The sequence below is a fragment of the Caretta caretta genome, chromosome 20, assembly GCF_965140235.1.
Source record: "Caretta caretta isolate rCarCar2 chromosome 20, rCarCar1.hap1, whole genome shotgun sequence".
NCBI lineage: Eukaryota > Metazoa > Chordata > Testudines > Cheloniidae > Caretta > Caretta caretta.
This window is the reverse complement of record NC_134225.1, coordinates 1,484,333-1,605,607: the sequence shown is the minus strand read 5'-3', so window position 1 is coordinate 1,605,607 and position 121,275 is coordinate 1,484,333. Positions and strand designations below refer to the sequence as shown.

General features: G+C 63.3%; 7 protein-coding genes and 1 long non-coding RNA gene across 15 annotated transcripts; 5 read left to right on the top strand and 3 right to left on the bottom strand.

Annotated features, from left to right (window-relative positions):
• Nucleotides 1-309: 309 nt before the first annotated feature.
• PRKAG1 (protein kinase AMP-activated non-catalytic subunit gamma 1) lies at nt 310-9,623 on the top strand. 2 transcript variants are annotated; one of them, XM_048831589.2, is made up of 12 exons: nt 310-397; nt 3,266-3,314; nt 4,629-4,735; nt 5,088-5,169; nt 5,280-5,338; nt 5,633-5,678; nt 6,019-6,073; nt 6,398-6,524; nt 6,887-7,052; nt 7,797-7,834; nt 8,147-8,293; nt 8,650-9,623. In XM_048831589.2, exons 1-12 carry the CDS (start codon nt 389-391, stop codon nt 8,752-8,754), a joined length of 990 nt encoding a protein of 329 aa, XP_048687546.2. In that variant the 5' UTR covers nt 310-388; the 3' UTR covers nt 8,755-9,623. The 2 variants fall into 2 exon arrangements, with proteins under 2 accessions (XP_048687546.2, XP_048687547.2); XM_048831590.2 differs by lacking the exon at nt 3,266-3,314 and having other exon boundaries at nt 316-397.
• On the bottom strand, nt 9,359-21,688 carry LOC142069614 (uncharacterized). Its single transcript, XR_012665541.1, has 2 exons — nt 21,598-21,688; nt 9,359-9,905 (listed from the first exon to the last, which is right to left on the bottom strand). It is a non-coding gene; the product is annotated as an uncharacterized LOC142069614 (long non-coding RNA).
• DDN (dendrin) lies at nt 9,899-25,116 on the top strand. Of its 5 annotated transcripts, none has more exons than XM_075121426.1 (3): nt 9,899-12,239; nt 21,896-21,982; nt 22,569-25,116. In XM_075121426.1, exons 1-3 carry the CDS (start codon nt 12,193-12,195, stop codon nt 24,469-24,471), a joined length of 2,037 nt encoding a protein of 678 aa, XP_074977527.1. In that variant the 5' UTR covers nt 9,899-12,192; the 3' UTR covers nt 24,472-25,116. The 5 variants fall into 5 exon arrangements, with proteins under 5 accessions (XP_074977527.1, XP_048687501.2, XP_048687502.2 ...); XM_048831544.2 differs by lacking the exon at nt 9,899-12,239 and adding an exon at nt 19,869-20,276; XM_048831545.2 differs by lacking the exon at nt 9,899-12,239 and adding an exon at nt 19,869-20,310.
• Nucleotides 25,117-40,262: 15,146 nt separating this feature from the next.
• Nucleotides 40,263-48,258, bottom strand: WNT1 (Wnt family member 1). The gene is made up of 4 exons (XM_048831619.2): nt 47,494-48,258; nt 45,348-45,601; nt 43,270-43,535; nt 40,263-41,743 (listed from the first exon to the last, which is right to left on the bottom strand). The coding sequence occupies exons 1-4, from the start codon at nt 47,592-47,594 to the stop codon at nt 41,255-41,257; spliced, it is 1,110 nt and encodes a 369-aa protein (XP_048687576.1). The 5' UTR covers nt 47,595-48,258; the 3' UTR covers nt 40,263-41,254.
• Nucleotides 48,259-52,465: 4,207 nt separating this feature from the next.
• WNT10B (Wnt family member 10B) lies at nt 52,466-79,650 on the top strand. 3 transcript variants are annotated; one of them, XM_075121432.1, is made up of 6 exons: nt 52,466-52,630; nt 57,473-57,584; nt 75,560-75,700; nt 77,095-77,357; nt 78,316-78,677; nt 79,101-79,650. In XM_075121432.1, the coding sequence occupies exons 3-6, from the start codon at nt 75,660-75,662 to the stop codon at nt 79,545-79,547; spliced, it is 1,113 nt and encodes a 370-aa protein (XP_074977533.1). In that variant the 5' UTR covers nt 52,466-52,630; nt 57,473-57,584; nt 75,560-75,659; the 3' UTR covers nt 79,548-79,650. The 3 variants fall into 3 exon arrangements, with proteins under 3 accessions (XP_074977533.1, XP_074977534.1, XP_074977532.1); XM_075121433.1 differs by having other exon boundaries at nt 52,468-52,555; nt 78,316-78,665; XM_075121431.1 differs by having other exon boundaries at nt 52,468-52,555.
• A 7,111-nt stretch (nt 79,651-86,761) lies between these two features.
• ARF3 (ARF GTPase 3) lies at nt 86,762-92,747 on the top strand. The gene is made up of 5 exons (XM_048831615.2): nt 86,762-86,857; nt 89,054-89,278; nt 89,856-89,966; nt 90,496-90,620; nt 90,755-92,747. The coding sequence occupies exons 2-5, from the start codon at nt 89,131-89,133 to the stop codon at nt 90,914-90,916; spliced, it is 546 nt and encodes a 181-aa protein (XP_048687572.1). The 5' UTR covers nt 86,762-86,857; nt 89,054-89,130; the 3' UTR covers nt 90,917-92,747.
• A 14,600-nt stretch (nt 92,748-107,347) lies between these two features.
• FKBP11 (FKBP prolyl isomerase 11) lies at nt 107,348-111,313 on the top strand. Its single transcript, XM_048831605.2, has 6 exons — nt 107,348-107,566; nt 107,683-107,748; nt 108,420-108,507; nt 109,549-109,582; nt 110,456-110,526; nt 111,074-111,313. The coding sequence occupies exons 1-6, from the start codon at nt 107,363-107,365 to the stop codon at nt 111,289-111,291; spliced, it is 681 nt and encodes a 226-aa protein (XP_048687562.2). The 5' UTR covers nt 107,348-107,362; the 3' UTR covers nt 111,292-111,313.
• Nucleotides 111,314-111,686: 373 nt separating this feature from the next.
• Nucleotides 111,687-116,649, bottom strand: DRC2 (dynein regulatory complex subunit 2). The gene is made up of 9 exons (XM_048831563.2): nt 116,525-116,649; nt 115,601-115,739; nt 114,716-114,883; nt 114,267-114,436; nt 113,848-113,986; nt 113,289-113,486; nt 112,950-113,168; nt 112,449-112,601; nt 111,687-112,173 (listed from the first exon to the last, which is right to left on the bottom strand). The coding sequence occupies exons 2-9, from the start codon at nt 115,727-115,729 to the stop codon at nt 111,874-111,876; spliced, it is 1,476 nt and encodes a 491-aa protein (XP_048687520.1). The 5' UTR covers nt 115,730-115,739; nt 116,525-116,649; the 3' UTR covers nt 111,687-111,873.
• Between the last annotated feature and the right edge of the window lie 4,626 nt (nt 116,650-121,275).

Below are 121,275 nucleotides of genomic sequence, written 5' to 3'. Positions count from 1 at the left end.
AGTCTGTGCCCCCCATGGCCCCCAGTGCCCAGCTTGTGCCCCCCAGGACCTAGTCTGTGACCCCCCCATCGCTATGCCCCCCAGGGCCTAGTTTGTGCCCCCCAGGATCTAGTCTGAGCCCCCCCACCCCTGTGCCCCCAGGGCCTACTCTGGGCCCCCGCCCCCTTATAATTAAGAGCAGGGAGGTCCCGGCTCCGTGGGGGTCAAAGGTCACTGGGTTCAGGGGTCATTTTATCTGCCGGTTTCTTCCCGCGTCTCCTTCCGGTCACATGACCTCTGCTGGCGGAAGCGGCTGAAGTAGATCCGGGCGGAAGTGAAGCGGCCCCCGGCCCCGGCCCCGCCCGCTGCTGCCCCCGGGTGCTCGGCGGGAGCGAGACGAGCCGCGGCCATGGAGGCGGTAAGAGCCCGGCCGGCCCCGGGGCGGGGGGGCCCCGGTCGGTCCGCGTGGGGGAGCCCCCCGGATCGGGCCCCGTCCCGGCACCCGGATCGGGCCCCCCGAGAATGGCCCCCCCGGGGGTTGCGTCACCCCCCTTGGAGTCCCCCTGCAGTGGGGGGGGGCTGCGGGGTCCCCTATCCTGGGAGGGGCCCCGGAGCAGAGACCCCCCAGCACGTGCCCCCCCCCGCGGCCCCTGGGGGGGCAGACCCGGGCCCCCGGTGACCCCCCCCCGTTCTGAGTCCCTGCCCGGCCCCCAAGGGCCCCGCGTCCTGCCTGGCCTGAGCCCAGCCCCCCCCGCCCGGCCCAGCCCCCCCCGCCCGGCCCAGCCCCCCCCGCCCGGGCCCCCCCCGCCCGGCCCGGGCCCCCCCGCCCGGCCCGAGAGCGAAAGGTCCGCGGGCCCCGGGGCGAGTGGCACCACCTGGCGCAGGGGCCCTGGGGCTACGGCACTTCCCGCCTCGGCAGCCCCCGGGCGAGCCAGGGGCCCGGTCCCCTGAGGGCCTCGTCTGTGCCCCGCTGGCCTGGCCTTGCCGCCTCCTCTCCCTGGCGCCTGAGCCGTGAGCCCAAAGCCCTTTTCTTGTGTCTGTCCTGGGAACTCTCGCCCGCCTCCAGCCCTGCCTGCCTGCGTCCCCGGCCGGTGCGTGGCCCCGCCAAGGGGCTGGGGGGCCCCCTCTGGGGCTACGGGCCCGACCCACGGCCGGGCACGGATTCCTCTGGGCGGCCGGGCCAGTGAAGCCAGTGGCGCCGTGGGGCTGTGCGCAGGCCGGGAGCTGCTCTTCCGGAGGGCGCCCCGTGCTCCGGGGTTGTGAGCTCCGTGCCCAGCCCCGCCTGCGCCCAGATCCCTCATTTCCTCCTCCTGGGCCTTTGCTGTGCTGAGCCCCGGGCTGGGTACTCCGGTGTGTCCCCGGCCAGCTCCCTCGGTGCCCCGGCTGAGACACTGATGCATGCCTGCAGCCCGGGGAGGGGGTCTGGCAGGCTCTGGGGGGCTCCTGGCCTGGAAATAGCGTTCAGGGCTCGGCCGGGCTGCGGTCCCTGCCCACCCACTGTGTGCGCGCCCTAGGGGTTAAAATACCCGCCCAGGGCAACCCGAGGAGGTTGGAGGCCAGAGGGCCGAGTGGGATTTGCTTCCCGTTCCTTAGTGCACATCCCAGCCCCGCTGCTTGGCTCCAGGCATGGACCTGGCTGCATGGGGCAGTCCTGTGCCCTGGGACGTGCTGGGGGAGCACCTTGTAACTGGCCAGGCAAGGCTCCCCCATGCGCCCCGAGGCCACGCGCCCCTGCAGCAGAGTGGCCGGGGGCGTGTTGCTGAATCTGGGTGCTGGGGCAGTGCCCACGGGCCAGTGCTGTCCGTGTTTCAGGCAGGCTGGTGTAGGGCCCGGTTTAAGGGACAGAGCCCTCGGATTGGGGCTGTCAGGGAGTCTGCGGCCGGCCTGAACTGATGGCTGATCCCCAGCCAGGCAATCGTCCCTAGGGGGTTTAGCGAGATTGTGGTTGGGGTGCCAAGCCTGGTCTCAGTCCTCTCCGCGTGGCAGTGGCCGTGGTGGGTTGAGCTGGGGGACTCAGTCTGGTTCCTGCTGGAGAAATGTCCATGTGCCTAAAGCCTCCGTGGTCTGCGTGCTGAGATGTGGCTGGATCCGGGACTGGCCCCAGGCCTTGGCCAGCCGGCTCTTGGGCTCCCTCCGCAGTGATGGTTCATCTGATGAGGCATCGCTGCCAGGGCGTGGCCACCGGGGGCTGTCAAGGTGCTAGGCTTGTGTGCTGGGCGCATCCCACCTGGGGCCTTCTGCCCCCTCCAGCGTCCCTTCTCTTTCTGAATTGGGGGCAGGATTCTCCCTCCCTGTCCCGAGCCCTGGGGCCACGTTGCTGCACGCGGTAAGCGGTGGCCGGGCTCTGCCGCAGAGGTGGCTGCCTGTCGGAGGCATGAGAAGCGGTTCCTGGGTGCAGTTTGCAAAGCACCCTGAGATCAGTTGACATGAAGGAGAAGAGGTCACTCCCTTGTAGCGGCCGCTTCCTCGAGAGCCCGGCCAGCCCTGGGCCGGAGCCAGGTTCCCTCTCTGAAAAGGAAAGTGAAAAGTGAGGCTTGGCTTTCACTTCCTCCCGGCAGCTCCCTGGCTCAGGCACCTTGCAGCCTGACGGGCATTATGGCCCCAGCCACCCCCCAGCTCACCCACCTTGAAACCCAGCACTGCTCAGCTCCGGGAGCAAAGGATTTGCCCAAGGGAAAGAGCAGGTTAGAGCAGAGGCTGGGAGCTGGGACTCCTGGGTTCTTTTCTCACTCGGCTCTGCCTCGCTGCGTGGGCAAGTCACTTCCCTACTCAGCTGGGCCCAGGAATCGCTGCTTGGGCCGGCAGGAGGTTAAAGGGGCACTGGCTGGATGGAGTGGGATTTCCCCTGGGAATGGGTAGGGGAAGGAAACCCGCTGCCATGCCTCGTGCACGCCGTGCCCTGAACGGGGCGGGTAGCCCTGGGCACAGTGCAGAGAGAGGGGCACAGTGCAGCTGTGTGTGGGGCGGGGGGCACTTTAAAAATGATTTGTTAAAGAGGTTTTTTAAGGTGCTGCAGGAGCAGTGCTGCGTGGGGGGGGTGCCCCCTGTGTGGTGGGGGGGGCGGGGGGCGGGCTGCCTGCAGCAGCAGGGCTGCCATGTTCCTTTCCCAAAGCAATGAGTCCGTGTTATGGGACAGGAGTGCGACCCATCTTATTTCCATTGTCCCCCGTTGCTTCTCCTCTTCCCAGCAGCTGCTCTGCCCTGCTCTAGGGGAGGGTCTCATCTCAGGGTGGGGGGCACAGCACTGTGGGTCGCTGGGGAGTCTCTGATTTCTGTCTGTCTGCAGGGCCCAGTTCCTGAGAGCATTGCCGAGAAGTGCCCCTTGGCACCCGAAGGTGAGGGCTGGGTCAGGGCAAGGGGCATCCGGCCATACGGGGGCTCAGACCAGACGGGCGTGTCTGGCCCAGTCCCCTGCGCTGTGTTCGCTAGACCAGCTAGACCTGGCAGGGGTTTGTCCGTCCTCTGGGGATGGAGAATGATCTATCACCCTCCTCTGCCAGCCCTGAAACCGTTCTCAGCCCCCCAGGCTCCTCTTCCCCTGGGTTTTCAGCCTGTCCTCCCAGCTCCTGGGGCGGGTCTGTCTCTCTCTGCAGGACTGTCTCCCGTTGGGCCCATCCCCCTGCACACAGGGGGAGCGGGTACTCAGGCAGGCTGGGGCAGCCTGGGCTAGGCAGGGGAGGGGGGCATGCTCCCAGACTGGGAGCAAGAGCTGCTCCTCGGAGCAGGACCCCTTTGACCCCCCAGACTGTCCCCTCTGCACTGACAGCTCTTCTGTCACGGCGGGTGGGGGAGTCCGGGCCCTGCACCCCTCTTCCTGGGATTCACCGTGACTCTCTGCCAGCCAGTAAAATGGGAGGTTTATTGGACAATAGGAACACAGTCTAAAAGAGAGGTTGCGGGTACAACCAGATGTGACCCTGGGCGGGGGAGTGTTGCCCTGGGAATGTGGCAGGGGGGTTTCACTGGGGATGAGAGACCTGAGAGCCTGTAACCTGAGCCGGGAGGGGGAGGTGACACCTCTGCCAGGGAATGTGGACAGCGGCTGCAGGAGGGAGCCTGCTGGGGGGGGGGGAGGGGGTGTTAGTTTTAGTTTGGGGCTGGGTGGAGGAACGCAAGGAACCCCAAGCCTGGGGTCTAAGCTCCCTGCTCCCCAGAAGAACTTGACTGAGGGGTCCTGGTGGTACCCACAAGCTCTGTTTTGGACTTTGTTCCTGTTGTCCAATAAACCTTCTGTTTTACTGGCTGGCTGAGAGTTTCAGTGAATCCCAGGAAGAGGGGTGCAGGGCCTGGACTCCCCCACACTCCATGACACCAGGACCCCTCAGTCAAGTCCTTCTGGGGGACAGGGAGCTTAGACCCCAGCCTTGGGGTTCCCTGCTTTCCAGCACCAAACTGAAACCAACCAACCAACCCCCCCACCCCGCCCCCCAACAGGCTCTCTCCTCTGGCCTTTGTCCAGTTTCCGGGGCAGAGGTGTTACCTCCCCCTCCTGGCTCAGGTGACAGGCTGTCAGGTCTCCCCTCCCCAGTGAAACCCCCCTGCCACATTCCCAGGTCAGCACCGCTCCGGGAGCACAGCATGCCCACTTCCTGCCCAGTCTCACTGCCGGTCCCCTCCCCCAGCCCCCTAACTGCGCCTTCTTCCCGCAGACGCGGAGCCTGGCAGCGGGGTGTACTCCTGCTTCATGAGGTCCCATCGCTGCTACGACCTGATCCCCACCAGCTCCAAGCTGGTCGTCTTCGACACCTCCCTGCAGGTGGGTGCTCTGCGGGGGCAGCGGGCAGGGCGGGGCGCTGGGTGCGCACCCTAGACGGTGGGAAGACTGGCGGTGGCTACATGTGTGCCCACACCCCAGGTGGGTCCCCCGTGGCACAGGTGGGCTCACCCCGGGGGGTAGGAGGCCCTGAGACAAGCTTCCCTGGGCTCGGCCCCCAGTGCTGGCTGCTCCAGCCCCCTGGCTGAACAGGTTGCCCCACAACCTCTGACAGGCCATCCTGCCTCTGACCCCCGCAGGAGCCCCCTCCAGCCCTCTCCCACCTCCCGGGAACTGTGACAGGCACTGCCCACCCATCCCCCCCAGTCTGACGTGCGTCTGTGTTGGGCTGCAGGTGAAGAAAGCCTTCTTCGCGCTGGTCACCAATGGCGTGCGGGCTGCCCCGCTCTGGGACAGCAAGAAGCAAAGCTTTGTGGGTAAGTCTGGGCTGCAGCTCGGGGTGGGGGTGCTCTGGGGGCCAGAAGGGCCCTGGGGACCGGGCTGCCCGGAGGCTTCTTGCCCCACTCACTTGCTCTCTTCCCTCCAGGGATGCTGACCATCACTGACTTCATCAACATCCTCCATCGCTACTACAAGTCGGCCATGGTAAGGATGGGCCCCTCCTGCCCTGGTGCCAGGGATGGGTACCCGCCCCAGCTCTGTGGGGCTGTGCGGGCACGGGCCCCGGCCCCTGCCCCTGCCAGCTTTGTTCCTGTGGGACTGAGGGTTATAACCAAGCCCCCAGCAACGGCCCCACCAGCAACAGGGTCACGCCCCTCGTTCCTGGGCGGGGCTGTTAGCGCTGGGGACTGCGCCCCCCGCCCCGGACACAGTCCCCAAGCCGCGCTCGGGCCGACGGCTGAGATGACTAAGGCTAACTCCCCTCCCCCCTGCGTCTAGGTTCAAATCTACGAGCTGGAGGAGCATAAAATCGAAACGTGGCGAGGTAAGGGGGGGCGGGGTGTTTCGGGGGTGAGGATGAAGGAGAAGGAGGGGAGCACTGTGTAGGGGAGGTGCAGTGGTGCCGGGGGGGGAGAACCGAAGGGGGAGCTGAGGGGTACTGTGCCATGGGTGGGGGGCTGGGATCCCCTGGGCGCTGCAGAACCCCCTGTGCCAAGGACAGAGCTGGTCTGTTTCCAACCAGAGCTGAAAGCTGCCTCAGGCCCACGTACCTGCCCCACCTCTCATGGCTCCTCCCCACGTGCCCCCCCGCCCTTGGCTGGGACCCCACCTGCGCTGCGGCCCCCGCTCAGTGTCTCACTGAGCGCGTCTCCTCTCCCCCACAGAGGTCTATCTGCAAGACTCCTTCAAGCCACTGGTCTGCATCTCCCCCAGTGCCAGGTAAGACCTTGGCTGCTGGCCCCGCTGGGGGGCTGAGGGCTCCCCGTGCCCTCTGGGAAAGGGGGTGGTGGGGGATTATTTATGTGCATTGCCCTAGCGCCTGACAGCCCAGGCCTGGCCTAAGACCCCATGGAGGGCTGGTCCCCATACGATGGTCACAGGCTCTGGGGCTACCGGCTGCCATCCACTGCTGGCTGAGCAAGCCCAGGAGCCCTGCACTAGCCACTGGCCTTCCCTGTGCTCGCTGGGTGGAGAACTCAGGAGTCCGGGGGGCTCTACCCATACTCAGGGCACCTGTCTACCCTGCCCCCTTCTGCCTCGCAGCCTCTTCGACGCCGTCTCCTCGCTGATCCGGAACAAGATCCACCGGCTGCCCGTCGTCGACCCGGACTCCGGGAATACGCTCTACATCCTCACGCACAAACGCATCCTCAAGTTCCTCAAGCTCTTCGTAAGTCCTGCCCACCCAGGCCCTTGCCGACGCTCTGCCCGCTGCCCCCTGCAGGGACTCGGGGCGGGGGCGGTGTCCCCTGCTCAGTTGTTGCCCTGGCTCAGGTGCCTGCCCCGTCCAGCTGGCCCCCGGCGGGAACACGCCTCGCCCAGGCTGCCACGTGGACGCCAGCCGGATGCCCCCACCTGGCGCCAAGGAACAGCTGCGTGTCCCCTGCTCAGACCGTGGTCACGCCGCCCAGCCCCTGCCATCGGGCTGAGAAGGTGGTTCGCTCCACTCTCCTCTGGCTGCAGGGGCTCCCCCGGACCCCCAACAGGCCAGGCTGGTGGCACATGACTCCCCCGCTCCCGTATTCCCTGTAGATAGCGGAGGTCCCAAGGCCGGAATTCATGGGCAAAACCCTGGAGCAGCTGAAGATCGGCACCTATGCCAACATCGCCCTGGTGCGCGCCAACACGCCGCTGTACGTGGCCCTGGGCATCTTCGTGCAGCGCCGTGTCTCTGCCCTGCCCGTGGTGGACGAGTCAGGTGAGGAGGGGCGGGGGGAGAACATGGCGTGTCCCAGCTCAGGGCCAGCTGCCCCCTTGAGCCCGCGGTCTCTGTATCTCCCCCCTGCTGGCCCCCCACTCCGGAGGCGGCTCATTCCTCGGCACACTGGTCTGGACTGGACTGCCTGCGAGCTCCCCTCCCCCGGGGGGCCATGCCAAGCTGAGACCCCCCCCATGCAGAGCCGGACCCCCCACCCCCACCCCGGGGCAGTGCACTGGATAGAAAATCGCCAATCCCAAGCCGTGGCTGCAAACCAGGGCTCCCAGCTAAGCTCCATACATGTCCCCAGCTTACCCAGACACCCCGCTGGGCCGGGGGCCGCCTATTTCCCGCGCTCCCTGCATCCCTCTCCCACGCTTGGCTGTCCCTCTCCTGCCAGCCCCTCTGTAGCCCTGTCAGGAAGCGAATTGATGGACCCTCAAGTTCATGGAGCGCAGTCTGGGACCCCTGAGAATCCCCCGGGTCCCGGAAGCTGCCAGGCAGCATGGGGGAGGTAAAACACGGGTATTGACCCCTGCATTGTCCGTCACCCCCCTGGATGGAACCAATACCAGCCCCCCCGTCCTCCCCTGGCCCCGTATCTCGCCAGTTCTGAGCTCCCACGACGAGGCCAGGCCCCCAGAGGGCCCTGCAGGGCTGGAACCTCAGCGTCAGCCAGCTGCGGGGAGGGAGGGGGCCAAGCCCTGTCCCCGTCTCACCAGCCCCTCCCCTCCTCTGTCTCAGGTCGGGTCGTGGACATTTACTCCAAGTTTGACGTCATTGTAAGTACCATCCCCAATGCAGAGCTTGGGGTGCGGGGTGTACCTACGCCAGCGGGTGGGATTGGGCGTGGGGCTGGTGGGATGGGGGGTGCCTGTATTGGCTGGTGGGACTTGGTGCTCCCCCCACTTGGCAGATGGGTGTCACGCACAGACACCCCCTGAGTTGTTGCCCGTGGGTGGCTGTCGCTGCCGGGCATGGCCGAGTTTAGCCCCCACGGGGGGGCAGATTGCTGTGGGGCAGAGTGAGAGCCGCAGGCAGGGTTTGCTCTGGGGCCAGCGAGTGCAGCTCCCCCGTTCGCCCCCCGTCCCCAGAACCTGGCGGCCGAGAAGATGTACAACAACCTGGACGTGACGGTGACGCAGGCCCTGCAGCATCGCTCGCAGTACTTCGAGGGGGTGCTCACGTGCTACAAACACGAGACCCTGGAGACCATCATCAACCGCCTGGTGGAGGCCGAGGTAATCTCCCCCTGTGCGGCCCTTCCTACCCCGGGGCCCCTCCTAGCCCCCGTGCCCCTCCGGAGCTTACCATGGCCCCCCCCATGCCCTACGTGACCCTTCCTGTAGACCCCTGGGGAGGGACACAGCCCAACCCAGGGACTTGGATGGGAGACCAGGGGTGGGGACAACTCTTCCCTCCCAGTCAGCCTGGCCCCCCTGGGCACTGGCATTAGCCCCCCTGTCCTAGCCAATCCCACCCCACCCTGCCCACGGCTCCGCCTCCCCCCGTTTCCAGTGTCTGTGCTGGGGGCTCCGAGCTCCCCTGGGCTGCAGGGCCCCTGGCTGACCGTGGTCTGTCTGTCTGTCTGCCGCAGGTCCACAGGCTGGTGGTGGTGGATGAGAACGAAGTGGTGAAGGGCATCGTCTCCCTCTCTGACATCCTGCAGGCACTGGTGCTCCCGGGCGGGCCGCAGCCCTGAGGGGGGCACCCCGCTGCCTGTTCTGAGACTGTCGCTGCGGTGGGGCTCTGAGGGACAGGGCCCATGGATGCCAGGCCCCCCTGGCCACCCATCACCCGCTGGCCCTGCCCTGCTCCACCAGCATCGCGCCTCCCGAGCCGCAGCCCCCCAAGCAGGCGGGAAGGGGGGGCTGCACGCCAGCCAAAAGCCAGCAATAAACCCACCCAGTTCTCCCAGGCAGGCTGGGCTGCTCCGTCCACAGGGAGTGGAGCAGGGCTGAGCCCCCAGGCCCTACCCGTGCATCAACACCATGTGTTGGGCATCACTTGGCCGGGGAGATCCTAGCTGGGCACCCTGCACTGGTGCTGCCAGCCCCTCCTGAAATGGCCAGGGAAGCCCTGTGTGATCAGCTGCCCCACGGTGCTGGACCTGTTCCCATTTCTGCGCCCCTCCCCCCCAGGGGCTGGAACAGTTTCCTTATTTCATCCCCCTCTCCCCCCGGGGGTCAGATCTCAACCAGCTCCTGCCCTGCAACGCCGCACGGCCTTGCCCCTGGGCATCTGAAACTACCCTCCCCCCATACCCCAGTGATTTCCCCCCTTCCCTTAAGAAAGTCCAAACTCTGTTTTTACTGAGCACTGTTTTTATATCCTGTTGCTGGAGCCCTGGCCTGGGGCAGGGGCCTCGCTCGCTCGTCCTCTCGCTGGCCCAGGGTGGGAACTCGTCTTTAGTCGGAGTCTGGGCTGGTGGCCGTTGGGATGTGGGGGTGAGGAGACTCCCAGGGACTTGTGCCTGGGACCCCGCCCCCACAGTATCTGCACCCATCACTGCTCGGTTATTATAAGTCTGTAATAAAAACCCGGCCGTGCGTCTAGATGACGCTACTCTTAGGTGGCTGCGTAAGTGGTTGATGGATCAGACTCTGCGTCGTTAGCAAGGGGCTGCTGTGAAACTTGAGGGCGTCTCTCACAGGGTCCCACGGGGCTCGCTCCTGGGGCTGCTGCTCGTCAGTGTTTTCATTAATGACGTGGGTGATGGGGCAGAGGATGCTTAGAACATCTGCCGCTGGCCCCAAGCTGGGCAGGGTTGCAAGCATTTCAGAGGGCAGGATTTGAATCCAAAATGACCTTCCACACCATGAAATTCAGTGAAGACAAGTGCAAAGTACGTCCCTGGGGAAGGAAAAATCGAAAGTGCAGCTGCACACGGGCAAACTGGCGCCAGGGTCCCATGCCCGGAAAGGAGCCGGGCTCAGCGTGAACCACAAACCCCATGAGCCAACAAGGTGGTGGAGCTGGGAAAAGGGGAGTATCGTTCTGGGGAGTTAGGGGGAGCAGCATACGGCAGGCACGGGCGGGCGTTGTCCTGCTGCTCGGTGCTGGGTCATCGCTGCGGAGGGTCAGCGCGAGACAGGCCGGAGCAGAGCAGCAGGAACAAGTCAAGGGTTCGAACCCCCAGCCTGGGAGGAATGGTTCACGCTGGGCCCCGGGAGTCTGGGGCGAGGGAGAGCCGGGGGCCCTGCGAACTCTGCAGATCCCTTGGGGCTGATGGGAATCAAGTGAGAGGCAGGACCAGCACTGGGCTGCCAGGTCGATACGAGGTCCAAGGGGGGTGGAATCCCTGGCTCTGGAGGGTTTTCAGGCTAGGTGGGACATGCCCGTCAGGGCTGGGCTGGGGGTCCTGGGCCCTACCTCAGCACAAGGGCCTGGACTAGATGCCTCGGGAGGGCCCATCCAATCCCACTCTCTGTGCCTATAAACAAAGCAACCCCAGGGGGTGCACGCAGGCACCCCCTCCCACTGGGCAGGGCACGAGATCCAGCCACGCAGACCAGATGTTTGCCAAGTCGCCCAGTGCCCGGCTGAAAGGTGCCTCGGTACCAGGATGCCATGAGTGGGATGAGAACCTGTAGGGAGCAGAACAGAATCCCAACCCACAGCCCCTGCTAGCCCAGCCAGGGCTCCTAGCCCTCCCATTGCCCCTCACCCCTGACCCGCAGCCCCTGCTAGCCCAGCCAGGGCTCCCCCTGTGACGAAGTGGGCCTGTTCTTAATGTTTCCTCTGAATAGTGTGGGGGTGCCTCAGTTTCCCCTATGCAGTTCTTAAGTATCTAGGTGGTGGGGTAAGGGTGTATGATCATTGCAGAGCCCTAGAGGGCAGGTGTGTGCAGGGATCTGGACACAGAGAATGGCCGACACCCTGTTTCCTGGCAACTGATGGCCTGGGCCCTTCCCCCCCTGCAAGGTGAGAGCTGAAGGGTTGGAGAACAAAGGAATCAGGTGACCACCTGGCCCGGGAAAGGAACAAAGCCCAGAGGAGGAGGGGCTGGAGGGGTTTTCAGTTTGGGGCTGGCTGGGACATGGAGTGAAGTGCAGACCTGGTTGTCTGGCTCACTGCCCCCCAGAATGGACCCAGCAGAGGGGTCCCGTTCTCTGCACCTGCAAGCTCTGTTTTAGACCATGTTCCTGTCGTCTAATAAACCTTCTGTTTTACTGGCTGGCTGAGAGTCACGTCTGACTGCAAAGTTGGGGTGCAGGACCCTCTGGCTTCCCCAGGAGCCCCGCCTGAGCGGACTCGCTGGGGGAAAGCGCACGGAGAGGCAGAGGATGCTGAATGCTCTGAGGTCAGACCCAGGAAGGTGGAAGCTGTGTGTCCTGAAGACAGGCTGCTCACAGAAAGGCGACTACCCCAGAGTCCTGACTGACTTCATGGGGAGCAGTTCCAGAGCATCGCCCAGGGACTCCGTGACAACTGGTGGCAGCGGTGGGATGTACTGCACCCCGTGGATGGTGCTTCCTGCAGTAAGTGACTGGGGAGCAGTAACACGAAGGGGGATTGCCGAGGACCAGGCCTGCTGAAGGCTCAGAGAGGAGCGGTTTCGGGGGGCGGTTAACCCCTGGGAGTGTGTGACCAGCGAGAAGGATTGTGCAGTAACAGGGTTCCCCTGGGGACTGCAGCGAGCAGTCCAAGGGGCGGAGGAGTCTGCAGCTTGACCCTGGCAAAGAGGTGGTGACCTCGAGAAGGGCTGGCACACTAGGGGTTCTCCCTGGAAACCGTGGGGAGCTGAGAGCACACGGGCCTGTGAGTCCACAACAACTTGGGAGGAGCGGAGTGATGGCCTGTCACCGTCTCCTTAAGAAGGACATTGTAACCCTGTGCAGAAAGAGAGGGTTGAGCGTTGGAAAGTTCACCAAAGCAGAGTTAATCGTGCAGCTGGAGGAGGATGACCGCTCTAAGGAACAGATTCCTGACCCCAACTGGGGCTATAGCAGGATCTGGGAGCAGCTGAAGCGGGAGCCAGGCATCGCCAAGACTCCTGTCCCCGACCAGACGGGGGTCTTCACGATCGGGTTCCCCATCGGGGGATCGAGACGGACGGGATTGGAGCGGAGTCTGAGAGAGCAAGAGGACCGTGGGAGACAGCGAGAGCCCGAGAAAGAGCTGCAGAAGCAGCAGCAGGATGAACTGGCGGTGGTGGGGCGGAGAGGCCGAGGGGACCTCCCCGGGGTGAGTGGGGATAGATCCCGGGGGGCCAGTTCCGCAGGGAACCTCGAGACTAAATTGCTGCCCCTAGTTAAGGGGGGGGGTGTGGATGCCCACCTCACTGCCTTTGAGCAGGCTGGAGATCTGAACCAGGGGGACCCTGCGGAAAAGCCCCGGTGTCTAGCTCCCTTGCTGGGTCCCAAGGCTGTAGACTCCGTCAGCCAGATGGGTGGGGAGGTGGACAGGCTCCCACTCCTGACCCCAACCTATATGTCTGTGTGGAGTTTCCTGGGGCCAGGCCCCTCGGACCCCCAGTGGGAGCGGAAGGGGATGGTCAATGGGGAGACATTCCTGGGGTGGCGAGATCCTGGGACAGAGAGAACTGGTGTCAGACCCTGGGTGGTGCAGCCTCAGAGGCTGAGGGCCTGTGTGAGCTGGGTGAGGGTCCCAGGGACGAAGCCCCTCGCCCTGCCTATGGCCCAGATCCCTGTGCAGACCCAGGAGGGGTGGGGCTGGCTGGCCGTTGGGGTGCCCCAGGACACCAGCTGCAAGACCCTGTTGTGGGGTGACTGTGTCTCTTTGGGACAGGATCCAGGCCCTGCTCCTGTAACTGCCGAGGGTTTGAATTTGAATCCAGGGAACCAATCGGTGGAGAGGGAAATGGTCAGTGAAAATGCAGATGACCTGGCTGGCAGCAGGGAGGAGCCGCCAGGCTCAGGCTACCTGCCTGCCTGTAACCAGACCCCTGGGACTCGGTGGGACAGAGAGATGCTCCCTGCCCCCTTGCACACCAGACTGGGGACTCTCGCTGGCTCTGATGCAGTGAGGAAAGCAGTGGCCTGCCCCCACTGGGACAGCAAGGGCAGTGCTGAGCACAGTGGGAGCTGAGACCCCAGCTGAGTGGGGGGAGACACAGGCAGGGCAGGGGATCTGTGGGGAGTGGCAAGGTGCTTGGTAAGGGAAGTTTGGATGAGCCTAGGCAGCCTTGTGAGCTGATGGCTGTGTCCAGTCAGCAGGGTGGGAAGGCGAGGAGAGTGGAAGATGAGAGTCCCTGGACCTTACCTGTTAGCTGGGTGGAGAATTGGGACAGTGAAGGAAATGGGTCTCTCTGTCAGGGGTATTGACTTGCCTATGGAGGGAGCTACCCTGATCTCCAAGCAGTTGTCTGTGACCAGCCTTGTGTGCTGGGACAAAGGGAATGAGATCCCAACCTGTGTGTCTGGTAAAGGAGAAAGTGTGTCCGGCTCTTCTTGGTCTGTGGAGCAGACAGAAGGGGCCTTTCAGCCTGTGATGGTTGAGGGTCATGCAGTTGTCTCAGAGCTGGTTCTGGATTCAGCTAAAGCCCAGGAAGGGAAGGGTCCTAAGTTTCTGTCTGCTCGGGAGAATGGCCCTGTAACTAGGTCGCATCCAGTTAGGGTCTATGTAAAATCCCCGAGACCAGACAATTCTGGTGCTTGTATTTTGCCTGTTGCTAGTGTGTTGTTGGAAAGGGTGTAGCAACTCTGTCTAATCAGGGTGAGATCCTAGCCAGGGCACAAGGAGAGCAGGAAGGTGTGTGATTGTGGAACCTACTGAGGGTGTGGAAACCTGTAGCAAGAAGGAAAAGATTCCTGAACTTGTGTGTGGCAAAGGGAAGGAGAATGCTTCTAACCTTTTATCTAGGAAGTCTGTAAGTTTGCATGAAAGGGGATTGTGTAGGAATCCGCCTGATGGGCCAGAGGTGATTCTGGATGTAAGGGAGACCCAGAAAGAGTCTGTAGTTGCTCAGGAAAGTGTTCCCCTAGAGCAAGCCCTAGGTAAAGAGGGTAAGAGCAGAATTTCTGGGAGGGGGTGAATTGTTGCATAGAAAAGCCCTCGGGAAAGGAATCCTCATGGAGTCTTTGCAAGCAGTTTACTGCCACTGAAGGGTGTGAAAGTGATTTAATCAAGAAAGTTTAAGTTCCTAACAGCCAGAAATTTTCTGTTGTGAATGGATCCACTGACTTTCCTGTTGAAAGATCCAGTGTGGAGAGCTTTGAGAAGGTCTCAGATGGAGTGAAAGCTATTAAGAAAGGTATACCGTCCTATAACCAAGTGGCTGTGTTTGGCCAGCTTGTTGGGGAGACAAGGTTGTTGGGAAAGGGATGTCTCCATGCTAGTTCTGTAAGTGAACAGTATGTGGCCCAGGTCAAGATGGGGGCCCTTAACCAAGAGAGCCCGAATTGCAGCCCTCCAGACTGGAGCTCTGGGAGAAAACCCAATCCCAGTTTGACCCCCTGGGGTTTTGGGGTGGCCAAAGGGCATGGGCTGCAGAAACCTTCCCACATGCAGCCTGCTAGTGCTATCGACCACCCCCGACCTAAGGGAGGGCGTGAAACTGGAAGGGCCTGGTGTAACTCCTACCAAGGAACGGGAGAGATGCTGGGGCATCCATGGGAACATTGGTGGCTTCAAACTTCCCCAGGTCACCGGGTAAAGTGACCCCGCTCAGTTCGATCTCGAAGGGGGGAGAGATGTGACGAAGTGGGCCTGTTCTTAATGTTTCCTCTGAATAGTGTGGGGGTGCCTCAGTTTCCCCTATGCAGTTCTTAAGTATCTAGGTGGTGGGGTAAGGGTGTATGATCATTGCAGAGCCCTAGAGGGCAGGTGTGTGCAGGGATCTGGACACAGAGAATGGCCGACACCCTGTTTCCTGGCAACTGATGGCCTGGGCCCTTCCCCCCCTGCAAGGTGAGAGCTGAAGGGTTGGAGAACAAAGGAATCAGGTGACCACCTGGCCCGGGAAAGGAACAAAGCCCAGAGGAGGAGGGGCTGGAGGGGTTTTCAGTTTGGGGCTGGCTGGGACATGGAGTGAAGTGCAGACCTGGTTGTCTGGCTCACTGCCCCCCAGAATGGACCCAGCAGAGGGGTCCCGTTCTCTGCACCTGCAAGCTCTGTTTTAGACCTGTCACGGAGTCCCTGGGCGATGCTCTGGAACTGCTCCCCATGAAGCCAGTCAGGACTCTGGGGTAGTCGCCTTTCTGTGAGCAGCCTGTCTTCAGGACACGCAGCTCACACAGCTTCCACCTTCCTGGGTCTGACCTCGGAGCATTCAGCATCCTCTGCCCCTCCGTGCGCTTCCCCCAGCGAGTCCGCTCAGGCGGGGCTCCTGGGGAAGCCAGAGGGTCCTGCACCCCAACTCCGCAGTCAGACGTGACTCTCAGCCAGCCAGTAAAACAGAAGGTTTATTAGACGACAGGAACATGGTCTAAAACAGAGCTTGCAGGTGCAGAGAACGGGACCCCTCAGCTGGGTCCATTCTGGGGGGCAGTGAGCCAGACAACCACGTCTGCACTTCACTCCATGTCCCAGCCAGCCCCAAACTGAAAACCCCCTCCTCCTCTGGGCTTTGTTCCTTTCCCGGGCCAGGTGGTCACCTGATTCCTTTGTTCTCCAACCCTTTAGCTCTCACCTTGCAGGGGGGAAGGGCCCAGGCCATCAGTTGCCAGGAAACAGGGTGTCGGCCATTCTCTGTGTCCAGACTCCTGCACACACCTGCCCTCTAGGGCTCTGCAATGATCATACACCCTTACCCCACCCCCTAGATACTTAAGAACTGCCTAGGGGAAACTGAGGCACCCCCACACTATTCAGAGGAAACATTAAGAACAGTCCCACTTCGTCACATCTCTCCCCCCTTCGAGATCGAACTGAGCGGGGTCACTTTAGCCGGTGACCTGGGGAAGTTCGAAGCCACCAATGTTCCCATGGATGCCCCAGCATCTCTCCCGTTCCTTGGTAGGAGTTACACCAGGCCCTTCCGGTTTCACGCCCTTCCTTAGGTCAGGGGTGGTCGATAGCACTCGCAGGCCGCATGTGGGAAGGTCCATGCAGCCCATGCCCCTTGGCCACCCCAAGAATGTCTCCCCATTGACCATCACCTTCTGCTCCCACTGGAGGTCCGAGGGGCCTGGCCCCAGGAAACTCCACACAGACATATAGGTTGGGGTCAGGAGTGGGAGCCTGTCCACATCCCCAACCATCTGGCTGACGGAGTCTATGGCCTTGGGACCCAGCAAGGGAGCTAGACACCGGGGCTTTTCCGCAGGGTCCCCTTGGTTCAAATCGCCAGCCTGCTCAAAGGCAGTGAGGTGGGCATCCACACACCCCCCCCTCCTTAACCAGGGGCAGCAATTTAGTCTCGAGGTTCCCTGCGGAACTGGCCCCCCGGGATCTATCCCCACTCACCCCTGGGAGGTCCCCTAGGCCTCTCCGCCCCACCACCGCCAGTTCATGCTGCTGCTGCTTCTGCAGCTCTTTCTCGGGCTCTCGCTGTCTCCCACGGTCCTCTTGCTCTCTCGGACTCAGCTCCAATCCCGTCCGTCTCGATCCCCCAATGGGGAACCCGATCGTGAAGACCCTCGTCTGGTCGGGGACAGGAGTCTTGGCGATGCCTGGCTCCCACTCCAGCTGCTCCCAGATCCTGCTATAGCCCCAGTTGGGGTCAGGAATCTGTTCCTTAGAGCGGTCATCCTCCTCCAGCTGCACGATTAACTCTGCTTTGGTGAACTTTCCAACGCTCAACCCTCTCTTTCTGCACAGGGTTACAATGTCCTTCTTAAGGAGATGGTGACAGGCCATCACTCCGCTCCTCCCAAGTTGTTGTGGACTCACAGGCCCGTGTGTTCTCAGCTCCCCACGGTTTCCAGGGAGAACCCCTCGTGTGCCAGCCCTTCTCGAGGTCACCACCTCTTTGCCAGGGTCGAGCTGCAGACTCCTCCACCCCTAAGACTGCTCACTGCAGTCCCCAGGGGGACCCCATTACTGCACAGTCCTTCTCGCTGGTCACACACTCCCAGGGGTTAACCGCCCCCCGAAACCGCTCCTTTCTGAGCCTTCAGCAGGCCTGGTCCTCGGCAATCCCCCTTCGTGTTACTGCTCCCCAGTCACTTACTGCAGGAAGCGCCATCCACGGGGTGCAGTACATCCCACCGCTGCCACCAGTTGTCACGGAGTCCCTGGGCGATGCTCTGGAACTGCTCCCCATGAAGCCAGTCAGGACTCTGGGGTAGTCGCCTTTCTGTGATCAGCCTGTCTTCAGGACACGCAGCTCACACAGCTTCCACCTTCCTGGGTCTGACCTCGGAGCATTCAGCATCCTCTGCCCCTCCGTGCGCTTCCCCCAGCGAGTCCGCTCAGGCGGGGCTCCTGGGGAAGCCAGAGGGTCCTGCACCCCAACTCCGCAGTCAGACGTGACTCTCAGCCAGCCAGTAAAACAGAAGGTTTATTAGACGACAGGAACATGGTCTAAAACAGAGCTTGCAGGTGCAGAGAACGGGACCCCTCAGCTGGGTCCATTCTGGGGGGCAGTGAGCCAGACAACCACGTCTGCACTTCACTCCATGTCCCAGCCAGCCCCAAACTGAAAACCCCTCCAGCCCCTCCTCCTCTGGGCTTTGTTCCTTTCCCGGGCCAGGTGGTCACCTGATTCCTTTGTTCTCCAACCCTTTAGCTCTCACCTTGCAGGGGGGAAGGGCCCAGGCCATCAGTTGCCAGGAAACAGGGTGTCGGCCATTCTCTGTGTCCAGACTCCTGCACACACCTGCCCTCTAGGGCTCTGCAATGATCATACACCCTTACCCCACCCCCTAGATACTTAAGAACTGCCTAGGGGAAACTGAGGCACCCCCACACTATTCAGAGGAAACATTAAGAACAGTCCCACTTCGTCACAAGACCATGTTCCTGTTGTCTAATAAACCTTCTGTTTTACTGGCTGGCTGAGAGTCACGTCTGACTGCAAAGTTGGGGTGCAGGACCCTCTGGCTTCCCCAGGAGCCCCGCCTGAGCGGACTCGCTGGGGGAAAGCGCACGGAGAGGCAGAGGATGCTGAATGCTCTGAGGTCAGACCCAGGAAGGTGGAAGCTGTGTGAGCTGTGTGTCCTGAAGACAGGCTGCTCACAGAAAGGCGACTACCCCAGAGTCCTGACTGACTTCATGGGGAGCAGTTCCAGAGCATCGCCCAGGGACTCCGTGACACCCCCCCCCCAGCCCTGCCAGTGCCCCTCACTCCCGACCCGCAGCCCCTGCTAGCCCAGCCAGGGCTCCCCTCCAGCTCTGCCCGTGCCCCTCACTCCCGACCCGCAGCCCCCTACTACCCCAGCCCTGGGCTCCCCACCCCGTCAATCCCGCTACCCCAGCCCTGTGGGTTGCCAGCAGGGGGCAGCACTGCGCACACTCGCCTGGGGCCTGGGCTCTGCCAGCTCCTGAGCTGGGCCCTGTAAGAGCCTCACTGGGGCCAGAAACAGCGGCCATAGGGGGCATGTTCGGTGCTGGGGCGTCTCCCTCCTACCCTCCCCCGCCCCAGCACGGGGATTCGAACCTGAGTCGCTGCCCAGCGCTGCTTGGGCCCTGGTCCCTTGCGGGGATCCCTGGGAACTAGCCTAGCTGGAGCAAAGAGTAGGGCCTGCTGGTCCCCCCCACCCCCCGACCCAGTGGGTCACTGGGTGCTTTCAGCTCAACGGGTCGTGCAGGGGGGGTTGCTTCCCTGCCCGCCCCACAGTGTGACCATCCCTGGGGCGGGGTGGCCGGGAATCCGCTGAGCCTGCGTCGTTGTCCAGCCGTAAATCCCTGTTTGTTCCACCCATGGGTTTTCTAAAAGGGCTGGAAAGAGCCGGGGGCGAGGGGGGGCTGTAGGACCCCTCCTCCAGGCGCCAGCCTCTGGTAGCTCCCTGGTTCCCCTGGCTCAGAGACGGGCTGGGGAGCCGCTGGGCCGGGAGGGGTGGCCAGGCAGCCCAGGACAGCAGCCGGTCTGGGGGTGTCTGCAGGGAGGGGCCAGCTGGGGGAGGGGTAAGGAGGAAGGGAGCATGGGCTAGTGGTCAGAGCTGGGCACCAGGACGCCTGGGTTCTGAGCCTGAGCCAGAGGTAAGTGCATGGCTCTTGGAGTCAGGACTCCTGGGTTCCTCTGTTCACAGGAGCCTCCTCAGTGCCCGGGACCCCAGCCTGGCTCTGCGCGTGGCCCCAGGGCCTTGCTAGCACAGGCTGGGTAGCCCAGCTGCTGTCCCGGGCCAGGAGGTCACCTGATTCCTTTGTTCTCCAACCCTTTAGCTCTCACCTTGCAGGGGGGAAGGGCCCAGGCCATCAGTGGCCAGGAAACAGGGTGTCGGCCATTCTCTGTGTCCAGAGCCCTGCACACACCTGCTCTCTAGGGCTCTGCAATGATCATACATCCTTACCCCACCCCCAAGATACTTAAGAACTGCCTAGGGGAAACTGAGGCACCCCCACACTACTCAGAGGAAACATTAAGAACAGTCCCACTTTGTCACATCATGGACACCCTCCACCTCCTGGGCCTTGCCCCACCCCCCTAAACAGCCCCCACCACGGTCCCAAGACTTGGCCTGCAGCCACCTCTGACCTGGGGCCGGGGGGAGAGTGGGGACATGGGCAAGGCTGGGAGCTTAAACTAGCTCCCATGAACTTAACTAGCAGCCACTTGTCTTGGGGAGGATCAGGATCAGCAGCAGGGGAACTGGGGGGTGCAGGGTGGGAGGGGGCTGGGGGGTGTCAGGTGCAGGCTGCAGGATGGGAGGCCTGGGGGTGCCAGGTGCAGGCTGCAGGGAAGGCGGGGAGGGGGTGACAGGTGCCGGGGGGGGGGGGGTTGTGACCCACCAGTGGCTGGGGCTGGTGTGGGGTCGACAGGCTTCAGTGAGCTCCAAGCCCAGCAGTGTCATCAACAGGCCTCTTGGGAACGGGGGTCTCGAGGCAAGTGACATGGTGGGGGACTTTCATCCCCCCCCCCCAGTCCTCGCCCATCTCAGTGCCCCAGCTCCCCTGCATGGCGAGGCTTCGCCAGCCCTGGCGCCCCCCGGGCGGTGCTGAGCAAGGCACATTCCCTGCCGGGTGGGAGGCTGCGAGGGCCCGGGGGGGCTGAGGAATAACACGGCCCTGGAGCCGCCTGCTCCAGTCAGTGCTGCCGTCCCGGCTCCAGGGCCCTGCAATCCAGCCGGGGTCGGTGTCCGAGGGCCGCGGCTCGGAGGGGGCGAAGGTGCCGATCCAGCCCAGCCCAGAGCCCAGCGAGCGACGGAAACAGGCAGCCAGGTCATGGGGGGCGCTGCTGGGGCAGGGCTGAGAGGTGGGCACAGGGTGCGTCCGCCCAGGCTTGTCTCCCGCACTGGGCGCGGCCTGGTACCTTCCTGCCCTGGGGGCCGGATCCTGCTCTGGCCCGGGTGGGAGCCCTGAGTCTAAGGGGGCCATGACCCCGTCCCGATCTCCTGGGTTCCCGTCAGCAGTACTGAGCAGGGACCCTTGTCCCCAGTGAACACCCCGGACAGAGCAGAGCAGAGCCCCCCACCTGCTGCTCTACCCAGAGGGACAAGCCCCCAGCCCGACTCATTGGGGCCCCCGATATCGCCTCGGCAGAGCCCCCCAGCCCCTCTCGGCAGAGCTGGTGCCACCCGTGCCGGGGCCCGTTGCCATGCCGGCGCCTGGTTGCTAGGTTTCGCTCGGAGCCGGCGTGGGCTGCAGCACGTTGTGCCAAACCATGTAATTTTTGTGATTGCGGCATCTCTCGGGGGGAAGGGGGGGTCCCTGTGTAAAGCCTGAGGTAGCTGAGCCCTGATCCCCCCCCCCCCCCTTCAGTGGGTTCATTCCTCCATGTCCCGTGTGGCAGGCTCAGGGCTGAGGCACCATGGCCCTGGCCGGGCGAGGCATCCCGGCGCCCAGCCCCACACGCCCCTCCCAGAGCTGGGGACAGAACCCAGGCGTCCTGGCTCTAACCACTAAGCAGCTTTGCTCGGCGCTGCCCCCTCCCCCGGCAGGGCTGGGGGGGCTGTCGTGACACCAGCAGAGCTTTGGTGGGGGGGATAGCAGCTGGGAGGCCCTTTCAGTCGTGGGGGGCAGGTACCACGCGCCCATCGCCTTGCTGAGGCCCCAGCACTGCTGGGTGGAGGGATCCCCAGCAATTACCCCCCCCACACACAGGCCCCAGGCTGAGCTGAGCTCCGCCCAGCTGGGCTTGCAGGAGGTGCCCATCAGCAGGTACGTGGGGGCAGCCCAGGATCTGGGGCATCACTTGGGAAGGGGGTGTCCCCCAGCAACAAGCCCCCCGCCCCCCATGACCACGTGGTGTCCCGCAGAGCAGTCGGGGAGCGGGCAGCATTCATGGGGTTCAGCTGCAGGTCCTGCCATCGCCCAGGGGCCAGCCAGGCGCCAGTGGGGGCTGGGGGGAGTGGGGTGTCTGCAGGGCACCGGGAGAGGGGCCATGCCAGGTATGCTGGCAGGGGCCAGGCTGCAGGCCCGGCTGGAGAGCTGCGTGTGTTTCAGGGCGTGCACGGTCCAAGCACTCGGGGGGGGTGTGTGTGTATGTGTGTGTCTCCCCGTGTGCACGCTCTGTTCCGGCTGCTGGCAGGCTGGTACTCACCCGCCCGCACAAAGAGCTGCTCCCGGTGCATGTTGCCGACACAGCCCTGGCGCAGAGCTCCCTAGCTCGCAAGCAGCCCGTGGGCGCAGGCAGCCCCCATCCCTCCCTCTCCGCGTAGCGCTCCCTCGTGGGCTCTCCCGGCTCGCCACGCCCGGACAAGCAAGTCCCCTGGGACCATGCTGGGCTGCCCAGTGCTGGGGGGCCATGGGCCTTGGGGGGCACCGGGCACTGGGCACCTGCAGATCTGCGAGCGGACAGACCTGCTGGTGGTTGAGATTAACACGGTCTCTTGTTGCAGCCACGGCAGCGCCATGGACCCAGGGCACTGGCCCGCACGGGGCTCCGGCACCCCCTGGATCTACCGGAGCATCTCGGGGGAGTACGCGTGAGTCAGGGCCTGTCTCACTAGATCATTCCTCCCGGGGGGCGGAGGGCATCGCTTTGCAAAGCTTTTCCCTAGGCTCGCTTGCCTGAGCAGGGGGCTGCAGGTCAGGCGTGAGGGGCACCGGCAGAGCTGTGTGACGCGGGGAGCCCAGGGCTGGGCTAGAAGGGGGCTGTGGGTCAGCACTGGGACGCATCTCCCCTTTCCCTGGCATCAGCCCAACAGGGCCCCCCTGCCCCTGCACTGCTGGCCCAGGCTCCCCGATTCCCATCAGTCACCCCCGCTTCCTGCACACGGCAAACCCCTTGCAACCCCTGCCTGTCCCCCACCCCATGTGTGGGCACCCAGGGCACTGCTGCCCTCTCCACGGGGCCAGGAAAGCCAGGGGGTGTCTGCCAGGGTGGGAGGGGTAGTGCTAGGAGCAGGGTCGCCCCATGTTCCACCCTGGTGTGCACCCCTCCCCAGTTAGTGGGACCCTCCCCACCCCCACAGTCTCTGAGCCCCACCCCCCGCAAGTGGCCTAGCAGTGGGTGGGCTGGCCGGGCCCCCTCCCGCCAGGCTGGGCCCTGAGTGGGTCTCTGCCTTGCAGGTGTCTGGAGAAGCGCTTCGCGGCTGAGCTGTGGCCGGCCTGGCACCCGGGGGCCCGTGCGCACCAGGACCCCACGTGGAGCAAGACGATTCCTCTGCAGCACCTGCCCTCCAGCGGCGACCCCCGGCTGGGGAAGGGGGCGCCAAGGGACTGGGACGCCCCCAACGAGAGGAAGCCGAGGGGCGGCTCGGAGGGCAGGAGGGGCCTGGGCTGGGCAGCCCCCCCAGAGAGGAGGGGGCAGGGGGCAGCGGACAGCGTCCTGGGCAGGAGGCGGCTGGCAGGGAGCGCCAGAGGGCCACCCCCAGCCGGGCCCCCCAGCTATGAGACCCACATGCTGAGGCGGCTCCGGGTGGGGCAGGGCAGCCGCAAGCCGAATGAGCCGCGGCCCCCGCCCTATGTCTCGCCCCCCGCCTACGACGCACCCCACCGCACCCTCCCCACCAAGCGGCCCCGCGCCGCCCCCAAGCCGCCGGCCGCCAAGCGGGGCCGGGCAGCACCCCATGGGAAGGGGCCCGCCGGGGGCAGCCCGGAGCCCACCCCCTGTTCAGGCCGCCCCCGGTCGCGGCTGGCCAGGCTCCCCCAGGAGGTCCTGGGTGGCTGGAGCTACCATGCGGGGTCGGGCTCCCTGGGGCGCCGCGCTGGGTCAGGGCTCTTCTGCCCGGGGCTGGAGGGCTCGGTGCGACCCACGGCCCGGGGTGGCTCGGCCGACTCCCTCTTCCGCCCGCTGTCCAGCCCAGAGGGTGGCAGCCACACGCTGCCCCGGGCATCCGGAGAGGCTGGCAGGGCCCATGGCTCCGGGGGCTGGGATGCAGCGGGGCCCAGCTCTGCCCTGGGCTGGCAGCGACTCCCCTCCGGCTGGGGCTTTGGCTATGCGCCCAGCTCCATGGGCAGCGCCAGGAGTGGGCAGCGGGAGGGCTGGGAGCAGAGGGGCCGGCCAGAACGCAGGGCACCCCCCTCTCCCCGCCCCACGGGGAAGGCACCTGGCCAGTCCCCCACAGCTGAAGGCCGAAGCTGCCATGGGGGCGTCTTTGTGATCGATGCCACCTGCGTGGTGATCCGTGCCGAGTACATCCCGCCCCCCCGGCGGAAGCAGGTGCAGCTCCTGGGGTCCCCCCCGCCCCGGGACCCGGCCTCGCCATGCCAGAGGCTGCTCTTGGCCAGCCGACCCCACCTTGGGGCCTCCGAGTGGGCGGCAGGGCCCCCACCCCCTTCCCCTTCCCCCGGTGACGGCTCCCTGGGGGAGAGGGCGGCTCGGATCTTGGGGCTCCCCACGGCCGAGCTGGGCCTGGTGGAGCAGCAAGGGGCCTGTGCCCAGCAAGAGACCCCTGGGCGCTGGGGCCAGCAGGCAGGAGCAGCCCTTCCTGGCAGCCCGGAGCCGCTGGTGGAGGTCCCCAGAGTGCATGGGCTGCCCAGCCCGGCTGCTTCCCCCGAAGAGCCGCCGGGGGTCCCGTGCAGCAGGGAGACCCCTGGGGATGGCACCAATCCACCAGTGCAGCCAGGGCCGGGTTGGGGCAGGGAGGCTCCCGGGGACGGTGCCAGTCGCCGCGAGCCGCAGGCCCTGCATCCCCGAGCCCGGCCCTGCGCCAAGCGCCCGGCGCTCTGCACCCGCGACCTGCGCGAGGCCGTGTCCCGCATCCGCCGGCACACGGCGCCCGACTCGGACACGGACGAGGAGCCCGAGGGCCCGGCCCCGCGCAGCCCCGTGGCCTGGAGGGGGCGCCCACGCCACGACGCCCTGGCCTACAGCAGCAGCAGCCTGGAGAGCAGCGTCTCCGACCCCACTGTCCTCCCGGCCGGCCAGGGGGGGCCCCCGGGGGCCAGGGCGGGACCCAGCCCTGAGGCTGGGGAGCCAGGGGGGTTGGAGTTGAGCGGGGCCGGGGCAGCAGGGCCCAGAAGGGGGTGAGGGCGATGGAGGGGCCCTGCCCCACTCATGCACCCTGCGCTTTTTTCCCCTTGCCCCTGCCCTCCTCTCTCCTTCTCACATATTTAGGAGGGGCGGGGCCTGGCAGGGCGTGTCCATGAGGGGCGTGTCCTGACAGGGTGTGGCTTAGTGGGGTATGGCTGAGCCGGGCAACTCAAATACCCCTTAGTTTTGGGAGAACAAGGCTGACCCCCAGAAGGGCTCATCACCAGGGGTGGGGCTGGGAGCCCAGAGGGGTGCAGGGAGCCGACTGGAAGGGACGCACCGGGTTAGACCCAGCTAGGCCCCCCAGGCCAGGCTCCCTCTCACGCCATCTGTGTAGTCAGTGCCGGCCTGGCACCGTTCCTGGCAGAGCTGTAACAAGGCATTTTAGCGCCTGTGGTGAGCAAGCATATTTGCACACACTCCCATCGGGTTTTTTCACCATTTTTACACCCCATTCCCCCCCCCCCCCGTGCCTTTGCACCCTAGGCAGCTGCCCTGCTCACCCTGCCCTGGATACAGCCCTGCCGGGGGGCAGTTAATGGAGGATTCTGGGTCTGTACCCCAGACTCTTCTGTGTGAATTAAGCCTGCTGTAAAATGTTCCACGGAGAAATAAACCCCTGGGGGGGGCCTCTGCTCCGGCCTTGTTGCCGTGTCTGTGAGTTTATACCCTGACCAACCCCTCGCTACTTGCAGCTGCCCGCGCCTGGACGCCTGTGCAGCTTTGCTGACAAACAGCTGCAGGGCTCTGCCCCAGAGGTGGCTGCATTCCATTGCTGGGTGTGGGATTCCCTGTGCCTCCAAACAGCTGCTGCGCCCCACCCCAGAGGTGGCTGCATTTCCGCGCTGGGCGGAGCCATTGCTGGGGAAAGAGGCTTTGGGCTCCTTGGAGATGAAAGGCCTTCAAGAAACAGGCGAGTCTCAACACTGGGTTGCTGACTCCCTGGTGGGGGGCGGGCGGGGTGAGAATTCCCGTCCCCGGCACCAGGGTTCACAACCGAGCGCAGGGAGGGTAGAAGAGACCCTCCCCCCCGCGCCCATCCCCAAACAATTGGGAGGCGCCTGGAGGTGGCCGCTCCCGGAACCGCCACTAGAGGGCGCGACGCACCCAGGTTTCCCCCGCAGCCGGCCCGCGGGCGCAGCTCCCAGCCCCCTGGCACACGGGGCGGGGGCTCCGGGGCATGGCTCGGTCCCGGGGCTCTTTGTTTGGGGGAGCTTCTCCCCACCCCCGTCGCAGCCGCCGGCCTGCCCCCGCAGCAAAGCTGTGTTGAATAACATGGGTCTGTGGAGGCCAGGGGCTGGGAGAGAACCCAGGAGTCCTGGCTCCCAGCCCCCCACGCTCATACCCCCACTAGACCCCACTCCCCCCCCCATAATAGCAACCAGGAGTCCTGCCCCCCCCCGCCATCCCTCCAGATGCATGAATCCTGGGTGGGGTATATCAGTGCTGGGGGAGGCATGGCCCTTGGCAGCCTCACTGGGTCCCCGTGGGCAAGGGGGGGGGCAATGAATGAGTGAAGGGCCCCCCCTTGCCAACCTTTGGTTTGGGCTGTGGCTGAGGGCTCTGACCTCATGGGGCACCTAGGGAGCTGCTGGGACTCCAGCAGGTGAGTCACCCAGGGGAAGGGGGGGGATGATGGCAAAAAGCCCCCCCGCCCCCCATGCTGGGACAGCCACCACCTCTTACTCATGCTGCCCATGGGGGAAGGATCCCCCAGCTGGAAAGAAAACAAACCGCACAACTAATGTGTCCAATTTGCACTTTATTTAAAACCAGCTCCTCCACCTCCCGCGGGCCCTGTCATTATCTCCCTGACACAGGTCTGAGCAGCCGGCTGGGACCTCACTGCCCAGGGCAGCCAGGAGGTGCCATGCGCCGGGGAATGAGTGTGGGACCCAGGAGTCCTGACTGATTCCCGCTCTGCCCCAGTAGGCAACGTTCCCCACCCACTGCTGGGAATGGAACCCAGGAGTCCTGCCTCCCGGCCCCCCTACTCCAACCCACTAGACCGTGCTCCTCACCCCGAGCCAGGGAAAGAACCCAGGAGTCCTGCCTCCCAGACCCCCCTGCTCTAACCCATGGAGACCCCTCTCCCTTCCTGTCATTGGAAATAGAACCCAGATGTCCCAGACCTAATCCCAGTCACCCCCATCACCTGGTCTAGCTCCTCCCTTTCCTTGTATTTCCCCGGGAGTGCCAGGCCCCGGACCCCTCCCCTCCGTTGGCTGGAGCCCCAAACTGGCCCTCAGACCCCACGCCAAGGAGCTCCCCGCCCCAGCCCTCGGGGCAAAGATTCCAGCTCCCCACGGGGCTCGCTGCGGGGGAATCATCTTTTGCTGTCCTTTAGCTAACCCCGTCTCTCCTGGCGCCCTGGACTCCGGCTGCCCCCCCCAGCCGGAGCAGTGTCCCGGATTCCGGGCAGGGGTGAGCTCGGGCTCTGAGTCAGGCGGGTAAATATAACCCCCAGTGCAGGATCCTGCAGTCAGCCACTCACACTTTCCTTTTTTAAGGAGACTTTTCGAGGTGGACTCTGCCCGCCAACACAAAGGCCTGGCGCTGGCCGCTCTCCCGCCCCCTGCGGTGCCAGCCCGAGCCCTATTTCAGGACTGCGATGACTTTCTCGCCTTGTTTCCTTTTAAAGAGACCCCGGCAGGTTAAAAAAACCAACTCTCGCCCCCCAGCTGGAGCGCTCCCCTCCAGGCGGCTCGGCCAGGGGCCGCAGGCACCAAGTTCTGCTCACTCTCGACTGCTGGGATCCCGTGTGGACACCGGGCCCCGGGGAGAGCTGGGGGGCCCCGGGCCAGAAGGGCCAGTTCCCAGTGTCTCCAGGCCGGGGATCCCAGCCCGTCACCCTGGCCTCTGGCCCCTCACAGCTGGCTGAGCCAGAACCTGTGTGTGCTACTTGGCTGAGAGCTAGGGAGACCCACAGGTGCTATCAGATCCCCCCTTGATGTTCACACCGGCCGAGACCTGCCCCTGTGCCCCCCTGTGGGCCAGCCCCACACACATGGGCCCACCTTCCCCGGGCCCCAGCACCTGGCTTTACCATGGGTAGGGCTCTGTGCCCCCCTGGCTAGTCATGTGACCCACGTCCCAGAGCATCTCCTCTCGGCTGCCCGTTCAGGCTGGCCCCCCTGGGCACCCAGCCAGGACGGACACGGAGCGGGAACGGTGGGGTCGTTGTGGATCGTGCTGGGTGTTGTGGGGGTACCCAGCAGGGCCAGGGCCCCATTGCTGAAGGGGCTGTAGATAGAGACGGGGCTGATTCCTGCATCGCACCCCCACTGTGTCACCTCCTCTTTCCCCACCTCCTCTTTCCCCAGGGGTCACTTGTCCCAGGGCAAAATGCAAACCACAGAGGTGGTATGTTGCATCCCCTGGGGTAAGAACTGCCCAGGGTGCTGGGGGTCCAGGACACTAGTCTGGGGGTGGGGAGGGGCACAAAGGGGACCCATGGCCCAGGGGGCAGTGCACACATTCTCTGCTGAGTGCTGGCTGCTCTCAGGGGTGAGCGGGTCGGTTTGGGGTCCAGGCTGCGGTACTTTCAGGGCCTGATTTCCGGGGGTGCCACACAGCCATGGACCCCGCCTGGTGCCCTGGCACTCAGCAGAGCTGAGCCTCCCTGAAAACCAGGGCCACTTGGTCTAACTGGCCTCAATTGATGGGAGCCCAGCTGGCAGGGGAGCAGGGAGGGGGGCAGAGCGAAAGTATTTGGCCCCCAGGTCCTTGGTGGACTGCCCAGGGCTCCAGCCGTGTTGAGCCCAGGGGCAGATGGGAAGCTCGAGCTGCAGCTCCTTCATCCCTTGGCCGGCTGCTGAGACAGGGCGGATCCGGCATGTAGCATCCATGACACCCGGAGTGACCTGTGACCCACCAAACTCAACTCCCGGCACCGTCTGATGGGAACAACCTGCCGGAGCCGCTAACAGGGGCCTAGACTGGACCCAGCCACCCACAGGTGAGAGGCTCCTACCACCCTGCCCAAGCCAGCCTGGCCTGCTCCCCAGGGCCTGCTGAGCCCACTCTTTACCAATGCCCCCTGGGGCAGTGGTTCCCTGGTCTCTGCCTGCCCCACGCTGGGTGTTTTCCCATCAGCCCTGCCCCCCATTGCCCCCAGGCTGGGGGTGGGTGGGTTTGAAAATGGGCCGCAGAGCCCAGGTGATTGGTGCAGCCCTGCCCCCTGCTGTTTGGACTAAGCCCCTCTCGCCTGTGGGTCATGAGCCCTGTAGTGCTGACGGCTAGCAGAGATTCTCCTCTGGTGGGAGTGGCGGGGGCTGGGAAGTTCGGACTCCTCTCCTGCCGTCTCGCCGTAGTCTCGGGCACCCGCGCTGAGCCAGGCAGCCATGGATTTGTGGCAAGACCGGACTCAGCCGGTTCAGGGAGCACAGGGGGCTCAGTTCTGATCCGCCCCCCGAGCTGCAGGATGGAAACGTCCCCAAAGCCTAGGTGAAGCCAGCTGGTGTGTGGGGGCAGGGGGCCCGGGCGCTCTGAGCAACGGGGGTGTCAGACCCCCAGGCCCTGGGAGGGCACCCCCTGCCCTGGCACTTGCCCTGCTCCGTGGGGGTGGAAGCCGACACGGTGGGTGCACCACAGACTGCGGGGGAAGACCGGGACGATGGTTTCCATGAGCCGAGCGCTGCCCAAACCCCTCCCAGCTCCCTGCTGAGAAAATGACCGTCTAAATCCAGCTCCGGCCGGTGCCAGAACCTCAGCTGCCCTCTGCCCCCAAACCCAGCACTTGCCGGCTGAACTCCGGGGAGGATGGGCCGAGCCCCCCGCAAACCCTGCTCCCCTGCAAATCACTCACCCAGCTCTCCCTGAGGCCCTGCCCCTGGCCCAGGGGGTCTGAGTACCGGCCAAAGGTGGGGATTGGATCCTCCTCCCCCTGGGCACTCCCCACGGTACCGTCCCCCCAAGCCCCATGCACCGGGAGGGGGTGTGTGCACATGGGTGTGTTATCACACATCCCTCTGTGCGTGTGCACACTCAGAGCCTGCACGGGGACGTGTGTCCTCACACTGAGCGCAGCTGCCATGCGGGTGGGCACGGGATGCGTGTGCGGGTTGGGGACCTGTGAACACATCCGGTGGCGTCCAGGTGCCGGCCCAACACGTGTGTCTGGGCGTTGTGTATGGAGTGCGTGTGTGCTCACGCTGGTGGGTGAGCGTGTGATGCACCGGGGGGGTGTATGTGACGTGTGACACGCAGAGTGTGGTGCCATGAGGGGCGCACGATACACCAGCTGTGAGAGGGGCTGACTCCATCTCTGCTCTTCTCTCTCCAGCCGGGCTGGGCCCGCGGACTCCCCCTGACCTTTGACCCCAGCCATGGCCAGAGCGGGTGGGGGCGAGCGGGCAGCGGTGCCCACAGGTGGGCTGGGCGAGCTGCCCAGGGCCCCGGCCACGCAGCCTCTGACTGGTCCGGGTGACACAGGAGCTGCCCGATCCCGCCAGCAGACCTGCAATTAGGACAGATCCCGGCTTGACCACAAGCCCCAAATTCCCAGCGGGGGCCTCTCGTCTGGGATGCCCGGGGCGGCGCAACGTCACCGGAGCATTTCCACTGCAACCCCCCCTCCGGCTGGGAAAACTCCCCCTTCCCTGAGGGCGGCTGGGAGACCCCGGCCAGGGCAAGAGGGGGCCCCAATAAGGATGCACCTGCTGCCACTGGGTAGAGGAAGGGGCCCCCGGCTCCTCCATACCCTCTTTGTCCTGTTGGCCTCTCCAGCCTGGTATCCCCGCCCCACTGCGGGATCTAAGTACTGGGCCCCCCGACGGTGAAAGGTCCCATGCCCAGGGGGTGCTGGGAGGAGTCCCCGGCATGTCTGGCATGGGGCGAGGGCTTGGATACCTGCTCGGGAGCAGGCTGGCAGGGCAGGGGGAAATGAGCCTTAGATGGGATTGGAGGGGCAGCGGAACGGGGCAGCTCTCCTCCCCGCACCTCATCGTGCCCCCCCTGCACCCACAGCGCCCCCTACTGGGAGAGGCTGGGGCTGGAGTAGCCAGGTGCTCCCCCCTGCCCAGCCAGCGCCCCCTGCTGGCTCCTCATTGTGCCTGCTGCTCTCTGGCTCAGCTGTGTTTGACTCTGGGCCCCGGTGCATTGCAGAAACCAGCGCAGCGACCGGCCGTAGCCAGCACGGGGGGGGGGGGGGGCACGATGAGGGGGATCCAGATGTGAACCCGCCGCCCGCAGAGGAGGGAGCGCCTGAGTCACGGCAAGCGGCCACCGCCCACCCCGTTCCTGTAACGCCCAAGGCTGGCCGGGGAATCTGCTCCCAATTTGTCTGGCCTGGCGTGGTCCTGCAGGACAGACCGGCCCGAGAAATCTGCCCTCACCTGGTGGGCGGCGGGGCGGGAGCAGAGGACGCTCGGAAAGGCAACGAATTTGGCCAGGTCTCAGCTGCCTTCTGGCGGCTGGAGATGATCGAGACCCCCCACCCTCCTCGCCATCCCCTCCCATCCACAGCCCCTGGCCCTCCCCGACCCTGGAGCTGTGCGAGGAGCTTTCGGTCCCGAATGGCTCCTTCCCGGCATGGCCCAGCCCGCAATCTGGGTGCCGGTCGCCAGCCGGGGAGCAGGGGGTCCCAGCAGGTCCCAGGAGGAGGGGGCGGGCGCGCACCCGTGTATGCATGTGTGTGTGCTTGTGTGTTCACATCTGTACAGGCTCGTGTGTGTGCGTGCACACACCCAGGCCTTGCACCCCCTTGTGTGTCCGTGGACCCCGCACCGTGTCTCTGGCGTGAAGTGAGTGCCAGGGGCTCGGGGTCTCAGCCAGCAGTAGCCCCGGGGCCTGGCTGGGGAGCAGGCCTGGGCAGCTCCCCAGTGCCGACCTCCGCCCCGCTCCCCTGGCTCTGGGGAGCCCCGACCTCCCTCCCCGCTGGCCACACACGCTGGGGGCAGGGCCGGGCCGGGTTTGGCCTCTCGCTGAACTGCCCAGCGCCGGGGAAGGGCTCCCGCGAGCGAGCGGCACGCCCGGGGCCCCGACTCACCACAGCCGGGAACAGCTGCTCGCTCAACCACAGCCACCCGCTCAGGCCTGGCTCCGGAGCGCAGCTCTGGGGCTCGCTCCTGGCCACACCCCTGCCAGCCACGGGGCCTCGGCCACACGGCGTGGAGCCAGCCGGGGGCCAGCACCAGCAGGGCCTGGCCCCTGGGGGAAGGGGGCTGGGGGAGGAGCCAGCTTGTCTCTGCTGGGCCAAGGCAGCAGGCTGGTGCCGAGATGCCAGGGCTGTGGGCACAGTGCAGAGCAGAGCCCTTGTGTAACGCAAATGTCCGACAAACCTTTGGGAGGGGCTCGCTGGGGGGAAGACTCCATACGCCTGATATTTAGGGGGGGCGCAGAGCAGGCTGGGGCTGGGCAGGGGGTGCAGAGCGGGCGGGGGCTGAGCTGGGGGGCGCAGAGCTGCCAGCGTGGGCTGGCTGGGGGGCACAGAGCTGCCGGCGGGGGTTGGCTGGGGGGCATAGAGTGGGCGGGGGCTGGCTGAGGGGTGCAGAGCAGGCGGGGGCTGGGCAGGGGGGCACAGAGCTGCCGGCGGGGGCTGGCTGGGGGTTGCAGAGCAGGCTGGGGCTGGGCAGGGGGCGCAAAGCGGGCGGGGGCTGAGCTGGGGGGCGCAGAGCTGCCGGCAGGGGCTGGCTGGGGGGCGCAGAGTGGGTGGGGGCTGGCTGGGGGGGACAGAGCAGGCTGGGGCTGGGCAGGGGGTGCAGAGCGGGCGGGGGCTGGGCTGGGTAGCATGCAAGCCAAGGCGAGCTGCAGGCAGGCCTGACCCACGGCCTCTCCCCTCGGGGATGGGCCCAAATTAAAGGCAGCTGGGCTGCTGTGGACGGGGCTGGCCTGGCTTCTGCTGCTGCTTCCCTGGGAGGGGGAGTCCCAGATTTACGTGCTGCAGCTGAGAGCAGGATCAGGCCTCGGACCTCCTGCCCCGCTCCTGCCCTGCCAGCCGCACACACCCAGGGCTCCGGCCGGGAGGCCCCGGGGCTGGTGGTGACCAACCCTTGGGGGCGATGGTGACGCGGGGGCTGGTTCGGGTTCGTACCCTGCAGGTCTCAGCACAGGACACAATCCTTCAGGAAAGGAGGACTTGGGACACCTTAGAGACTAACCAATTTATCTGAGCATAAGCTTTCATGAGCTACAGCTCACTGCATCGGATGCATTCAGCTGTAGCTCACGAAAGCTTATGCTCAAATAAATTTGTTAGTCTCAAAGGTGCCACAAGTCCTCCTGTTCTTTTTGCGAATACAGACTAACGCGGCTGCTACTCTGAAACCTTCAGGAAAGGGTTTGCTCCAGGAGACTCCAGGACAATCCGATGCGGTTGCAGCAGCCGGCTCCTGTTCCTTGGGGTCCCAGCTGGTCTTGGCCTGGCAACGGGGGGCAGCTCTGGTGCTGAGCGAGGGGGGGCAGCCGGCACGTCTGGGTTTGTTGTGGTGCAGCAGGGCTGTGCCTGGAGCTGGCTGCCGCACCAGGGCCCAGCCCACGGTGAATGCGAAGGGGGCTCTCTGGGCATAGACAGACCCTGTGGTTCCCGCGCCCCATAGACTGAGCAGCCAACTAGGTTGCCCCTTTCCCATCCATTTAAATCCAGGCTGGGTAAAGCTGAGGGCACCCCAGGGCTGTCCCATCTCTGGCACCCAGGGTCACCTGTTTGGAGCCTGCCCTACAGCACCCTGGCCCCACCACCAAGCTGCCTTTGCCCCCCTCAAGGCAGGGGATGGGGTGTCCTGCTGGGGCTAGCACTGACCACCCCCACCCCCCCTGGACAGCGATGATACCTGCCTCATCAGGTGGGGAAGGGGAGCTGAGAGCCTCTGTTTTGGCCGTGTGAACTTCCTCACAACAGTGCCCTCTTGAGGCCCCAGGGCTGTGAGCTTCCTCCTGGCACTGCTGTGTTGGGATTCCAGCCTGGTGAGCCTCGGGGGTGTATATGAGGGTGCACGAGTGTATGTGTGGGGGGTGAGTGTGCAAGTGTACACCTGGCCATGCCCACGAGAATGTGCCAGGCCCTCCCAGAGCCGAGCGCTTTGCACCTGGCCCGAGCGCCCAGCCACTGCCCACCTCCCTGTCCTGTGCTGTGCTGGGCCTGGGAGAGCGAGCCCACCCAGCCGCAGAGCAGCCGGGGCTGGGGGCAGGGCAGCTGGGGTGCCTGGGGATGGGGGGGCCAGAGGCAGGAGGGGCAGGTGGGGTGCTGGTAGCTCTCTGCCCCAAGTCAGAAGCTTCTCTGTCACCGCTGCGGGGCCCAACAAGGCAGTGACTCGTGAGCCGTGGGGTTGGCAGGCTGGGCCTGGTGCTTGGCTCATCTGTTCCTAGCATCCTTCCCCTGCCCCTGCCCCACAGCATCCCTTCTCCACCCACTGGGCTGGCAGGGAGAGCTGGGAGGCCGGGGAGGGCCGCTCTCTGCTCATGGGGCTGGGGGAAAACGGGCGCTGGGCTGGCCTGCAATGATGCCCCTCCTGGCCCTCCACTTCCTCCCTGCTCTGGGCCCCAGCCTGCCCCCACAGGGGCGGCGCTCAGCCTGGCAGCTCCCAGCTTTTTTTTTTTGGGGGGGGGGGGGGCTGATTGCTGTAGCTCAGGGTGGGGATAATTGGGGGGTGGCTGTCTAGTGGGGACAGGCTCAGCACCACGCGGGCCAGCCCAGGAGGGAGGCGGGTTGCTGGCCGGAATGGGGAAGACAGCAGGGGCTGGGGGGGGGAGGGCAAGTAAAGGGGGGGCTCAGGGTGCACGTAGATGAGCGAGGCCTCACGCTCCCCTGCCCCCACATTTCCACTGCCACCAGCATGGCAGCTGCACTGGGCCCTGGGCACGGACTGGGAAGGCTAGAGCCGTCCTGCGGTGTGGTTCCCACAGGTGGCCACAAGATGTCGCTGTGCAGTAGGCCAACCCCCACCGTCCTGGCCGGAGGGGGGGGAGCAGGGGTGCAGGGGGGGGGGCCTGCCTGGGAACCTCGTGGGGGTGAATTCTCACCCCTTGCAAGGCGCTTGCAGGAGAGAAGAGCACGGGACAGAAGTGGGGGGTGGCGGGGGGGGGGGGGGGAGAACAGCCCCCAGGCACCGCAGGGGTCAGATTGCTGCAGGATTGGCTCTGACCCCCCCCCGCCCGACTGCAGACCTGCCCTTTAGCTGCAATGCCTGCTCTGGTGAGGTGTTCCCCACGCCTCGATGGGCCGGAGCTGGGGCCCTCACAGTCAACGCATGGCCCGTGCCCTGGCTTGAACCCCTGGCCCTGTAGCCTGGCCAAACCAGCCCCCCAGTACTCCAGAGGGCCGGCTGCAAGCCAGTGCAAAATGCACATGGAGAAGGAGTGGGCCTGTGGGTCCAGGGCCTCCATCCTCGCCCCGCACAGCCCAGGTGCTGCTGGGGGCTGTACTGCCAGGCCAGACCCCCGTCACTGGTGGGGCTGAGCAGCGAGCTGGGAGATGCCCGTCTCTGGGCCAGGGGCTGTGTATTTGGTCCTTGGCAGGCGCAGGGCCTTGTGGGCAGGCCCATGGTGCTCTGCGGTGCGGCCCCCTCGGCTCAGTGAGAGGGGCTGCGGGGGGGGGGGGGGGGGGGGGACACAGCCTTGCGGCGTGAATGCAGCATTGTTAAGCAGGGCTGGAGTCACAGATAATTACCTCAATTAGTTACAATGGAAGAGTAATAAATACAGGCTTAGTGGCTCCTACCCACTGTGGTTTCTCAGATTAATCCAGCCCCGCCGTCCAGACCTGAAAAGCATGATGGACAATTCATTAAACTCCCCAAATGCCACACAACCGTCCCGTGAAGGTTTGTATTAGACCCCTGGGGCTCTCAGCTTTGTCCCTAATTGTTTCTCTCAGGCCTTGGTCACCTAACAGCCAGGGGGTGGCGGGCTGCCTTTCCAGCAGATGCCGGCGTGCCCGCGGATTAGGGGCGATCCCTGCCACGGTTGCTGCGGTGCCTTAGCCCGACGGGACAGGAATGCTCCCGGGGAGGGGGGAAGCGGAGAGGCGGGCCCAACCAGGTGGGGTATTCGCGGGACACAAAACCGGAGGCACAAGGAGTTAATTAGAAGGCAGGCAAGGGGCTGGTCAGGCCACAATGACGGGGCTGCGAGCGGAGACGGCTAAATTACTTCCGAGGATTAATATGAACCGGGCTGAGCTAAAGCTGACGTTGAGTAATCGGTGCAGGGGAGCGGCTCCCGCGTTCCCACAACAGCCCCCTCCCCTGCGCCAGGATGTGGCTGGGGGCACATGAACCAAACTCCACATCTGGACTCCCCTCCCCCGCTGTGGTAGGAATGGTCCCGATCCTGACCATCTCCCGAGCACCCACTGGAGTCCAGGAGGGGGGACTCCCTGGCTTGAGCCCCTTTGGTAACAGGCACAATCTGGCTTGCGGAGATGGGGGAAGTCTGCACCAATGTAGCTGCAGAGGTGGGAACCCCCTTCACCTCCCCCGGAGAGAGAGGCTGGGCTGGTGCCAGCAACTCTTGTCACTTCCCCCACTGCTGAGAGGCAGCCACCTCTGAGATGGAACGCGGCAGCTGTTAACTACATAGCGGTGTCATGCCTGGCTGGGGCAGGAAGAGACGGAGAGGCTGGAGCCCACAGGGGATGTGGCGGGACCAGGGGGAATTGCTTGCACTGGACTTTAGCCAGGATGCTGTGAGGGAAGCCACAGGCGACCTTGGCTGGTCCCATGTGGCAGGCTGAGCCTGCGGTGGCAGAATGCCCCCCAGTATGGTGCCAGTATGGGCCCTCCCCCGCCCCAAGTGCCCAATCAGCCTGAGGGGAACATTCCCTGGGCCAGGCAGGGTGCTGGCGACCTAAGGGGACGTCTCCTCTTCTCACCCTGGCCACCCACCCGCTCCCCGATGTCGTGTGCACGTCACCCATCTCCCCCTGAGCCTTTCCCGGGGCGGCTCGCAGCAGTGGCATCCCAAGGCTCCCTGCCCGGGCTGCAGCCTCCATCCTCCCCTCCCCAGCTAACCCGCCCCCAGCTCTCTTGCTCTGCAGGCTGGATGAGACACCCCCCGGCCCAGCCTGCAGATGGGCAGCGCGAGGCACGGGCCACGCTTCTGGCCCATCTTTTCCAGTGCTTGGACCCCACCGCTGGAGCCCCCGTTGCTGGTCACAGGGAAGGCGTGACACGGGTGAGTGTGAGTGTGCGTGTGACATTAACGCACATGATTTAATGCACTGAAAAGCTGGAGCGTTTCCTTCAGCACTCAGCTACCAACCCCCCCCCACCACCACCACCACCACACACACACACCAAAAACCCCTCTGGAAAGTCCAGCCAGTGTCGAAGGTGCCAGATGTCACACAGCTTCCCAGCTGTGATGGGCTTTCCACGGGGCTGGGGGAGGGCAGGGAGTGCATTTCCCAGCTCAGGCCCAGAACAGCGCAGGGGGAGGGGGCGGGGAGCTATATTTAAAGCCACCCAGTGTATTTATAAAAGCCCAGATAATTTGCACCCTGCAGGCCAGTTGTGTGTGTGTGACTCTATCTCAGGGGGGCTTTGTCTGCTGAAGGTGTGATACGGCTCAGCAAGCCCTCTGGAAAGCCTGAGTAACAGAGGTGACTTATAAGAATGTCATTATCTATATTCTTAACTCTCCACCGCAGGCAAACAGGGTTATTTTCATGCCCTGGGCATGGCAGAATTTAGCAGAGCGATAGCTCCCGGCAGACAAGGGTGATGCTGCCGGAGGGTTATTTCGGGATGTGTTTCTTTCCAGTCTTTTTTTTTTTTCTGTGCATTTCTTTATTTTACCGCACCCGGGAGTGTTTTTCACCTTGGCAAGAAAAAGGGACAATCTTTTTTTTTCCTTCTTCTTTCTTTCTTTCTAAGCATCAGCTTTTCCACTAGCGCCACGAGAAGGTATTTCTGGAAACGCCCCCAGTGCCACTCCTGAGCATTTGATACTGTCCCACTCGAGGTGCCGCGTCGCCGGCTCATGGCCCGTGTCCCACCGGGGCGGGGGGTTAACCTCTGAGCAACTACAGAGATCTGCAGGTGAGCAGGCCCCATTAGAGCCGCTCATGGGACCTCCTGTCTCACCCTGCATGCTGCAGCCAGGCTAGCGACGTGTGTCTGGCTAACGCATCATCCAGACCCTCCGCTCTGCAGCTGGAGCCGTCGAGACACGGCGAGTCCACTTCCCTTCGGGTGCTTGCTGCCCTGGCTCAGCACCCTGGGTGGGAAAAGGCCGCTAGCGTCTGTCTGGTTTAACTGCCACCCATGAGGCCTTGTTCTGCCCCAGCCCAGCCCCTTTGGGAAAGCCCTCCTGCTGCGCTCGGTGTTGGATCAAGCGCCAGGAGCTCAGCACCCACCGTCCTGGGCCTTTCTACGAATCCTGACTGGTACTGAACCCAAAGGGAGTTGGGCACCTCAGTGTTCCTGGGGCTCTAGGCCAGCAGGACATTTTGGGGATAATGTTGGGACACGGCTTGGGGGTGAACCTGCCGACCAGGTGCTTGGCAGTTCAGTGAGCCTGGCGGCGCACCCACTGGCCCCGTGCTCCTTCTCCGCGTGTTTCTGCACAGAGGCCCCATGACAAAAGAGCGAAGGGTGAATTCAGCCCTGGGGAAAGGTGCCGTGTTGAGGGCCCAGCTGAGACCCAGCCCAGCCCAGCGTCTCCCAACTAGCCAGCTCCGTGGAGCCGGGGAATCGCTGTGTCTCGAGGCCCTGGGATGCCTCGGGGGATCGGGCTCAGTGCAAACAGGGCACCATACGATAGACTCCAGCTCCCTCGCTTTGCTTCCCCACGAGTGGAGCGGGAGGGGACCGTGCAGGACGATGCTCATTCGCTGTCTTGTCATCATTCGCCGCCAGAGGTCACTAAAGACTCCTTGGCACTAAGGGGAACCAGCCCCCCGGTCCCAAGCAAATGTCTGAGGCCAGAGGCCCCATTGTATCAGAGCTTGGATGTCCTGGTGACAGGCACATGAGACCAGCTGAGAGATGGCCACACATTAGATGGATGGATTAGATTAGACAAGCAGCCCCTGGACCTTTCAGTTGGACGCATTATTCTAGATTTCCAAACTATGGTGCATTGTTACTGTGTGGCTGTTAACCAGCTACCAGACTCCACCCCAGAGGTGGCTGCATTCAATGGTAGGCATGGTAATTCCTGTGTGTAGCACGTTGGGAGGAACTGGGTGTTACTCTAGAGCGTCCTGGCCTCTTCCCCATCTCCTTCCCCAGTGCTCCTCCACCAGGCATTGAGAGCCGGTGCAGGGGCCTTCGCCGGCATTGCATGCCAGGTGACACAGGCCGGTGCAGGGGCCTTCGCCGGCATTGCACGCCGGGCATTGAGAGCCGGTGCAGGGGCCTTCGCTGACAGCGCATGCCAGGTGACACAGGCCTGTACAGGGGCCTTCGCCGGCATTGCATGCCAGGTGACACAGGCCGGTGCAGGGGCCTTCGCCGGCATTGCACGCCGGGCATTGAGAGCCGGTGCAGGGGCCTTCGCTGACAGCGCATGCCAGGTGACACAGGCCTGTACAGGGGCCTTCGCCGGCATTGCACGCCAGGCATTGAGAGCCAGTGCAGGGGCCTTCGCCAGCAGCTGGGCCTCCCTGTTTAACCGCAAGGGGTGCGATCGGTGGCTCACCCCAGACCCCGCCCAAACATGAAAGCCAGGCAGTTCCCCAGCTCGTCGCCTGCTTCCACTTAGCACCAGCTCTGGCGGGAGGTTCGTTCTCTAGCTGATCCCGCTCGGCGCGGGGAGGGGCTTGGGATTTGCTTTCTCCTCCTCAGAAGCAAGCTGTGGGTTTGAGGCTCCCGGCTCCCAACACACTCGCTGAAGATCCTGAAACCCCAAACCAGGTGGGGAGCAAAGTGTGCCAGGGCGAGAGCAGGGGAATTGCCGCCTCGGGCCTGCTCCCGCTCTCAGACCGTGGTGCAGCCAGATCCCAGACCAGCTCCCAGCATGGGGCGGACCACGCGTCCCAGGAGCTGTGGTCTCCGGGATCCGCACCTTCCGTGTCCTGCACCAAACCACGGGGCACATGACGGGCAGAGCTCTGAGTGACGGAGCTCACTCACAGTCAGGCTGGTCTGGCAACGGGCCTGGGGCAAGGATTGCAGGCTGACTCTGGCGTAAGACAAGGATCCGGACCAAGTCCAGAGTCATCCCAGCTTGCACCCAGCCAGGGGTCTGGCCTGAGCCGCCCAGAAGTGAAATAAAGCCCAGCTTGGCCCCCCGACGCAGTGGAGTGTGAGCACCCTCTGCAAGAGGCTGAGAGGAGGACTGGGGCAGGGGAAATGCAGCCATCTCTGGGGTGGAGTGTGGCGGCTGGTTCATAGCTGCTCAGCAAAGCTCCTGTAGTTAGCTACTGACGTACAGTTAATACGTACGTTCCAACAAGATGTCTGAGGATCCATGTGGGCAGCAGGCTCCTTGCACAACGAGATCAGCTCAAACTGCAAATAAGACCCAGCAAGGGGAACTGACCATTTGAACCCGCTGTCCTGGGCTTGGGGTGGAGTCTCCTGGCAGGAGCTTCGGGACTGGACGCAGGTGGCGCTGGGGGGGGAGGGTCCTTGGCTGGGTTACACACACGCCCGGATGGCATGATCCTAACAGTTCCCTCCAGCCCTAAGATCTTGGAGTCCCTCATGCCCTGCACCTGGTGTCACTTACACTAGTGCAACGGCCGTGGAAAGTGCTACCAGCTCAGTATGGCAGCGTCTCCCGCGCCCTTTGCACTGGGGTTCATGGCGACATGGCATGCACCCACCCCCAACCCCACCCCCACCCCCAAAAATTAAACGCCGTTGGATTGATAAAAATATATCCTTTATTTGCCTCTAGCCCGCTATTAATGACATCCGTAACAAAGCATTGTTCTTCTTATTTTAATTAGAAACCAAAAGGCCAGGGGAAGAAAATCTTTGTCGAAGGCAGAGGAGAGGGATCGTCTAGGAGACCCACCGGTTGGCAAGGCAAGGCCAGGCGGGTGCTAAGGGATATAAAACCATTCACAATAAATATTTTATTTACAAAACAAAACTGGCGATTCCGACCACTTCTTCAGTGCACGTTACGTACCAAATTCTCAGCCTTGCTCTGACCGCGCGAGCCAGACCAGCCAACGGTGACTGACCAGCGTTTTCTACCCTGTTCCCGGCACAATGCTCCGAGTCCAAGAAGCAAATGAGCGGCATTTGGTGAGCGTTGTAAACACACGTCCGAGGGGTAATCGCGGGCGCCGGGCACTTTCCGAGCTGCCTTTGACCTGGCCAGCCCTGCAGCCGGGGGGAGGCTGGGACATCGGATGGCACCGTCTCTGGGCCGCTAACCGGAATCCTGCCCGGGGCTGGGAGTGACTGAGCAGCGTGAAGGTGGGGCTGGGTGTCCCAGGCTGGGGCTCAGTACAGAGGCCAGCGCTGGGCTGAGGAGACCCACCCCAACCTCCCGCAAGGGGCGTTGGCAGAGGACGCGGAGCGGGGAGGGATCCAGGCTGCTGATCCAGCCCTTTTCGCCCACATGCGCCCAGGGACAAGACCCTGCGGGGTGGCGGGGAGGGCACTCGGTTCACCACTGGGCGGGTGGTGATCTCTGCAGGTGGTCCTGGCCTGGAAGAGTTTGGAGGGGTCTGGAGAGGATGCCCCCCACCCCCGCCAGGCCCTCGCCGTTCTCTGGGGCCGGGTCTGCTACCGAGAGGGCGGCTCTGGCGGGCAGAATCCGGCTGGCAGCAGCTGCTCGGGTGCGGTGCCCTTGCTCGGCGGGATGGGGGCAGGGCCCTGATTTTGATCCCTCCCCGGGGAAGGTCTTTGCCTCTGTGCCCCTCCTCCCGCCCGGCCCCGGCTCACAAGCACTCGTGCAAGACTTGTGTGTTGGTGCAGTTCAAGCAGCTGACGTGGCAGCACCAGTGGAAGGTGCAGTTGCAGCGCTCGGTGACCCGCTGGCTCCGCGTACGGTAGCCCCGTCCGCAGCACAGGAGCTCGCAGCCGCCCAGGGCTGGGGAGGAGCCATTGCACAAGCGCCCAGCCGTGCCCGCCGGGCCCGTCTTGCCGCTGTAGGTGCAGAAGTTGGGCGACTTCTCGAAGTAGACGAGGTCGTGCGGGGAGGGAGGCTTGTGGGCCGGGTTCTCCGGCTCCAGGTGGGGCCCCTCCACCCGCGAGGCCCGGTTGCTGCCCTTGTTGCCGTAGATGACGCGGGAGGCGCCGTCGAACCGGTCCTTGAGGAAGTCGCCCACCGTGCGGAAGGTGGGGAGCCGCATCCAGCAGGTCTTGACGGTGCAGGAGCCCGACATGCCGTGGCACTTGCACTCCTGCCGCATCTCCGAGAAGACCGTCTGCAAGACAGGCAGGGCGTGGTCAGTGCTGCGAGCAGCCCCAGAGCAGTGCCCCGGCACCGGGCGCTGCCCTGGAGCGATGCCCAGGTGGGACCCCAGCGCCGTGAGCATCCCCACGGCGGTGCCCACCTGGGCCTCCGTTACGCCTGCGCCCTCCCCTCTAACACTCGTTAGCCAGCGTCTAGCCGGCTGCGGGAGGCCAGCCAGCTCCGGCGGTTTGCTCTGAGCAGAGCCGTTCTGCCGGGATCACTCTGCAGGCACCGGCCCCTGCCGCGCCCCGCCCGCCCCCGCGCTGGAATGCCGAGGCAGCCCGCGGAGGCTCCCAGGACTCCTTTCCAGTGGGGTTTTACTGCAATTAGAGGACCTGGCATCATTTCCTCCCACATGTGCTGGATGCTGGCAGGGCCACGCACAGCAGGACGCCTGGACGAGGAGCCCTGGCTTCACCCATCAGAGCTGGCGTGTCCCGGCTCTGCCCCAACCCTGCTCCACCCATCGCGTCTCCACCCTCCCTTCACCGGGCTCCCGCTCCCCCTCCTCCCCTCTGATCGGTCCTGCATCCCCCCCCCGCCCCCCCGAGCTGGGAGTTCGCAGGGGGCAAGGAGGGCGGGACGGGTCCCTCCAGGTCTCTCTGTCCCCTTTGGATGCTGGGCAGGGCGCATCTGTCCTCTGCACACCCCCTGCCCTCCGTCCCTCTGCTCAGAGGCTGCGGCAACCGTGGTCCCTCTGCTGATGCCCCCAGGAAGAGAAGCTGCAAGTCAGGAACCTGCCCTGCCCAGAGACTCCTGTAGCCGCCCTCTGAATACTGGAGCCCATCAGCTCCCTGTCTCCAAAGCAGAGACCACAGGGGCTGGGAAAGAGCCCCAGAAACGACGCTCCTCCCACAGCACAGACATGCACGGACACACGCACACGCACGGACATGCATGGACATGCACACGCACGCACACGTACGCACACGCATGGACATGGACACACGCACACGCACGCACGCACACACACGCACAGACACGCATGGACATGCACACGCATGCACACGTACGCACACGCATGGACATGGACACACACGCACGCACATGCACGGACACGCAGAGACATGCACGCACGCACACACATGCACGGACAAGCGCACACGCACGCGGGCACGCGGGCACACACATGGACATGCACACGCACACACACGTACACACACACATGGACATGGACACATGCACACACACACGCACATGCACACACACACATGGACATGCACGCACACGCAGAGACATGCACGGACACGCATGCACATGCACACACACACACGCACATGCACGCACACACATAGACATGCACGGACACGCATGCACATGCACGCACATGCAGAGACATGCACACACACACACACACATGCACGGACACGCGCACACGCACGCGGGCACGCCCGCACACACATGGACATGCACGGACACGCACATGCACAGACCTGCACACACCGTCTCCCCCCCCGTGCCCGCGCACCCCCACGTGCACACTCACACACGCCTCACCATCCGCCCCGCCTCGTTGTTGTGCAGGTTCATCAGGAAGCGCAGGTCCCGCCCCTTCTCGTTCGAATCCACGAACTCGCGCCCGAAGACCCGGCCGAAGTCGACGTTGTCGCTGCAGCCCCCCCAGTGCCAGTCGGGGCCCCCCGGGCCGCGGCGCCGATAGTCACACGTGCAGGACTCGATGGAGCCCTCGGAGCAGGACCGGGCCACGGAGTGGGTGACGCCGGCGCTGGTGATGGCGAAGATGAACGCCGTCTCCCGACAGCCTGGGGGCAGGGAACCAAAGCATTCAGGGCACCGGCACGGCGTGTGGGCGCCCCGGGGCACAGTCCCGGCCCCCCGGGGCTGCAGCCAGCAGGGCGCTGGAAAGGAGCTGCAGGGGCCCCAGATGCCTCTGGCAGGGCACCCAAGACACTGGCCACCCAGGCAGCAGCAGGCACTTTGCAAAAGGCAGCCCGGCTGCGGGGGTGGTGGTGGTGGGGGGGGGCCGAGAGGACAGGGGCTCACTCCAGAGGCGGGCGGGGAGTGTGGGGGCTGGGCCAGGCCAGGCCTGGGTCACTTTGTCTCCCCACAGTACCGTGGGGCTGGCTCGCCCGGTGTCCGGGCAGCCCAGGTAACACACCTGGTACCAGCTCGGGGAAGCTCCCTCCAGAGGTGAAGGGGGAAATGAAAGGTGCGTTTGCACCTGCGGCCAGGTTCGTTCGCATACCGAGTTCCCTGGCTCCCCCTAGTGGTGGTGAGGGGGAACTGAGGGGGATCCTCCTGGCCGCCAGGTGGAAGGGGCAGGTGGCAGGAAGTTGCAGCTTTTGCTGTGGATCCACAGGAAGGGGGGCCGGGGCAGGGGTCCCTGTGCAGGTGAGGAGGGGGTGATGACGAGCTTGGCTTTGGGGGAGGGGCTGCAGCCATCATGGGGGATTGCAGCAGGGAGCTGGGTGGGGAGGCGCGGGTGGGGGAGAGGCAGGATGGAGGGGGCATGCAGGCAATGGCAGGGGAGCATGCTGGGCTTGTGGGGGGGACCCAGCGTTCAGGGAGCACCTGATGGGCTGGGGATGGCAGAGGGCTGTGCCTGGCCCCGCAGGCACTCCGGGGTCACCCCGGCTTCCCCAGGCCAAGCTCGGCCTTTGCTTGTTTGTTTTCCTCCTGCTGAAGCTGGCTGGGTCCCAGGTCCCCGGGGACCCATGTGTTTGTGACAGGGAGAGAAAACGACCCGGAAAGGCAGGGGCCAGGGGAGCCGGCTTGCAGGGCGGGATTTCTGCCTTAGAAAGGAGCCCCACAGCCCCTCTTCCCCCCCGGGGTCAGCGGCTCTTTCACCCTGGCAGAGGTGACACGAGCTCTGCCCTTTGTGGGGGGGTGCGACCGAGTTCCCCCACACACCACAGAGGGGCAACAGTGTTATCGTGGGCTTGGGCCCGTCGTGCCAGGCGCTGCACAGACACTGGCCTTCCTCAGGCGAGTCTAGGCGAGGGGCGGGAGGGGAAGGTGGCAGAGCCGGGATGGAGCCCAGGAGCCCGGGGGCCCAGTTCAGGTGCATCCACTGGGCCACGGGGCCGTAGTTTGGAAAGGCGTTTTTAAAAGCGCTGAACGAAGCGTAACCGGGGCTGAGGCTGGCAGCCCCCGAGCAGAGGAGTCGCCCCGCTGGATGGCCAGGGGCTGCTCTGGGCGTGTGGGCCTGAGGCCCTGCGGAGCCTCGCTGCCAGCCCCGGGGAAATTCCCACGGAATTCCAGAGCCAGCTCCATGGGGAGGGGAATCCCCTGGGCAGGTCTAGGCAGGGGAGCTCCCTGGATCAGGGAAGGAGAGGTGACAAACACATCACTCATCTGGCCAATTGTGTGACACAGGGGGATGGGAGGGGGGACACAATGCATGGGGGGGCATGTGACCCACGAGGCCTGGCACGCAGTGGGAGGGGCCCTCAGCACCTGGTGGGAGAGGGCTGTGTGGTATACGGAGCCCCTTCCTGGGTGTGCCTGGGCCTAGCACCTGCTCTGCCTCAGTTTCCCCCTCATCTTGGCCAAGGTAACTGCTGGGAGCCCCCGCTCTGACCCCTGCTCCCGCTGGGAGCCCCCTGCAGCCTCACCCCGGTTGACGATCTTGCCGAAGATGTGGGGCCCCTGGGTGGTGGGGCAATTCCAGCGGCGGTTGCGGAATTGCCACTTGCACTCCTTGATGGCGCTCTGCAGGCCGCTGCTGATGCTGTGCAGGATCCCGGGGTTCTGGCGGATCAGCTTGCGCTGCTTGCGGCTCAGCAGCTGCAGGCTGGGGTCCAGCACCAGCTGCACGTTCTTGGAGTCCGTCAGCAGGTTGGTGGACGAGGCCACGTTGATGATGCCCCTGTGGACAGTGGGGGCAGAGGATAAGGCGCCACGTCGCAAGCCCAACCGAGCGGCAGTGAGCAGCGCAGCCCCTGGCCAGAGCAACACTCAGGTCAGTGGGACACTTGGGGTCCTGGCTCCCAGCCCGCTGCTCTGACCACTTAACCTCACTCCCCTCCCAGCGCGGGGGATGGAACCCCGGAGTCCTGGCTCCCAGCCCCCTGCTCTGACCACTTAACCTCACTCCCCTCCCAGCGCGGGGGATGGAACCCCGGAGTCCTGGCTCCCAGCCCCCTGCTCTGACCACTTAACCTCACTCCCCTCCCAGCGCGGGGGATGGAACCCCGGAGTCCTGGCTCCCAGCCCCCTGCTCTGACCACTTAACCTCACTCCCCTCCGAGATCCAAGGGGTAGAACACCTGCCCTAACCAGGACATTCAGCCAGTGCGTGGGTGAGGGAAAAGCTCAGACATGGCACCAGAGGCAGGCTCCAGGTATGGGCAGAGCCCTGGGTTCCCAGCTCCGGGATGCCAGGGCGCAGAGTGCCGGCTCCAGGTGGCTCTAAGTCCTGATCGGCTGCGCTCTGGAGAGGCCTGTTTCACGGTCAAGGGCTGCAGCACCCGCCCGCTCCAGCCCTAAATCAGCCCGACAGGCCTGGACTAGGCAGTAATTCAAACAGGAGCAGAGAGAAGCCACCCCCAGAGCCAGCTGGGGAGGCGAAGGAGCTGCCCCCCCCGGCCCCCCAGCAACGGCAGGGTTGGGAGTACTCTGTGGGGACTGCTCTCCAGCACGAGTGTGCGTCCGCTGGCGTGTGCGTGGGGGGTAGAACAGAACCGAATGCGCTCCCCCGCCCACCCGTTCCCACCCGTCCCACGCTGCAGCTGCCGATCCCAGCCCATGCTGGCATGGCACCGTAAGTACCAAGACACGACAGACAAACCCACACCTGTGGCCCATATTATATGGCATAAACGTGGGTATGTGTCTCTTTGTGTGTATACATAAGCTATTGCATAGCAATAGATACCGGCGGATGTGTGTGCGTGGACGTGTGCGTGTACCCGTCGTGTGAAATGTCAGTGCAGGGCTTGCAGCTGTGAGGCTCACGCTGCACTGGATGGGTTAATATCGTCAGTGAATGTGGGCGTCCACGCTCGCAGGGGGATGCAGAAGGAGACCGCACGCCGAGGTGCGGTTTGTGCTGGAGAGCGTGGGGAGGTGTGTAGGTGTCTATACGGCGAGCGTGTGTAGCCAGACGATTCCTGTGAGAGTGTCTAGCACGGGCTCAGGGCCTGTCGCACCGGCACTGTACACACGCAACGTAAAGGCAGTCCCTGCTCCAAACCGGCTCTGTAGAATTAGCCCAAGACGCTGTGTACGCCAGCCAGAGCCTGTCTGTGTGCAGCACTGTCCACAGCTGTGTGTGGGGACGAACGGGTCGCTGGCTAGCTTAGCGGGGTGTCTGTGGGGAAGCTACAGCAAGTTCCATCAGCAACTGCCCCCCACCCCACCCCACGATGGACAGAGGAGCACAGCGAAGGGCAAACAAATTGGGTTGTAAATATAAAAATCTGTCTACAGGAAAAAGAAAAAAGACAGGAGGGCCAGGTGTGCTGCGGTTGGATGAAACACCCTGGGTCCAAGCCCCTTGGATGGTGCCTTTTCTCATCAACACAGAGTATCATTATTCTTTCATCCTTAGAAGCAAACACCTGAGTTCTTGAAATTTCTCCCCAGCCATCTCCAGATGCTGTGGAAAGCAGCTGCATTCCCTCCTGCCCTGAGAGCAGCCCCCTCTCTGCACTTGTCTGCTGGATTTCTCTCTCCCTCCACGGTTGTTCCATTCGCAAAAGGAGAATGACCAGAGCTAGGATTCCTGAAATGGATATAAAGGCAAAAGTAGAGACTTACCACCATCTCCCACTGTTATTCACCGCCAGAGTGTTGGAAAGAGACGAAAATGCCAAAACCCACAATGTCTTAAACCCTAAAATTAATGCCACAGGTCTCATTGTTTTGGCAGCAGGGCAGTGGCTCGTATAAAACTTCCCGAGAGTAGTTTGTCTGGACACAAAAAATTATAGCTCTAGAAAGTCTTGTTGCAAGGAGAATCCTACAACAAATTCTTTGGCTTAATCGTTTCTCTCTCGATAGCTATATCCACATCCACACGGCGCGCAAGAAAGACGGGGTGTCTGTGGATATGGCTGTATAGAAATCTATAAATCTAGAAATCTATGTATAGAAACTCAAACCCTAAAAATAGAATCTAAATAAAAAGTCATGTCACAGTTGAGTTTGCAGCAGTGTTGGCATCCTCAGAAATATGAAAATGCTGGAGGAAAGGCTCCAATCTTCTGGTTTCTGGCAGCCTCTTAGAGATGATTCCCCCAGAGAGGAATTAGACCACTAGGGGAAAAAGTTTGATGGTCTACGGCTGCTGTTGAGTGCTTAGCATCCTCCAGCCATCTCCAATGCCTCGGAGAGCCCCTTCCTTCTTATAGAGGCAGTGAGGTGGGTCTCTGTGGAACGGTACATCTGTGTAGGATCCAGGCTGTGTTCTCACGCTAACAATGGGAAGTGGAAGAGACGCATCACTTCTTACGGGGCAGCCCGCGCTGGGGCTATCTGGCCATCTGACTGTCCATCACTCAGGTTGAGATTAATTCTGTCAAGTGTCCGGGCTCTGTAAATCCATCGGTTCCTCCAAAACCCTTCTCTGCATGGGAGCAAATCCAGATCAGGGGGACGAGTGTTCGTGTCTGTCACTCACACGCCCCCCCCCCTCACCCCACCCCACCCCCCTGCCCCTCTCCTAGCCAGCTCCTGGCTGAGTCCAGGAGGTTTCTTCCAACTCGTTTTCCCCAGAGGCCCCCAAAGCGACCATGACCTTAGAAGCAGGAGAGTTTGGAGTAAGGGGTTGACACTATCCCAAGGGAAATCCAAGTCCAGAGGTGAGGGGGGCCAGGGAGGGGGGCCAGAGCTAAGATCCCCCAGCAGGAGAAGGGGTCTCCAGGCTGGGTCCAGGTCCCCCTGCTGAGACTGGCTGGGGATCAGCCGTGCCATGGCCTGCTGATGGGGTCCTGCTGCTTCATGCTGCCCGTCTCTCCGGGACTGCTGCGCTCAAAGCAATGCTTGGGGCTCCAGTGGCCACATTTGGCTTCCGAATGCTCCTGAGGCTTCTGCGGCAGCTTCGTTCCCACTCTGATTTCGCTCCCCTCTTGGCTGCTCTTTGCCAGACGTCATCCTGCGTGTGTGCTTGGCTTGGCAGCATTTACTGTGTCCTTTCACCACATGGGGCTGGCGGTCGAGGCAGAAGCTCGGGGAGATAAAAACTGAGCAAGTCCCATCCCCGGCAACCAGATGTAGCAAATTAACGACACAGCAGCTAATGGGCTGGAGCTGGGGTTTTCCATCCCATCTTCCGAGACCTCCCCGAACGGGAGTTCCGGGCTGGAGAGAGAAGCATTGGGGGGTTTGCCTAAGGGGAAAAGAAATAAATCAAACTTTGGCATTGGGGACAATCCCTGTGGCTGGGCGTGGCCCTGCCTCAGACAGGAGGCCAGAGGGCACATGGGAACGGTGCCCACCGCTGGTAGCTAATGGAGAGCGGGGCCTGGAAGGGCCAGATAAAGCCAGGTGCAGCCAAAGGTTTTGTTCTTGGCCTGCACCCCTCTCCTGGAGAGCCGTCTCTCTCTGGCTGGCACTGTGCACCCCCCGAACGCTCGCTCTCGCCCTGTGGCTCCACATCACCCGCCGAGGATCAGACCCTGGCTGGAATAGTCTGGACCCTCCTCCATGTCTGGCGGTGCCCGTAGACGTGGGTCTCTGCCTGAAGGGCCATGGTCTCCCCTGTGTAAGTTGTAGGTGATACCTGTGCCGTGTGTGGACGCGCGCTCACCCTGGGACTGACACCCAGCCGGGGCCACGCTCCTCCCAAGTGACTCTCTTGTCGTCCGCAGTGTTGAACCAGGGATGTGTTTGGTCTCAAATGAAGCTGGCCCCAGGGGGGTGAAGAGGAGGGGAGAGCAGAACCCCCACCCCTTAGACACCCCGGAGGGGCCGGCTGGGAGCAGGGCTACGATGACGCACACACACAGATGGGCACCCTATAGCACTGCCCCCCTGCCCCGAACCCAGAGCAAGCGGGACGTGTGCAAGCAGCCGGAGTCCCATCAGCAATAGGGTTTGTACGTCATGAGCCTCACCCCTGCAGGGCAGGACACCTCCACCCCAATGGGTTCCCCCAGAGGGCTAAGGGGTGTGGTAAGCGGGAGGGGCAGGCGCTGCGGAGAGGAGAGAAAACAGGGTGAGCCTGGGTGCCATTAGCCTTGTCCTGTGGTCGGGCTCCAGCTCGCAACCCCTGGCTCCTCTGCCCAGGTTTGTGGGTCTCAGCTAATCCAGTGTGGGCATTTGTCCCTGCTTCAGAATCAAGGTGCCTCACCACCCTCCCCCCACTTCCTTGGCCTCAAGAGCAGCCGGATCGGGCCCTTTATGAGCGTAGTGACTGGTCTCCTCGGCACAGCTAGATTGGGGGGACTCACGCACGGCTTTAAGGTTCAAAGAGAGGCTGGGGGTTTTGCAGACCTGGGGGGGCTACGTTCACGTTATTTGCCCTAACTGGGTGCCCCCCGCTGTCGGCGGGGAGCCGCTGGGCGCAGCGTGTAGGAGGCAAAATTTCCAGCCTGCGGGCCGCCCACGAGACCTCAGGCTGTCAGTGATCAGGGCCCCACGCGGGGCCTAACGCGGCTGCTGTCCTGGGCGCACAATCCCTGCCCCGTCTCACACGGGCACATGCCCAGCCCCACCCTGCCTCTGAGGCCCCCACAGAGTCCTGCGCGTTCCCAGTCCTGGTTGGACCCCCTTTCGGCCTCCCCGTGGGCCGGACACAGGCGAACCGCCGGGGGAACTGACCAGGCCGCCACGGGCAGCGCTGCCAGACAGAGAGAGAGAGACACACACACACACACACCCCTTTACACACACACACACACCCCTTTACACACACACACCCCTTTTCGGCATCCCCTTGCCCCAGCCCGTGCCCTGGGCTAGCAGGGTGCTGTTCCAGGTCTGGCCAGCAGGGGCCGCTGCTGGCTTGGCTATAGCCATGGGGCGGGCAGGTGCCAGGCCGGCCGGCCCCAGCCAGCGATGGGGGGCTGTGGGGGGGAGGGGGCTTTTGGGGTGGGGATTCTCCACTGGGAAAAAGAAAGAGTCCCCCAGGTCCCGCCCCCCCATCCTCCCCCACGTGGTGAGCGCATGGGGGGCTGGGAGCTGCTGGGCGAGCCCCCAGCCACAGAGGGCAGGGGACGGGGCTGGGGATTTGTCAGAAGAGATGGGCCCTATGGGGAAGGGGAGAGCGAGAGAGATGATGGATGGATGAGGTGGGGAGAAGGGGGTGGGGAGGGGATGGAGGAGGGGGTAGAGGGGGTTGGGGAGGAGGGATGAGGTAGGAAGGGGGTGGGGGGATGGATGAGTTGGGGAGGGAGTGGGGGAGGGGGGAGATAGAGGAGGTGGGGGATGGATGAGGTGGGTAGAGCGTGGGGATGCATGAGGTGGATGGGGGGTGGGGAGGAGGGAGGAGGTGGGGTGGGGGAATGGATGAGGTGGGTAGGGGGGTGGGAGGAGGTGGGTAGCAGGTGGGGGGGATTGGGGAGGGGGGAGATAGAGGACGTGGCGAGGGAGGTGAGGGGGATGGATGTGGAGGAGGGGGGAGATAGAGGGTGGGGGGGATTGGGGAGGGCGAGATAGAGGAGGTGGGGAGGATGGATGGGGAGGGGGGAGATAGAGGCGGGATGGATGAGGTGGGGGGAGGGGAGGGAGGAGGTGAGTAGCGGGTGGGGGGGATTGGGGAGGGGGGAGATAGAGGAGGGTGGGGGGATAGATGAGATGGGGAGGGGATAGGACAGTGGCTGACGGGTCTCTATGGCAGTGGATTGCTGGGTGGCGGAGTTTGTCCATGGCTGTCCCCCGCCCCCAGTGGACCAGGGGGGCACGGACACCCTTGTTAGCCCCCCCACAGGCCTGCAGCCCATGCGGCTGCCCCCTGGCTGGGCTGGGCCCCGTCCCGTGCCCACGCTTGGCTCCAGGCAGTGCTGGGAGCTCCGGGCTGGGCGCTGAACCTGGGTTTAGTGGGCTGTGAAATGAGCCATGCTGGTCGGCCACCTCCAGCCCCCCAGGCCTAATCCCCAGCCCCTGCGTTTCCCCGGGTCAGCCATGCGCGCGGGATGGATTAGCCCGGCTCAGTCCCTTTACTGCCTGGAAATGGCCCTTTCTTCTCACGCGCCCGGAGAGGGGCATTGATCCCTTCAGTTCAATGGCAGACAAAGCCCAGGGGCCGAGCCTGCTGCTGCTGTGGGGGGAGCCCCCCACCCCTCCTACAGTGACCCTCACTTCCTCCCCATACAGGGAACTCTGCTGCCCAGGTCCTTCAGAGACATCCGCCCCCCGAGGGGCCCACTCTCTCCAGCCTCATGGACCCCCAGCCTCCTCCCACAGCAGCTGTCACCGCCTGCCCTGCTCCCCCCAGAGCACAGGGAGCCTCACTTGAGGTCCCCTTGCCCCAGGCAGGGATCAGGGCCCCAGCACATGACAGTCCGTCCCCCCTCGCTCCTGAGCCCCAACTCTGGGGGGCTCTGGGCTGAACCCTTCCAGCCATAACTTCCCTTTGGCAGCAGCAGCAGCCCCTCCCCCGGGTCCCTTTGTGCTGTGGCTCGTTATGGGAGTCGAGGGAGATGGTTTAACGGTGGGGCCAGATTCCTTCTACCGCAGTTTGCTGCATCTCCGCTAGGGGGCAGAAAGGCTGGCATGCAGACCCCCACCCCCAGGGTTACAGCAGCATACGGTCAGGTGGGACTTTACTCCCCTCGGGACACGGCCGGCCGGGGAGGACGCCCCAGGAGGGTGCTCCTATCCCAGCAGGAGGGGCCCTTTTGCTGGTTTAAGCGCACGTGGCTTTGGGAGAGGATTACAGGTATAACTTCCAGTGTAGCCTGACCCAGGTACTATGGAAGAACCAGGACTTGAACGCGGGTCTCCCACATGCCAGGTTAGCGTCTTACCCACTGGACTGTCCTGCCGCCCTACCTCAGTACCCCCCATCCCCTTCAAAAAAATATCCCCACAGCCTCCATGCTAGTCTCTGCTTCTTTTCCTCAGTGGATGGACTGGTGGGTCTCCACGGGGAGGGAGAACCCAGCAGTGCTGGACAGGCAGGGCAGTGGGGCATGGAGAGACACCGCAGGGGCAGGGAAGGGACTTTCCGTGGCTGGGGTAATTGTTGCTAGGAGCTGGAGGCAGCGGGAGGGAAGACATGGGGGGTGTGGTGTGAGATTTAATGTTTTAAAAACTAAGGAAATTAAATGCTCAAAAATTTTGTCAATGCAGAGTTAAGGTTACCCAATGCCGTCACCTGGGCACCTTCCAGAATGTGGAGCATGGCTAACTGCGAACCTCTGAAACCCAGGAGAGTTAAGGGCCACACTCCTTCTGCAACACCACCTTAACTCTGCCCTCTGAGTGCGGCAACTAGCCTGTTACTGGGCAGAGTTCCTCTGGGCAGCATCCGCTGGCTCCTTGGACAGCTCTGAGGAGCAATGGGCGCTGTCCGGGGTTCTCTGCTCAGTGTCCCCCTCTGGATGAACCTGTGACCTTCACTCCTGACCCTGTTGTTCATTAGTTGTCCCCCACATTCAGTTGGCTCCAGGATCCAGTGGTCCCTCCTGCAAGGCTGTGGGAGAGCCTCTAGATGGGCCCGTCCACCTCCCAGGATTTCCAGTAAGGCCCCCTTGATGGGGAAATGGGGCCAGCTGCACCTGTGTGAAAATTACCTGCCTCCCAGCTGGAGAGGCAGAACTAATGGGGCCAGGTATTACCCTGAGGAGCACCTGGGCCGTATAAAAAGGGCTGGAGCCATTAAGTAGGGCAGGAACTAACTTAAGGAGGTAGGTTGGACTATGCTGTTGGGGGGCAGTGGGGATCTGGTGGGGAGGAAGCCCTGGGAAGCTGGGCCCAGCAACCTGAGCAAAGCAGAGCTCAGAGGGAGCCCTGAAGGAGGCCAGTGACCTTTGGGTGGTTTGGCTTTTTGTTGGACTCTTGGGCCCCTGGAAGGGGCCTGCACTGGAAAGATGAGCTGGCTGAGGGCTTGGACACTGGTGCACCTTGGTCTCCTGTTCTTGGCCTGTGACACACAAGAGTCCAGCCTGCCTGGGCTGTGAGGCTTTGCTCTTGTTTTGGTTGTTGGGCAGTGGTTCCCCACCTATTTACCGTTGTGGGCTGCAGTGTGTTATGTGGGCTGCATCCCATAATACCTCTCTGGCCCTGAGGATGTCACATGGGCCGCAGCTCTGGGCGGATCGGGCCGCACGTGGGCTGCAGGGTGAGAGCCACTGGATTAGGGTGTGGGTGCTGGGAGGTCAGACTCCGTGGTCTGGTGAGACCTTCTGGCCTTCAGCTCTGACTGGGGATCCTCCGCTCCCAGAGGTCCTCACTATGCTGCATGGCAAGACCCCTTGCGCCTGTGGCCCTCAGCCCTGGAAAGGGGCGTCCATGCCCCCGCATGGCACTTGTGCACCTCTCCTCGTGTCACCGTCGCGGGTCCAATTAATTCTGCCCCATGCGACGGCTCCCGCAGCGCGGGCGGGCAGGTGGAGCGTGGGTGGCGAGAGGCTGCCACTCAGTGCCGTGAAACACCACGCTCCCCGCCGCACGCACTTAGTCCCTCCTCGCTCTGACTTGTTGCCAATTTAGACACTTTAGGGCCATAGGATTGTGGGGTCTGACCTCCTGTACATTGCAGGCCAGAGAGTTTCAGCTGCTTTCCCCTGTAGTGAGCTTAACTTGGGTTTGCCTAAAGTAGCTTCCCTTCCAGCCAAGCAGCGGGGCTGGACCGGACGACACCCAGAACCAGGCCTGCAGAAAGGTATTTCACTCGCTTTTTTTCCCCCTTGGATGCTGATCTCTGCCTGCCTGAAGGTTCTGGGGGAGCCCCCTCCTATGCCTATCGAGCACTACTAAAGTTTTGCCCGCGTGACACATACAGGAGCTGAGAGGACGTTGTGCCAGGCAGCGACACACAGCTGCTGGCCATATTTGCTCTGGGCCAGTGCTGCTGTTTGCATTTATCCTCTTGTGTCCCGGGTATTGTGCTTTAGCTATTGAGTTGTCTGTTATGCGCATGTATGTCCCCTCTCCTGGGAACGCCCCCCGTGCTGACCCAGTCCTGGGGCTCTGGCCAGCCCGAGGGGGCAGAGGGGTGGTGCTGCAGGGGTAGCATGTACCTTAACTCTTCGCCCAGAGGTTTAGGGTTAGCTGCTCTGTGTTCAGGGAAGGCACAGGACAACGCTGGGCAACCTTAACTCTGCTGTTAATAGATTGTAAGCCTGGTTTCCTTCTCTTGTACCCGGTGAGATGATCAAAACTGTGAAGAATCTTTAAACCCCCTCTGCTGCTGTCTGTGTCTCTTTGGCATCTCACTAGTCCAGGGCTGCGATAGCCGAATGGTGGAAGCACCCCGTGCAGGGACACCAGTGCCAGGTGCCCCAAGCTCGGCAGGGCTGCACTTCGCACCCACTCTGCTCTTCTGTAAATCTCCGTGAGGCGAGATGGGAGGTAGGGCCAGGCTGCCCCCCTCCCAGCTGGGATAGCAACTTATCCGTCCCCCCTTTGCTCCCTCTCGTTATCCTGCTCCCTGCAGCACCTCCTACAGGCTGGAGCAGGGCAATGACCTAGCCCCCAGCAGGATTCATTCCAGGGCCCCTGCCTGCTCTGGGTCATGGGCTCCACCCCCCCCAGCAGATCTCTCCAGAGCTTCCCTCTTTCTGAACCGGTTAAACATTAACGGCTCCCACAGAGCCTAGGGGAATTTCACACTGTCCTAGCGAGTTCAGACAGATTCGCTCCAGTGCGGAGATGCCTGGAATTCAAGAGAACCGGAGGCTCGCGCCTGCCTGGGCATCTGTCCATGGAAGAGTCTGCACATGCGCTCGCACTTGTTGCTGTGTGTAGGGCCCGGGGTGGGGGAGACCCTCGGTGGGTGGGCGGGCAGAGCTGGGCTGCCAGGGGCATTTCTGGAGTGAGCCATGGATCAACAAGGCCTGAGCTAGTGCCAGAGGCCGCATGGGAAAAGACACTCCAAGGCCGCAATCAGCCAAGGGCACCCCGGCTATAGCGCAGAGCCAGGGAGCCACCGCTCCCAACTCGCCCAGGACACAGCCTGCCCTGAACCCAGGGCCCTCCATCCCCTGCCCAGCATATCACCACTGGAACTGCAGCACAAGCTGGAAGCCTGTCAAACACTTAGTGGGGCCACCGGCCAATGGAGGTGCTAAGGGAGCACTCACGGAAGACAAGGCTGTTGTGGAGAATCTAAAAGCATTCTTTGCATCGGTCTTCACTACAGAGGACGTGCAGGAGATTCCCACACCTGAGCCATTCTTATTTGGTGACAAACCCGAGGAACTGTCCCAGATTGAGGTGTCAGTAGAGGAGGTTTGGAACAAATTGTTACATTAAACAGTAATAAGTCACCTGGACCAGGTGGGATTCACCCAAGAGTTCTGATCGAAATTGCAGAAACTACTAACTGTGGGATGCAACCTATCGCTTAAATCAGCCTCTGGCCTGGGGGGGATAGCTAATGGGATGCAGATTATTAAAAAGGGCTCCAGAGGCAATGCTGGTGATTGCAAGCTGGGAAGCCTGACTTCAGTACCAGGTAAATGAGTAGAAACTACAGTAAAGAACAGAAGGATCAGACACTCAGATGAACACAGTATGTTGGGGAAGAGTCCGCACGGCTATTGTAAAGGGAAATCCTGCCTCATCAATCTATTCGAATTCTCTGAGGCTGTCAACAAACAGGGACAAAGGGGATCCAGCTGCCTCCCACCTCCTGGGGTTGGTCATTTGGCTCAAGTGTCTGAGGTCTGGGTGTAGATGAAACCTGCTGAGAACCCGTGGGCAAGATGGCATGTAGAGCATATGCAGGTTTAGGGGGGAGGGCTGCATGCAAGGGTACCGGTGACTGGTACAGGTGCCTGTGTATTTGTTTGCATTCACGTCTTTCAGTTGCAGCAGCGGGTGCTAGCAGCTGGGACCTGCCGGGTCCCCGTCAGTGTGTGCAGTGCAGCTTGCTCAGTGTATGTCCCTGGGCATAGCAGATGGGGGCTCGGCTCAGTTCAGCATCCTCAGGGGAGAGGGGGATGCAAGTGGTTCCCTCTGACATTCAGGGCAGGGGGCCTCCCATGCTCACATAGAACCTGACTCACACCAGCAGTGTGGGTATTCTGTCCTTCTCTAGAGGCTGGCCACATACAGGATAACAGCCTACTACTGCTGCCTGCTATTGGGGTTGCTCCTTTCAGAACATAAGAATGGCCAGACTGGGTCAGACCAATGGTCCATCCAGCCCAGTGTCCTGTCTTCCAACAGAGGCCAGTGCCAGGTGCCCCAGAGGGAATGAACAGAACAGGACAATTAGCAAGTGATCCATCCCCTGTCATCAATTCCCTGTGTCTGGCAGTCAGAGGCTTAGGGACACCCAGGGCATGGGGCTGACCATCTTGGCTTATAGTCATTGACCTGTCCTCCAGGAACTGATCTAATTATTTTTTGAACCCAGTGATACTTCTGGCCTTCACAACATCCCCTGGCAAGGAGTTCCACAGGCTGACTGTGCCTTGCATGAAGAAACACTTCCTTCTGCTTGTGTTAAACCTGCTGCCTGGTAATTTCATCAGGTGGCCCCTGGTTCTTGTTCTGTGAAGGGGTAAATAACACCTGCTTAGTCCCTTTCTCCACATCATTCAAGATTGTATAGGCCTCTGTCATATCCTCCGCAGCCCTCTCCTTTCCGATCTGAACAGCCCCGGTCTCTTTCATCTCTCCTCAGACAGAAGCGGTTCCAGACCCTCTGAGCAGTTCTGCTCTATCTCCTCTGCCATGAGGTGACCAGGCCTGCAGGTGGTACTGCCAGTGTGGGCATCCCACGGGCTGACATCCAGGTATTTTTCCAGTGCATTGCCTATCCCTGTCCTCATGGTTCCTAACAGTCTCTTCGCCCTTTTGCCTCTGGCTGCATGTTGAGCAGCTGTTTTCAGAGAACTCTCCACGTGCTGGGAAATGGGAGACCTGGGTTCTAATTCCATCTCTGCCACTGACCCACTGCATGACCCCGGGTGAGTCCCGTCTGCTCTTTGTGCCTTGATTTCCCCACCCACCTTGGGCCTGCTCCTTGGTGCCAGGGGTAGGAAAGAAGCCAGCTGCTGGGGCTGTGACCCATGGTGCAGAGCTGCGGGCATGGGGGAACATGAGCACGCACCCTGTCTCCCATGCCTTGCTCCTCCCTCAGTCTTTCCCTTGCTATCCCCCTCCCCACGTCAGCTGCAGATTCCTACCTGCCACAGGGGCCTGTCCCAGCCCCTGCTCTCTCCACACAGCCCGGGGGTGAGTCCTGAGGTGCTGGGGCTGAGGGGGCTCCTAATGCAGCAGGCAGGTCTTGCCACGCATCACCCCGTGTCTGAGCAAGGACACTCCCATACGCATTCCAGCGCACCAGCCCCACGCCCTCCCCAGCCCTGGGGCGCAGCCTTATTAGGAAGCCAGGTGTTGGCTTGGGATGGGGGGGGCAGGCTGGCCCCCCCAGGGAGATGGAGCTGGGACCTGATGGCATGGGGCTGCATCTCAGCGGGCACTAGTGAGGGCAGGGGGGTTCACCCACCCGGGCACCTGTCCTTTGGGGACTCCAGTCCTGTGGCATTGCCAGCAGCAATAGGGGAGATGGGCTTAGATCTCCCTAGGCTGGGCACAGGGAGGCCACAAAGAGGCCCTCTCCCTGTCACGGGGTCCCCGGGCGATGCTCTGGAACTGCTCCCTACGAGGCCAGGCAGGACTCTGGGGGAGTCTCCTCTCTGGGAGCAGCCTGTCTGCAGGACACACAGCTCACCCAGCTTCCACCTTCCTGGGTCTGACCTCGGAGCCTTCAGCCTCCTCTACCCCTCCCTATGCTTCCCACAGCGAGTCCGCCCAGGCGGGGTCCTGGGGAAGCCAGAGGGTCCTGCCCCCCAACTCCGCAGTCAGACGGGACTCTCAGCCAGCCAGTAAAACAGAAGGTTTATTAGACGACAGGAACATGGTCTAACACAGAGCTTGTAGGTGCAGAGAAGGGGACCCCTCAGCTGGGTCCATTTTGGGGGGCAGTGAGCCAGACAACCACGTCTGCCCTTCACTCCACTCCACGTCCCCAGCCAGCCCCAAACTGAAAACCCCTCCAGCCCCTCCTCCTCTGGGCTTTGTCCCTTTCCTGGGCCAGGAGGTCACCTGATTCCTTTGTTCTCCAACCCTTTAGCTCTCACCTTGCAGGGGGGAAGGGCCCAGGCCATCAGTGTCCAGGAAACAGGGTGTCGGCCATTCTCTGTGTCCAGACCCCTGCACACACCTGCCCTCTAGGGCTCTGCAACCATCATACACCCTTACCCCACCCCCCAGATACTTAAGAACTGCATAGGGGAAACTGAGGCACCCCCACACTATTCAGAGGAAACACTAAGAACAGTCCCACTTCATCATCTCTCCCCCCTTTGAGATCAAACTGAGGAGGCTCACTTTAGCTGGTGACCTGGGGAAGTTTGAAGCCACCAACGTTCCCATGGATGCCCCAGCATCTCTCCCATTCCTCGGTGGGAGTCACACCAGGCCCTTCAAGTTTCTCGCCCTCCCTTAGGTCGGGGGTGGTCAAAAGCACTCGCAGGCAGCATGTGGAAAGGTTTATGCGGCCTGTGCCCTTTTGCCACCCCAAAAACCCTGGGCGTCAAACTGGGATTGGGTCTTCTCCCAGCGCTCCAGTCTGGAGGGCTGCAATTCGGGCTCTCTTGGTTAAGAGCCCCCATCTTGACCTGAGCCACATACTGTTCACTTACAGAACTAGCATGGAGACATTCCTTTCTCAACAACCTTGTCTCCCCAACACAGCCACTTGGTTATAGGACTGTTTAACTTTCTTAACAGCTTTCACTCCATCTGAGACCTTCTCAAAGCTATCCACACTGGATCTTTCAACAGGAAAGTCAGTGGATCCATTCACAACAGAAAATTTCTGGCTGTTAGGAACGGAAACTGTCTTGATTAAATCACTTTCACACCCTTCAGTTGCAGTAAACTGCTTGCAAAGACTCCATGAGGATTCCTTTCCCTAGGGGTTTTTCTATGCAACAATTCACCCCTCACAGAAATTCTGCCCTTATCCTCTTTACCTAGGGCTTGCTCTAGAGGAACACTTTCCTGAGCAACAACAGACTCGTTCTGGGTCTCACTTACATCCAGAATCACCTCTGGCCCATCCGGCGGATTCCTACACAATCCCCTTTCAGGCAAACTTACAGACTTCCTAGATAAAAGGTCAGAAGCATTCTCCTTCCCTTTACCACACACAAGTTCAGGAATCTTTTCCTTCTTGCTACAAGTTTCCACACCGTCAGTAGGTAACACAATCACATCACCTTCCTGCTCTCCTTGTGCCCTGGCTAGGATCTCACCCTGATTAAACAGAGTTGCTGCACCCTTTCCCAGCCACACACTAGCAACAGGCAAAATACAAGCACCAGAATTGTTTGGTCTCTGGGATTTTACATAGACACTAACTGGATGCGACCTAGTTACAGGGCCATTCTCCCGAGCAGGCACAAACTTAGGACCATTCCCTTCCTGGGCTTCAGTTGAATCCAGAACCAACTCTGAGACAACTGCACTATTCTCAACCATCACAGGCTAAAAGGCCCCTTCTGTCTGCTCCACAGACAAAGAAGAGCCGGACGCACTTTCTCCTTTCCCAGACACCCAGCGTGGCATCTCTTTCCCCTTGTCCCAGCACACAAGGCTGGTCACAGACAACTGCTTGGAGATCGGGGTAGCTCCCTCCACAGGCAGGTCAATATCCCTGACAGACACAGGCATGTTTCCTTCACTGTCACACTTCTCCACCCAGCTAACAGGTAAGGTCCAGGGACACTCATCTTCCACTCTCCTCGCCTTCCCACCCTGCTGACTAGACACAGCCATCAGCTCACAAGGCTGCCTTGGCTCATCCAAACTTTCCTTACCAAGCACCTTGCCACTCCCAACAGATCCCCTGCCCTGCCTGTGTCTCCCCCTGCTCAGCTGGGGTCTTATCTCCCTCCTTGCTCAATGTTGCTCTTGTGTCCAAGTGGGGGCAGGTAGTGAGCTCGCTACTTTCCTCACTGCATCAGAGCTAGTGAGCCCCCTCTCTGGTGTGCAAGGGGGCGGGGAGCGGAGCATCAATTTGTCCCACCCAGCCCCAGGGGTCTAGTTACAGGCAGGTAGCCCAAGCCTAGCAGCTCCTCCCCACTGCCAGCCAGGTCATCTGCATTTTCACTGACCATTTCCCTCTCCGCCGATTGGTTCCCTGGATTCAAATTCAAACCCTTGGCCGTTACAGGAGCAGGGTCTGAATCCTGTCCCAAAGAGACAGTCACCCCACAACAGGGTCTTGCAGCTGATATCCTGGAGAACCCCAATGACCAACCAGCCCCACCCCTCCTGGGTCTGCACAGGGATCTGGGCCATAGGCAGGGCGAGGGGCTTCGTCCCTGGGACCCTCACACAGCCACTCAGCATCTGAGGCTGCACCACCCAGGGCCTGACAACAGTTCTCTCTGTCCCAGGATCTCGCCACCCCAGGAATGTCTCCCCATTGACCATCACCTTCCACTCCCACTGGGGGTCCGAGGGGCCTGGCCCCAGGAAACTCCACACAGACATATAGGTTGGGGTCAGGAGTGGGAGCCTGTCCACCTCCCCACCCATCTGGCTGACGGAGTCTACAGCCTTGGGACCCAGCAAGGGAGCTAGACACCGGGGCTTTTCCGCAGGGTGTCACGGAGTCCCTGGGCGATGCTCTGGAACTGCTCCCCATGAAGCCAGTCAGGACTCTGGGGTAGTCGCCTTTCTGTGAGCAGCCTGTCTTCAGGACACACAGCTCACACAGCTTCCACCTTCCTGGGTCTGACCTCGGAGCATTCAGCATCCTCTGCCCCTCCGTGCGCTTCCCCCCAGCGAGTCCGCTCAGGCGGGGCTCCTAGGGAAGCCAGAGGGTCCTGCACCCCAACTCCGCAGTCAGACGTGACTCTCAGCCAGCCAGTAAAACAGAAGGTTTATTAGACGACAGGAACATGGTCTAAAACAGAGCTTGCAGGTGCAGAGAACGGGACCCCTCAGCTGGGTCCATTTTGGGGGGCAGTGAGCCAGACAACCCCGTCTGCACTTCACTCCATGTCCCAGTCAGCCCCAAACTGAAAACCCCCTCCAGCCCCTCCTCCTCTGGGCTTTGTTCCTTTCCCGGGCCAGGTGGTCACCTGATTCCTTTGTTCTCCAACCTTTTAGCTCTCACCTTGCAGGGGGGGAAGGGCCCAGGCCATCAGTTGCCAGGAAACAGGGTGTCGGCCATTCTCTGTGTCCAGACTCCTGCACACCCCTGCCCTCTAGGGCTCTGCAATGATCATACACCCTTACCCCACCCCCTAGATACTTAAGAACTGCCTAGGGGAAACTGAGGCACCCCCACACTATTCAGAGGAAACATTAAGAACAGTCCCACTTCGTCACATCTCTCCCCCCTTCGAGATCGAACTGAGCGGGGTCACTTTAGCCGGTGACCTGGGGAAGTTCGAAGCCACCAACGTTCCCATGGATGCCCCAGCATCTCTCCCATTCCTTGGTAGGAGTTACACCAGGCCCTTCCATTTTCACACCCTCCCTTAGGTCAGGGGTGGTCGATAGCACTCGCAGGCCGCATGTGGGAAGGTTTATGCAGCCCATGCCCTTTGGCCACCCCAAGAATGTCTCCCCATTGACCATCACCTTCTGCTCCCACTGGAGGTCCGAGGGGCCTGGCCCCAGGAAACTCCACACAGACATATAGGTTGGGGTCAGGAGTGGGAGCCTGTCCACATCCCCAACCATCTGGCTGACGGAGTCTATGGCCTTGGGACCCAGCAAGGGAGCTAGACACCGGGGCTTTTCCGCAGGGTCCCCCTGGTTCAAATCGCCAGCCTGCTCAAAGGCAGTGAGGTGGGCATCCACACCCCCCCTCCTTAACCAGGGGCAGCAATTTAGTCTCGAGGTTCCCTGCGGAACTGGCCCCCCGGGGTCTATCCCCACTCACCCCGGGGAGGTCCCCTGGGCCTCTCCGCTCCCCCACCGCCAGTTCATCCTGCTGCTGCTTCTGCAGCTCTTTCTCGGGCTCTCGCTGTCTCCCAGGGTCCTCTTGCTCTCTCGGACTCAGCTCCAATCCCGTCCGTCTCGATCCCCCGATGGGGAACCCGATCATGAAGACCCCCGTCTGGTCGGGGACAGGAGTCTTGGCGATGCCTGGCTCCCGCTTCAGCTGCTCCCAGATCCTGCTATAGCCCCAGTGGGGTCAGGAATCTGTTCCTTAGAGCGGTCATCCTCCTCCAGCTGCACGATTAACTCTGCTTTGGTGAACTTTCCAACGCTCAACCCTCTCTTTTTGCACAGGGTTACAATGTCCTTCTTAAGGAGACTGTGACAGGCCATCACTCCGCTCCCCCCAAGTTGTTGTGGACTCACAGGCCCGTGTGTTCTCAGCTCCCCACGGTTTCCAGGGAGAACCCCTAGTGTGCCAGCCCTTCTCGAGGTCACCACCTCTTTGCCAGGGTCGAGCTGCAGACTCCTCCGCCCCTGAGACTGCTCACTGCAGTCCCCAGGGGGACCCCATTACTGCACAGTCCTTCTCGCTGGTCACACACTCCCAGGGGTTAACCGCCCCCCGAAACCGCTCCTCTCTGAGCCTTCAGCAGGCCTGGTCCTCAGCAATCCCCCTTCGTGTTACTGCTCCCCAGTCACTTACTGCAGGAAGCACCATCCACGGGGTGCAGTACATCCCACCGCTGCCACCAGTTGTCACGGAGTCCCTGGGCGATGCTCTGGAACTGCTCCCCATGAAGCCAGTCAGGACTCTGGGGTAGTCGCCTTTCTGTGAGCAGCCTGTCTTCAGGACACACAGCTCACACAGCTTCCACCTTCCTGGGTCTGACCTCGGAGCATTCAGCATCCTCTGCCCCTCCGTGCGCTTCCCCCCAGCGAGTCCGCTCAGGCGGGGCTCCTAGGGAAGCCAGAGGGTCCTGCACCCCAACTCCGCAGTCAGACGTGACTCTCAGCCAGCCAGTAAAACAGAAGGTTTATTAGACGACAGGAACATGGTCTAAAACAGAGCTTGCAGGTGCAGAGAACGGGACCCCTCAGCTGGGTCCATTTTGGGGGGCAGTGAGCCAGACAACCCCGTCTGCACTTCACTCCATGTCCCAGTCAGCCCCAAACTGAAAACCCCCTCCAGCCCCTCCTCCTCTGGGCTTTGTTCCTTTCCCGGGCCAGGTGGTCACCTGATTCCTTTGTTCTCCAACCTTTTAGCTCTCACCTTGCAGGGGGGGAAGGGCCCAGGCCATCAGTTGCCAGGAAACAGGGTGTCGGCCATTCTCTGTGTCCAGACTCCTGCACACCCCTGCCCTCTAGGGCTCTGCAATGATCATACACCCTTACCCCACCCCCTAGATACTTAAGAACTGCCTAGGGGAAACTGAGGCACCCCCACACTATTCAGAGGAAACATTAAGAACAGTCCCACTTCGTCACATCGGGTCCCCCTGGTTCAAATCACCAGCCTGCTCAAAGGCAGTGAGGTGGCATCCACATCTTCCTCCCCCCGCCCTTAACCAGGGGCAGCAATTGAGTCTTGAGGTTCCCTGCGGAACTGGCCCCCCAGGGTCTATCCACACTCCTCCCTGGGAGGTCCCCTAGGCCTCTCCGCTCCCCCACCGCCAGTTCATGCTGCTGCTGCTTCTGCAGCTCTTTCTCGGGCTCTCGCTGTCTCTCACAGTCCTCTTGCTCTCTCAGACTCAGCTCCAATCCCGTCCGTCTCGATCCCCCGATGGGGAACCCGATCGTGAAGACCCTCGTCTGGTCGGGGACAGGAGTCTTGGGGATGCCTGGCTCCCACTCCAGCTGCTCCCAGATCCTGCTATAGCCCCATTTGGGGTCAGGAATCTGTTCCTTAGCGCGGTCATCCTCCTCCAGCTGCGTGATTAACTGTGCTTTGGTGAACTTTCCAATGCTCAACCCTCTCTTTCTGCACATGTCCTTCTTAAGGAGACGGTGACAGGCCATCAATCCGCTCTTCCCAAGTTGTTGTGGACTTACTGGCCTGTGTGCCTTCAGCTCCCCACGGTTTCCAGGGAGAACCCCTAGTGTGCCAGCCCTTCTCGAGGTCACCACCTCTTTGCCAGGGTCGGCCATAGACTCCTCCGCCCCTTGGACTGCTCGCTGCAATCCCCAGGGGAACCCTGTTACTGCAAAAGTCCTTCTCTCTCTCCCAGGGCCAAGCCGCAGGCTCCTCCGCCCTGAGACTGCTCACTGCAGTTCCCAGGGGGACCTCATTACTGCATAGTCCTTCTCGCTGGTCACACACTCCCAGGGGTTAACCGCTCCTCTCTGAGCCTTCAGCACGCCTGGTCCTCCTCAATCCCCCTTCGTTTTACTGCTCCCCCTTCGCTTACTGCAGGAAGCACTATCTGTGCAGTGCAGTAGATCCCACCTCTGCCACCAGCTGTCACGGAGTCCCCCGGCGATGCTCTTGAACTGCTCCCTACAAACCCAGTCAGGACTCTGGGGAAGTCTCTCTGGGAGCAGCCTGTCTTCAGGACACACAGCTTCCACCTTCCTGGGTCTGACCTCGGAGCATTCAGCATCCTCTGCCCCTCCGTGCGCTTCCCACAGCGAGTCTACCCAGGCGGGGTCCAGGGTCTTGCCCCCCAACTCCGCAGTCAGACGTGACTCTCAGCCAGCCAGTAAAACAGAAGGTTTATTAGACAACAGGAACATGGTCTAAAACAGAGCTTGCAGGTGCAGAGAACAGGACCCCTCAGCTGGGTCCATTTTGGGGGGCAGTGAGCCAGACAACCACGTCTGCACTTCACTCCATGTCCCCAGCCAGACCCAACCTGCCTCCCCATCCAGCCCCTCCTCCTCTGGGCTTTGTCCCTTTCCGGGCCAGGAGGTCACCGGATTCCTTTGTTCTCTAACCCTTTGGCTCTCACCTTGCAGGGGGAACGGCCCAGGCCATCAGTGGCCAGGAAACAGGGTGTTGGCCATTCTCTGTGTCCAGACCCCTGCACACACCTGCCCTCTAGGGCTCTGCAATGATCGTACACCCTTATCCCACCCCCTAGATACTTAAGAACTGCCTAGGGGAAACTGAGGCACCCCCACACAGGGAAGCCAAAAAGAGACCTGTCACGGAGTCCCTGGGCGATGCTCTGGAACTGCTCCCCATGAAGCCAGTCAGGACTCTGGGGCAGTCGCCTTCCTGGGAGCAGACTGTCTGCAGGACACGAAGCTTACCCAGCTTCCACCTTCCTGGGTCTGACCTCGGAGCATTCAGCATCCTCTGCCCCTCCGTGCGCTTCCCACAGTGAGTCCGCCCAGGCGGGGTCCTGGGGAAGCCAGAGGGTCCTGCCCCCCAACTCCTCAGTCAGATGGGACTCTCAGCCAGCCAGTAAAACAGAAGGTTTATTAGACGACAGGAACATGGTCTAACACAGAGCTTGTAGGTGCAGAGAACGGGACCCCTCAGCTGGGTCCATTCTGGGGGTGTCACGGAGTCCCTGGGCGATGCTCTGGAACTGCTCCCCATGAAGCCAGTCAGGACTCTGGGGCAGTCGCCTTTCTGTGAGCAGCCTGTCTTCAGGACACGCAGCTCACACAGCTTCCACCTTCCTGGGTCTGACCTCGGAGCCTTCAGCCTCCTCTGCCCTTCCGTGCGCTTCCCACAGCGAGTCCGCTCAGGTGGGGCTCCTGGGGAAGCCAGAGGGTCCTGCACCCCAACTCCGCAGTCAGACGTGACTCTCAGCCAGCCAGTAAAACAGAAGGTTTATTAGACGACAGGAACATGGTCTAAAACAGAGCTTGCAGGTGCAGAGAACGGGACCCCTCAGCTGGGTCCATTCTGGGGGGCAGTGAGCCAGACAACCACGTCTGCACTTCACTCCATGTCCCAGCCAGCCCCAAACTGAAAACCCCCTCCAGCCCCTCCTCCTCTGGGCTTTGTTCCTTTCCCGGGCCAGGTGGTCACCTGATTCCTTTGTTCTCCAACCCTTCAGCTCTCACCTTGCAGGGGGGGAAGGGCCCAGGCCATCAGTTGCCAGGAAACAGGGTGTTGGCCATTCTCTGTGTCCAGACTCCTGCACACACCTGCCCTCTAGGGCTCTGCAATGATCATACACCCTTACTCCACCCCCTAGATACTTAAGAACTGCCTAGGGGAAACTGAGGCACCCCCCCAACTATTCAGAGGAAACATTAAGAACAGTCCCACTTCGTCACAAGTCCGCTCAGGCGGGGCTCCTGGGGAAGCCAGAGGGTCCTGCACCCCAACTTCGCAGTCAGATGTGACTCTCAACCAGCCAGTAAAACAGAGGGTTTATTAGACGACAGGAACATGGTCTAACACAGAGCTTGCAGGTGCAGAGAACGGGACCCCTCAGCTGGGTCCATTTTGGGGGGCAGTGAGCCAGACAACCACGTCTGCCCTTCACTCCACTCCACGTCCCCAGCCAGCCCCAAACTGACTCCCCCTTCAGCCCCTCCTCCTCTGGGCTTTGTCCCTTTCCTGGGCCAGGAGGTCACCTGATTCCTTTGTTCTCCAACCCTTCAGCTCTCACCTTGCAGGGGGGAAGGGCCCAGGCCATTAGTTGCCAGGAAACAGGGTGTCGGCCATTCTCTGTGTCCAGACCCCTGCACACACCTGCCCTCTAGGGCTCTGCAATGATCATACACCCTTACCCCACCCCCTAGATACTTAAGAACCGCCTAGGGGAAACTGAGGCACCCCCCCACTATTCAGAGGAAACATTAAGAACAGTCCCACTTCGTCACATCTCTCCCCCCTTCGAGATCGAACTGAGCGGGGTCACTTTAGCCGGTGACCTGGGGAAGTTCGAAGCCGTTCCCATGGATGCCCCAGCATCTCTCCCATTCCTTGGTAGGAGTTACACCAGGCCCTTCCAGTTTCACGCCCTCCCTTAGGTCAGGGGTGGTCGATAGCACTCGCAGGCCGCATGTGGGAAGGTTTATGCAGCCCATGCCCTTTGGCCACCCCAAGAATGTCTCCCCATTGACCATCACCTTCTGCTCCCACTGGAGGTCCGGGTGGCCTGGCCCCAGGAAACTCCACACAGACATATAGGTTGGGGTCAGGAGTGGGAGCCTGTCCACATCCCCAACCATCTGGCTGACGGAGTCTATGGCCTTGGGACCCAGCAAGGGAGCTAGACACCGGGGCTTTTCCGCAGGGTCCCCTTGGTTGAAATCACCAGCCTGCTCAAAGGCAGTGAGGTGGGCATCCACACACCCCCCCTCCTTAACCAGGGGCAGCAATTTAGTCTCGAGGTTCCCTGCGGAACTGGCCCCCCGGGATCTATCCCCACTCACCCCTGGGAGGTCCCCTAGGCCTCTCCGCTCCCCCACCGCCAGTTCATGCTGCTGCTGCTTCTGCAGCTCTTTCTCGGGCTCTCGCTGTCTCCCAGGGTCCTCTTGCTCTCTCGGACTCAGCTCCAATCCCGTCCCTCTCCAATCCCCAGATGGGGAACCCGATCGTGAAGACCCCCGTCTGGTCGGGGACAGGAGTCTTGGCGATGCCTGGCTCCCGCTTCAGCTGCTCCCAGATCCTGCTATAGCCCCAGTTGGGGTCAGGAATCTGTTCCTTAGAGCGGTCATCCTCCTCCAGCTGCACGATTAACTCTGCTTTGGTGAACTTTCCAATGCTCAACCCTCTCTTTCTGCACAGAGTTACAATGTCCTTCTTAAGGAGACGGTGACAGGCCATCACTCCGCTCCTCCCAAGTTGTTGTGGACTCACAGGCCTGTGTGTTCTCAGCTCCCCACGGTTTCCAGGGAGAACCCCTAGTGTGCCAGCCCTTCTCGAGGTCACCACCTCTTTGCCAGGGTCGAGCTGCAGACTCCTCCGCCCCTTGGACTGCTCGCTGCAATCCCCAGGGGAACCCTGTTACTGCACAGTCCTTCTCGCTGGTCACACACTCCCAGGGGTTAACCGCCCCCCGAAACCGCTCCTCTCTGAGCCTTCAGCAGGCCTGGTCCTCGGCAATCCCCCTTCGTGTTACTGCTCCCCAGTCACTTACTGCAGGAAGCACCATCCACGGGGTGCAGTACATCCCACCACTGCCACCAGTTGTCACGGAGTCCCTGGGCGATGCTCTGGAACTGCTCCCCATGAAGCCAGTCAGGACTCTGGGGCAGTCGCCTTTCTGTGAGCAGCCTGTCTTCAGGACACACAGCTCACACAGCTTCCACCTTCCTGGGTCTGACCTTGGAGCATTCAGCATCCTCTGCCCCTCCGTGCGCTTCCCCCCAGCGAGTCCGCTCAGGCGGGGCTCCTGGGGAAGCCAGAGGGTCCTGCACCCCAACTTCGCAGTCAGATGTGACTCTCAACCAGCCAGTAAAACAGAGGGTTTATTAGACGACAGGAACATGGTCTAACACAGAGCTTGCAGGTGCAGAGAACGGGACCCCTCAGCTGGGTCCATTTTGGGGGGCAGTGAGCCAGACAACCACGTCTGCACTTCACTCCATGTCCCAGCCAGCCCTAAACTGAAACTCCCTCCAGCCCCTCCTCCTCTGGGCTTTGTTCCTTTCCCTGGCCAGGAGGTCACCGGATTCCTTTGTTCTCCAACCCTTTAGCTCTCACCTGGCAGGGGGGAAGGGCCCAGGCCACCAGTGGCCAGGAAACAGTGTCAGCAATTCTCTGTGTCCAGACCCCTGCACCCCATGCCCTCCAGGGCTCTGCAAGGATCATACACCCTTATCCCACCCCCTAGATAATTAAGAACTGCATAGGGGAAACTGAGGCACCCCCCACACTATTCAGAGGAAACATTAAGAACAGTCCCACTTCGTCACAGGGGGTTAAAGGGAGGGGACAGGGGGCTGCGCTCTGGGGGGTGGGGCAAGGGTAGGAGGGAGGCTGCACTCTGGGCTGGGGGGCTGTGCTCTGTGAAGTGGTGTATGGGAGCTGCACTCTGGGCTGGGGGAGTCCCGGGGGGGGGGTGTCTGTAGTCCGGGAGGGGGGGCTCGCAGGGCGGCTGCGTTTTGGGCTTGGGGGGATTGCAGGGGGAATTGTGCTCCGGCCGGGAGGGCGGGTCGCAGGGGGGCTGCGCGCTGGGCTGGGGGGGTCGCATTTGTAGCTTTGCTCTACGCAGTGGATTTGGCAAAGGCACGTGCGTCTCTTGCCTCTCCTCCCCCTCCCTCCCCCGCGGAGCCCAGAAGGGCGGCGGCGGCGGGGGCGCTGCGGGCCCCGTCCCCGGCTCCAGGGAAGCGGGGGCCGTGGCGCGCACGGGCCCTGCCCACCAACCATGGAGATGAAACGCGCATCCCCGCCCTGGAAAGTCCCCGGCGCGGGGCTGGCCGCGCTCCAGCTGGCAGGACCCGGGAGCCGCTCCCGGGGCCTCTTGCCCGGTGCCAGGGGCCGGGGCAGCAGCGTCCTCGGCGGGCAGCCGGGCCGGACAGCTGGTGCTGGCTGGGCGCGCTCTCCTCCAGGGCCCCTCGCGGGCACGGCCGGGGGGCGGATAGGCTCGTAGCCGCCGGCCCGGCACAGCAGCTGTGCCCCTGACAGGAGCCCTGGCTCCCAGCTCTGGGTTTGCCTGGGCAGGGATGGCTTGACGCCCCTTTGCGGGGCGGGGCAGCCGCCTCTGGGGTGGAGCGCAGCAGCCGTTCCGCGGCCCAAGCCCGCTCTCCCAGCACTGAGCCGCGGCCGCCTCTGGGGTGTGGGAGCAGCACGTGGCACCAGCTACACGAGGCTTGGGGGCAGGAGGTGTCCAAGGGAGGGGGCAGAATGGACTGTCCCAGGGCGGGGCTTGGCCAGGACACCGGGGTTTGCCTCCTGACACCACACGGCAGCCCTGATTTCTAGGAAGCATAAACATGGGGGACCTTGTCTTCATTAGCACAGCATCCCCCCCACCCGCATTGAGTCACCGCTACCAGCTCCTACAGCCCCTGGGGGGAGGGGGTACGGGGACAGATGGGGGTTCATGGGGAGGGAGAGATGGGGCGCACTGGGGGGAGGGAGAGATGGGGCGCACGGGGAGGGAGGGGCAGCTAGAGGGGTGCACGGGGAGGGAGGGAGAGATGGGGCGCACGGGGAGGGAGGGGCAGCTAGAGGGGTGCACGTGGAGGGAGGGAGAGATGGGGCGCACGGGGAGGGAGGGGCGGCTGGCCGGGGCGCACGGGGCTGGGTAGGGGCCGCTCAGCCGATGGGGGCGGCAGGCTGCCGGCTCGGGGTGTGGCTGAGTCTCCCCAGATCCAAGAAAAACTTGAGCCCGTCTGCAGCGCAGCGCGATCCTCGGATCGTAGCAGGAGCCGGGGGAGGGGGCTGGAGGTGGGGGTGCGGAGAACCAGCTCGCCCCGCGGGGGAGCGGGCTGAAGCCCGGCAGTGGGAGCGGGCAGGAGCTGCAGAGCCCGGCACAGGGAGCGGAGCGGCTGAGCGGCGGGAGAAGGCAAGAGCGGGGTTTGGGCTGGGCCGGGCGGGGAGTGAGCAGCGGGGCGTTGGGTGGCGAGCGAAGGGAGGAAGGGGTGAGTGTGGCAGGGAGCAGGGGAGGAGGGTGTCTCTGTGCCGCAGGTCCCAGCTGGGAGCGGGACCCTGCCACTGGATGGAGCGTATGGGGATAGATCGACAGACAGAGGGGGTGCATGGGGACAGATAGATAGATAGATAGATAGATAGATAGATAGATAGATAGATAGATAGATAGATGATGGTGTAGGGGATAGACAGACAGAGGGGATGTGGGGGGGGTGGTGGATGGGAATGGATAGATAGGGGGTGTAGGGGCTAGACAGACAGAGGGGGTGTATGGGGATGGATGGATAGGGAGTGTAGGGGACAGACAGACATAGGGGATGGATGGATAGATAGGGGGTGTAGGGGACAGACAGACAGAGGGGGTATGTGGGGATGGATGGATAGATAGGGAGTGTTGGGGACAGACAGACAGAGGGGGTGTGTGGGGATGGATGGATAGATAGGGGGTATAGGGGACAGACAGACAGAGGGGGTATGTGGGGATGGATGGATGGATAGGGAGTGTGGGGGACAGACAGACAGAGGGGGTGTATGGGGATGGATGGATGGATAGGGAGTGTAGGGGACAGACAGACAGAGGGGGTGTGTGGGGATGGATGGATGGATAGATAGGGAGTGTAGGGGACAGACAGACAGAGAGGATGTGTGGGGATGGATGGATAGATAGGGGGTATAGGGGATAGACAGACAGAGGGGGTGTATGGGGATGGATGGATGGATAGATAGGGAGTGTAGGGGACAGACAGACAGAGGGGGTATGTGGGGATGGATGGATAGATAGGGAGTGTAGGGGACAGACAGACAGAGGGGGTGTGTGGGGATGGATGGATGGATAGATAGGGAGTGTAGGGGACAGACAGACAGAGGGGGTGTGTGGGGATGGATGGATGGATAGATAGGGAGTGTAGGGGACAGACAGACAGAGGGGATGTGTGGGGATGGATGGATAGATAGGGGGTATAGGGGACAGACAGACAGAGGGGGTATGTGGGGATGGATGGATAGATAGGGAGTGTGGGGGACAGACAGACAGAGGGGGTGTATGGGGATGGATGGATGGATAGGGAGTGTAGGGGACAGACAGACATAGGGGGTGTATGGGGATGGATGGATGGATGGATAGATAGGGAGTGTAGGGGACAGACAGACAGAGAGGATGTGTGGGGATGGATGGATAGATAGGGGGTATAGGGGATAGACAGACAGAGGGGGTGTATAGGGATGGATGGATGGATGGATGGATGGATAGGGGGTGTAGGGGACAGACAGACATAGGGGGTGTATGGGGATGGATGGATGGATGGATGGATGGATAGATAGGGAGTGTAGGGGACAGACAGACATAGGGGATGGATGGATAGATAGGGGGTATAGGGGATAGACAGACAGAGGGGGTGTATGGGGATGGATGGATGGATGGGGGTGTAGGGGACAGACAGACATAGGGGGTGTGTGGGGATGGATGGATAGATGGGGGTATAGGGGATAGACAGACAGAGGGGGTGTATGGGGATGGATGGATGGATAGGGGGTGTAGGGGGATGGATGGATGGATGGATGGATAGGGGGTGTAGGGGACAGACAGACATAGGTGGTGTGTGGGGATGGATGGATAGATGGGGGTATAGGGGATAGAGAGACAGAGGGGGTGTATGGGGATGGATGGATGGATGGATGGATGGATAGGGTGTGTAAGGGACAGACAGACATAGTGGGTGTGTGGGATGGATGGATAGATGGGGGTAGAGGGGATAGACAGACAGAGGGGATGTATGGGGATGGATGGATGGATAGAGAGAGGGGGTGTATGGAAATTGACAGATTAGGTAAATTAGGTAGCATGTGAGCCAGGAGGTGAGTGCAGCGGTGAAGGAGTGAATGGGGAAAAGGAAAGAGCAAACCACTGAGGGAAGCCTTGAAGTTCTGGTGAACAAAAGCGAGTGTCAGGAAAGCAGAAGAGGAGAGAGCTGGGATCAGAGGGAGGCATGAAGAGGACTGTGTGCAGTGTGTGGGATGTGTGGTGCAGGAGGTGTGCAGTGCAGGGTGTACAGTGTGTGTACAGTGTGGGTGCAGTGCGGTGGAGTGCTGGACTGTGTCTGTGCAGTGTGTTTACAATACACACTGGGGAGGAGTGGTGCAGTGAGGGGATGCAGTGTGTGTACAGTGTGGGTGCAGTGCGGTGGAGTGCTGGACTGTGTCTGTGCAGTGTGTTTACAATACACACTGGGGAGGAGTGGTGCAGTGAGGGGATGCAGTGTGTGTACAGTGTGGGTGCAGTGCGGTGGAGTGCTGGACTGTGTCTGTGCAGTGTGTTTACAATACACACTGGGGAGGAGTGGTGCAGTGAGGGGATGCAGTGTGTGTACAGTGTGGGTGCAGTGCGGTGGAGTGCTGGACTGTGTCTGTGCAGTGTGTTTACAATACACACTGGGGAGGAGTGGTGCAGTGAGGGGATGCAGTGTGTGTACAGTGTGGGTGCAGTGCGGTGGAGTGCTGGACTGTGTCTGTGCAGTGTGTTTACAATACACACTGGGGAGGAGTGGTGCAGTGAGGGGATGCAGTGTGTGTACAGTGTGGATGCAGTGCGGTGTACAATGTGGGCTGACTGGGTGCGGTGACAGGCTGTGTGCGCGCAGTGTGAGGAATACAGTGTGCAGTGTGTACAATGTGAGTGCAGTGAAGTGGAATGCTGGACTGCGTGTGTGCAGTGTGTTTACAATACACACTGGGGAGGTGTGGGGCAGTGAGGGGGTGCAGTGTGTGTATACTGTGGGTGCAAGGGGTGGACAATATGGCTGTGGGGGGTGTTTCCAGTGGCCCGTGTTTCCAGGAGGGATTTTCCCATGCATAGAAGGGTGGGGGCAGGGTTGAGGCAGTCTGATCAGTGCACTTGCCAGGGAGGTGCCCAATGGCTCATGCGTGGCCCAGTCAGGACGGGTCCCTTCAGCAGACCCCAGGGCTCGGCCAGCTCCAGGAGTGGGACCCCCCCGCCTCATCCCCCAGGGCAGCAAGTCCATCTCAGGCTCTCCGGATCCCCCTCAGACCTAGCATCAGCCCTTCCTTTCCTGCCAGTGACCCAGCTGTCCCTCTCACCTCCCTCTTGGGGCTTATGCCCTCATATATAGCATTAGAGCAGGGGCTGGGAGCCAGGACTCCTGGGTTCTATCCCTGGCTCTGGGAGGGGAGTGGGGTCTAGTGGTCAGAGCAGGGGGGGGCTGGGAGCCAGGACTCCTGGGATCTTTCCCTGGCTCTGGGAGGGGAGTGGGGTCTAGTGGTCAGAGCAGGGGCCTGGGCGCCAGGACTCCTGGGTTCTCTCCCCGGCTCTGGGAGGGAAGTGAGATCTAGTGGGTTAGAGTAGGGGGGCTGGGTGCCAGGACTCCTGGGTTCTCTCCCTGTTTCTGGGAGGGAAGTGAGATCTAGTGGGTTAGAGCAGGGGGGCTGGGCGCCAGGACTCCTGCCCATGCCTGTGTGCTGGGGTGATGCCCAGGTGCCCCCGCGGCTGGAGAGACCCAGGGACCAAGGGGGTTTTCACTGCAGTTTCACGAAGGACGCTTGGGGGAGGGGGCCGGGACCGATGGGCTTAGCCCAGTCTGGGTCTGACCAGGGTCATTGTAAGCGTCTTTCCTCAGACGGGGGGGGGGGGGGCGCTGCCCCTGCAGCGGGTTGCCTGCTCTGGCCCTTGGGATCCCCGCCCGGGTGGGGGCCCTGCAGCCTGGCCCCAGGGGCAGGGTGGGAGTGGGGAGGATGCAGGGACCCGCCCAGCTCGGCAGATGCGGTCCAGGCTCCCGCTGCCCAGGGAGAGGGAGGGGACCAGCGCATTCCCAGCCCCGCCCGGTGCAGCGCGGGGCCTCCCCCGCCCTCCCCCCGCCCAGAGCAGGGCACCTCAGGGTGCGCGACCGACCGCCTGGTGGGCTGGGGGGGGGGGTCGTCCATCTGGGCTCCCCCAGGCATTGCTCGGTCTGGGGGCCGGGGCTGCGGGGACAGACGGACAGACTGACCGGTGTGTGAACGAGGAAGGAGGGAGGGGGCTGAGGGAACCAGGGGCTCTCTGTGCTGCGGGGGGCCGCGCTGGGTTTGCCCCAGGGCTTTCCGGGGGATCCCCTGTCCCTGTAGGGAGGCTGGGCTGGGGTAATCCCCAGGGGGCTCTTTGGGGAGGGCGGGGCCGGGGCTCCCCATGTCCTGCCTCAGTTTCACTACCTGTAAGGGGTTGAGACTCCGGGGATGAAGGATGTTGCGGGGAACGGGGGGGGGGGCTGGGACATCTTCCCCACACTAACGACCCCCGGCCCCTTCCAGTCCCCAGCCCGCAGCTGTCTGGAGCAGGAGACGACCACCCCCCGCCCCTCCCTGGGCCGGGACATGAGGGAGGAGGCGCCGCCCGGCCCGACAGAGCAGCATGGGGCTCGCCCCCCTCCTCGCCCTCTTCCTCTGGAGCCGGTAAGTGGGGCCGGGCGTGGGGGCAGCAGGGTCCCTGGCTGGCAGGCTGGGTCCGGCGTGCCGGCCCCCGCCGCGTCTCAGCCAGTCCCCCTCTCCACACCCCGCACCCTCTGCCCGCGGGGCCACCTGTGCCAGGGGCGGGCGCCCGGACTCCTGGGTTCTACCCTTGGTCCCGGCGGGGAGCGGGGTCTAGTGGATAGAGTTGGGGCTGGGCTGGGAGCCAGGACTCCTGGGTTCTACCCTGGTTCTGGGCAGGGAGTGGGGGCTAGTGGGTAGAGCAGGGGGCTGGGAGCCAGGATCCTGGGTTCTCACTCAGCTCTGGGTGGGCAGTGGGGTCTAGTGGATAGAGTGGGGGCTGGGCTGGGAGCCAGGGTCTCCTAGGTTCTACCCTGGTTCTGGGCAGGGAATGGGGGCTAGTGGGTAGAGCAGGGGGCTGGGAGCCAGGACTCCTGGGTTCTCACTCAGCTCTGGGCAGACAGTGGGGTCTAGTGGTTAGAAGAAGGGGGTGGGGCTGGGAGCCAGGAGGCCACTGACTGGATCTTGTGCAGGGTTATGGGGGGCTGGGTCTCATGGGGAGTTCAGGCGGTTTGTGGGGGTGGATCGCCTGAGGGTTACGGGGTCTCTTGGGAGGTCACGGGGGGGGGGTTATGTTCCCTCCCCATAGTAGGAAGCTTCGCTATTTCCCCTTCAGCATCCAGATATTTGTCTCCACGGCCACCCAGGTTATACGGGCCCCTCCCTCCATTGCCATGGAAACCCCTGTTCTAGACCTGGGGGGCAGGGGGCTCTCGCATCATCACGGGAACACCCGCCCTCCCCCCAGAGTGGGTGCCGAGCCGGAGGGTGACGCACCTAATCCTCAAACCCCTTTAATCTGGTTCCAGGGCGGGGTGTGTATGTGAGGGGGGAATTTCCCCTGCCAACGGGGCCAGGTGCAGAGCTCCTGCGGGGGTGGGGGAAGGGTCCTGGGTTTACACGCCTTGCACACACGTGTGATGCAGGCTGCCCATGGGTCCAGCTGAGTGTGCATGGCACATTGGACTCCTGGGTTCTCTCCCTGGCTCTGGGAGGGGAGAGGGGTCCAGAGGGTTAGAGCAAGGGGGGCTGGGAGCCAGGACTCCTGGGTTCTCTCCCTGGCTCTGGGAGGGGAGAGGGGTCCAGAGGGTTAGAGCAAGGGGGGCTGGGAGCCAGGACTCCTGGGTTCTATCCCTGGCTCTGGGAGGGGAGTGGGGTCTAGTGGTCAGAGCAGGGGGGGGCTGGGAGCCAGGACTCCTGGGATCTTTCCCTGGCTCTCGGAGGGGAGTGGGGTCTAGTGGTCAGAGCAGGGGCCTGGGAGCCAGGACTCCTGGGTTCTCTCCCCTCCACTCTTCTCCTGTGCTTTGCTTCCCTTCCAGGGCCCTGGGTAACGACATTCTGGGGCTGAAGCTGCCGAGCGGCCCTGACCTGACCCCCAACACGGTGTGCCTGACCCTGCCGGGGCTCAGCAAGCGCCAGATGGGGCTATGCGTGCGCAGCCCCGACGCGGCCGCCTCGGCCCTGCAGGGCATCCAGGTCGCCATCCAGGAGTGTCAGCATCAGCTGCGGGACCAGCGCTGGAACTGTTCCAGCCTGGAGCGGGCGGGCCAGGTGCTGCAGGACAGCGCCATCCTCAAGAGAGGTGAGGGCCGGAGCAGGGGGAGCCCCGCCCCAGTGCAGCTTGCAGGGCGCGTTGGGGCCACCCCCTCCCTGCTCCCCGCAGCCTGGAGCGGCCTCCGAGGTTGCCTTGGCCCCTGCATCGAGGGGGAGGAGCGAAGAACGAACCCAGGCTCAAAGCGAGGGAGCCGGAGCCAGCCGCGGCCTGCCCGATCCTGCCGGGGCAGCCAACTCCCAGGGCGCGGCGAGTTCTGTGGGTCTCAGCCCAAGGCCCCGCTGGCGCGAAGGGGGCCGCTCCGGCAGAGACGCCCCAAGGTCCCAGATCTGGGGGGACGGGGCGGGATTGGGGTGCATGGCTGCGGGGCTGGGCACAGACAGCGCTTCCGGTGCCCCACGGGGGAGGGGGTAACCTGGCCCCTCAAGCCCGTTCATGCGCATGGAGCAGGGCAGTGTGGCTGGGTGGGAAGCTCTGAGGCGCACGAGTGGAGGCAATGAGGTGGTGGGCTCTGGAGACCTGCCTTCAAACACCCACTTCGGTCACAAGTGAAGCGAATGCTGCTGGTCTCAGCCCAGTTCAGCCAGGGGAGTGGTTTCAGTGAATCAGAAGAGGGAGTGCAGGGAGCTGTGGGTCGGGTCTGAGGGGGGCAGGGCTGGGTTAGCAGGAGCTGCGGGTCAGGAGTGAGGGGCACCGGCGGAGCTGGGGGGAGCTGAGCTGACTGCAGGGGGCAGCAAGGATCCTGGGTGTGTTCGGAAAGAACCCAGGAGTTCTGGCGGAAATCTGACCCCAGTGACCCTGTTCCCCCTCCCCTCGCCCGGCCAGTTTCAGCTGGATACTCTGTTCCTCCTCGCCGACCGGGCTGCCTCATGCTCCACCCCAGAGCCAGCTGCACTTCTGCAGGGGGGAGGGTGCCCGGGTTCCTCCTCGTCTCCTGGGAGGGGCCCAGCATGGTCCCCAGCTCACCCCCTCCCCCTGTGCTCCTCAGGCTTCCGGGAAAGCGCCTTCGCCTTCTCCCTGCTGGCGGCCGGCGTGATGCACTCGGTGGCCACGGCCTGTAGCCTGGGCAAGCTGCAGGGCTGCGGCTGCTCCTGGCGGGAGCGCGGCGGCCCGGAGAAGCGCCAGCTGAAGCTGAGCCAGCTGCAGGCGCTGTCCCGGGGCAAGGGCCTCCCCCCTCAGCTGGCCTCGCTCCTGGGCGAGCCCAGCCCGCAGGACACCTGGCAGTGGGGCGGCTGCGGACCCGACATCGGCTTCGGGGAGCGCTTCTCCCGGGACTTTCTGGACCCTCGGGAGGCGCCACGTGACATCCAGGCCCGGATGAGGGTCCACAACAACTGGGTGGGCAGACAGGTATGGGGGGAGGGGCATGGTGCGGGAGGGGCACAGTACCTGCGGGGCATGGGGGAGGGGCACAGAGGGGGCAGGGGCACTGGGGGAGGGGGACAGCGGGCAAGGAGAAGGGGGAGGAGTGTTAGGGGGCAGGGTGGGGAGATAAGTAGGGTGCCAACGGGGGCCAGGGTGGGGATAGGGGCTGGGGGGCCCTAGGGGGCAGGGTCGCGGCTGCTCACTGGGAGGCCCACGGCAGATGCCTCAGGCCAGGCGTGAGCAGGAAGGGTGCAGGTCTCGGCGGGGGGCTTCGTCCCGAGCCCCCGGCAGCCGCCGGTGATGAGCAGCGGCAGGCCCCACGGCTGCGGCCGCTGCGCGGCTGCCGCCCGGTCCTGCGGCAGGGAGTTCCGCCGGCTCACCCGGCTCCCCCGTCTCCCCCCGGCGCAGGTGGTGGCGGAGAACATGAAGCGCACGTGCAAGTGCCACGGCCCGTCGGGCAGCTGCCAGTTCCGCACCTGCTGGCCGGCGGCGCCCGAGTTCCGGCTGGTGGGCGCGGTGCTGCGGGAGCGGCTGCAGCGGGCCGCCTTCATCAGCGCCCGCAACCGCAACAGCGGCGTCTTCGGCCCGCGCCGCCTGGCCCGCCAGCTGGTCTACTTCGAGCCCTCGCCCGACTTCTGCGAGCGCGACCCGGCCCTCGGCTCGCCCGGCACCCACGGCCGCGCCTGCAACCGCAGCAGCCCCCGCGCCGACGGCTGCGCCAGCCTCTGCTGCGGGCGGGGCCACAACCTCCTGCGCCAGACCCGCGGCGAACGCTGCCGCTGCCGCTTCCAGTGGTGCTGCGCCGTGCGCTGCGAGGAGTGCCGGCTCGGCGCCTGGCTCAGCGTCTGCAAGTGAGGGGGGCCGGCCCCCCGCGCGCCCCGGAGGGGCTCCCCCGGGAGCGGCTCCGCGGCCGGAGAGAGGCGGTGGAAAGCCTGAGCCCCTGGGGCTCTGTGGGACGGGAACAGGCGGAGGGGGGGGGGCCGCAGGGGGGGCGAGCTAAGCAAATTTTGCGAATGCTTTAAAGGCTGCAGGGGAGCAGCGGCGGGGGGTCGGGGGGGTGTTATGGGGATGCCAGGGGGCAGCGCAGGGGGTGGGGGGAGCGGGTCAGCGGATCAGCGGGGAGGTTGGGGGATGCTGCGGGCGCAGTGGGGGTCGGGGGGTGGAGCAGTAGGGGTCAGGGAGGACGCAGTAGGAGTATGGGGTCGGGGAGGAGCAGTGGGAGTCAGGGGGATGGAGTGGGAGTATGGGGGGAGCACGGGGGGCTGGGGGATGCTCCGGGGGCAGTGGGGGGTTGGGGCAGAGCAGTGGGGGGCCGAGGCAGAGCAGTGGGGGGCCGGGGCAGAGCAGTGGGGGGTCAGGGGGTCGCAGTGAGAATCGGGGCAGAGCAGTGGGGGGTCAGGGGGTCGCAGTGAGAATCGGGGCAGAGCAGTGGGGGGTCGGGGGGTCGCAGTGGGATATCAGGTTCGGGGCATTGGGGGCTGGAGGTGGGTATCAGCAGGGGGCCGGTGTGGGGGACGCCGCAGGGTTAATTTATTGCTCTAGGGCACAGACCTCAGGGACTGTGCGCTCCGGGTGTCACTGGCTGTTTTCACACCTGTGCCTGACTCCCACAGCAAGCGGCTGCCCCGCTTGGCTAGTTTAGCAGCTACAGCCGGTTCCTGTCAGTAAAAGCACCTGCCTGGAGAGTGACTGTGGTGAATTCACTGGCACCGGGTTCCAGTGTCCGGCGCTGCACAGAGCCACCGGAAACTCCTTCCTGTGCTGGAGGCTTGCCGGGCGGGGCCTGCTCAGGCCTCGGGGTCCCCTCTGCTGTTGTGCCCCTCACGGCTGCAGGGGCTGGCATGGGTGCAGGGCTCCTCGCACGGACCCTTTCCCTGGGGTGGGGCAGGAAGCCCTGGGGCAGCAAATAGGATGGTTAAACATTTGTTAAATGGAAACTGGGAGGAAGAGGGATTGGAGGGGGCGGGGGCTGGGACTCCTGGGTTCTATCCCTGGTTCTGGATGGGGAGTGGGGTCCAGTGCGGGGGTGGGGGAGCTGGGAGCCAGGACTCCTGGGTTCTATCCCTGGTTCTGGGAGGGGAGTGGGGTCTAGTCGCTCATGTGGAGGACAGGACAATTCTTCATCCCACGAGGCCTGCGTTTAAGGCTGAGGAGCAAGTGTCCCATCACAGGGGAGTGGGAGAGGCAGGCAGTGGGTGCAGTTGGGCTCGGTGTGATGTGTGTGTGTGTTATTTGCACCTCTGCCTGTCTCTCTCCATGGCCCAAGCTGCTTGCTCTGGAAATCCCTCCTGGGTTGTGCTCCAGGGCCCCAGGGAATGACTTTGCTGCCATGTGGGGGTGGCCATTGCACGCAGGGTGGCACTGCGAGACCTAGCAGCTCATGGGACACACACTCCTCTCTGCCCCAGTGGATTTCGTGTGCCAGGACCCCACTAGAGCAGAGACACCCTCCCCTACAACCCTGGGGTGAGGGTGTGTCACGGAGTCCCTGGGCGATGCTCTGGAACTGCTCCCCATGAAGCCAGTCAGGACTCTGGGGCAGTCGCCTTTCTGTGAGCAGCCTGTCTGCAGGACACACAGCTCACACAGCTTCCACCTTCCTGGGTCTGACCTCGGAGCATTCAGCATCCTCTGCCCCTCCGTGCGCTTCCCCCAGCGAGTCCGCTCAGGCGGGGCTCCTGGGGAAGCCAGAGGGTCCTGCACCCCAACTCCGCAGTCAGACGTGACTCTCAGCCAGCCAGTAAAACAGAAGGTTTATTAGACGACAGGAACATGGTCTAAAACAGAGCTTGCAGGCGCAGAGAACGGGACCCCTCAGCTGGGTCCATTTTGGGGGGCAGTGAGCCAGACAACCACGTCTGCACTTCACTCCATGTCCCAGCCAGCCCCAAACTGAAAAACCCTCCAGCCCCTCCTCCTCTGGGCTTTGTTCCTTTCCCGGGCCAGTAGGTCACCTGATTCCTTTGTTCTCCAACCCTTCAGCTCTCACCTTGCAGGGGGGGAAGGGCCCAGGCCATCAGTTGCCAGGAAACAGGGTGTCGGCCATTCTCTGTGTCCAGACTCCTGCACACCCCTGCCCTCTAGGGCTCTGCAATGATCATACACCCTTACCCCACCCCCTAGATACTTAAGAACTGCCTAGGGGAAACTGAGGCACCCCCACACTATTCAGAGGAAACATTAAGAACAGTCCCACTTCGTCACAGGGTGAACTCTCCCAGGGAGCGCTTGCAGCTGCAGGCCCAAAATCAGCCAGAGGCTGCGTAGATACTAGCCGGGGAGAGTGCATCACTCTGCCCCCTGACCTGCCACACACCACCTCGCCCCCCACATTTCAAACTGCACGGGGTCCCCTGCCCCGTACTGCACCACCCCCAAGACCAGAGTGGGGCATTGCTTCTTGTCACGGAGTCCCTGGGCGATGCTCTGGAACTGCTCCCCATGAAGCCAGTCAGGACTCTGGGGCAGTCGCCTTTCTGTGAGCAGCCTGTCTTCAGGACACACAGCTCACACAGCTTCCACCTTCCTGGGTCTGACCTCGGAGCATTCAGCATCCTCTGCCCCTCCGTGCGCTTCCCCCAGCGAGTCCGCTCAGGCGGGGCTCCTGGGGAAGCCAGAGGGTCCTGCACCCCAACTTCGCAGTCAGACGTGACTCTCAGCCAGCCAGTAAAACAGAAGGTTTATTAGACGACAGGAACATGGTCTAAAACAGAGCTTGCAGGTGCAGAGAACGGGACCCCTCAGCTGGGTCCATTTTGGGGGGCAGTGAGCCAGACAACCACGTCTGCACTTCACTCCATGTCCCAGCCAGCCCCAAACTGAAAACCCCCTCCAGCCCCCCCTGCTCTGGGCTTTGTTCCTTTCCCGGGCCAGGAGGTCACCTGATTCCTTTGTTCTCCAACCCTTCAGCTCTCACCTTGCAAGTGGGGGGAAGGGCCCAGGCCATCAGTTGCCAGGAAACAGGGTGTTGGCCATTCTCTGTGTCCAGACTCCTGCACACACCTGCCCTCTAGGGCTCTGCAATGATCATACACCCTTACTCCACCCCCAAGATACTTAAGAACTGCCTAGGGGAAACGGAGGCACCCCCACACTATTCAGAGGAAACATTAAGAACAGTCCCACTTCGTCACACTTCTGAAGGGGAAACCCTGCACACCCTCCTGTCCCCCCCGGGGGCCTTTGGCAGGACTGAAGGGCAGCAGTGTAAACCCGACTCAGCTGAATGCCCTTTGCATGGCAGGCGGTTGGCCTGTGGGACTCTCAGCCACAGGGCATCAGAGGGGAGGAGAGCTGGGCGGGGTCAGGCGCCCTCCCTCCTGGGGAATGAGGCAGCCCCAACCTGACGGGGCAGGGGCCTCCCCCCTGGGCCACTCATTCCAGGGCTGGCCACCATGGGGTTCGTGCATTTCCTCTGCAGCCGTGGGTGATGGGGACCAGGCTAGATGGGTCATCCTGGGATCCAGGACACCGAGCCAGGGGCCCTCAATGAGACCCCAGTAGAAAGTGTGCTGGGATTCCAGGGGCAGGTAAGTCGGGCAGGAGGGTGTGGGAGACAGCGTTGGCTATGGGACCAGCGGATCACTGAATGTGGAAGCCCAGAGAGGCTGGGAACAGCCTCCCCGCACCCGCGCCCCAACATGGGGCTGGATCCCCACGTGCAGTGAGGTTCGGGGGGCTCGGCCCATGCTGCCAGGGCGTCTTCCCATGCTCCCCTCCCTGCTACCCCCCCAGGGCAGGGCTGAAGGGCTTCAATGTGGCGGGTGGGGCTGCGCCTGCCCTGGGGAGGCCCCGCTTGCCAGCATCCTGCTCTGCTAACAGCTGAGGTGGGAGGCTCCCTGCGAGCCGCAGGCTCTGACTCACGCTGCAAACACACAGGCCCTGCCCTGCCCTCAGCCTGCCCCGCAGCCAGCCCAGCCTCCAGCCACAGCGGGCGGGGGATTGTACAGAGTGCGGGGCTGTGTGTGCACAGGGGTCTCTGTGTGTGTACCATGAGCAGTGAGTGAGGCGCCGGGGGGGCTCTGTGTGCAGTGAGGCGGCGCGGGGGGGCTCTGTGTGCAGTGAGGGGGTGCAGGGGGGCTCTGTGTGCAGTGGGGGGCTCTGTGTGCAGTGAGGGGGTGCAGGGGGGCTCTGTGTGCAGTGGGGGGCTCTGTGTGCAGTGAGGGGGAGCTGGGGGGGCTCTGTGTGCAGTGAGGCGGCGCGGGGGGGCTCTGTGTGCAGTGGGGGGCTCTGTGTGCAGTGCCTTGGGGAGGAAGGAACCCGGGAGCCCCGACTCCCGGGCTGCGGTTGAAGTGTACCCAACTGCACTGAAAGAATCCTGGCGCCCGGCCGGGGGGTGCCCAGCCCGGCTGCCCACGGGGCAAGTGTGGACAGGCCCAGCTCCCAGGGCTAAGTTCATGTTCAACCCCCTCCTACCACGTGGGTCCTCACTGCAAGGCGCAGTGCGCCACCTGCTGGAGAAGAGCGGCACAGGCAGCTCCCCACCACCCAAATCCCAGCGGGGCGCAGGGCCAGGCCGCTGAACAGGGGAGATTTACCCAGCTCCCACTGAGATGCAGCAGATCCGCCCATGGCAGAGCCAGGATAGAACCCAGGAGTCCTGGCTCCCAGCCCCACCCTCAGGGGGGTGGAGGGGGAAGCTGGCTGGGGGAAGCCTGCTAGTGCACCATGGCCCCCCCGTGCACATCAGTCCCGCTAATGCACCACGGCCCCCCCGTGCACATCAGCCCCGCTAATGCACCATGGCCCCCCCGTGCACGCCCCCACCCCCCCGTGCACGTCACCCCAGCTAATGCACCACGGCCCCCCCGTGCACATCACACCCGCTAATGCACGATGGCCCCCCCCGTGCACATCAGCCCCGCTAATGCACCACGGCCCACCCCGTGTACGTCACCCCCGCTAGTGCACCACGGCCCCCCCGTGCACGTCACCCCAGCTAATGCACCACGGCCCCCCCCGTGCACATCTCCCCTGCTAATGCACCACGGCCCCCCCATGCACGCCCCCACTAGTGCACCACGCCCCCCCGTGCACGTCACCCCCGCTAGTGCACCACGGCCCCCCCGCGCACGTCACCCCCGCTAGTGCACCGCGGCCCCCCCGTGCACGCCCCCGCCCCCCCGTGCACGTCACCCCCGCTAATGCACGATGGCCCCCCCGTGCACATCAGCCCCGCTAATGCACCATGGCCCACCCCGTGCACGTCACCCCCGCTAGTGCACCACGGCCCCCCCGTGCACGTCACCCCCGCTAGTGCACCACGGCCCCCCGTGCACGTCACCCCGCTAATGCACCACGGCCCCCCGTGCACGTCACCCCCGCTAGTGCACCACGGCCCCCCGTGCACGTCACCCCCGCTAATGCACCACGGCTCCCCCGTGCACGTCACCCCCGCTAGTGCACCACGGACCCCCTGTGCATGCCCCCGCTAATGCACCATGCCCCCCACGTGCACGTCACCCCAGCTAATGCACCACGGCCCCCCCCGTGCACGTCTCCCCTGCTAATGCACCACGGCCCACCCATGCACGCCCCCGCTAGTGCACCACGGCCCCCCCGTGCACATCACCCCTGCTAATGCACCACGGCCCCCCATGCACGCCCCCACTAGTGCACCACGCCCCCCCGTGCACGCCACCCCCGCTAGTGCACCACGCCCCCCCGCGCACGTCACCCCCGCTAGTGCACCACGGCCCCCCCGCGCACGTCACCCCCGCTAGTGCACCGCGGCCCCCCCGTGCACGCCCCCGCTAGTGCACCACGGCCCCCCCGTGTACGCCCCCGTCCCCCCATGCACGTCACCCCAGCTAATGCACCACGGCCCCCCCGTGCACGTCACCCCTGCTAATGCACGATGGCCCCCCCGTGCACATCAGCCCCGCTAATGCACCACGGCCCACCCCGTGCACGTCACCCCCGCTAATGCACCACGGCCCACCCCGTGCACGTCACCCCCGCTAGTGCACCACGGCCCCCCGTGCACGTCACCCCCGCTAATGCACCACGGACCCCCCGTGCACGCCCCCGCTAATGCACCACGCCCCCCCCGTGCACGTCACCCCAGCTAATGCACCACGGCCCCCCCCTTCATGTCTCCCCTGCTAATGCACTACGGCCCCCCCATGCACGCCCCCGCTAGTGCACCACGGCCCCCCCGTGCACGTCACCCCCGCTAGTGCACCACAGCCCCCCCGCGCACGTCACCCCCGCTAGTGCACCGCGGCCCCCCGTGCACGTCACCCCCGCTAGTGCACCACGGCCCCCCCGTGCACGTCACCCCCGCTAGTGCACCGTGGGCCCCCCGTGCACGCCCCCGCTAGTGCACCACAGCCCCCCCGTGCACGTCACCCCCGCTAGTGCACCGCGGCCCCCCCCGTGCACGCCCCCGCTAGTGCACCACGGCCCCCCCGTGCACATCACCCCTGCTAATGCACCACGGCCCCCCCGTTCACATCTCCCCTGCTAATGCACCACGGCCCCCCCATGCACGCCCCCGCTAGTGCACCACGGCCCCCCCGTGCACGTCACCCCCGCTAATGCACCACGGCCCCCCCCCGTGCACGTCACCCCCGCTAGTGCACCACGGCCCTCCGCGCACGTCACCCCCGCTAGTGCACCACGGCCCCCCCGTGCACATCACCCCAGCTAATGCACCACGGCCCCCCCCCGTGCACATCTCCCCTGCTAATGCACCACGGCCCCCCCATGCACGCCCCCACTAGTGCACCACGGCCCCCCCGCGCACACGCCCGGTGGCACCTGGCCGTCATGAATCTCAGCCTCCCTATTCACGCTCCAGCCCCCCCGCGCCCCACTCCCACGCTGCTGTGACCCCCCCCGCTCCACCCCCCGGGGCACAGCCCCACCCAGCGCCCCCAGGCACGCACAAGGCCCACAATGCTCAGCCCCCCCCCATGCACTTCCCCTCCCCCACTCGTGCAGCACCCCCCTGCACTGCTGCAGCGGTTGCCATGGGGATGGGTGGCTGATCTCGCGAGGTTTGCTGCCCCCCCTCTCCCCAGGGCTAGGCGACAGCTCTCGCGAGATCGCGGGGTGCGTGCACAGGGCCTGCTGCTTCCGGCCGGGGGGGAGGGGGGTCGGTGCAGAGTCAGCTGGGGAGGGGGCGGGAGGAAGAGCGCGAGCCGGAGCCGGAGCCGGAGCAGGTAGGTGCGGGGTGCAGGGGCCTGGGGGGGGCACGCTCAGTGGGGTGCATGGGGGGGAGAAGCCTGCCCCCTGGGGGGGGAGTGGGGCATGCAATGGGGCCCGTCCCCAAGGGGGGGCACGCTCAGTGGGGTGCATGGGGGGGAGAAGCCTGCCCCCTGGGGGGGCAGCAAGGCATGCAATGGGGCCCGTCCCCAAGGGGGGGCACGCTCAGTGGGGTGCATGGGGGGGAGCAAGCCTGCCCCCTGGGGGGGCAGCAAGGCATGCAATGGGGCCCGTCCCCAAGGGGGGGCACGCTCAGTGGGGTGCATGGGGGGGAGCAAGCCTGCCCTTTGGGGGGGGAGTGGGGCATGCAATGGGGCCCGTACCCGGAGGGGGTATGGGGGGAGCAAGCCTGCCCCCTGGCAGGGTGGGGGGTTGGGTGCAGGCCATCTGGGGGTGCACATGCTGCAGTGGGGCCTGTTACCTGGGGGGGCAGGCAGCTGACCCGCCCATGTCACTGAGTGTGGGGAGCCCTGGGAGCGGGGGTGTCTCAGACCCAGCAGAGGGGCTGGACCCAGGCATCCCTTCCCCCCCCGGGACCCCCTCCAGAATGGAGTGTCGGGGGGGGGGGGGCGTGCCCCTCGGGGAGACTAGCTGGGGCCTGCCAGCATCCCGACGGGGGCAGCTGGCTTTGCTCCCCCTGCTGCTGTGGAAGGCTGCTTTTGGGGTCCTATTTGCAGACCCCAATAGTGGAAGGGGCTGAGAGCCCCATGTGGGGGGCTGGGCCCTTCCAAATTGTGGGCACGGCCCTGTTCTCTGAGCACTGTCCCCCCTGAGCTTGGGGGCTACCTTTCCCCCAGGGGCCCTTCTTTCCCGGGGGGGGCATGCAGCGGGACCGGGGGGGGCAAGGGGCCTGGGGTCTTGCCCCCATGCTGACCAGCGAGTGAACCCCCTGTGGGTTTCCTGGGCGGGGTCCTCCCCCCATTATCACTTGTGACGTGTCAGGGTGGAAGGCAGGGAACTGTGTCATGCTTCATTATTAGTCATTTTGGGTGGGTGGGTCTCAGCCCTGGGGGGCCCGGGGCCTGCCTTAATGTGGGGCTCCTGGGCTTGTGGGTCTGAGGGGGGCCCTGGCGGTGCCGTGTGCTGGCTGGAGATGCTGTAGAGGGGCAGGATCAGGCCCTGGCAAAGGGGCGCTGGGATTCGAGGGAGCCAGAGGGAGGCACGGTGGGCAGGGGCTGCTGATACCCCAAGGGCAGGGAATGGCCTAAAACACCAACAAGAGGGACATGGAAGGGTGAGAGGTGCCGGTGCCCCGTTCCCCTGCACAGGTACCATGTGAGGGGCGGGCGGGGGGGGGTGGCTGCGGGGGCTGGGAGCCAGGACTCCTGGGTTCTATTCCCAGCTTTGGCGGGGAGTGTTAGCTGGAGGCTGGGAATTCTTCTGTTCACTCCGTGGCCTTGGGCAAGTCCCTGGCTCAGTGCCTCAGTTTCCCCATCTGTGTTACATCTGTGTTAAGGCTGGTCTGGACCCACCTCCTGGGGGCTGCGGTTGGCAGGTGCTAGGGGAAGGCCTGTTTTGATTGGCTAGCATGCAGTGTTAGGAGCGGGGGCTGCCCCTGCACCCCCTGTGTGATGGACCCCCCCACAGTGAACACCCCCCCCCCCCCCGCCCTGCATGTGCCACTCCTGGCCCTCACTGGCAGCACTGCCGTGACCCTGCTGTCAGTGCCTTGGGGGCCGACACTCCATGGCCGGGGAGCGAGGGCCACCGAGTCAGCTGGCCCTGGTGGGTGCTGGGCACGGCCTGGCACGGCTGCCCCCCGGCTCTGCCTTTCAGTATTGTGACGCAGGGAGAAAGGTCCCTTGTGGGGCGCACAAAGCCAGCCTGTGGCGCTGTCCTCCTCACCGATTGCCTGTGAGTCTCCCCTGTCCCCCCGGCTGTGGGGCTGGGCTGGGGTAGCCTGAAGCCAGTGGGCCAGCAGGGCCTCTCACAGTCACTGCGGGGCGTGGCTGCTGAGCACCTGGGGATCAGGAGTGGGCTGGCCGGGCATCGAGCCGGGACTCGGGGCATGAGCCACCGAACGCCCTGCCCGACCTATCCCCGCCATGGAGCAGAGCTCCTGGGGTGTACGCCCCCCTGCATCCGGGCCCGCTGGGAGCTGCCGTCTCCGCAGGCACCTGATGCCGGCCGGCTTTGCCCTTCCCGCCGCCCAGGAACCGGCCTCGACGCCAGGAACGCACCGCGAGCGAGCCGGCCCCGGGAGCCCCTGCACCGCGCCCCCACCACCACCATGGGCAACATCTTCGGCAACCTGCTGAAGAGCCTGATCGGCAAGAAGGAGATGCGCATCCTGATGGTGGGGCTGGACGCGGCCGGGAAGACCACCATCCTCTACAAGCTGAAGCTGGGCGAGATCGTCACCACTATCCCCACCATAGGTAGGGCCGGGAGCCAGGCCACGGCCCCCAGGGGCTCCCATCAGCCGGCCCTGCCATGGGGACAGGGACTCCCGTGTGACGGGCGTGGTCCGGTGAGCACACAGCCCCATATACTGGCCTGGGGAGGCAGGAGGAAAGGACCAGCTGACCCATAACAGGCCTGGGCCCTGGCAGGTTGCTAGGGTTGTTTGGCTCCTGGGTCCTGTCTGCAGCTCTGGGAGGGGAGTGGGGTCTAGTGGTTAGAGTGGGGGGGGGCTGGGAGCCAGGATGCCTGGGTTCTTTGCCCAGCTTTGCTGCTGTCTGAATTTGGAGGCAAGTTACTGACCTCTGTGCCTCAATTTCCCCGTCTAAACCTGCCCTGCCCCCCTCCATGCCTCAGTTTCTTTTTTGCCCGTTGAGAGGCTTCTGTGTGAGATGAGTTTGCTGGGTCTCACTCCAGTGCCTGGAGACCCTGCGGTGGCTGTCACTGAGCAGTGCCCCTCGCTGGCAAACGTGCCCGAGGCAAAGAGGGCGGAGCCCCCACTGGGGGCAGGGCTGGCTGCCCCCCACATCTGTGGCTAACCTCCCCCCCCCGCAGGGTTCAACGTGGAGACTGTCGAGTACAAGAACATCAGCTTCACCGTGTGGGACGTGGGCGGCCAGGACAAGATCCGGCCGCTCTGGCGGCACTACTTCCAGAACACCCAGGGTACGGGGCCCCCCGCCCCCCTCCGTCCCCTCCCCTGCCCCCTAGGTCCTGAGCCCAGCCTGTTCTGTGCCCCTCCCTGGGGGCCCTTCCCTCCCCTGTCCAGCGATAGTCTAGGGCTGTCTGAGTATATGTGTGTGTGTGTGTGGGGGGGGGGGGGGGTTAGAGGGTTTCTGTTTCTCTTCTGCCCCCACAGCCCCCGCCATGGGTTTGAGTGGGTGGGGGGAAGAGAATTGTTCAACCTCCCATTAGAGGGGTGGGGTGGTGAGGAGGGGTCTGGGGATGCATGGTCACCCCCCAAGGTGGGGTGGGGTGGTGAGGTGGGGTTTGGGGGTGCACCCTGTCATCCCCTCCAAGATGGGGTGGTGAGGAGGAGTCTGGGGGTGCACTGTCACCCCCCCAGGAAGAGATTTGGGGGCGCACTCTGTCATGCACAGCCCCGGAACGGGGTGGGGCTTCCTAACTGTGGGTCTGTGAGTTGCAAAACCTTCCCCCCGGTGCCTGGTGTCAGTGCCCTCCCTCCGCCCCCCAGGGCTGATCTTTGTGGTGGACAGCAACGACCGGGAGCGGGTGAACGAGGCGCGTGAGGAGCTGATGCGGATGCTGGCCGAGGACGAGCTGCGGGACGCCGTGCTCCTCGTCTTCGCCAACAAGCAGGTGGGTGCCGTCCACCCCCAGGGCCCCTCCAGCCATGGCCGCCCTGGCACGGAGTTCTCTGCGGGCGACGTGCCTGTCGCTGTGGTGTCTGGTCAGGCAGGCTGGTAACCCCCCCGCCCCCCTCTGCCCCCCAGGACCTGCCCAACGCCATGAACGCGGCGGAGATCACGGACAAGCTGGGCTTGCACTCCCTGCGTCATCGCAACTGGTACATCCAGGCCACGTGCGCCACCAGCGGGGACGGGCTCTACGAGGGCCTGGACTGGCTGGCCAACCAGCTGAAGAACAAGAAGTGAGCGAGAGCCGCCCCTCTCCCCACCCCCTCGCAGGCTGGCAGGACCCGTCGGCTGCCCGCGCGGGGCTGCGTGGGTCTCTTCCCCCCTCCCCAGCTCGTTGGGTTTTGCTTTCGTTCCGGCACCGGTTGCTGTGGGTTTGATCTGGGGTCTCAGTTCTGGTCCCCCCCGCCCCCGAGGTTTGCACGGATCTCTGTGTGTGTGTGATGAATATATAGATATATAAATATATAGGGGGGCGGGGGGCATCTGCTTCCGTGCTGGGGCAGGCCCCCTGCTGCCCAGGGCTGGGGGGGGCGGGGGGGCACACGGACGGACCTGCGTGTGGCAGTGGCCTTTCTTTTGTGTTGTTTTTATGTTGTTCTTGGTGCCCTGTGACGTGAGTCTAAACACGGAGGTGAATTCCTCAAGGCAGCTTTAAGCTTCTGTGTGGGGGGGCTGCCTGGTCTGTGCTGTGGGGGGGGCACTGCAGGGGGAGGGGGGCAGCTGGGGGAGTCGGTTCTGGGTCTCATCACTTTCCATCTTTCATGGGGGGGGGATTTAGAATCACTTGCTAGGGCAGCGCCCCCTGCTGGCAACGTGGCCCTTCCCCCAGCCTCCCTGCTGCATGTGCCCTGAAAACCCCCTGCCACTCCCCCCAACACATTCCCTGCCCTCCCCCCGCACCACACTGTACAGACACAAGGGGGGCTGGCAGAGCTGGTGGGGGACTGGCCAGTGTAGTCTCTGTGCAAGGGTGGTGAACGCTCCCAAGGGGGGGCCGGGCCAGGGGCGGGGGTGTGTGGATTCAGTGGCAGAATCGGGACCAGGGTGGAAATTGCCACTCAGCCTCGCGCCCCACCCCCCTCCCCCAGGGTTTCAGAAGCTGCCGGCCCCTTATCCGGCCCCAGCTTCCCTGCGTCTCCACTGGGGCAGTGCACAAAGGCACCCACAGCTGCTAAATGACCACACACACACCCCCCCCGCCGAGGTCACCCCGGAGCAAAACGAAGCTCAGCAGGGCCCTGCTGCAGGGGCCTGGGTATCCTCCTCCCCCCCCCCCCCCCCCCCCCCCCCCCCCGACACCAAATCATGTCACTTCAAGAGGCAGGATTCCTCCCCCTGCAGCAGCCCCCCCCGCCTCTGCAGCAGGGGGGGTCACTCCCATTATCACGACTGCTTGCTGTGGGGACACCCTGAGAGGCGCCTGCTGGGCTGAGCAGGAGTTTAGGGGAGACACATCAGGGACCGCTGCCCCCCAGGACTTGCCCATAGCAGAAGGATGGTAGCCCTGGGGATCCTGTCCCCCAGGGGCGAGTGGTGGGAGCCCGTTAGCTCAGTTTGGGCTGGGTAATTAGTTGCTGTTCCTCGGTGGGCTGGTTGGCAAGGGGTATATTAATTTTTTCTTTGCACCCTCCCCCCCCCCGCAGTCATGCATGTGCCCCCCCCATCCCTCTTCCCCAAGATGGAGGGAAATTGGGCCTCACCCACTCCCCCCAGCTTGGGGAGCCACCTAACCAGCCAGCAGGGGGGAGCGATTAGCAAGTAACGCCAGCGCCTTGAGTGTCCCCCGTTCCCCCCCCCCCCCCCGGGCAGCACAGTGATTGTAACGAGAACATCCTGCCCCCCACCCCCCCGCCCCGGGCGGGCGGACATACTGTCAGCTCCTCCCCAGCACATGTATTTATATCCCCCACCCCCCGGTCTGTGCTTGGTGTGACATGTTGCCCGTGGTTCTGCCCTGGGACGTGGCCCGTGTGTATAGCACCACCTGCCCCCCCACGGCTCTCGAGTGTTGGATACACGCGGACTCCTGTACCCCCATTGAATATGAAACATGTTTTATGTAACGCTGGCCCTGCCTCGCTTCTTTCCCCTCCTGGGGCTGCCAGCGGAACTGGGATTCCCAACTGCTCTTTCAGGCAGGGGGGAGCCAGGACTCCTGGGTTCTGTCCCCTGCTCTGGGAGGGGAGTGGGGTCTAGTGGGTTAGAGCGGGGGGGCTGGGAGCCAGGACTCCTGGGTTCTGTCCCCTGCTCTGGGAGGGGAGTGGGGTCTAGTGGGTTAGAGTGGGGGGGCTGGGAGCCAGGACTCCTGGGTTCTGTCCCGTGCTCTGGGAGGGGAGTAGGGTCTAGTGGGTTAGAGCGGGGGGGGGGGGGGGCTGGGACTTCCAAGGACTGGCTGTGATGGGACTAGCTGTACGTGGCCTGGATCTGGTGCGAGCTGTGCCCTTACCCCCCGCCCCCTGCCACCATCCGTGCCAGTGAAGCCTGGTCTCCTGGGCGGGCTGGGGAAGGGGTGATGGACAGGCTAGGGCTGACTTTAATTAGAAACAGCTTAGGGGAGCCATGGTGCTTCTGGGGCAGGGAGATCTGGAGCCAGAGAGAAGCTCTCCACCCCGCCCCCGGTCCTGTATTCAAGGGGATATTGGCTGAAATGGTAAATCCCATTAGCTCTAATCCTGGCCGGGGGAGGCGGACTGTGCCCGTTCCACACTCTGATTTGAAAGAAGTGGGGGCAGGCACTGAATCCTCGCCCCCTCCCTGGGCCGGTGGGGGGATGGGGTGCCGCCTGCCTCTGGAGCACAGGACCTGGCAGCTGGCCCCTGGTGCAGGACTCCTGGGTTCTGCCCCCAGCTCGGCTGCATGTTGACTGTGTGATCCTGAGCCCCGGGGATGGGGCTACAGATTCTGCCATTCACACTGCTCTAGCCCAGTCACCCCCCTTGCTGGATTCACCCCATTCCCCTTCCCGCAACCCCCCTGCATCCTCCAGCTTGGCCTTCAGCCACGCAGCCTCGGCCCCCCCGCCTGCTGGGCCCCCATACGAGCCGGAGCATCGTGGTGGGACAGGATGGATGTTTTGTAGCGGCACGAAGTTTGGATGGCACCTGGGGGCAAGGCTGTGCTCTCGGGGGGCAGCAGTGGGTAGAGCGGGTGCCAGGTGGTGGTGGGTAAATGGAAACTCCACCCATGTGTCCCGAGAACAGACAGGCACGGGGAGAAACGGGCCCGGCACGGGGTGCTGACAGGCTCGTGAGCTGCGCTGGACAGATGGGTCCCGGTGCTGTTGAGGTCTGGTCCCTGCTCCGTTTCCTGGGTAGAGCAGTGGTGGTGTGGGCTGTGGGGTTTCCCTGCCGTGGGAATGTGGGTGCCAGCCCTGGGTTCGGGCAGTCTGCTCGAACCAGCGAACCCCTCGGCGGGGGCCGGCTAGAGCCGCGGGTGTGTCCACGTAGCTCGGGCAGGTTCCCCAGCTGCTCTCAGCCCTGCTGCTGCAGGCCCAGCTCTGGTGACTGAACTGCGTCTACACTAGGGCTCGTGCCGGCCTTGCTGGGGCAGTGAAAAACCCACCCCACTCGCTGGCAAACGGTCAGAGCAGCCCTGGGGCAAAGGGGCCCTGCCTCGCTTCACCAGCTCCTGGGGCAGGTGCATCCACAGCGGGGGCTTGCTGCGCCAGGGCAGGTAAATGGCACAACTTTTACGTGCAGATGAGACCAAAGTGCCTTGGCCAAGCTCCAACTGGGAGCTGGCTCCAGTCTCCTGGGGCCCAGCCCACTGCCTCGGCAGGCCAGCACGTGGGGCCAGCAGGTCCAATCGTGGGAAGCTCCCGCCCCATCCGGAGCACCAGGTGGGTTCTGCTGGGGGCGGGCGGGGGTGCTGCCAGTCGCAGGGGGTGGGGGAGAGGCCAGGCCAGGCTCAAGCCCCTGGGTTTAAATGCCCCTGCCAGAGCCCAGGTGGAGCGCTTCCCCTGCCGTGGGTCCTGTGGTGTCACCTTGAGCCAGATCCGAGCTGCTGCTGCTGCTACCCTGAGCTCATGTGGGGCAGGCCAGCACTGGGGGAGCAAAGTGGGGGGTGGGGGGCATGGGAGGGCAGAGATAGAAACCCCCCCTTTCCCCCACAAGCCAGGGCAGTTGGAGTCCAGCAGCTGCCCTGGGTCCCTCCATCCTGCAGGAACATGCACTGCGGCGGTGGCTGTCACGGAGTGTGGGGGAGTCCGGGGCCTGCACCCCTCTTCCTGGGATTCACCATGACTCTCAGCCAGCCAGTAAAGCGGAAGGTTTATTGGACAATAGGAACACAGTCTAAAACAGAGCTTGTGGGTACAACCAGGACCCCTTAGTCCAGTCCTTCTGGGGGGGGGCAGGGAGCTCAGACCCCAGCCCTGGGGTTCCCTGCGTTCCCCCACCCAGCACCAAACTGAAACTAAACCCCCCAGCAGGCTCCCTCTTGCAGCCTGTCTTCACGTTCCTGGGCAGAGGTGTCACCTCCCCCTCCCCCTCCCAGCTCAGGTGACAGGCTCTCAGGTCTCCCATCCCCAGTGAAACCCCCCTGCCACATTCCCAGGTCAACACTCCCCCCTCCCTGCTGCATCACATCTCTCCCCCCTTCGAGACTGAACTGAGCGGGGTCACTGTGACCAGTGACCTGGGGAAGTTCGGGGCCCCCTCTCCGGGACAGCGCGTCCGCTATCAGGTTGACACTTCCCTTCACGTGGACCACGTCCATGTCGTAATCCTGCAGGAGCAGGCTCCGTCTCAGGAGTTTGGCGTTGGCTCCTTTCATCTGGTGCAGCCAGGTCAGGGGAGATGGGGCGTCTCTCCCCCTTTTCATCCTCCTGCATTAACAAGCTGGTCCACCAGGCGCTGGAAGGTGGCCGGCGCTCGCTTGAGGCCGACAGGCAGGGTCAGGAACTCATAGAGCCCCAGAGGGGTGATAAAGGCCGATTTCAGCCGGGCATCTGCATCCAGCGGCACTTGCCAGTAGCCCTTTGTAAGGTCCATGGTGGTAAGGTACCGAGCTCCTCCCAGCTTGTCTAGGAGCTCGTCCGGCCTGGGCATGGGGTAGGCATCCGATACAGTGATGGCATTGAGCTTCCGATAGTCCACGCAGAACCGGACCGACCCGTCCTTTTTGGGGACCAGCATCACTGGCAAGGCCCAAGGGCTGGCCGATGGCTGGATCACCCCCAAAACCAGCATGTCCCGGACCTCTCTTTCCAGGTCCTGAGCAGTTTTCCCTGTGACTCGGAAGGGGGAGCATCTTATCGGCGGGTGCGACCCTGTCTGCACCCGGTGGACAGTCAGATTAGTGCGTCCAGGCTGGTTGGAAAACAGCTGTCGGGACGGATGCAGCACCCCCCTGACCTCAGCTTGCTGGGCAGGGGTTAGCTGATCCGAGAGGGGAATTGTGTCCAGGGGGGAACCAGCTCCGGTCCCAGGGAATAGATCTACTAAAGGGCCATCTCCCTGCTCCTCCCACTGTCCACACACGGCCAACACCACATTCCCCCTGGCATAATATGGCTTCATCATATTCACATGGTACACCCGGCGGTGGTGCGCCCGGTTTGACGGCTCCACCACATAGTTTACCTCATTGAGCTGCTTGACAACCTTGAAAGGGCCCTCCCAGGCGGCCTGTAGTTTGTTCTTTCTCACTGGGATGAGAACTATCACCGGATCCCCGGTGGCGTAGGCACGGGCCCTTGCCGTGCGGTCATACCAGACCTTCTGCTTCCTCTGGGCTCTGGCCAGATTCTCCCTGGCCAGGCCCATGAGTTCAGCCAGTCTCTCTCGGAAGATCAGGACATACTCCACCACTGACTCTCCATCGGGAGTGGCCTTCCCTTCCCACTCGTCTCTCATCAGGTCCAGGGGGCCCCTCACCCTCCTGCCATATAACAGTTCGAAAGGCGAAAATCCGGTAGACTCCTGGGGCACCTCCCTGTACGCGAACAGCAGGTGAGGTAAGTACTTGTCCCAGTCCTGCGGGTGCTGGTTCATAAAGGTTTTCAGCATCATCTTTAGCGTCCCATTGAACCTCTCCACCAGCCCATTGGACTGGGAGTGATAAGCTGAGGCCCAGTCGTGCCGGACCCCACATTTCTCCCACAAGCACCGGAGCAGGGCCGACATGAAGTTGGAGCCTTGGTCTGTCAAGACTTCCTTGGGGAACCCCACTCGGCTGAAAATGGTCAGGAGCGCATCGGCCACGGTGTCTGCTTCGATGGAAGCTAAGGGCACTGCCTCGGGGTAGCGGGTGGCAAAATTACCACCACCAGAATGTTTTTCTTCCCCGGCCAGGTCATCTTGCTGAGAGGCCCCACGATGTCCATGGCCACCTTCTGGAAAGGCTCCTCTATGATGGGCAAAGGTCTCAAAGCTGCTTTCCCCTTGTTCCGGGCCTTCCCCACCCTCTGACAGGGGTCACAGGATCGGCAATACTGCCGGACCGTGGTAAAGACCCCGGGCCAGTAAAAGTTCTGTAGCAACCTCTGCCGGGGGCGCCAGATTCCCTGGTGCCCTGCGAGGGGGATGTCATGGGCCAGGTACAGGAGCCTGCGGCGATACTTCTGGGGGACCACCAGCTGCCTCCTGATCCCACAGGACTCTACTTCCTTTGTGGGAGCCCATTCTCGGTACAGGAACCCCTTCTCCCACAGGAACCTCTCCTGGCAGCCTCTCCTCATGGTCCGTCCCACACCAAGGTCGGCCAGGTCCCTGAGCTTCCGCAAGGAGGGATCTTTCCTCAACTCGGCCTGGAACTCAGCGGCTGGGGAAGGGATGGGGACCGGTTCCCCCTCAGTGGCCAGGTCTGAGGCCTCAGCCTCTCTGAGCCGTGCCCCTCGGCCCTCCCTTCCCACCAGGGTAGGGTCCTGCGCCTCCGGTGTGGTACCCTCCCCGAGGTCGGGGTGCAGTGCCCCACCCCGGCTCTGGCTACGGGTCACAACCAGGGTGGTCTGGGGCTTGCTTGGCCAGTCCTCTAGGTCCCCCCCATCAAAACTTCAGTGGGCAAATGATGGTGCACCCCCACATCCTTGGGGCCCTCCTTGGCCCCCCATTTCAGGTGTACCCTTGCCACCTTGCACCTTAAATGGGGTCCTGCCCACCCCCATCAGGGTCAGGTAGATGTTGGGCACCACCCGATCTGGGGCCACCACCTCAGGCCGGGCCAGCGTCACCTCCGCGCCCGTATCCCAGAATCCATTGACCTTCCTCCCATCCACCTCCAGGGGAACAAGGCACTCTCTCCGGAGGGACAGCCCCGCGCCCACTCTGTAAACTGAGCGCCCTGAGTCCAGAGCCTCCAGCCCTCTGGTGGAGCTGGCCTGGGGTACTCTTCCCTCCGGGGCAGGTGGTAAACTGGCAGCCCCCCTTGCCTGGGTCGTCTGCCTCTCGTCCAGCTGGGTCCCTACCCAGTTAACCCTGGGTAGGTTGGGTCTGCTCAGTCTATCCCTGAGCCCGGGGCACTGGATCCGTACGTGGCCTCTCTGGCCACAGTGATAGCAGCTCAGGTCACGGTCCCCTCGAGCGGGTCGGAGGGTCCCGACGCCAGGCGTTCCCCTTGGGAGGGGGTTCTCCCTATTTCCCCGCTGGGAGGTCCCATGGTGACTCTCTCTCTGCATCGGGGGAGGGAGGGGCCTGTCCTTTTGGGACTCCTCCCGGCTACCCCCTGACCGACTGTTCACAAACTCGTCAGCCAGCTGCCCTGCGTGCTGGGGGTTCTCGAGCTTTTTGTCCACCAGCCACAGCCTCAGGTCGGAAGGGCACTGTTCATACAGTTGCTCCAGGACGATTAGGTCAAGCAGGTCCTCTTTAGCTCGGGCCCCAGCTGTCCACTTGCGGGCATATCCCTGCATCCGGTTGACCAGTTGTAGGTAGGTGACCTCAGGCGTTTTACGCTGACTTCAGAACCTTCTCCGGTACATCTCGGGGGTCAGCCCAAACTCACGGAGCAGGGCCTGTTTGAACAGTTCATAATCCCCTGCCTCTGCCCCTGTCATTCGGCTGTACACCTCCACGGCTTTGGGGTCCAGTAAGGGGGTGAGAAACTGGAGCCTGTCTGCAGGGTCAACCCTGTGCATCTCGCAGGCATTCTCAAAGGCGGTGAGGAAGCTATCTATGTCCTCCCCCTCCTTCCGCTGGGCCAGGAAGCACTTATCAAAGCTCCTTGCAGTCTTGGGTCCCCCCGCACTCACCGCAGCCGGGGTCCCACTGCTCCTCAGCCTGGCCAGCTCCAGTTCATGCTGTCTCTGTTTCTCCTTCTCCTCCTCCTGCTCATGCCTACGTTGGCTCTCCTTCTCCTGACGTTCCCTCTCCTTCTCCTGACGTTCCTGCTCCTTCTCATGTTGATGTTGTTTCTCCTCATGTTGATGTTGCTTTTCATGATCCTCCAGCTCCCTCATTTTCATCTCCCTCTCTCATTCCAGCCGCCTCCGCTCCAGGGATGGGGAGCTCCGCCGGGAGGATCCCCTGCTGGCTGCCAGGGTCAGCGTGCCCTCGGTATTCGCTGGGCTTCCCCCAACCCTTCCCCCAGGCCTCGGGATGTCCTCAGCAGCATCTGACCCCTCCCAGCCCGGTCAGGCCCCAGGGCCCACGCTGCGTCCCCCAGGCGGCTTCCCTCAGGGACAGGGATCGGGTCATCCAAGCGATCCTTCTCCAACTGGGCAATCAGCTGTTCCTTGGTGGACCTCCCGATGCGCAGCCCCCTCTGCCTGCACAGCTCCACCAGGTCGCTCTTCAGGCGTTTAGCGTACATCTCCCTGCTGGCCACTCGCAGGCCTGGGCAGCTTTCCACGGTTTCCAGGAAGAACCCCGAGGGTGCCAGTCCTTCTTGAGGTCACCACCTCTTTGCCAGGGTCGAGCTGCAGACTCCTCCGCCCCTGGGACCGTTCGCTGCAATCCCCCGGGGGACCCTGTTACTGCAAAAGTCCTTCTCTCTGGTCACACACTCCCAGGGGTTAACCACCCCCTGAAACCATCTCTCTGAATCTTCAGCACGCCCGGTCCCTGTCAATCCCCCTTCGTTTTACTGCTCCCCAGTCACTTACTGCAGGAAGCGCCGTTCACGGGGTGCAGTACATCCCACCTCTGCCACCAGTTGTCACGGAGTGTGGGGAAGTCCAGGCCCTGCACCCCTCTTCCTGGGATTCACTGAGACTCTCAGCCAGCCAGTAAAATGGGGAGGTTTATTGGGCAATAGGAACACAGTCTAAAACAGAGCTTATGGGTACAACCAGGACCCCTCAGTCAAGTCCTTCTGGGGGGCAGGGAGCTTAGACCCCAGCCCTGGGGTTCCCTGCATTCCCCCACCCAGCACCAAACTGAAACTAACCGCCCCCCCCCCCCAGCAGGCTCCCTCCTGCAGCCTCTGTCCATATTCCTGGACAGAGGTGTTACCTCCCCCTCCCCCTCCCCCTCCTGGCTCAGGTGACAGGCTCTCAGGTCTCCCCTCCCCAGTGAAACTCCCCTGCCACATTCCCAGGTCAACACTCCCCCCTCCCTGCTGCCTCACAGTGGCCACGAGCACCAGGCCTGAGCCCTGAGAGTCTGACTCAAGGAGCATTGTGCCCCATGGGGTAAGTGATGGGGGAATGGGGGTGGGTGGGGCTGGCTCTTCACTCAGGGGCTGGGGTTTCAGCCCAGGGTGCTGGGGAGGGAAAGCTGGGTGGGGGGTTCAGGGGGGTCACATGCCTGGGGCCTGGGCGGGGGAACACATCTGTAGGGTCTGCCAATCAGTCCCCCCCACTCAATGCTCCCCAGATCTATTGCTGCCCTTCAAAATCCCCAGTGCCCTAAGCAGAGCAGGGGGCCAGGAGCCAGGACTCCTGGGTTCTATCCCCAGCTCTGGGAAGGGAGTGGGGTCTAGGGGGCTGGAAGCCAGGACTCCTGGGTTCTATCCCCAGCTCTGGGAAGGGAGTGGGGTCTAGGGGGCCAGGAGCCAGGACTCCTGGGTTCTATCCCCGGCTCTGGGAGGGGAGTGGGGTCTAGGGGGCTGGAAGCCAGGACTCCTGGGTTCTATCCCCAGCTCTGGGAGGGGAGTGGGGTCTAGGGGGCTGGAAGCCAGGACTCCTGGGTTCTATCCCCGGCTCTGGGAGGGGAGTGGGGTCTAGGGGGCTGGAAGCCAGGACTCCTGGGTTCTATCCCTGGCTCTGGGAGGGGAGTGGGGTCTAGGGGGCCAGGAGCCAGGACTCCTGGGTTCTATCCCCGGCTCTGGGAGGGCAGTGGGGTCGTGGGGGCTGGGACCTGGGAGCCAGGACTCCTGGGTTCCATCCCCGGCTCTGGGAGGGGAGGGGGGTTGTGGGGGCTGGGAGCCGGGACGCCTCCTTTGCTGCTGGCACTTTAGAATAAGCCATGGCTGCAGCAGCTGTGAGGTGACAGGGCCCAATCCTGTGTCCCACGCGGGAGCAGCCTTTGCTCAGGCGTCTGCTGGGAGCCTGCAGCCGGAGCCTCCCCCTCCCCGCTCCCGGGCTGGAGGCTGGTGCCGGTTTCCCACCAGCCCATCCATCTCACATTGTCTCTGGGCAGGGGAGAGGCCCGAGCCCCCCAGCCCCCGTAATCCCATTGCAGCCTCACGGCCCGAGCCGCCAGCCCGTCTTCGCCACAGCACGGCAACGGGGCCTGGTATGTGGGTGCAGGTGGCGGGGCCGCGGCCGGGGAATGACAGGCGTGGCCCAGACAATGGGAGCAGCGTCCAGGCGGGGGAATAGCTGGCGTGCCGATCCCGTCGCCCTGGGAGCCAGCCCCACAGCCCAGCCCAGGCTCTGTCCCCCCGCGGCGCCTAGTGCTGCTGGGTGGCCCCACACCCCCGTGCCGCGGGGAGACCGGCAGGCTCCCAGCCAGCCCCTGACCCAGCCGGTCTCTGCTCGGCCCGGCAAAGGCCACGTCCACAGGCCGGAGCACGAGCCCTCAGCCGAGCCGGCTCCTCAGCCCAGCACATTGTCACGGACTCACATGGTGCCCACTCAGCCCCGTGCGGTCCGTGGGGGGTGCCCCTTTCAGTGCGACAGCCCTTCTCCCCGGGGGGCCACACTCTCTCGGGGTTAAGCCCCTCCACCTCCTGGAGCCGCACCTCTCGGAGCCTTAGCACACCTGTCTCTGCCGAGGGCCCCCTCAGGGAGTCCCCTCGCTGTGGACCTCAGGGGCCTCCACCCCTGTTCTCTAGACCGGAGCGACTCTCAGCTGGCGTAAAACAGGAGGGTTTACTGAGCGTTGAACCCAGCCCAGGAAACTCCCCGGGCCTCCTCCCCCAGCACCGCACATCCCAGTCTCCCCTGCACCCAGGGGGGCTCTGCCTGCTCCCTCCCTCCAGCCCAGAGCCCTCCTGCTTCCCAGCTGGGCATCTGATGGCATCGGCCCCAAGCCCGCCTCTGTCCATTGTCTTCTCTCCAGGTAAACAGGGCGTAAACAGGGTCACCTGGGCCCCCTCTCCTCTCTTTACAGCCCATTGTCCTCCCACTGGCCAGACCCGGCAGGGACTCCTGAGCTGGGCCTCCGGTCACCAGTCCCTGGGGTCTTTGTTCTCCACGCCAATGGCTGGGGTCCCAAGTTCCCTCCCTGGTCCTCTGTGACAACAAACTCCCTCTCTCCTCACCTCGTTAAACCCATAGCACCTAGGGAAACTGAGTCCCACCCCCTCTGCATGCAAACCATAGGAAAACCAAGAAAATCCCGCATAGGAAACAAGGAAAAACAAAAAACTCCCCCACTGCGTCACACAGCCCCACGCTCCAGGCAGTGCCCAGCGCTGGAGCCTGGCACTGCTGAGCGGGACGACTGGGTGCTGCAGCTCGCTGGGGCTGCGGGGCTGTTCCTGGTGAGAGGGGCAGCTGGAAACGCTTGTACAGCTCCTGGTGCCCCCCTGAGTAGGGCCCTGGGCGCTGCCCCTGCACAGAGTTAATGCAGCCTGCATGGCCCCATCAGAGCACACGCTGGGCCCGACACGCTGGCCACGCCAGGGTCCCTCAGACCCGGCAGCTCATGGTGGCTGGAGGTGACTGTTACCGAGTGTGTGAGCCCATCCCACCCCTTGTGTGGCCACAGTCCAAGCGGGGCAGAGGGTCCTTCTCCAGACAGGAACAGCCAGCGTGACCATATCCACGCCGAGCTGCGTTCACACTGGGCAGCTTGGCCCCCTTTAGCTAGTCCAGTGTTCTTCAAGCTGGCCCACGGCTGTGTGGCATCAGGCCTTGGCTCAGCGAGGCCCCATCTCTCAAGGGCACCGTTAAGTCACCAAATGGGCGGATGTGCACTCTGGTGGGGCTGGACCCCTGACCCAGGCGTGGGCCCTGCTGGGCCAGACCCACACGCTGCAACATCTCACACACTCTAGGGCCTGTTCTGCACACCAGAGAGCACAGGAGACTGAGACCCCACCCCGGCCCTGGCCCCGGCCCCATCCCCGCAGGTGACGGGACCCGCCTCTTGCCAGCCCTGCCAGCTGGGGCTGTGTGCGCAGCGGAAATGGACTGACCACTGGGCCCCAGCTCAGCCACACCAGCACCAGGCCTTCCTTTCTGGTGGGGGATTCTCCCGTCAGACTCCGAGCTCTTCCAGTAGCATCTGGGGGGCCCGGGTGAGCTCAGGGGCCCCGTCGCGCCATGAGTTGCCCGGACATGGTGTGAGATGCTGTCCCTGCCTCCAACCAGCCCTGGGACGCAGGAGGGAGCGTTAGCCCCATCACGGAGGAGGAGCTGAGTCCCATGGGACAGCAGCATGGCCAAGGACTTACCCCGGTGTTCTGGGCACCAAGCACTAGCTCGTGCCCCCCTTCTGCAGCGCTGGGTGCTCAGGGCAGGGAGCCGGGCGCCTGAAACACAGTTAGGGTCAGGGGCCTTAAACATGCAGTTAGCTTGACTTTGTCTCTGGCAAGTCAAATCCTCAGCAAGCTTTCAATGCCCTGTTTGCAGCAGTGCCCTGTCCAGGCCGGCGGAGATGCTGACGCTGCGAGCATCCCCCCAGCGGTGCCCTAGGAATGCCAGCTGTAGGGGGCTGATGGAAAGGGAGGAATTTCTGATGATTTGCTGCCACCTACTGGTGCTGGGAGCTTGGTGCCCTTAACACTCAGCCTGCCCCAGACCCTCTGCTCCAGCTCACTTCTGCCCTCCAAGGCTGGGAGGTGCTTGGGGGTGGGGGGAGAGCCAGCATGTAACCCCCAATTCTAATAATTTGAAAGCTGTTTCTGTGAGAAATATAAGACACACAGAGTGTCACTCACAGAGAACCCAGGAGTCCTGGTGCCCAAGCCCCCCTCCCCCCCCGGCTCTAACCACTAGACCTCACTCCCCTCCCAGAGCAGGGCACAGAACCCAGGAGTCCTGGCACTCAGCCCGCTCCCCCCCCCCGCTCTAACCACTAGACCCCACTCCTCTCTCAGAACAGGGCACAGAACCCAGCAGGCTGGTCTCACTAAGGGAGGTCAGGGTCCAGCCCTCCTGTTACTCTCTCCTGAGGGCCTGCTTGGGGGTAACTGACTCCCCAGGTGGCCACTTCCTGGTTAATTGGCAAATGAGCCCCTGGAGCTGGGTGACCAGAGGATCGTTAGGGGGCCTGCTGCCAGGGCAAAGCTGTTTCTAGACACATGGCTCTCCTAGGCCTAGTCTATGCTCGAAGATTAGGTCGGTAGAGGCCCCTGGTGTAGCTCCAGCCAGGCCGGTGGCAGAATTTCTATCGCTGCTCAGAGCGGTGGGCTACCTACGCGGATGGAGACACCCCTTTTGCCGCTCCAGGAATCAGCGGTGCTGCAGCAGTCGTGCCCACAGCTTAGCTGTGGCCGCGGGAAGAAGGTGCTGTGCCCTGCGGAGCAGGGGCCCTGGACGGTGCACACCTAGATTCCTGCAGGGAGAACACCAGGGAGGCCTGTTCCCAGCAAAGGGCGCTTGCTTGGAAACAGTGGCAGGACGCCCAGGCTGGCAGGAGCTATGGGCTGTCCTGGAGAACAGCTGCAGCTGGCAGGTCTGCGCAGACAGCTGGTGCGGGAGCAGGATTCTGACCAGCTGGTGTCAAGAGACTGGAGTCCGGGGAAGGGAGCTGAGCTGAGCAGACCCTGCTGGTGAAGGGCCAGGGACTGACTCTGTCTCCCTGCAAGGATGAAGGTCTTTTGTTTGTTCTTCGCTGGCCATTTCCAGTTTGTGAAGGAGACCCCACCAAAGGGGATGCACTTCGATACCCGAAAACCTGCTTGGACTTGTTTATTTATTTTTTTTTTTTCTGGTTTGAACCCTTTACTGGGACATGCGAGCCATTCACACCACCTTGGTAGCCTGGGTTCCCTTCTTCTTCTCTTCACCACCACTGGCTTCTGGCTCCGCAGGATGGTGCTACGCGGGCAGAGCAGCCATGCACAGCTCCTTGCGGTAGTTGTTCTTGCGGACGATACCCTGGCTGGAGGGCAGTCAAGATAGGGCTTCTGGGTGCCCTGCCTGGCCACAAGCGGGTGCTCTGGGACAGCCTGCCTGCTCCCGGGCTGCTGCCCTGTGCTGTAATGCCAGGGTTCGGCCCCGAAGCACGCGTGAGATTTAACGCGCAATAAACGCGGGGTCTCTGTCCTCACGGCCCGCTCGCTGGGCCCGCAGGGTTCACGTAGCCCAGCTCTGTTCAGCTGACCATCAACTTTGACAAAACCAAAGGTGGCAGAGGCCGGGAACTGGGGCTTTCAGAGAAACGGCACCTGCCGGGAGCCTGGTGATCCCATGACCGGGGTCAGCAACGCCGTCGCTCCGACTACCAGCCCTGCTCCCGCTGTGACGGAGACGCTGCTTCTCGTACGGCAAAGGGGGCTCGTGCGTCTTCTCCCCTCGGAAACCAAACCCCTGCTTTCTGCCCCCTGCCCCTGCCCGTCGCCGAGCCCAGGGGCCAAAGCCGTGGAGTTAGTGCAGCTGGGCAACTCAACGGGAACCCTCCCTACCACCCCGCCCCGCCCGGCTGTAAGGCCCAGGCTACCCAAAGCCTGACGCTGGCAGCTGGGTCTACGCCAGGGATGTAGGGCGTGGCTGGGGCAGTAACACCCCGGAGGGGGGTTCCCTGCTGGTTTGGTGGCAGCGGTGGGGTGCTGAGCACTCTGGAAGCGGCTTTGCACCTTGTGTAGCTGTTTGTACCTGGGTAAAGTGTATGTTGGGTTGGTGGGGGAGCTGCCCTGGGGGAGGAGGAAGGGGGACGTGGTCGCACCCGCACCCCGTCCCGGCCTCCTCCTGAGCCGTCAGCAGCCCGCTCCCCGGCTCTGTGCCAGCTAATGCTGGGGGGGGGGAGCCCCCAGAGAACCGCCTTCGCCGGAGAGCCCGCGCCATGCCGGAGTGTGGCCGCCAGCACGGAGCGTGGCTGAGTTACACCTGCTGGGGATCTGGTCCCACTGGCACCAAAGGAGCGAGGGTGATTTACACCCGCCCTGCAGTTTTGGCCCCAAATGCAGGTTTTGCAGACGACCCGGGAATCCCCCACCCCTGCGAAGAGAGTCTATAAGGTGGGCACTGCCGCCCCCCCCCGCCTGACTCCCCCCCAGGCGAGCGCTGGGCCGAGGGGCTTTGCTGAGGGGTGGTCTGTGACCCCCGCCCCCTCAGGCACTGCTCCTGGTAGGCAGGGCCCGGCCTAGCCAGCTCCAGGCAGGTCTGAAAGGGCTGAAGCCCCAGGCTACTGCCTGGAACTAGGGCCCCGCCAGGGGAAACCTGGGGTTTTCTCCCCAGGAGTTTGCTCTGGAGCCTGGGGCTGAGCCCCCCCACCCCCAGGGCTCACTCACAAATAGGGGGGTGCAGCCTCCTTCTAGAAACACGTGCGTGTGTTAGGTGAGCCAGGTGTTCGTGTGCCAGGTGAGCGTGTGTGTGTTAAGTGTGCCAGACGTGTGTGTCAGGTGAGCCAGGTGTGTGTGTGTGCGTTAGGTGTGCCAGGCATGTGTGTGTTAGGTGAGCCAGGTGTGTGTGTGTTAGGTGTGTGCGTTAGGTGTGCCAGGTGTTCGTGTGCCAGGTATGCAAGTGTGCCAGATATGTGTGTCAGGTGAGCCAGGTGTGCGTGTGTGCGTTAGGTGAGCCAGCTGTGTGTGTTAGGTGTGTGTGTCAGGTGAGCCAGGTGTGCGTGTGTGCGTTAGGTGAGCCAGGTGTGTGTGTGTTAGGTGTGTGCGTTAGGTGTGCCAGGCGAGCGTGTGTTAGGTGAGCCAGCTGTGCGTGTGTTAGGTGAGCCAGGTGTTCGTGTGCCAGGTGAGCGTGTGTGTGTTAAGTGTGCCAGACGTGTGTGTCAGGTGAGCCAGGTGTGCGTGTGTGCATTAGGTGAGCCAGGTGTGTGTGTGTTAGGTGTGTGCGTTAGGTGAGCCAGCTGTGTGTGTGTTAGGTGAGCCAGGTGTTCGTGTGCCAGGTGAGCGTGTGTGTGTTAAGTGTGCCAGACGTGTGTGTCAGGTGAGCCAGGTGTGCGTGTGTGCGTTAGGTGTGCTAGGCGTGCATGTGTCAGGTGTGTGTCTGGCTCCCCATCCTCACAACTCCCCCCCCACACACAGTGACCCCGAGTTTGGAGCCAGACCCCCGCAAGGTGTCTTGCTGCCCGGCCTAGCCCCAGGGCTCCTGTGTGGCCCTGACTCCGGGCCCGACGCCAGGGTGAGGGCCGGGACTGGCGGGTGTGTTGACATTCCACGTCAGTGTTAGTGCGCGGGGGGGGCGGCCTCACCTCGCACGTGTCCCTGGGCTGGGCCGGAGGCGGAGCTGCCGGGGGGGCCATGAAGTCCCCGGCCTGGAGGGCACCAGGCGGCGCTAGCGGCCCCCCCACGCACACTGCGCGGCCCGGCGGCTCCCGGGCAGGCTCCACGCTGACCATGCTGCCGCGCCCCCTGGCCGCCCTCCTGCTGGTGCTGCTGGGGCGCGGGGCGCGGGGGGAGAGCGGCGGGGACACCCCGCCCCGCGCGCCGCAGCTGGAGACCCTGGTGAGGGAGCGGAGCGGGGCGCTGGGCTCGTGTCTGAGCCCGCGGGGGGCGGGGAGAGACGGGGGGGACCCCGGGGCCGGAGCTGTGACCCCCCCCACTTTGCTCTCGCCCCGCAGGTGGCGCCCCCCGAGGACTGCGCGGCGCGCTCGGCGCTGGGGGACACGGTGCAGATTCACTACACGGTAAGGGGGGGGCGCGGGGGGAGCCGCAGGACACGTCAGCACGGGGGGGGGCGGCTCCTCCCTCCCTCCCGGGGCGGGGCCGGCCGCGGGAGGGCGCCGCCGAGCTCCGCACGTGGCGGTGCCCGGGGGGGGCGGGATGTGACTGAGCCCCTCCCCCTCCCGGCTGGGGCAGGGGAAGTGAACCACCCCCGTCTCCAGGACATGGCGGAGGGGGTTGGCGGGAGTGCCCCTGCGTCTTGGCGGGGGGTGGGAACGGGACAGTGCACCAGTCTCTTGTGGGGGGAGGACATTGTGGGGCGTGGGGATGGCAGGGGGACAGTGCCCCTGTGTCTTGGAGGGGGAAACGGGACAGTGCCCCTGTGTCTGGGGGGGGACGACGGGACAGTGCCCCTGTATCGGTGGCGGGGGGGGGGTTCTGCAAGTTGTGCCCCCTTCCCAGGAGCGGCAGAAGGCAGAACTCCAGCCCTTCTGCCACCTTTGCCACGTCTGCGTCCCGCCCTGCGGTGCCCACTCGTCCCCGCTGCCCCCCGGGGAGGCCTAGGGATGGTGCCGGTGTCTCCGGGGCAGGGCCCTTTGTGTGCGTCAGGGGTTCAGCAGCTTCCCTGCCACAGGGCCCTGTGCCTGGGTGCCCGGGCTGGGGGCTACCCGCGTGTGTCAATGTCCCCCCGCAGGGCAGCCTGGAGGATGGGCGGATCATCGACACCTCGCTCTCGCGGGACCCCCTGCAGGTGGAGCTGGGTAAAAGACAAGTGATCCCCGGTACGTTCGCCTGGGCCCCGATGGGCCTCCAGAGATCTGGGCTCTGTTCCTGCCTTTGCCATCGACTCCGTGCGTGCCCTTGGCCGAGTCACTTAAACTCTTTGGGCCTTTTCCCCCACCTGTGAGAAGCCATGCCCGGCTCTCGCCCTTTGCCATGTCTGCACAGAGCCGGAGCTCCTGGGGCCGGGACTTTGTCTCCATTTGTGCCGATGCAGCACCTGACGTGACGGGCCCCCTCTCAGTCAGGGCCTGTGCAGCAATGGGGGCCCCCTGATCTTGGTTCGGTCCTGTGCAGTGATTTTCCCCCCCCCCCCCCGATCTTGGTGGGGCCTGTGCAGTGCCCAGCAAGATGGGGGCCCCTGCTCTCAGTCAGGGCATGTACAGCACCCGGCGCGCCAGGGGCCTCTAGGCACTACTGGCATACTAATTGCAGTGGAAGGTGCAGGAGTCTCTTCTGGCTGGTCTCTGTTGGCGGCTGCTGGAAGGATCAGGTGCCCCACGGGCCCCCTGCACTGATCCGATCCAGCTGCCCCCTGGAACGCACTGACATGTTCCCCTGCCTGGCCACTCCGCAGCCATGCAGTGAGTCTGTGAAGGGGCCACTGGCCCTTGCTCTGGTGTTGCATGCCAGAATCTCTCTTCCCCCCTACCCAAGTCCAGCCCTTGTCGACGTTCAGCAGGGTCTGGGGGTGGCTGGGGGGGAGTATTGGGAATTCCCCAACTTGGCCCGGGCTCCGATTGGGAGGCTTCTCTTGTTACCTGGCAGAATGATCAGAACCTTCCAGACCCTTGGCTCCCACTTCCCTGGCACTCCGGCCTGTGCTGTCACTGGCTCCTTGTTGCAGCTTTTGGTGGCTTAACCCCTGGTGCCGTGAGCCTGCCGGAGCTCAGCGGGGTCGGGGGCTCGGAAGGGAGGCCTCCTGGGATAGGGGGTGGGAAGATGAGCGATCCCAAAGTGGCCCTGTCATCCAGGAGGGTGGGAAGCCTTTCAGAGAATCCCCCTGATCTGTCTGTTCTTCTGTGGTTTTTCCCTCCTCCCAGGCTTGGAGCAAAGCTTGCTAGACATGTGCGTTGGGTAAGTGAGGCCCTGGCTTGCTAGCAAGAGTGGTGTGGCTCGGGAGAGGCATCCTGGGTCAGTGCTCTCCGCCAAAGCAATAGACAAGATGGGGATCCTCGGCACTCCCCTTCTGCTCCCGGTATGGGGCTTCCCATGGGGCTGGATCAGCAGAGTGGGCGGGGGGCTGGAGACACAAACATGGTAAAAATCAGGTCAGAGCCTAGGCGGGGGGCCCAGCTCTTTGCTGCATCTGCATTTTCTCTCCAGGAAGCTGGGCCTGGGGCCTGGCTGTTGGTGTGTGTTCATCTCCTGGAGCAGGAAGGGGCTCTCTGCCTGCCCTCTGGGCTGGGCTGCCCGCTGGGGGCAGGGGCAAGGAGCTCCCTTCATGCGGACTGGGTTTCTGCAGCCAGGTGCACCTGGTTGGGATTTAGCCACAGGCCTGCAAGCACTTGGAGATGAGCATTCGGCTCTGACACTAGACCACCCAGGGCTGGATCGGGTCAGGGGCTGGATGTGAAACCTCGCAGGAAGCTGCTCTCAGTCACTGAGCCAGTGCCCCCCAACCACCTGCTGCTGGACGTGCTGCCTTGGAGAGGAGGCCCGAACGCGTTCTGTTTATTCAAACACCTCCAGGCCCATCTCCTCAGACATGGGCTGGTACCCTCAGCATCCTGCCCACCGCTCAGCTCTGTCGGTTACGTTCTACCCATGCCCAATTTCAGTTTGATGCGGCATTAGGCACTTCTGGTCCTGTGCTGTGGTCGCACTTCCCTGCTGGATGGGATGCCTTGGGCAGGGGATGCTGCGTGCAAACGGCAGGGCTGTGGCTATGCTGCCAAAGGGCAGAAGGTTGGGCCCTCGCTCTGATGTGCCTCTCCCTCTGCCTGGCAGGGAGAAGCGGAGGGTGATCATCCCGCCTCAGCTGGCTTACGGCAAGCGAGGATCCCCGCCTACTGTCCCAGGTAACTGCCGCCTCCTTGTCTACCCAGCCTCGCTGGACATGGGAACTTCCTTCATCGGCCTGAGTCTCAGAGCCATGCCCTGGTGTCGTGTCCGTCCGTCCCCCCCCCCCCCCCCCCCTCCAGGGCAGAGAGCACTAGGCTGCTGTTAGGTCCCCCCAGCCCTCTGGTTACCCAGCAACACCTGCTACAGATTCTGCTCCCTGGTGAATTCAGTGCCAGGCTGATGGACAGCCCCGGAGCTGGACCTTGTGCCCCACACGGCCCGCCAAGGAGCAAGGGAGCTTCGGCCCTGTAGCCCCTTCAGTCCTTGGCCTGCCTGGAGAGGCTGCCGGAGCTGACGTGGCAGGGCTGGGACTCCCCAGAGCTGCAGCTGCCTCTGGTTTGCTCTGGGTGGGGCAGCGTGCGGGTGCCCTGCTCCGGGGGAGCAGCGCTGTCTGGTGCCCTCCCAGAAGCTTGGGCACTGACCACATGCCCTGTGCCAGGACCACTCCCACCTCTGCCACGTGTGTGGGAGAGCCCAGCTCAGTTGTGCCCCCTCTCTCCCCAGCCGACGCCGTGCTGCAGTTCGACGTGGAGCTGGTTGGCCTCTCCCAGGCCAGCTACTGGCAAAAGCTGGCGAATGACGTGCTGCCCCTGCTCTGCATCGGGCTGATCCCGGCTCTGCTGGGCCTGATTGGCTACCACCTCTACCACAAGGCCAGCAGCTCCCGGGGGGCCAAGAAGAGGCTCAAGGAGGAGAAGAGAAACAAGGCCAAAAAGAAATAAACCTCCCCTCCCCACAGTGTCAGCACCTGCTCTGTGGCTGCTTTTGTCAGGGTCCCTGGGGAAGAGGGTGTGGGGGAAGCGCTTTGGTCCCCTCCTGAAGGGGGGCTGGAGCAGCAGGACCAGCTTGAACCCTGCAGGGCAAGGCTGGGGCCAAGCCAGCTCCCAGGACTTAGACAGGGCAGGAGAGTGAAGGCATCCTGCTCACAGTGGCCACCTGCCTGCCCTTTCCCAGGATCAGGCAATCCCAGGGCTGTGCTTCCCTGGGGCAGGGCCTGGCCTGGAGGCTGCAGAGCTGCACCAGGGTTACCAGCCTGGCTTGGCAACGCTGGGGTAGAGCCATGTGCCTGGATGGCCCTCGGCTCCCCTACACTTCCCTGTCAGGCGTCACCACTACGATCAGTTCAACCCTTTAATGGCAGCTTCCTACGGGCACGGAGTTTCCCCAGCAAGTGGGACAGCACCGCTGGGGAAGCGCTCGCCGCTCCTCACGGCCGACTCTCCCAGCTGCACGCACCAGGCACGAGCTGCCACAGCTCGCAGAGCGCAGTTCCCAGCGTGGCCTGGGCTGGGCAGGTGGGCGGCTCACAGGATGTGTGGCACCTCGTGGGCAGCCTCGATGACATTGTGAAGGGGCCGTTTGCAGGGGGCTTTGCCAGCGGGCCCAGGCGCATGGGGCTTGTGGCTGAGGATGAGCAGTGGATTGAGCTGGCTGAGCACCTCATCGCTCACCGAGATCCCGTCCAGGTATTGCTTGAGGAGCAGACGCAGCTTCTGGTTCTCCTGGCGCAGCACTGCCTTCTCCCGCTCCAGAGACAGCTGCTCCAGCTTCACCTTGTTGTACCTTTGCCAGAAGTGCTCCAGGCCCAGGTAGTCCTGCATCAGCTGCAGTTGGAAAGGGCAGAGGGGAGTTGAGGGGGGGCAGCGCTGGTTTGGGGGAAGCTCCCACAATGTACCCCATCTAGTTCTGCTTGTCCCCTCAATTAAAGAGTGCACGGTTCTCAGCAACCTTCTCCCCAGCCACCCGGTGTGGCACACGCTCTCCACCAGCTATGCCAGCCTGCCCTTGGTGCCCCCAGCATCTGGGCCCCCGCCCTCCTTTCAGCACCCTGATGGGGAGGGAGGGTTCCAGGACCAGGCCAAATACTTTCACCCCTTACCCGGGCCAGCTGCTCCCCAGGCTTCTCCAGGGAGATTTGCTCCACCTCCTCCTGCTCCTCCCTGCTCAGCGAGGAGGCGTAGAATGGCAGCACCTTCTCCTCCTCGGTCTCCAGCTTCCGACACATCTCAGCCAGCCTCAGGGTGAGCTCTGCCTGTGGGGCAAGCGAGGCCTTAGCGGGCCGGTTGGGGACAGCTCGGCGAGCAGTGGAGAATGGCTGCGTGCTCTGGACACCAGGAAGGGACGCTTTTCCTGGAGGATGCTGGACTGTGTTGACAACCCAAAGGGACGGCAGGAGAAGTGTTTCCCTGGGGCCAGGAAGGGACAATGGGTTTGGGGGAAGCGAGTCTCCCGTGAGCCGGGCCGCAGGGCTGGGACTTGTCTGCTGTCTGTCCTGGACAGGGGCAGCTGTGAGCTGCATTTGGCCAGTGCTACTCCAGGTATGCATGGGAGGGCAGGACAGAGGCCCCTCCTGCAGGGTTAAGGGAACTCTGGCCTTTACCTTTTCTATGATGCCCCTTAGCTTCTTCAGGGCAGTGCTGCTCTCCAGGGTGAGCTTGGCCAGGTTGCTCCTGGCCTTGGCCCTGGTCTGGTTCATCTGGCTCTTGAGCTTCTGCAGCTGCTTGAGCACGACCTCCTTCTCCTCTCGCACGTGCCGGTTCTGCTCCTCGGCCTCCCGCATGTGTGCCGTGATCTTGCCCTTCAGGATGCCAATGGAGTCCTGGCAGGGAAATGGTGCCCAGAGCAGTCAGTGAGGAGCTCAGCACACAGGGAATCCCATGACCCCCCAAGAAGGCCTGTTCCCTACAGCCAGGGCTTGGGGTGGGGCAGCCTCACTGACCTGAATTTTCAGCAGCTTCTTCATCTGCATCTCAATCTCCTTGGAGCTCTTCTCATCCTTCAGCTTGAGGGCCTCAAATGCAATCTTCCGGTCCTCTGTTGCCTCAGTGTAGTTCTTCAGCGCTTGCTGGAACCGCTTCCACAGCTCCTCCACTGTGCCCTCCAGCTGCACACGCAGATAGTGCTTCTCCTCTAGGTTCTGCGGGGAGACATATGTTAGCTCCTCAGCCACCCTGAGCCACCTGACTCCCCAGGCCAGCCATGCCTGCAGAGCCCACCCCAAGGGCAGGAACCCAAACCTCAGGAGGGGAGCTCCCTGCCTTTGGTCCCACTGAGACTGGGCAGCAGCCCCTAAGCTGGCAGTGGGAAGGACCTTGTGGTAGAGATGGACTCTTGCCCATACCCTGTGCCTTAGCAAGGCCTGCACACATAAGAGTGTGAAGAGGAGGGGCTCCTCACCAGAGTCAGCCACGAACTGCTGGCTGAAGAACCAGAGGAAGGCTGGTGTCACCAAACCTCTCCCCTGCCCCAGGCTGGCATGGAGCAGCCTCAGCCCAGACCTTGTTCTTGACGTCGTCCCTGGTGCTCTGGAAGTCCAGCTTGGCCTCGTACTCGCTCTCACTGAAGTTCTGCTCCAGGGCCAGCAGCACGTCCTGCAGGTAGCGGCTCTCCTTGTCATGGTGCTCGATGATCATCCTCCTGGGGAAGCCGCAGGTGAGCCGCCAGGGCTGAGTCAGCATGGCACGCGGAGGGGAAGGGAGAGCAGCTGATAGTCCTTGGAGCTGATGGCTACGCAGAGAGCTTTGGGGAGCTGCTCCACAGTGGGGCTGCAATTGGGGCTCAGCACAAGAGCCTCGTGGCCAGGGATGAGGGGTCATGGCTCTGGGGCACCATCAAGCTGCCTCCCCATCCCTGTGTTTATCACCTGCCTGCCTGTGTCCTCCCCCAAAGCAGGCAATCCTTCCCCCTGCCCTGGTACCTTTCTGTCTCAAACTCCTTCTTCAGGGCCTCCAGCTCAGTGTTGTAATCTTCATCCAGGTACCCGAGGCGGCACCCCTGGAGCTGCAGCAACTGGTCGATGTTGTGCAGGTGGCTGCACAGGGCATGAGTGTACTGCGCCTCTGCCTCAGACAGGTCCCTGGCCAGCGACTGTACGGACGACAGAGAACGCTTGGGCACTGCAGCGCCGGCCCCAGAGCCTCTGAGTGCAGCAGTGCAGAGCCTCTGAGTGCAGCTTCCCTGGCCCCAGCAAGCTCAGCGGCAGCAAGGGCTGCAGGGTGCATGGAACCCTGGTTTGAGGGTGTTTGCCCTCCTGCAGCACTTCCTCCCCTGGGGGGGGCATTGCTAGCCACTCTTCCAGCCCCGTTCATGGGCCCACAGAGCTACACCCCCCTCCCAGCTCATCCAGCCGGGACCCCTGCTGCTTACTCGGATGACGCTGTCCTTGCAGTCCACCACCCGCTCAAAGGTCTGGCTCAGGATCTCGATGTCCTTGCGCAGTTCTCTGGCCTTGACTTCCCGCAGCACTGTGCGCCATTGCAGGTTGATTTTATTCATGTTGAGGGTGCTGTTATGCTCCTCCTTCGCCAGCTTGTCCTGCGGGGTGGGTCACAAGGTTACAGGGGCTGGGTGGGAGCACAGGCCAACCACCTACAGGAGTGCTTCTCTAACTTTTCTACTGGTGACCCCTTTCACAGAGCAGTCCTCCGTGTGTAACTCCCCCTTATAAATAAAAACCCTTTTCTATAGATTTAACACCAGTATAAATGCTGGAGGCAAAGCGGGGTTTGGGGTAGAGGCTGACAGCTCACGACCCCCCATGTAATAATCTCGTGACCCCCTGAGGGGTCCCGACCTCCAGTTTGAGAACCCCTGACCTACAGGTATATAACTAGCTCAAGCGGAATCTGCAGGCCAAAGCGCTGGGCAAGCTCCAGAGACTTCGCCATCTCCCAGCAGCGTGCGACAGAAGGACTGACAGAGACACCCATCACGTACCACACTGGGTCCGCGTTACGAGGGGAGAGCCTGGCTCACGCGGGAGAACGAGGCACCAGAGCGACAGCTCCCTTGAGCACTGGGGGCGGGGGGGAGTGTTTCAGAAGCAAAATTGTAGGATTTTGATTTTTGGCCCCAAAGTCGACATTTTCTGTCAAATGCCTCCCCCCCCCCCCCCCCCCCCCGCCCCGGCCACTTTCCTGCCCAGCTCCAGGTTCCAGCTCGGCGCCCAGGGGGCAATTGGCAGCTGGCAAGAAGCTGGGATGAACGGCCGGGCCCTGGAGCGGGGTGCCCCGCCTGCGCCCCGGGCCTCGCCTTCAGGAACTGGGTGAGCATGTCCTCCTTCTTCTTGCTCAGCTCCTCCTCCGCCAGCATCTTCTGCTGCATCAGCAGCAACTGCTCCTCCTCGCTCAGGGGGGCCGCCTTGCGCCCCTTCTTCGGCATGGCTGCTGGGCTGGGGGGGAGCCCGGTGAGATGCTGCCAAGGGGGGTGCCCCCCACACAGCACAGGACCCTCCCTCTCCCTGCAGATGGCCCCCTCCCCCCCAGGGGCCCCCTCTCCCCTTGGTGCCCCCCACGGCCCCCTGCCCCCAGGGGCCCCCTCCCCCCATGGCCCCCTCCCCCCCTTGGTGCCCCCCACGGCCCCCTCCCCCCAGGGGCCCCCTCTCCCCTTGGTGCCCCCCACGGCCCCCTCCCCCCAGGGGCCCCTCTCCCCTTGGTGCCCCCCACGGCCCCCTCCCCCCAGGGGCCCCTCTCCCCTTGGTGCCCCCCATGGCTCCCTGCTCCCAGGGGCCCCCTCCCCCCATGGCCCCGTCCCCCCCTTGGTGCCCCCCATGGCCCCCTGCCCCCAGGGGCCCCCTCCCCCCATGGCCCCCTCTCCCCTTGGTGGCCCCCTCTCCCCTTGGTGCCCCCCACGGCCCCCTGCCCCCAGGGGCCCCCTCCCCCCACGGCCCCCTCCCCCCAGGGGCCCCCTCTCCCCTTGGTGCCCCCCACGGCCCCCTCCCCCCAGGGGCCCCTCTCCCCTTGGTGCCCCCCACGGCCCCCTCCCCCCAGGGGCCCCTCTCCCCTTGGTGCCCCCCATGGCTCCCTGCTCCCAGGGGCCCCCTCCCCCCATGGCCCCGTCCCCCCCTTGGTGCCCCCCATGGCTCCCTGCTCCCAGGGGCCCCCTCCCCCCATGGCCCCGTCCCCCCCTAGGTGCCCCCCATGGCCCCCTGCCCCCAGGGGCCCCTCCCCGCGGTACCTCTTGCTCCTCCCACCCTGGAGCAAGTCGCGTCCCCCGTCTCCTAGCAACAGCCGCTTCCGTTGGACGGGGCGGCCCCTGAGGCACCGGCGCTGACGAGCGGCCGCTCTGGGGAAGAGGGAGGCCCCGGGCGGGAGAGAGCGACCCCTGCGCCTGGAGGACCCGGCGGGCGCGGCGACTGCGGGGATTGCAGGGGAGGGGTTAGCGGGGGGAGGGGGTTGGGGAAGGGGATAGTGGGGGAAGGGTTAGTGGGGGGTGGCGGGTGGGGAAGGGGATTTCAGGGGAGCGGGGGGAGGGGGTTGGGGAAGGGGATAGTGGGGGAAGGGTTAGTGGGGAGAGGGGGTTGGGGAAGGGGTTCGTGGGGGAGGGGTTAGTGGGGAGAGGGGGTTGGGGAAGGGGATTTCAGGGGAGCGGGGGGAGGGGGTTGGGGAAGGGGATTGCAGGGGAGGGGTTAGCGGGGGGAGGGGGTTGGGGGAAGGGTTAGTGGGGAGAGGGGGTTGGGGAAGGGGATTTCAGAGGAGCGGGGGGAGGGGGTTGGGGAAGGGGATAGTGGGGGAAGGGTTCGTGGGGGGTGGCCGGTGGGGAAGGGGATTGCAGGGGAGGGGTTCGTGGGGGAGGGGGTTGGGGAAGGGGATAGTGGGGGAAGGGTTAGTGGGGGGTGGGGGTTGGGGAAGGGGATTGCAGGGGAGGGGTTAGTGGGGGGAGGGGGTTGGGGAAGGGGATAGTGGGGGAAGGGGATTGCAGGGGAGGGGGTTGGGGAAGGGGATTGCAGGGGAGGGGTTAGTGGGGGGTGGCGGGTGGGGAAGGGGATTTCAGGGGAGCGGGGGGAGGGGGTTGGGGAAGGGGATTGCAGGGGAGGGGTTAGCGGGGGGAGGGGGTTGGGGGAAGGGGATAGTGGGGGAAGGGGATTGCAGGGGAGGGGGTTGGGGAAGGGGATTGCAGGGGAGGGGTTAGTGGGGGGGTGGCGGGTGGGGAAGGGGATAGTGGGGGAAGGGTTAGTGGGGGGTGGCGGGTGGGGAAGGGGATTTCAGGGGAGCGGGGGGAGGGGGTTGGGGAAGGGGATTGCAGGGGAGGGGTTAGCGGGGGGAGGGGGTTGGGGGAAGGGTTAGTGGGGAGAGGGGGTTGGGGAAGGGGATAGTGGGGGAAGGGTTAGTGGGGAGAGGGGGTTGGGGAAGGGGATTTCAGAGGAGCGGGGGGAGGGGGTTGGGGAAGGGGATAGTGGGGGAAGGGTTCGTGGGGGGTGGCCGGTGGGGAAGGGGATTGCAGGGGAGGGGTTCGTGGGGGAGGGGGTTGGGGAAGGGGATAGTGGGGGAAGGGTTAGTGGGGGGTGGGGGTTGGGGAAGGGGATTGCAGGGGAGGGGTTCGTGGGGGAGGGGGTTGGGGAAGGGGATTGCAGGGGAGGGGGTTGGGGAAGGGGATAGTGGGGGAAGGGTTAGTGGGGAGAGGGGGTTGGGGAAGGGGATTTCAGAGGAGCGGGGGGAGGGGGTTGGGGAAGGGGATTGCAGGGGAGAGGGAGCAGGAGAGGGAGGAGGAAACACTTCCCTGACCCCTTGCACATGCAGCCTGGCCCCCCTGGCTCCAGGCCCCTTTCCCACCTGTGGGCGTCCCTGCACTTGCAAGCCCGCCCTCCCCCTGGACACACACTGTCCTGTCCAGCCCCCCTGGACATCCCTCCCCCACCTGCCACTCCCCTCGCATGCTGCCAGCCTCTTCCTGTTTTTGGGTGGAGCCTGTTCCCATGGTGGCGCTGGGAGCCCTGGTACCCAGCTTTGGGGTGTCAGCATCAGCTGCTGCTGGAACCAGCCCAGTGCCAAGCCTTGCAGAGCACAGCTCCACATCCCGGGCACTGCCAGCTCCACCATGGGCACAGAGGGCTCCCGGCCAGGGCAGACGCCAGCAGGGGCCAAGGATCCAAAAATATCAGTAATGTCCAGTTCCAGAGCTCCCTGGTGGGAAGGAGCCTGGGCTAGCAAGTCAGAGCAGGGAGCCAGGACTCCTGGGTTCTCTTCCCATGCTTTGGTAGGGGAATGCTGCCCGGTGGTTAGAGCAGAGGATTCTGTACCCTGCTCTGGGAAGGGAGCTGTGTCTAGTGGTTAGAACAGGGGCAGGAACCAGGACTCCTGGGTTCTACTCAAGGCTCGGCCATTGACTCACGATGTAACCTTGGCGGAGGCTCATCTCCTCTCTCAAGGGGGGATCAGCGTCTCTCGCGCCCTACAGAGATGTCTGTAAGGGCCCCCCAGCTAGGGTGACCAGACAGCAAATGTGGAAAATCGGGATGGGGGTGGGGGGTAATAGGAGCCTATATAAGAGAAAGCTCATGCTCAAATAAATTGGTTAGTCTCTAAGGTGCCACAAGTACTCCTTTTCTTTTTGCAAAGTCAGGACTGTCCCTGTAAAATCGGGAGATCCGGTCACCCTACCCCTGGCCATGCGCCTCTCCACCCCACTGCCCTGTCCCAAGCAAGTGGATGCTTTGGCATTGCAGGTGCTTGACAAAGGACAGGCAGCAGAAAGCACAGTGCCCATGCAGAATGGGGCGGGGGGTGTCTCATAGTGTGTGTGTGTCGGGGGTGGGGGGGATTCAGGGCCCCAGGCTGTCCTGCAGCTGAAAGCCATGAAGCCCAGAGAGGGAGGCAGGTGGGTTTGAGGCCGGGGCTCAGCTGTGTCCGTTATTAACAATACTGGTGGCTGTCGCTGGCTGGCCCTGCAAAGCACTAGGAACCCACTCAGCCCCCTTCTGCGCTGAGCCCCGGGCAGGCAGGGCTGGAGCTGGCAAACCAGGTGTCAGGCTGTGACGATGTGACGCAGCAGGGAGAGGGGAGTGTTGACCTGGGAATGTGCCCTGGGGATGGGAGACCTGAGAGCCTGTCACCTGAGCCAGGAGGGGGAGGGGGAGGTGACACCTCTGCCCAGAAAGAAAAGGAGGACTTGTGGCACCTTAGAGACTAACCAATTTATTTGAGCATAAGCTTTCGTGAGCTACAGCTCACTTCATCGGATGAAGTGAGCTGTAGCTCACGAAAGCTCATGCTCAAATAAATTGGTTAGTCTCTAAGGTGCCACAAGTCCTCCTTTTCTTTTTGTGAATACAGACTAACACTGCTGTTACTCTGAAACCACTGCCCAGGAATGTGAAGAGAGGCCGCAGAAGGGAACCTGCTGGGTGGGTTTAGTTTCAGTTTGGGGCTGGCTGGGACGTGGAGTGAAGTGCAGACGTGGTTGTCTGGCTCACTGCCCCCCAAAATGGACCTGGCTGAGGGGTCCTGTTCTTTGCACCTACAAGCTCTGTGTTAGACCATGTTCCTGTCATCTAATAAACCTCTGTTTTACTGGCTGGCTGAGAGTCCCGTCTGACTGCGGAGTTGTGGGGCAGGACCCTCTGGCTGCCCCAGGACCCCGCCTGGGCGGACTCGCTGTGGGAAGCGCACGGAGGGGCAGAGGAGGCTGAATGCTCCGAGGTCAGACTCAGGAAGGTGGATGGTGTGTGAGCTTCGTGTCCTGAAGACAGGCTGCTCACAGAAAGGAGACTTCCCCAGAGTCCTGACTGGCTTCATGGGAAGCAGTTCCAGAGCATCGCCCAGGGACTCCGTGACACAGGCATTCCCCTGCCAGGCAGCGAGCAGCCTTGAGTTCAGACTGGCTGGCTCATGGGGGTGGGGAATGGGGCACAGGGTCACTCCTGACCCCAGCCCCAGGTCAGGAGTGACCCAAAGTCGTCCCTGTCTGGGGTGCGGAATGGTTTTGGGGGGTCTTAAGTGAGTTCCCACTTCGCAGGCACCCGCGTCACAGTCAGACCCTTCATGGTTAGTCACCTTGTCCACTGCCCCGGTGTAAAGGTCAAGCTGGGGAGACCAGTACACTGGGGCGTGGGACAGCTCTGCTCTTGGCCCCCCACCCCATCAATTCCCCCCTCCCCCCATGCTGGCTTGGTTCCTTGGTACGGGGACACCTTGCCCCGTGGGTGGAGTAACCATGTAAATGCACCTGCCCGGGGTGGGGAGGAGTGGGGGAATTGGGGTTATTCTTTTACTATTGTTTTAATATGGGGTGGGTTTTTTGCAGCACTGTTGTCATGGTAACTGGCGTGGGTTTAATTATATGAAGAGAGGCCAAATCCTCTCCCTCCCTGCATCGTTTTATGCCCTCGCCTCACCTGCTCCCCTTCCCCTGTTTGGGGCAGGTCCAATCCAGTCCGTTACAGAGTCTGGGCCGGGAAGGGAAGAACCAAGAACTGACCTGTCGCTGAGGTGAGGGGTACTTGGATCCCACGTCGGGATCTAGGGCAGGATTCCATCTCCCCATAGCTCCCAGCCAGCTCACCTCCCAGAACACAGGGGACCAGAGCCTGAGCTGCCCCCTCCCCTCCATGGCTGTGCATGGCAAGGGCTCGCTCTCCAGCATATCTGCATTTCCTCCTGCTGGGAAAAGCAGCCGCAGGAAGCAGGAGTCCTGGAATTTCTTAGCCATTCTGTGCAATCTCTGGACTTCCCCCAGCTGCATGGCTCACTCATGCCTCCCCCTCCTTTTTCCACCTTAGGCGCTTGCCATCGGTCCCAGCCACGGAGCGGGCCTCATGGGGGGAGGGGGCATTTGAGGACCAAATGGCCAGGACTGGCACAGGCAACTCCATCCTGATCCCTCCAGGGTCTGGCTTGGCCCAGGGCACCAGCGCCTCCTGCTGGGAGAGGCCGGGCCTGCAGCAGCTGCTGAGTTCCTGCTCACCTGCTGGACACGGGGGACTTTGGGGT

Coding starts and splice junctions, on each gene's coding strand:
- ARF3 (XM_048831615.2), top strand. CDS start 89,131: ATGGGCAACATCTTCGGCAACCTGCTGAAGAGCCTGATCGGCAAGAAG. Junction 89,279..89,855: donor CACCACTATCCCCACCATAG/GTAGGGCCGGGA, acceptor CCCCCCCCGCAG/GGTTCAACGTGGAGACTGTC. Junction 90,621..90,754: donor TCGTCTTCGCCAACAAGCAG/GTGGGTGCCGTC, acceptor TCTGCCCCCCAG/GACCTGCCCAACGCCATGAA.
- DDN (XM_048831542.2), top strand. CDS start 21,774: ATGCTGGGCTGCCCAGTGCTGGGGGGCCATGGGCCTTGGGGGGCACCG. Junction 21,983..22,568: donor AGCATCTCGGGGGAGTACGC/GTGAGTCAGGGC, acceptor TCTGCCTTGCAG/GTGTCTGGAGAAGCGCTTCG.
- DRC2 (XM_048831563.2), bottom strand. CDS start 115,729: ATGCCGAAGAAGGGGCGCAAGGCGGCCCCCCTGAGCGAGGAGGAGCAG. Junction 113,487..113,847: donor GGGACGACGTCAAGAACAAG/GTCTGGGCTGAG, acceptor GTCTCCCCGCAG/AACCTAGAGGAGAAGCACTA. Junction 112,174..112,448: donor CTGGGGAGCAGCTGGCCCGG/GTAAGGGGTGAA, acceptor TTCCAACTGCAG/CTGATGCAGGACTACCTGGG.
- FKBP11 (XM_048831605.2), top strand. CDS start 107,363: ATGAAGTCCCCGGCCTGGAGGGCACCAGGCGGCGCTAGCGGCCCCCCC. Junction 107,567..107,682: donor CGCCGCAGCTGGAGACCCTG/GTGAGGGAGCGG, acceptor CTCGCCCCGCAG/GTGGCGCCCCCCGAGGACTG. Junction 108,508..109,548: donor TAAAAGACAAGTGATCCCCG/GTACGTTCGCCT, acceptor CCCTCCTCCCAG/GCTTGGAGCAAAGCTTGCTA.
- WNT1 (XM_048831619.2), bottom strand. CDS start 47,594: ATGAGACCTGTGGCATTAATTTTAGGGTTTAAGACATTGTGGGTTTTG. Junction 43,536..45,347: donor CGGCAAGATCGTCAACCGGG/GTGAGGCTGCAG, acceptor CCCTGCCCCCAG/GCTGTCGGGAGACGGCGTTC. Junction 41,744..43,269: donor ACAACGAGGCGGGGCGGATG/GTGAGGCGTGTG, acceptor CCTGTCTTGCAG/ACGGTCTTCTCGGAGATGCG.
- PRKAG1 (XM_048831589.2), top strand. Junction 5,679..6,018: donor TAAAATCGAAACGTGGCGAG/GTAAGGGGGGGC, acceptor TCTCCCCCACAG/AGGTCTATCTGCAAGACTCC. Junction 8,294..8,649: donor ACCGCCTGGTGGAGGCCGAG/GTAATCTCCCCC, acceptor TGTCTGCCGCAG/GTCCACAGGCTGGTGGTGGT.
- WNT10B (XM_075121432.1), top strand. CDS start 75,660: ATGGGGCTCGCCCCCCTCCTCGCCCTCTTCCTCTGGAGCCG. Junction 75,701..77,094: donor GCCCTCTTCCTCTGGAGCCG/GTAAGTGGGGCC, acceptor CTTCCCTTCCAG/GGCCCTGGGTAACGACATTC. Junction 78,678..79,100: donor ACAACTGGGTGGGCAGACAG/GTATGGGGGGAG, acceptor CCCCCGGCGCAG/GTGGTGGCGGAGAACATGAA.